General features: G+C 39.9%; 1 protein-coding gene across 1 annotated transcript; it reads left to right on the forward strand.

Annotated features, from left to right (window-relative positions):
• The first annotated feature begins 1,807 nt into the window (after positions 1–1,807).
• On the forward strand, positions 1,808–110,778 carry LOC127418248 (platelet-derived growth factor C-like). The gene is made up of 6 exons (XM_051658721.1): positions 1,808–2,557; positions 65,253–65,451; positions 89,885–90,065; positions 106,634–106,841; positions 107,964–108,184; positions 108,625–110,778. Exons 1-6 carry the CDS (start codon positions 2,446–2,448, stop codon positions 108,736–108,738), a joined length of 1,035 nt encoding a protein of 344 aa, XP_051514681.1. The 5' UTR covers positions 1,808–2,445; the 3' UTR covers positions 108,739–110,778.
• The last annotated feature ends 33,401 nt before the right edge of the window (positions 110,779–144,179 follow it).

Genomic DNA, 144,179 nt, shown 5'->3' on the forward strand with positions numbered 1-144,179 from the left:
TGAAAAGATTAAGACGTAAGGCCCGCCACAGGCAAAAAATTTAGGAAAATAATGGGGTCAAGCCATGTTCCAAATGGTCACACCCATTCTGGAAGCCTTTCCATAAACATGTAAAGCAGTCATGAACTAATGATTAAAGTATTCTCATGGTCATTTTCCAGGCGGCCTGGGGCGATGTTAAACAGACCAATTTACAACAACATGTTCTTTCAAAACTTTAAATTCTTAAATAATGACCATAGTTTCTGCAAAAAAGTAATTAATATTAATTTTACTCAATGTTGCTATGCAAAAATTAAAACTTGACAATAGGCACCACTGTCATAAAATAATAATAATAATAATAACTGAACAAAATGACCCTTACAAAAAACATAATTTGGGGCCGTTCACACCGAACACATTTTTGTGTGTTTTTTTTTTTTTTTTTTTTTTTTTTCCTATGTATACAGGCTGAGCTAGATGGATGACTTTGACCCTTGTGCTGCGTTTTGCTGTTTTTATAGTGTATCGCACAGGAGCGCCACATTTTTTAAAAGCTCAAGAGCAGCGCTGAGAACAATGTGATTATGAAGAAATTAGTTAAAGTAATCTAATTACTTTTTAACCAAAAGTATTGTAACACATTACATTTTAAATTCTAGTAATCAGATTACAGTTACTGACCTTCAGTTAATTATGTTTAAGTTAATTTCTTGGCTAACATATTTCTAAAATAGTATTACTTCAGTAGATTTTAAAACATGAAATATGTTCATATGTATGTCTCTGTGTTTCTGTGACAGCTGAAATGTTCCGGAGAAAAACATTTTTTGTTTTTATGCTGGTAACCGATTAATAACTGGTTAATTTTGTTCCAATAATTTTAATCCAATAAATGCCCAAAAAATAATAGGCTTCTCTCTTTTTAGTAGAATATAAGCATGCGCTTTGATTCTGAAGGAAAGTGCTAGTTTAAAAACTACTGTTAAAAAAATAAATAAAAATCATTCGGCTGCAAAAGGTGATGTTTAGTTAGTGTGTGCGTGCATGCATGAGAGAGAGATTTAGGCTATTAATTGATTTTAGGTGGCCAAAAGAATATTGGAAATATTGGAAATATTTTTGGGGATATATTTGATATGAAGAATACATTTATTGAAAAGACTTATGATTTTCCCTTACATGGGAAAACATTTTATCCCTTATTTTTGCGTATTTTGGGTTAGACATGTCACTTATTTTGAGCTTGATTTTCCATAACAGGTGCCTTGTTTCTCTTGTGAAATCTGGAAACACTGCAACTGGTATTTCACCCTCCCTTAGCACAGAGTACTGAAAAGTGTTTTAGAAACTAACTTAAAAGCAAAGTAATCAGTCTAGTAATCTGATTACAATTTAAGTAATGTTTGTAGTGGATTACTTTTTGAGTAACTTACCCAACGCTGGTCAAGAACAGTGAGACACCTGCGTTCTGCTCGATTCGTGGCGCTGTGTCTAGCTTTTGATTAGTGCAAGGACGTGTTCGGAGTGAACCGCCCATTACAATGTAATTATTCACTGTATTAGGCTATTATTTTATAACTGTAATAATAACTAAGGTATTTTGGCAGAAACTATGGTTATTATGGTTATTTTGTAAAATGGAAAAAGGCATAAAATAATTTGAATGAGCGCAGACGCACCCAAACACACACACACACGCACGCAAGCAATAAATGGGAGTTTTTTACTCCAAGCGACTGCAGCGGCAGCAACTTTTGAATGGTCCCCGCCTCTCCGGGGAGTTTCCTTCAAGGAGAAGTTTTACTTTATGTATAGCACCTGTTGTGTCGCCAGTTGCCGTCTGCGCTCGCCAAACATTCGGAGCCACCGTCACAGACACCTCGCAAGACATTAATTTTCTTTCAGAAAGTTGGACGTTAAGCGCTTCAACTGGCATTTAATCCAGAATCGGTAGCAAGTTACATTGTTTGGGAATTAAAAGTGATTGGTTCTGAACAACGTTATGCATTGCGTACACTTTACGCGAATGGACTATGTATGTCTGCAGGGAAAGTTGAACACTTTGCAAACGGTGACGTGTTTGTTTCGCATTTGAACAGAGCTTCGTAAATTGTGAGATCACAGACATACGCATTTTCAAATGTTCTCTTGAATGTTTGTGTGCGAGAGTTTTTCCAGAGTAATTTAGCGAACAGGTGCGCGCTTACAAAGTTACACTAATAAATGCGCGCTCGTCCACTTTGAGCAGATGCTTTTCAAGGAACTTTCCACAAAGAACTTTCCGCAGTAAAAAACAAAGAAGAACTCCGGCCGATTAGGATTATGTGGACTTTACTTTGCGCGTACGTCTTACAGATGTGGTCAAAGTTGGATACCCGACTCACAAACAATATTTCTGCATGGTGATTGAAACAACATATTCTAAGTGCCTATAAGCACCGACAGCCACCATTTATCCAAATGATTGCGTTGCTTCTCTTGATTCTCATATCGTCTCTACATCAGCATGGGTCGGTGGCGGAATCGAGTCACATCAGTAAGATTCACCACGCAATTACGAAAGAGCAAAATGGTAAGTTAAAACAGTCCTTGCATGATTTTTTTTTTTTTTTTTTTTTTTTTGTTTGTTTGTTTTCTCAAACTTCTGATGGTCCCATTTAACTTGACGCGCTCGTAGACAACTGCTTAACCTCTCGGGACACACTGAGTTACCTTTGCAATGAATGGCCACGTTATATTAGGGTCAAACAGCATTATGTTTAGTAGGAAGTTGAAGTTACCTTAGGCTTTCATGTGCATGAAACACACATCAGTATGTGTATTTAAGAGAAAAAAAGTCTCCGGGTAACTGGGTCCCCTGAGGTGGGATTTCTCTCGGATCGCAGAAAGAGTCCATTCATGAAGCGTGGGGAGCCCCGGGGCCATGAAATTTGCTTGCCTCTGAATCCCACCAATACTCACAGGTGAGCTAAAAAGCCCTTATATAATAATAATAAAGCCAACGTTTCCATTTAACTTTGTCTGCTCTTAAAGTTCACACAAACCAAGTTAGTTGTTGTAAAGCTGAAGTTTTTGGGGACAAGCAAACTGTCACCCATTGCGCACCATTAAGTCAACTTATGTTGACTTAAGCGAGGGAGCGCCCCTAACTGTGTCAGGGGTGAACCAGAGTGGAAACATCCCGCATTTAAACCAGGTCTCTGAGCTTTCATTGTATCATTGTTTCTATAAACTATGGAACATGTAGAACATGTCTACAGGGAAGCAATGTCTGTATAAAATATACGTTATTTATTCCAAGGAAGCCTATGAAAGTATGAAAACCTTCCTGTTCAAAAACAAACATGTCATATTGAAATGTTCATATTTCAGTGTGCCCATCCAACATACACCCCATACACCTGCCCTTCTGTTTCCATTCAGTCCAAAATGACCCTAATATTGCCCAATCTTGTAATCTTTGGGGCCGTTTACACGACAACGTTTTCAACTAAAAACGGAAAACTTTGTATGCGTTTTGGCTGTTCGTTTATGCGACAACGCGTTTTGGGGCCTGAAAACGCAAACTTTTGATAACAGATTCCAAAGTGCAATTTTTTGAAAACGATGCCGTTATCATCTCCGTGTAAACATACAAAAACGCGAATTTGTGAAAACGATGACGTCATGCGCACGCGTATTACATGTTCAGTCTATAGGCATGCACGCGAGACATTCAAAAGTACAATGGCGGACTACAGGACTGTGTTTTTGCTGCTCAAGATTGAGTTTATTGACGCTTCTCCAGCAAAGTAATTGTAGCAATAAAGCAACCTCATCGTCCATCCAGACAAAATTGCTCGATGCTTTCGCACCTTCGTTGTTTGTATTCACCATTCTGTGGAAGAATGCTTATGTTCGCAGGCGTGTAGTGTTTCTTTACAAAGTGATATCGCCAACTACTGGCCTGGCATGCATAATACAGCCTTTTTAGTCGTTTTCGCAGATCCGGGGTGAACGGGGATCGTTTTGACAATGTTGTTGTCTGTACGTGAAACTTTTCAAAAACGCAAAGGAAAAACTTTTCCGTTTTTAGTACATCTTTGCCATGTAAACGTACCCTTTGTCTCAGAGAGGCAGACTTACTTAAATTGGCACATCTAGCACATATATAGTCCTCTTGGTTCAGAGCTGTGTGCCAAGGAAGACCCTTGTGAATGCCATTTGATCCTTGGCTGTAACTGCAACTTTATTCCCCAATGACTTGAATGAGGTGAATTGATAGTATGCTCTGCCAAGGATCTCTAAACGGAGAGTCTTGTTCTCCGACTCTCTTTAATTGCCTTAACAGTAGATGCTCTGTCGCAGCCATCTCTGGTTGGTGTTGGAGGCAGTTCTTCGCACTGATCCGAGGCTGGTTTTATTTCGCAGCTACAGTGTGAGGTTGAGGTCAGGTTAAAAAGGTACTCGACCAACTTTTTCCAGGTTAACCTCAATGGAGGGTTTGCCAACCCATAGTTCGCTGAGCCAATCATTCATCTCACAAATTATTTTTCAAGCACTTTAAGTCCAACGTTTTTTTTTTGTTTTTTTTTTTTTGTTTTTTTGTCTTTGGTTCCCCTTCATTGACACCAAAATGAAATTTGTTCTTTATATCTAATATTATAATTCTGAATTTTGTTTAGAAATGTACCTTTCCCAAGGAACTGAATGTGGTATGGCAGTCACTACAAAAAAAAAAAAAAAAAATAAGCTTAATTAGGATGAACTATTTTTAGCCTTTTCATATCCCTGATATTTGTACTTTAAGTTTGTGTTTTATAGGTTTGACAAAGCAAAAGTACCCCTTAAGTTACACTGTGAGTGTGAACTGTAAGCAGCCGGATTTAGTTGTTGAAGGTCGACCAATGGATGTTTCCAATGTTCCATCCCCACCAGTGAATCAAATGGCACTTCTCGTCTCAGTGCTGACCTGACCTTAAAAGTTGCTTCATTTAATTGTTACAACTGACTGTTCTGAAGGTTAGACTCTTTATAGTAATGCCCAAAAGGTTACAACAATGCCAGCACTAGAGCTTTGAATGGATTGTTTTACTGCTTAAAATTACCATTTATTCCCAAGTTCTGAGCTAATACGAGATTTCCGTCATCTGTACTGATTTTAGACCATAGAGTGAAATGTTTGACATCTAGCAGATATATTAAGTGTATAGCCAGAGCAACGGTTGCTGATAGTATGTAGGTAAATGAATATTATTAGCATTTTGACGTGTAAGCAGAAATATGTCAGAACCCAAATGCCTGACAGGTGAAAAGTTGCTCATTAACCCTTGTTGCAACAGAGTTCTTTATCCAGTGGCCTACCCTATTAATGAAGGATCTGCAAATACTTGCACCATAGTCAGATAGCTGTTCACACCTCTGGCTGTATGTCAGTGTTGTATTTGTGGTAATAGAAGAAGGGTAAAAACCCCTCTGACATCCCAGGCGGAGAAGTGTGAGAGTCAGCCTCAATAACAACCGAATGCCTCACGAGGCTCTGTATTACTGTACAACTCAGTTAGGATTGGGGTTAATGTGGTGCACCAGCTTACTAGGAAATGCAGCGTGCCTCACATAGCAGACGGTTAAGTGTTAGTGAAATCACAGATGATGGCGTGTGTGTAATGATTAAGGTCAAGAATTGCTTCACAAGCAACACTTCCTTTTGCACTTAAGTCTGTCAACTGTCTTTTTCTTTAAGCTTCACAAGTTTATCAAAGTGTTATATTTATGCATTTTTATACACTGACTTGCAGTGCACTGTAACTTTTTTTTTTTATCAGTGCCAGTTTTGGTTGTAATCTGATTACAAAATAATTAGTTACAATTTTTTTAAGGTAATCAGACTACAGTTACTGACTTTCAATTAAGGTAATTACTTTCAAGTACATGACTTGGATTTCACATTTCTAAAATAATATTGTTTAATACATTTAAAATATAAATTCATGTTCATATGTACTACTTTTTGTGTTTTTGTGACAGATGAAGGGTGTGTGACAATGAACAAGGAGAAAATATTGACTTTTTTTTTTTTATTTGTTGAGTGACAAACAAAATTCGGTGAGAAGTGTTTTAGAAAGTAACTTTTTCTTTTTATCAGGATCTTGCTGATTAAAATAGTCATCTGAAGACAAATGAAGCCTTTTTCTACAATCAGAGGGCATTAGAAAAGATTTTACACAGAAGGAAAGTTCCATTGTATCCATAGTTTTAACTGTGGTATTTGCAATATGATCGTTGTTACCAAAGTTAAAGAGCACCTATTATGGTTTTTAAACGTGCCTAATTTTGCTTTAAAGGTCTCATACAATAGATTTACATGCATCCAAGGTCAAAAAACACTTTAATTTGCTAATAATTTAAATTGCAGCATTACCTTTTTTTCCCAGTGTCAAAAGCGACTCATTCAATGATCCGTTCTAAAGGATTCATTCTAAACTCCTCCTTTCATAGAGCCTACTCTACTCTGATTGGTCAGATGTCTTGGTCTACCGCTTAGTGTAGTGTTTGAGGGCGTGTCAAAGCTGTTCGAGCAGCCAATGAAGACCAGAGGTGGGGTTTTTTGTTACCAAATTACATAGGTTAGTTACGGAGGCTCTGAACCGCCATGAAAAAAAAAAAAAAAGTGTCTCTGTTCCTTCATGTCTTAATTTTTTTTTCTCTCTTCCTAAAATATTTTTTTTTCTCTCTTCCAAAATTTTTTTCTTCTCTCTTCAAAAAAAAAAAAAAAATTATTTGAAGAGAGGAAAAAAAAAATTTTTTTTTTGAAGAGAGAAGAAAATTTAAGACTTAGGTTCAGGAAGGAACTGAGACACTTTTTTTTTTTTTCACCTTGCGGTTCAGAGCTTCCTTAGTACAAGAAGTAAGTCTGGAATTACTAACGACTCGTTTCAGGTGTTCAGAATCGGTTCTTTCTTTTGGGAGTAAATAACTCCATTTGTCGTGCACTTTGATTTTTGAAACTTTGCAGACTTTTTTACATTCACAAAAAGCTATATAACACACTTCATGAAAAGTAATATTTGAAAAACCATAATAGGTGCTCTTTAAAAGTAAAACCATGATTAGCAGTAACCATAAAATAAATTATGGCATTTTGTTTTTTTTTTTTTAAGAAAAACGCATCCAGAAATTAAATTGTATTCCCTCACTACCCCAATATATTGATATAAGTTCATGGTAAATATTTTTTTTTATATCTGTGATGTGTGGATTGAAACCTTACAATTTCTGTCTGTTCATTGTGCAGATTTCTCCTTTATTCCTTTTCAGTGCTGTTTCGAATGTTGGGGTGGTGGCTGAGCGCTCAAGACTGGTCCACGTGTAAATGCACGTCTCTGCGCTGATCTGTCCATTGAGCCGCGTTGACTGATCCGGGTAGAGCTGTTTCCTTTCGCGTTTGGAACGTTTGCCATTTGATATTTCTCATAAGGAACATTAAACGACAGCGCTTAATCAGAGAGTTGGCTGAACTTTGTAGTTGCACCAGTGTGACCTCTTGCAAAGTTTAATCACACTGTTAGGAAAAATGGTCGCAAAATTAGTCTCAGTCTGGAGCCCTGATTTATTTTGTGGAATCTGATCATTTTCCACGGCACACCTGATGATCTTTCACGACACACTAGTGTGCCGCGGCACAGTGGTTGGGAAACACTCACTTACCCGAATCGAATTCTTGATCTTCTGATATGGTCTACCATTTGAGCTACAGAAACGACATTGTAAAACATTTAATACACATTATGCAGCTCTAATTAAGTACCTGTATATATTATAGTTTGGTCTACTGGTTGAAAACCACATATGTAACAATTTAACAATACAATATAAATATATATTGTGGGGACTCTTATGAAATTTGAAATATAAACCTGCATGTGCAATCTTTTCACAAAGGAGCGCTACATGTTTTAGGTATTACTTTTGTTGTAAAGACTTCTGAGGAAAGTGGTTCCCAGAACTCTAAGACTGCGTGGCAGCTGGCAGTGCTCTTGCTTGGCAGACTCCTTTTTATGTTGCATAGCATTTCAAGTTTATATTGCAATTGTGAATTGTGTATGTACTGTGGGTCGCGGCTAGCAAACGCAAACCAAAAGGATTTTAAATACCCAGTAGTCCAGTGAAATGTAACTAGCTTTCTGGTAACACAAATACACACACACACCTGAGACAAATGACTCCCTGTCCCTGTTAAAGTAAGAGTTTACCCCAGTCCTTTTTCACCAAGGCCTTCTGGCTGTAATACTGTAGGCATTGAAGTTTGCTGTCAGTCGACACAATATACCCTGCCAATGCCCGAGTTTCTAAACTTAAATTCGACCAAGCTTTTTTATTGAAACCCTTAAAGGGATAGTTCACCCAAAAATGAAAATTCTCTCATCATTTACTCACCCTCATGCCATCCCAGATGTGTATGACTTTCTTTCTTCAGCAGAACATAAATGAACATTTTTAGAAGAATATTTCAGCTCTGTTGTTCCTCCCAATGCAAGCAAATGGTGTCCAGAACTCAGGAGGTCCAAAAATTACATAAGGAGGCATAAAAGTAATCCATACAACTCCAGTGATTAAATCCATGTCTTCTGAAACAATATGATAGGTGTAGGTGAGAAACAGATCAATATTTAAATATCCTTTTTTACTACCAATCTCAACTTTTGACCAGCCCCAACCAGTATGTTGCTGAATGTGAAAGTGAAAGTCACTTCATCACCATCATGTGGAAGTGAAAGTGTGGATTTACAGTTAAAAAAGGACTTAAATATTGATCTGTTCCTCACTCACACCCAGGGCCGCATTAAGGTACTGCAGGGCCTATGGGGGCTACATTGTTACTCTATCCATGTGCTACACAGACGCATTTTGCTGTTGCACAACATCTCCATGTTTACATCAGCGTCTACCACTGAACGCGTTTACATACCCTTCCTCCCGCCATTGTCAGGTGGCGGAGGCATAATTGAAAATTCTGTCATCATTTGCTCACCCTCATGTTGTTCCAAACCTGTATGACTTTCTTCTGTGGAACACAAAAGGAAATGTAAGGCATTAATAGGCAGTATGTTAGTCTCAGTCACCATTGACTTTCATTGGATCTTTTTTCTATTGAATGATTTTCTTTTTAATTTTCTATTTTCTCTTTATTGCCCTAACATCTCTTTTCATGTTCCATGGAAGAAAGTAATTTGGGTTTGGAAAAACAAGGGTGAGTGGCCTAAATAATGAAAACATTTTAAATTTTGTGGTGAATTATCCCTTTTAAAAGGAAGAAGCTCTGGGACGTTGAAGATATTATACACACAATATATAACTCAAGTTTGTTTAAAAGGAAATCTCTTTTCAGTCACCCATCTAGAATAGAAAATTGCATGGTTGGAGTGTCCATGTTTTTGCTGTCAGCACACTTGAAAAGCGACAGATTTGGCAAGAAAGCAAGTCAGTGCCTGTCTGATGTTTGTCATAACGGACAGTGAGCGTACATTCCTACCCCAAACAGGGCTCCAATTTACAGCAGGTCTATGGAGTTTCTTTAAGAAACTGGGTCACAGCCTTGGATTTTTTTATTTTTTATTATTCTTTATTTTTTTACCTCCTGTAATTTTAGTCTTTTGTGCTGACACCACCTGTGCCTCCATCAACCTAATACCCATAATTCTGTGAATTATATGTCCCCTCTTCTCAGTTAAATATAAGATCAAGAAATCCTTGGTTTGCTTACCAAAATTGTCATTGCAAGATCAGTTCACCATGAGCAGTAATGGTCTACTTACCCTACTTTGCTTAGGGAATCAATCCCCTTGTTCCCCTCTTTAAGGTCATTTTTGTGTCTCCAGTCTGCTGTGGACACTCAGGGCTGGGATAGTTTTGAGTTTGAATATTTTTGTAATCCTAGAAGCAGTGAAGACCTTTGGCCAACTGCTTCTGCTTTAGGACAAAGAAAACACAGGAATCAGATTGAAAAGACTGTAATTGTGCTTCATTGCTGCTTCCTCCTGTCTGCTAAGCACTCATTTTTGATGATATATGCAGTGATAAGCAATATCATCTAGGAGTTCTTAATGCCTTTTTGGCCCCAGGCAAGTGCACTTGTAATGTTGAGCCTGGAGTTGATTTTCAAAAGCTGTAAATCTCATATTCCACTGACAACAAATATGATACCAAAGAGTTTTGGCTTCCGTCAAATGTGCATAACCACAAATGGTTATTTCTTTTCTGTCTATTATACAAACCTACTCACTTGTCTCCAGACAGGAAGTTTACACCTCATTAAACACTCAAAACTCATTTATATACATTTGTACGTTTGACAGACGCTTTTATCCAAAAGGAATTACAGTGCATTGAAGATATACATTTGTCAGTGTGAGTGTTACAACTGGTCAGCTGATATGGTGCTAACAGTGCCAAGGTTGTGGGTTTAATTCCCAGAGGATTCATGAACTGTTACAATATATACAGTGGATCCTCTGTAAGTTGCTTTGGATAAAAGTCTCTACAAAATGCATAAACAATTGTTCCCTAGGGAACAAACCCATGGTCTTGCCTTTGCTATGGCCATGGTCTACCACTTGAGCTAGAGAATGCAACAGTCTGGTTGCAGAAGTAAAAATCCCATTCATTTTTCTATGGGGAAATTTATTTATGAGAATTGTTGTTAATTGATGGTATACAGCATGCTTCTGTTGTAGCCATCGGTCCTCGTTATTTCATCATTTATAAAAAGTGTTAAATGGCGGAATTTCTGGAGAATAACTACACTACCCAAACAAGCTATGCACCTACTATGCTCTTACACTACAAACTACTTTTATCTGAATGTTTTGCAATAAAATCTAAATATGTTTGTATACAAATAATCAGCAACTTTAAATCATTTTTTTTATTAAAAAAAAATGTATTTGATTACTGCATTTTCAATGCTTCATGGATTGTAGTTCATGCCCTAATGGAAGATGTTAAGTACAGTCTTGTACCTTTGTTTGCTTTAAATCAAAGTTTCTAATGGAATGATTCACCTCAGAGCTGGTTGGTTTGGTTCATGGCTTTGAACTCTTTTTATGATGGATTTTATTAAATCCTTTATGGCAGAAATTAATGGGAAAAATACTTCCGGAACCAAGGCAGCTGAAAAAGTTGCACACTAAAGGAATAGATGTATAAAAAAAACAATGCTTTCAGCAACCCAGTTCCAGCATTAACACTGACCATGGGTTCAATGGCCATCTGCCAATGGCTATCTGCTTGTCTAGACAGAAAGGGTGGGGCATCTCACCCTCCGGTCCAGCTTACCTTGTGTCACTACTTCCTGTCAATCACTACCAGACAACAGCACTTCCTCAAGCTTTGACTCATCCGTCAACTTGACACTATGCTCCCTTTCTTTATTCATCTTACCTGTCACTCCCAGGCAGTTTGAAAACCGGTGTTTCTGCACTTTTTAATAAGCAAGAACTTAAGCATCCCTTAACAGCTTGTTCTGTTTCAGAGAGTTCATGAAAAAGGCTCTTTATTTTCTTAAAATATTACACAGCATACTGAAAATGAATTAATTTGTGGGGGATGCGGTGAAGTGCTGGTTCAGTTTGACTGGGTTTAGTTGCCCTCACAAATCTTGCCCCCTGGTCATTTAATCCTCTGTGCTGAAACAAGCGAATAACCTGCAACTGTTTGCGAGGGCCAGTGATCTGCCAGAACAGATAATTCTACGCTCTTAGGCATAAGCTGTCTGTGGTTATTGCCTGTTTTCAGAACAAACTGAATTCCAGAGGCCTTAGAATTTTTGGCAGCGGGTAAATTTGATGACTTTGGTTCCTATCTCTTCGAGGCATGTCTACATTCCTTGGCAAATGTTAGCACTCGCTGTTAGAAAGGTGTTTTAAAGTGCCCACTCCCTTTTCAGTCCAGCTCTCTTCCCTCAGATACTATTTATTTTATTTTTGAAGTAGAGTTGTATACCATTTTTAAATATTGGACCATGCCATTGAGTACCCATGGTTCCAGTATTCTAGTTTTGAGTACAAGGAAGACAAAAATCAGCTGAGCTTCACCCCATTCCTCTTTTTCAATTAACTAATTTGCTGCACATCTGGAAAGATATCATTTTTGTGAGTGCTCAGGATATGAACTATAGCTCACTAAATCTCACTAAGTGTGTGTGTGTGTGTGTGTGTGTGTGTGTGTGTGTGTGTGTGGTTAACCAGCTTATAAATCTATTAAAATACACTTCTCATAAACATGTTTGGTGATAGAAGTCCGTTTTGCACATTGTCAAAGGAATAAAAAAAAAGCTCACTGCAGATAGGGCTAAAACTAGATTGCATTAATATCCTGGCATTGTTGTACATAACGACTTCTAAATAGCTTGTATGCATCTGGAAGATTAATTATCTTTGGTGTTTCCTTGGCTTTGGAGTAGTAACTATTACTGAAGTGGCCGGCATTCAGTCCAAATGATTTTTGTAGGTTTTACTATTTTTCAAACTATGTGAGCTTGGCAAATGGGCGTGTGTATTAGAGAGTCTGAAATATGTTTTGCACTTAATAAAGCATGTTTCCTCAATGTTTATGATTGGGAAGATTGCTGAATGAGCACGCCAGCCCACACACAAAGACACACTCTATTAGCAAACTGGTATGCCATTATGATAGTTGTGTTTGTGCTGTGGTTCTGAATTGAGGGGAAATATTTAGCTTTCAAACACCACACCACTGTGGTAACATGACCACCTTCAGCCTCTCTCCGCTAACCCCTGGCTACAGGTTTTATGCAACAGAGATTGAGAATCCTCGATCCTCCACTTGAAATGATGTGAAAAATGTGAAATGTTTTATTCATGTAATAAACTCTTATGTCCACCAGCCACTGAGAATTCACTGAAGCCTGACCATTGTTCAAATTTCCATTTCCATGTTATCACTTGACATGTTTTAGAGCAATGTCATAAAAATGGCACAAACTGGCAATGATATATAAACATACAAAACACTACTTTCAGAGACGTGGCCTTGCAGGTAGTTCACATTGTCCGATATCTTGCATGGTGGCTCTCGTGCAGCTGACCAAAGTTCAAATCTTACTTGCAACCCTCCGCATTCTCCCCTTTGTTTCCTGTCTCCTTTATCACTATCTCTGTCAATAAAAATGTCAAAAAGAACAAAAACAGTGCTGTTTTTTTTTTTTTTTTGTCATTTTTGGTTTGCTCACCCCAGTTACTGTTCACTTGCGTTGTATGGAAAAGAGGAGATTGGCCATTCTGCTATATACCTTGTTTTGTGTTCTGTGTAAAAATAAAAATCATACAGATTTCAGACAACATGAGGGTGACTTTCATTTTTGGGTGAGCTATCGCTGTAACATTTTCTTTTCCACACACTGTAAACCCTAATAAGTTGAATCTACTCAAATGTTTTGAGGAAACTCATTCCCTCAATTTAATTGAGTAATGGTGCCTAACAAAATTTTTTTTTTTCCAAGTTCACCTAATATGGTCTTCCAGTTGAATTAATTTAAATATTTAAATACAGATAACTTAAAAGGCAAGTACACTTAACTTTCCAATTAATATATTGTTGTTTACTTAAATTGAATGAGCTATAAATCATTAAAAACAAGTTATTACTAAGCATTAACAGCTTTATTAAAGTTGAGAGTTGAAGAGTTAAGTACTTAGTAACAGTATCCAACAATAACTATTCACTGCATATTATCAGAACTTTTAAAACTTCTGAAAGCATATTCTTCGATAAACAAAATACAGTTATACTTGTAGTAAAATTACAGTAACACATTGCATCAGTGGAACATGAATGGTGTAAATACAAAAAATATTAAATGCAATATAAAAATTTCTTTAGAAATTGGCCATTTCAAAAGTGGCCATTCAGTGACTTGATCTTAAAATCATGTCTTGTTAAAAAAACAAAGAGGCAGCAGATTATTATCACAAATTACCAAAAGCAAAGTTTCTAGGGGGAAAATGATTGTAGAGTTAAATACTTATTGTTGGATACTGTTACTATTGACTACATATTGTCAGAACTTTTAAAACTTTAAAACAGGATATCCTGAAAGGAAAAACAAGACATCTTTTCATGTCATTTACATTCATTTATCAAAGACAAACAATGAAGGATTCAGCTTATATTTTTTATTTAACTTATATAATATTTTAAAATATATTTTTCAGTCTCTTACCAAAATGTGAATCTATATGGAGTATAGAAATTTGCACAGTAACAGCGAATGGTAACAGCTATTCAAAGTGTGCAAAAAAGGAAAAAAAAGGAACTTTTGTCCATTTTTAACCAAAAAGCTGGTTTGCTAATGACTGTATTTTAGGTCATTCTGCCCCATGGAAAGCAGAACACACACACACACACACACACACATATATATATATATATATATATATATATATATATATATATATATATATATATATATATTCAAATGTGTATTTCAGTGACTTTAGGTAATTCAGGTGTAATGCATAAATTAGGCCAAACAGAAGGTACATTGCTTGTGGGAGGTCATGTAGGTTGTCCATCACCAATTTTCCCTCAGTTATTATTCCAATAGAGGAGGGAGACAAATGCAGAGAGTTGAGTGGCTGAAGACTTGTCCCATCTTCAACTAATACAATCCCAACTGGCACATCAAGGATCGCGCTGTAATTATCAGACACCTAGTGAAGGCATGTGGATAAGTACAGAGCATTGTAATCATGCATAAAGTGCGTACTGTCAACGTGTGTTCAGCATAACTCGCTAAATTAATTTGGAAAAAATATATATACACTGGCTGCCAAAGGTTTGGAATAATGTACAGATTTTGCTTTTATGGAAAGAAATTGGCATTCAACTGATCACAATGTATAGTCAGGACATTAAGAACATGAAAAATTACAACTTCTTAAACTACTTCAAAGATTTCTCATCAAAAAATCCTCCACGTGCAGCAATTGCAGCTTTGCAGATCCTAGGCATTCTAGCTGTCAGTTTGTCCAGATACTCAGGCGACATTTCACCCCACACTTCCTGTAGCACTTGCCATAGATGTGTCTGTCTTGTCGGGCACTTCTCACGCACCTTACAGTCTAGCTGATCCCACAAAAGCTCAATGGGTTAAGATCCATAACACTCTTTTCCAGTTATCTGTTATCCAATGTCTGTCTTTGTTTCTTTGCCCACTCTAACCTTTTCTTTTTGTTTTTCTGTTTCAAAAGTGGCTTTTTCTTTGCAATTATTCCCAATAAGGCCTGTACCCCTGAGTCTTCTCTTTACTGTTGTACATGAAACTGGTGTTGAGCATGTAGAATTCAATGAAGCTGTCAGCTAAGGACTCAAACTAGAGTCTCTGATGTACTTATCCTCTTGTTTAGTTGTACATATGGCCTTCCACATCTCTTTCTGTCCTTGTTAGAGCCAGTTGTCCTTTGTCTTTGAAGACTGTAGTGTACACCTTAGTATAAAATCTTATATTTCTTTGGCAATTTCAAGCATTGTATAGCCTTCTTTCCTCAAAACAATGATTGGCTGATGAGTTTCTAGAGAAAGCTGTTTCTTTTTTGCCATTTTTGACCTAATATTGACCTTTCACCTGTGTTTGATGTAATGGCAAGTGATTTTCTAGTACCAAATTAGCAATTTAGGATGATTACTCAAGGATAAGGTGTTGAAGTGATGGCTGCTGGAAATGGGGCCTGTCTAGATTTGATAAAGGACTTTTTTCAAATAGTGATGGTGCTGTTTTTTTTTTTTTTTTTTTTTTATGTCAGTAATGTTCTGACTATACTTTGTGATCAGTTGAATGCCACTTTGGTAAATTAAAGTACCAATATCCTTCCGAAACAGCAAAATCTGTACATTATTCCAAACTTTTGGCCGCCAGTGTGTGTGTGTGTGTATATATATGTATGTATGTGTGTATGTGTGTGTGTGTGTGTGTATGTATATGTGTGTGTATATGTATATATATATATATATATATATATATATATATATATATATATATATATATATATATCAAATTTTTTGTTTTGTTTTTTTGTCTTAAATGTGACATTCAATTAATTTACAAACATTCATACTCATGTACATATTAATTTACATGCATTTTAAAAGGTTGAATGAGAATGAGGGAAGGAGGACACTGGGACAGGGTGCTTCAGGTCTCAGGTGAGCTTTTAATTACAAACGTTGGGTTACAACTCACACAGTCACAACTGGCACCGTAACTTCTTCAGCTTCACAAACTCTTTAGCGTCACAGCCTCTTAATCATGACACAGTCTTTATCACAATTCTTTAACATCACAACTCAGTAGCTTCACCATGAGACTCTCATGCCAGACTCTCACTCCCTCTCTGCTGGTGTGGCTGCTTATATGCCGCTCTCCCCATGCTCACTGGAATTAGAGACAGGTGTTAGACATAATCTACCTCAGGAGCAAGCGCCCTTAACGCTTTCTTTCTCTCCGGACGGATGCTTGACCACGCCCCTGCTGCCACATATCCCCACCGCCCGACTCAGGCCAGGGAGACATCCGGCCTGTCTACCACTCCCCCCGGCGACAGCCATCTGCGCTCCCGGTCTGTGGACCACCTTGAACTTAAACGGCTGAAGAGCCAGATACCAACGTGTGATCCGCACGTTAGTATCTTTCATGCGGTGGAGCCATTGGAGTGGGGCGTGGTACGAGCAGAGGGTGAAGGCCCACCCCATCAGGTAGTGAGGACCACCCACTTGATGGCGAGACACTCCTTTTCTACGGTGCTGTACTTGGTCTCCCTCAGAGAGAGCTTGCGGCTAATGTACTGCACCGGGCGCTCCTCCCCCTCCACCACCTGTGAGAGTATGGCCCCAAGCCTTCTGTCTGAAGCATCCGCCTGCAACACAAAATGGAGAGAGAAATCAGGAGAATGTAAAAGCGGAAAGCAAAGTGTGGCTTTAACCTGCATAAATGCCTGTTGACACTGCTTCGTCCACTGGACCGGGTCTGGAGCTCCCTTTTTAGTAAGATCAGTCGGCGGGCTGGTGAAATCTGAATAATTAGGCACAAATCTCCTATAATAGCCAGCCAGCCCCAGGAACTGTCTCACCCCCTTTTTGGTCTTGGGCCTCGGGCAGGTCACAGTCACCGCTGTCTTGTCAATTTGAAGACGCACCTGCCCATGGCCCAAGTGGAACCCCAGATACCGTACCTCCACCCGCCCAATCGCACACTTCTCGGGGTTTGCTGTGAGTCCCGCTCATCGCGGCGATCTCAGAACTGCCCTCAGATGCTGCATGTTCCGCTGCCAATCATTGCTGTAAATGATGATATCATCTAAATAGGCAGCAGCGTAAGCCGAATGCGGTCTGAGGATTCGGCCCATGAGATGCTGAAACGTAGCCGGGGCCTCAAACAAACCGAACGGGAGCATCACAAATTGGTGTAATCCAAACGGTGTGGAGAAGGCCGTTTTTTTCACGTGAAATTGGTGTCAAGGGGATCTGCCAATACCCCTTTGTCAAATCCAGTGACTAATAAAATCGAGCTGAGCCCAACCAATCGAGCAACTCATCAACGCAAGGCATTGGGTCAAATTTGATGGGTCAAATTTAGACACATCGTTGACTTTTCTATAATCCACACAGAACCGTACAGACCCGTCGCTCTTAGGAACTAGAACAACCGGGCTGGGCCAAATCGCTGTGGGATTCTTCCCGGACAATTTTCTTTTTGTGCTTGGGCAATCAGTAAGGACAGCAACGTACCACCACCCCCTGCTCGTTCTCGATGTGGTGCTTGCTGAGGTTTGTATGACCCGGTAGAGGGTAAAACACGTCTGCAAACTCCTGTTGCAACTTGGTAACCTCTGCAAGTTGATGCGGTGAGAGGTGGTCTCCGCAAGTGACCGGGGTGATATGATTGTGTTTTGTATTCACCTCCGGTCCGTGCTCCGCCCTCTCCGGAACTACCATAGCCAACATCATAGGGACCACCTCCCTCCACAATTTCAGGAGGTTGAAGTGATATATTTGACGTGCACCCATTCTATTGGTTCGCTTTACCTCATAATCGACTCGTCGTGTGACCTCAAAGGGTCCTTGCCACTTGGCGAGTAATTTGGAGCTCGATGTGGGAAGTAATACGAGTACCTTATCTCCCGGTGCAAATTCCTGCAGCCGAGTTCCCCTGTTATACAGTTGGCTCTGTCGTTCTTGAGCTTGGAGCAAATTCTCCTGTGTTAGTTGCCCCAAGGTTTGGAGTTTTGCTCTAAGATCAAGAACCTATTGAATTTCATTCTTACTGTTTGAAGGTCCCTCCTCCCAAGCTTCACGTATAACATCAAGCACACCATGCGGGCGCCGCCCATACAGCAGCTCGAATAGGGAAAATCCAGTGGAGGCTTGCGGGACCTCTCGTACTGCGAATAACAGGAGATCGAGCCATTTGTCCCAGTTTCTAGCATCCTCATGCACGAACTTACGAATCATGTTTTTAAGGGTTTTATTAAATTGCTCCACCAGGCCATCTGTTTGTGGATGGTAAACGCTGGTGCGAATTGACTTAATGCCCAATAATTCATAAAGCTCACGTAGTGTCCGTGACTTAGGTTGTGCCCTGATCGGTGAGGATCTCTTTTGGAATCCCCAACCGGGAGATTATTTTGAAGAGTGCCTCCGCAACACTACAAGCTGAGATGCTGCGTAGAGGCACTGCTTTCGGATATTGCATTGCATAGTCCACTAGGACTAATACAAAGCGATGTCTGTCTATGTGCTGACCACTCTAATGGCCCGACGAGATCCATGCCAATTCTCGAGAAGAGGACCTCGATCAGCAGAAGGGGGCGCAATGGCGCTTTTGGGGTGGCCGATGGGTTCACCAGCTGACATTCACGGCAAGCCACACACCACCTGCGGAGATCGCCGCCAATTCCTGGCCAATAAAAATGGGCTATTAGAAGGTTCAGTGTTTTTCTTTCCCCTAGATGACCCACCAATGAGCCGCTTGGAACACCATTTCCCGACGGTTCCATGGTATTAAGAGCTGGGTTGTATCTTCCTTTGTTTGAGCGTCCTACATCACTCTATACAACCGCTCGTTTATAATTGCAAAATAGGGATATGAAATTCCCTCAGAGCCGTTAGGCGAAGGTGAACAGGTGGCCGGTCCTCTCCAACTTCATGCCATGGAAGAGCTGGCGATTCTGTTCTGGACTCCGGCCAACCCGCTGCAGGATGGACTTCTTCAGGTCCTCGTAAGCCAGGAGACTAGCCGCCAGCAGTCTCTAGCAGCTGATAGTTGAGCTGTCAGCTGGGCTTCCCTGGACAGCAACTGGATGAGGCCATTGGCCGCGTGGTCAGTCCCAGATCTCGGCGGTACGCTCAAAGAGGTCTATGAACGCCTCGGGATCATCTGCCGCCCCATCTTCTGAAGCGTAGGCGGGGGCATGGGGGATGTGGTGTCCGGGGTCACGGCCGGGGCTTTCTCCTGGCTGAGGAGGCTCCGGATCGCATGCCGGTCCTCTGCTTGAACTCATAGAATCTCAAAGAAACGATGATCCTGGTCTTCTCTCAGCTCAAGCAGGGATTGTTGGTGGGTTTGGTGTAGGTCGACGAGGGACTTGAGGATATCTGCCAACGACGGGGACTCCATGGGGCGTACTTCCTCCAACTCTATTGTATTCCCAGGTTGCGGCATCAGTGTAAGCAAAGACACTCAGAATGAGGGAAGGAGGACACTGGGACAGGGTGCTTCAGGTCTCAGGTGAGCTTTTAACCCTCTGGGGTCTGAGGGTGTTTTGGGCCCTGGAGAAGTTTTGACATGCCTTGAAATTTGTGTTTTTTTTTTTTTTTCAGTTGCTTAAAAATATATTAATGGCTAAAGTCTGATAACACTGTATTCAGCACAAACTGGGCTGCAATAATATGTGAGCAACATGTATGTACATGTTTGTATTTTTGAGAAAATAACGTTTATGTGTGGTTTTTGAAAAAACAAAAATTTTAAGTCACTGAAATAAGGCCATATAACACATACTAAACATTTGTTCACAAGACTTTTGAGAACTGGATCATGTAGCCTAGAGTTTTTGCTACAAAATGATGTGAAAACCATCCTGATCACTCATTCATACAAAACAATATAGTCATTTAACTTTTGTAAGACACTTTTAGTGTTAGGCCATATGCGAGGAGGCGTGAATGATCATGAATATTGATGTGATTCACACCTGAGGAGACAAGGACCCCTCCCCTGGGAACAGAATAAAATGTAATATCTGATATAGGGCATATATACACTATATACCATTTTTTTTCAGGATTCTTTGATGAATAGAAAGCTCAAAATAACAGCATTTATCTGAAATAGAAAGCTTTTGTAACATTATAAATGTCTTTACTGTCACTTTTGATCAATATAATGCATCCTTGCTGAATAAAAGTAGTAATTTCTTAAAAAAAAAAAAAAAATTCTTACTGACCCCAAACTTTTGAACGGTAGTGTATAATGTTACAAAAGCTTTCTATGTCAGATAAATGCTGTTATTTTGAACTTTATGTTCATCAAAGAATCCTGAAAAAAATTGTACACAACTGTTTTCAACATTGATAATAATAAATGTTTCTTGAGCAAATCAGCATATTAGAATTATTTCAGAAGGATCATGTGACACTGAAGACTGGAGTAATGATGCTGAAAATTCAGCTTTACATCACAGGAATAAATTGCATTTAAATATATATATATAAACTTGCCTCGGGGGCATTTACCAATTGCATTGATCGCCTCAGCACATTACCGTATGAATTGCGCCCTCTGCGTGTGGGTGTGGTCACTTTAGGGATAATTAGCTGAGCCAGGAGAAAGTGTACATCACTTTGTTTCATACAGATTACATTGCAGGAGAATATTTGTTTTAAATTTGAAATGTTTTATTTAAAAGTAGACATTGAAAGCTTTCTTTAGACATATGTTTCATGTTTTTGTGATAAATATTCGCTGAGTTTCAGTTCATTTTTGTGACGTGTTTCAGAAAGATGCTCGTGGAGACAGAGACGCCTGAAAGCGCACCCTGTTTATTTTCTTTATATTACAAAAGGACAACGTTTTTTTGTTATTGTGAGTGTACACAAATAAAAATAGACCCTTTATAGTTTCTAATGATGTCTTACACTTATCTGTATGCCCCAAAATGATGGAATATTTTAAGTTGTTTCCACTGTTATGAGGAAAAAATCCAGCAGGACGCACCAGCGCGTCCATCGACCCCTGAGGGTTAATCACAAACTTTGGGTTAACACAGTCACAACTGGCACCTTAACTTCTTCAGCTTCACAAACTCTTTAGCGTCACAGGCTCCTAGTCACAGCCTCTTAATCATCACACACTCTTTACCACAATTCTTTAAAGGAATAGTTCACCCAAAAAGTGAATGTCTGCAATAGTCTTGATGACTTCGGCTAATGGCGAGGACTCCATGATGGCGCTTCTTCCTCAAATATCCCAGGTTTCAGCACCACTGTCTCACATTCCTGCTTTATCAATTAATGAGTAAGCGGCTAGCCTGATAAATATTCCACGTTCTCCGTATTTATTCAGTTTCACACTTTTTCAGTGCTGACAAGCGCACACAGAACGGCACGTGGCACTTCTCCTCATCTGTGGCTCTCAGCTCCCCTTTATCTCTCTGTCGCCTTTCCATTCACAAATTGGCCCTCGACCACGCCCCCACCTCAACAATAAGCTTACCTATAAAAATAGAAAAATGACAAATTTCATGAGACACTAACATAAAAAATAGAAAAAGGAATTTACCTGTGCCTCACGGAACAGAGCTGGCCAGTGGTCAAGCACATCACTGATTGCAGGCGCTGACTCAACCATCTCTTTGCGCCGAAGTGCAAAGTTGAGTCCAATTTGTGTGACTGTAGAGATGCACTGGGTGTTCTCTTCTTCATTTCTTCTTCCAGTTCTTTACGAGCCCTCTCAAGACTGGCATCATCATATCCTTTGGGAAAGCTTGGTAGGAAATTGAGTTCATTTCTTAGGCTTTTTTTTTTTTTGCGATGGCTCTTCTGGGTTGTTTGTACCTCACTATCCAGCATTTATTGTTACATCAGGAAACCCCAACTTTCGCATCTTTGTTCTAAAATTTCCAATTTTAAATATTAGACTTTTTTTTCCAACTGTATGCTGACTGTCTGTGCTTTTTGGACCTTCAAATGTCAGGTCCCCATCCACTCTCATTGAAAGGACCCACTAAGCTGAGTTTTTTCTCTAAAAATCTTCAAAAGTGTTTTGCTGAAGAAAAAAAGAAAGTCATACACATTTCAGATGGCATGAGGTTGAGTAGATAAGAGAATTTTCATTTTTGGGTGAACCAACCCTTAAAGAGCACTGAGTAAATAATCAATGATCTTTGTAACATAAATTTAAATGTGTTGGAATGACCATAAATACCATGAAGTTTGGTCTTCAGACAGCGCAATACTCCACTGGAAGTGATTTGACTCTAATGGAGAAAAGAAGTGGACAGAAAAAAAATCAAGAAGTGTACTGAGAATACCAGTAATTGTGTATTACTGTGCATTTGGCGAGTACTCGGCAAAAAAATTAAAAGTTTAAGTGTCACCATCATCCTCCCCTTAGCAATGTAACTTGAAAGAGGGAAAACCTCATTAAGTTCGACACCTTAAACACACACAGAGAAATGACATGGCTGCTGCAAAGTTCATACGACCGAATATGCTCAGTGTACCATGCTGACATTGTTTTACAGACAAACAAAATTTCTGAGTTGACAGCTACAATCTGTGATATTTGCTTAAATTCTGGAAGGCCAGAGCAGGAACCAGCAGAGATCACCATATCTGCACTGTATTTGATTCCCTCTACCACCACAGATGATGCAACAAGCACAGTGTTCAGCTGAGGTGCTATTTGAAACTGCTTCTGAACATGACCAGGAAATGATGTAACCAGTGCAGCTTTAACTTTCTCCATTTCAATTGAGGGCCTGAAAAATGAACATGAGTCAAGATAGTATGCCATCATTCTCTGATGTTTGATAGTCAATTTTAGAAACACATTTTTGAAGTTTTGAGATTCACAAATTACCTTTTTGAAAAATGTTTACCCTCGAAGAGCATTTTCCAAACATCAGAGAGTGGGCCAAAGGCTTTAATCAGCTGGGGGTAATGCTCTATGAAATGATGCTTTGGTTTCAGTCTGAAACCAGGAAATGTCGATTGCAGCAATTCTCTGTGTCCTGTTATTTAAGCAATATCACACGAGCAAGAGTGCAATATGGCCCTACATCAGCACTGCTGTGATTCGGCCGCAGGCAATCACAGCAGTGCTGATTTAGGGCTATATAGCATGATTGCGAGTGTTTTAAAAAAATTAGGAAAAACTGAGTATGGTCATAAAAACATTTGTGCATGGATGTACTTTCTTACACGACAGATCAGAATCTGCCATTGCTGGTTCAAACCAAATGATGCATCCAAGCCTTCATTGGTAGTTCAAAAATGTCACTTTAGAAATAGTATCTTGTGCTGTTTCTAACAAGTTATTGGATAAACAAGGGTGTGTTTGTGTGTGTGTGAGAGAAGAGAGAGAGAGATAGAGAGAGAGTGTGTGATCACCTGTTGCCACTCCCAAGCAGAGATGCTGTCAGCTTTCTGAAGTTCAGCTTTCTCAGTGGAAACGTAGCTGTCCAAGTGGGGATATTTCTCCTTATTTCACGGTAGCCGGTGCACAAAATTCTTTCACTATACAAACCGCAATCTCCTCCGCCATGTTAAACAGCACTTCCTCTCCAACGTGGAAAGTCCGGTAAGAGGTAAGCGCCTGGAGTTGTGCAATTAATCAGTCTGTTGTGTCTCTCAGCTGTGATAAGCCTTAATGCTGAAGTTGTTCGTTTAAAGCCATTTAAAGCTATTTCCTGGCTTTAGTAGTGTAGTAGTAATACAAGCGATCATGGAGTGCTGCTGTATGTAAACAGTGGCTGTCGCGGATTCACTTCACTTCACCTAATTGGATCATATTACACACACAAATTATCTTTTGCCACCACCTGCTGGCTAACATATGTAATGTAAAAAAAATACATGTAAAGAGACACACATACAAAAGTTCTTAACTCATCTGCACTGCTCTTACACTTAAGTTTAGCACGAACACAAGTGGAGTGATACACAGAGTGAAGCGTCCGAGTGCTGATGGTGTGTGACCATCAGTGCTCATGGAACATCTCTCGTCCAATCAGATTCGAGGACCGGAACTAACTGTTGTATATTTTGCAAATCAAGTCATGAATGGACTCATCTGTATGTTTTGATGCAACAGCCAATTCAACTATGTCCTTAAGTAGAATCAGAACTTCCCATGAGTTCTCCCTCTCTGGGACATAATCCCCAATGAAAAGTAGTAGCAATCAAAGTAAGGTCCAATTTTCATAGCCATTGTCACCAATTGCTCCTTTGCCAGCGAAAGCCTTCGGAACTGGCTGAGGTTGGTTGGTTTTGTCAGAAAAAGTGTAAGCAAAAGTCCTGATGGCATTATTAACTGACTCGAGAGAAGTCATGTTCGTATGGCAGAGACAGACTTCAACAGGCACAATGCACTCTAAAAGGTCATCAGTGAGCGGGTAACTTCCTTTTACCACATAAATCCTACTCAAAGAAGAATCTTGCTTTACCTCCTGAATGTGCCTGTTGTGAGCGTCTTTAGTCTGAGGTTCAGAGTTTCTAGAGCCAACTTCTGTGTGCTGAGTCTTGTTTCTCATAGCCATGCAAACCGGCAGAACCGCTCCACAGTAAAACTCTCAAAAAAACCTGCAAGAGAATGAGCACTGAAGTTGTCAGCGGCTACATGTAAGACAGTGCCTTTCACAGTTGCTCCTAACTGATCAATTAATAAACCAGTCTGCTCCAGCTGGACAAGGTCTTGCAGAAGTGGCTGCATGATTTTTTTTTTTTTTTTGTGCTTTTACTGTGCCAGCATTGCAGAGAGGACCAAGGTGGATGGAGTGGAGTGTCGACCTGTACTTCAAAGCTATGTTTGCTAACACCCAGTACACTGCACAAATTTAGTTTTTACCTCTGGATGTTCCTAATGGATTGGCCACCACAAACTCATTCATATAAAGTCCAAGAGCAATTCATCACTGTTGAGAAGACTATTCTCTTTAAAGTAATGACCATCACGATAAGAACTGTACATTTTAGGTACACATTCTAGCACTGAAAGTGCTTTGTCCAAAATTTCTGGCTTGATGAGCATTTTCTGTAACACAGGCTGGATTGGTACATACGCATACGGTTTCTTTTCCCCAGCAAGCAAGTATTCTACAGGCATAACCACTGGAAATTCATTTAACACAAAGGAGTTCCTTTTTTTGATTGTTGACAAGCATCCTCCTGAATCACAGCATTTGGAAAGTGCATTGCTCTCTGAAACAGCATGTACCACCTCTGTAACAAGGGACTCATCAATATCTGGAAAATGTTTCCTCCGAACACTTGAAACTGACTTGTGCACCTGTGGAAGAGACAGGTTATGTATTTGAGTCAATTCCTGTATGACGTCTTGAATAGAACTTGCTGGAATATGAAGAATGTTTTGCATCTTCAAAAAAACACCAGCTAAATTGTACTCACTGATGTACAAAATCTGAGAGTTCTACATCATTTAATTAATCTTCATTGTCCTCAATTTCAATATCATTCAAATAAATTGGTTCTAATTCATCAGTGTCATTCTCTCCATTATTACCAGAAACTATTTCTGGCTTTAGCATCCTCCAATCATGTTCATTATGTACCTTAATTTTATGAGAATTGAATGATACATAAGCACTGGTCTGAAACTTACAACCTTTTGTAGGGATACTGGATGTTCTGATTTACACTTAAATGTCTGCAACGCAAGTGCCTTCGAAAATCTGCTTCTGTGCAGGGTTAAGAAAACTCCCAACGCTGACACTTAAATACAAGTGGTGTTACTTTACTCACATGTTCACTATGTTCTTTGGCATGAATTTTAGAAAGATGCACTTTTAAATTACTGATGGACTTAAATGTGCAAAGACAGTCTTGATGTTGGCATGGAGAAGGGACAGTCTTTGTATGGCCTCCATGTTTCAAGCGATAGTGTTTAAGAATTTCTCCTCTTTTCTCAAAGCTAAAAATGCAATATTTACAGTTCCATATTTTCCTGTCATGACACCTATAATATAAAAATAATTGACAAAATTAGGCCAACGGTAAGTCAGTTATTGAAATTACAAACTGTAAAGGTTAAAATGCATTAATACAGTGTCTCTTGGTCCATATTACATTTTGAGTTAATCATGAAATGTGTGCCTTTTTTATTTTTTATTTTTTTGAGAGAGAAAACGATGAAAATGGGAAATTCAAGTAGGAAATCTCACCATTCCTTTTGATTTATGCATTTCCCCCCTTGATATCGTCAGTATTCCACTCGTATACACATTCACAAGTATTATTGGACACAGGCAAAAAACATGCAATTTTGAAATGAAACAATAAAAGAGCAGATTTAACATCTCAAAAATATTTCATATTAACAAAGTCATTAAGAGGCTACAAATCGCTCCCGGGGACATGGGGAACAGACATGTCACTGCTGCTGGGTAAATGATTTTGAAAAAATGCCACACGTGTAATGAAAACCGTTTTTTGACATGCTTAAAAATAAAAATGTATGTTTTGGACCAATGCATTGTCATTTGAAGGGGGAAAAAAAGGGTTTTGGTGCATGTGTGCATTATTTAAATTTTCTTTTTTAATTATATATTTACACATCAACAGAACTTATATTTAAATAGTTCTCTGTAAACATGTCACCCTGCTCTCAATCGCCATTTTGTTAATCATGTGCAGTATAACCCTGCCTCTTCTCGTCAAAAAAACTATTTGCAGGGGAAGGTTCGCACACGGTCTTCAGTAAACATGAATGGCCAAAGAAACGCTTAAAACGATGAACTCAGTATTCATGATGAAAACCAATTTTACATCAAAATCATCACTGACATATACATATTGTAAAATAAATATCCTCAATCTTGTACTTGCACATCTTTCAACCATCAGAATTGTGTTGCAACTCTAAACACATTAATGAGTTCATTTCAGCGGGCTTGGAACTAAAATCTAGTGGAAGGTAGATCTCCAGAAGCAGGGTTATTGCAAATTAACACCGCTTATTAATGTCGACTGGGCAACATTGACAAGGTTTGACCGGGAAATTGAGTGTCCGCTTAGCTGTTCTCACAGAAACTTAATATTAACTCAAACGTGTTTATACCTTGCAAATCACATTAGAATAAAACTGATAAGGCAATTAAGTTTATACAAGTGTTTTTACTTCAACCTACCAACTGAATGTACTCCAAGGGCTTTCATCTCGATGACTCTCCCACCTGTCTGCCAGTTGTGTGAGGAAAGTTCTAGTACAAGACCAAATAATTCCTGCCTTGTATTATTATCTACCAATCAGTGTTGTTGCGAGGCCGAACTTCAAGCATGGCCAATCAGATTAAATGGAGACAAAGCGAATAATTTTTAATAAATTGTTTTGAGTTCTTAAAGGTGCAGTATGTAAGATTCAGAAACCCTTGTTATTAATGACACCTGTGGCTGTTAAGTGAACTGCAACCTGTTGCTCGTGATCGTGCGTGCACACACTCTATAGGGACCAAAACAAAGAGACTGAACGTGATTCACCGGCATCATGATGACAGATAAGGTAGCATTATTAAAATTACACAGTTATGATTTTTTTACTACAAACTTTGAGACTATATATTTGACTCTCCAGTGCTGGAACAGGGCTAAAACAAAGTGTGGATATAGATCTGACTATGCGAGACTGTAGTTTGAAGTAATAATTTTTCTTTGCATGATACATAGGCTCTCTTATAAATGCAGTCAATGTCGGCATTAGCTAGCTAGCCAGCTTTATCAATAGCTGTTAGCTAAATTTGGTGGATGATGACAGTAGCTGTTTATAAAATACTGTATATTATAAATGTTGACATAATTCAGTATTGATGAGATTCCATCACAACTGTCATTTTGATATATCGATGCGCTATTGTTTTATAATAATAGATTGTATATATTTTCTGTATAACCAAGTTATGTTACACTAATGAATGGAGCTTTTTGCATTATCTTGAACATTGTCTAGCATTAATTTCATGTGTTATTGTAGTTTACCTATGCTGAATAATTACAGATGAACATTATGTCAGTTACTGTGAATCAGCATACCTGACTTTTAGTATAAAGAGAAGATCGTTGAAATTATTTGAAAGTTACAAAGCATGGTAGCTTGCAATTCGTTAGCATTAGCAGGCAAGGTCAAGTTAGCTAATATTACATAGATCAGTCCTTATGGCACTATATTTCACATGCTTTGCAGTTATGTAAGCTTACATGTCCAATAAGAAGAACGCCAATTCACGGTCGGTTTTGATCCCCACAACCAAACGAAGGTCCCTCCAGCAATCAAATAACATGCTGATGTTCACTCTAGTTTTCTCTCGACCACAATCACGTTTCCGCTTAGCCAGATGGGATTCAGTAATTTATTTTTTTAAATTTTTTTGGCTTACTCTGAGTTTGTGTAGGAGTCGGTGTTGTGCTGGGAGCCGGACATTTGCTGTATTCCATCTCTAAGATAATATTACCTAGTGTTGCAGTTTGTTGTTGCTGTTGAATAGCGGAAGAGAAGCACTGAGGCAAGGCTCTCGGGAGCGTGTATAAACGTCACATCCTTTGGATTTTACCGGCAAAAGAGACCCGCTCCCTTCACATGAAAATCAGTCTACAGGCTTTAATAGGCAACCTAGGAAGTCCGGGAAGGGCTCATTTTTTTAAGTTGCGTTACAAGCCGTTCACACATTGGCAAAAAAAGGTAATATTACATGAAAAAAGTTACATATTGCACCTTTAACAATTAAATCTTAATTTTAAAGATTTTGCTGCCAGTTAATTTTGTGAAACATACCTGTTTGAGTTATGACGGCAAAACGTGATATTGTAAGTAATGTTAAGTTATGATCACTCGATAGCTTTATTAATGACAACATTAGGGTTTACAGTGCAGTTGCGCCTTGTTTGAGATTTTTACAAAAGCCTCACCCTCTATGATTAACACTTCTTGGATAGCATATTTACTAAGTAATTGCTCATGCAGAACTTTAAATTTCTCGGAAACTGTAATCAAATGCCAAGATATTTTGGATTGTGGTGTCCAGCAGCCTTATCCTTATTCTGTCAGCAGCACAATGTTTGCTGGTGAAATATGGACGTTGTTATTTGAAAACGAGAAAAAAAGGGGTGGCACATGTCGCGGGACTCACTGGCTGAGCACCAGTGTCCCCATGCCAGGCAGATTGCATTTTGTTTCCTTGCACATGCTGTGATTTGATATACGACAGTGTGCCAGTCACACACCCAGTGTGTGTAACTCAATCACAAATAGTATTCAGAGAATGCTTGGCTTTTTGCCTGAGCACAAATAGGTTTTCTGTGCACATTACACAGATACTGGTGTCGGCGTGGCTCTCAGGTTCTCCCTGGAGACTGGAGATCCATTTCTCAGTCTACAGATGGAGGAACAGCAGCAGCCTGACTGTCAGCTAAGATGGACTCCAGTGCGGATTTATAGCTGTATGCAGGCAAGGCCAGATCCAAGTAGACTGACAATGACACAGAATTGACATTGTAGTTTAGTGCTGGCTCTCTGCTGGAAAAATCCAGCCTAAGCTGTTAGCTGCATTTTGGAACATGGTTGCTGATCATTAGATGGTCCATGTTGGTCATTAGCTGGTCCAAGCTGGCAAACCATCCTGGAGGAATAACACAAGCCACTAGCTATTCATACCAGCTTAAGGTGGGCAGGCTGCTTTTTGGAATGTGGAAGCTGGTCAATGAACCAATGACCAGCTTAGACCAGCAAATGACCAGCCAACAACCATCTTGTACCAATTAAAAGCTACCATCTGATCATACCAGCTTAAGGTGGCCAAGCTGGTTTTTGGAACGGGATAGTTGGTCAACAATCCAATGACCAGCTTGGACCAGTTAATGATCTGGGGCCTCATGTACTGTATACATGGTGTATATATAAATGTAGATTTCATTCTAAAAGTGTGCGTACGCACAAAAGTTTTCAGACTTATAAAACCGTATGGACGCCAGAACCAGCGCAAAGTGTGCTTTATTATTCAAAGTTAGTGGAAGATTGCGCGTACATGCACGTGATTTATTCCCCACCCCGTTTCCTCCCCAAAATAACCATTTATGGAGCATACAATGGCAGTTACCTAATCTGCATGTAATTTACATATGCATGTTGCCATCCAGACACGTGATGCTACTGTGTTTAACGGTACGAGAAACTAGAATAGACGATAATATAGACTGTAAATGTCGTATGTGCCATATGTAGACACTGCTGCTAAAATGAATTTCTTAATCGTTGTCTTGTTTAATAGTTAAAATACCTAAATATCCTTTAAACAAGATCAATTTACCCATAAAAAATTATTTGATAAGATTTTAAGACATGCTTTCAGAGAATACATCTTGAATTGGCTATAGGCAAAGTGTACTTTTCTTACCCCATTGGCAAATCATATTTGATTTTTGTAAGCATAAATCTAACCTGAGTTAATTCTAACCTTAAGCAATTTTGATTCTCAGGTCATTAAAAAATTGTGTTAATGTTTTTATAGATCCTTAAAAGTAGGATACTTTTTACTGGACACACAAAAAAAATATTTCTGCAGTGTCTGACATCAGATCACTCGGGAACTTTTTAAAAATAAAACATGCAAGCTTTTTGTTCTATAGCCTATTCGACTTCATAAACCAAAAACTGCTGGATGACAATGGTATTTTCTAACTATTAGAAGCTAATAGGGTTGGGTTGAAGTGTTACAGGAAACACATTTCATGCACATATTGTGCAGCTGTGTGCAGATGTACAGTACCGTGTTTCTGACCTATCCAGACACCCGACTACCAGTCTCTCCAATGGTCCGTTCGACTTCTTCTAAATGCGTCCGCCAGTGTCCTGCAATATATCTGTTTTACCAGACCATTCCATGTCAGTCAAGTCATTCTACGTCAGTCAAGTTTGCATCACAGATTTATCTTTATGCACATGCTGTCCTCAGAATGTGATTTTTGGATTGTACAACACAATTTGAAGTACACAACATTTGGGATCAAAAAATATCATGAGCCAAGAAATCCTCGCTGTCATTAAAAGTATGTTCCCTCATTATGATGCCATGGGAAAGTCTTCCAAAAGCAGCGCATCACCATTATTTCCTTTTTACAGTTTATACACTCAGTGACCACTTCATTAGGCACACCTGTACATCTACTTATTCATGCAATTATCTAATCAGTGAATTGTGTGGCAGCAGTGCAATGCAGGGTCAGAAGCTTCAGTTAATGTTCACATCAACCATCAGAATGGGGAAAAAAATGTATCTCAGTGATTTCGACCGTGGCATGATTGTTGATGCCAGACAGGCTGGTTTGAGTATTTCTGTAACTACTGATCACCTGGGATTTTCACGCACAACAGTCTCTAGAGTTTACTCCGAATGGTGGCAAAAAAAAAAAAAAACATCCAGTGAGTGGCAGTTCTGCAGATGGAAACGCCTTGATGAGAGAGGTCCACGGAGAATGGCCAGACTGGTTTGAGCTGACAGAAAGGCTACGGTAACTCCGATAACCCCTCTGTACAATTGTAGTGAACAGAATAGCATCTCAGAATGCACAACACGTCAAACCTTGAGGCGGATGGGCTACAACAACAGAAGACCACATCGGGTTTCACTTCTGTCAGTCAAGAACAGAAAGCCTGCAGTGGGCCTACAATCTGTGTACCTCAGCAGAAATCTCAGAAAAAACAGTCTTTAACTGTTTCGGTGAGCCTGTGTCCACTGCAGCCTCAGCTTGCTAAGTTGGACCACTTAGAAACTGGCTACCATGTTCCAAAACACAGCTACCAGTCTAAACTGGATCCAGCAGTGGTAACTTTCCTTTCTTCGTGAATAAGGGAGCCTACCCTGACTGTTTAAATGGTTTCTTGCTTTAATGCACAGTCACAGACTTTCTCCTCCACTCACTGTCTTCTCTCATCTAAAAGTGTTATATAATCAGTGCCACTGTATGAAGGATGGTGATTATGCATTCAGAAACCCATTAATTCAGTGTCCAGTCCCTAATGGACTGTTAAATTCTCATTGGCTTGTGACACAGTAAAACTGCACCACTGATAAGTGAAATACAGTATATACTGATGCTGACAAACAGCAGCTTCCATGGACTTGTCCACTGAATCAAACCCTGAGAGTTAATCAGTTTGTGTTTAAATTAGACTTTTTTTCCTCCCTCTATCTAGCTCTCTCTGTCACATGGTTCATGGCTAATGGGATGGTGGGTGATCAGAAAAGTGCATCACATTTCAGACTGGGGTGAGAGAAGGTGGGATAAATCAGGCTTAAAGCTCTGAAGGTGAAATTGTCTCACCCCCCTTGCATTGGACATCTGTTCAGAAGCCTCTCATTAGCTCCATGGAATGACAGCACTAATTTAGGCCGGAAGCCCCGCCGGCTACTGAGATGCCAGGCACAGCCCTCTTTCATCTCTTTGCCACTGCTGAGTGTGTGTGCATATTTCGCATTGCATCACTCACCAATTTAAGAGACCATCTCTGTCCCCACACCTGTATTGATGGAGTTTAACTATATAAAAGTATTTTTTTTTTTTTTTTTTCAGATTAAGTTATGTAAATCTACTTTTGTGCTGATTTGTTATTAAAAAGGTTAGTTCTCCTGAAAAATGGAAATTCTGACAATTACTCACTCTCATGTCAAACCACACCCGAGTTTTCTTTCATTGAACACCAGCTGTCAGTCCCTAACATTTCACAAAGTCAATATGAGGGTGATTAAATTATGACAAATTCATTTTGGGTGAAGTATCCCAAGTGGTGAAGGACATTTTGGTCTTTTTCCTTCAAGACATTTAATTTTTAAATTGATAAAATGGAGGCTCAGAGGATCATTAGTCATAGCAGAAATGTACCTTTAAAGATATGAGTGTATTTTAGAGAATGTAACACACTGACCCCATTTTCACCTGGAATTAATATGCATTTTTGGTGATTCAATCACATGTGGTCAGAGCGTAATACAAGTCTAAGGGTTTAAAATATTTTGTGATCAGATAAAAAAAAAAAAAAAACGCATACAAATGTGGTCAAAAACGTATATTACCGCATCGCATTTGAAGTATAAATGCTAATCCGTCCTGTATGCGTCCCGGCAGCAGCGAAGCGCCACCCCTCACCTGTCAATCAACCGGTGTGCTTAAAATAAAAAAATAAAATTAAAAAAAAGAGTTTAAACTTTGTCGGTTACAAGTGTCTTTAAAAAGGAAATAACTGTCTGATTTTGGCCAAATTAAAAAATTAAAAAGCAGATATATATACACAAGCATGAGAAGTTTACGGATCTTTTTCAGTGTGCCTGAAATCAACATGCAGGGACACCTATGAGAAGCACAAATATCTGCGGCTCAGGTTAATACAGGTAATCCACTAAAATAATTTGGTGCTTAGATTAAATTTCAGATGCATCTGGGAGAAATAGCGTGCCGTTTTTTTTTTTTTTTGCACTTTGTGTTTTTTGACATTGCTTTGCTTTAATGTTACTGACATAGTGATTGATGTATGTCGTCATGAAACAGAGTCCCTCCCCTCTAAATCCGATCCCTAATGGTCACAGGAGACGCATTTAAGTGACCAGGTGTAAACAGCGACGTGTCTCGCCTTACCACATAATGCCAGAAGTAAACAGGGTCATTGAGTTTGAACACAGCTAATCAAAAAATCAGCATCATCCACCTTCAAAGTGTGGCCACTGTCACTTCATGGAGATAAACGGGATTAAAGACTGGATGAAAGTGATTAGAGAGGAATTAAACACTATCATTAAATAATCTGGAGCACTTCTCAATAGTATAAACAATTACACATTCTCTGCTAGGCTTAACCTTCCCCTGGCCATGGGCATGATATTTGTATTAATGCTTATTAGGTATTGATCGGAAATCCATATTGCCACTCTGGGATAACACTGCTCATATCTGCAACAAACTGTCTAGTATCAGTTTCCCCACCTCATATACAAACTTTAATTACTAGCGGGAAGGGAAAGCTGTCCCTCAGTGGCCATGGCCAAATTCATCTTAAAACTGCGTGCATGTAGAATCTTTATTTCTGAAAGAATTTTACATTTTAAAACAAATATAAAATAACGTAGTGCAATTCTTACATAAATACATATTTATTAGATTATTGAAATGAGTGTATCCGCATTTGTAACATTCCTTTTTTATTGTATCCATTCACATTTAAATCAATAAGCATCTAATCAAACTTGAAACGATCCAGCATGGAGATAAAATATTTTCATCATCGTTCCTTGAGCTTGTGAAGAAGACTCTCTCCACTGGATATTTACGTTTACATTTATTCATTTGGCAGACGCTTTTATCCAAAGCGACTTACAAAAGAGGAAAACATAAGCGAATCATCTTAAGGAGAAAGTGGTATGAAAAGTGCTGTAATACAAAGTTTCACTAGCATCAGAATAATATTCAAAACAGAATAAAGTGCAACAGGCAATTTTTAAATGACTGGTTAAGTGCTCATGGAAAAGATGTGTCGATGTTTTTAGTCGTTTTTTGAAGACAGAGAGTGAGTCAGCTTCACGGGTGGAGTTGGGAAGGTCATTCCACCAACGTGGTATGATGAATCTGAAAGTCCGGGAAAGTGTTTTGGTGCCTCTGTGTTGGTACAACAAGGCGACGTTCCTTAGCCGACCGCAGGCTTCTAGTGGGTGTGTAGCTCTGCATAAATGATTTTAGGTATGCTGGAGCAGACCCAGTGAGTGTTCTGTATGCTAGCATCAGAGCCTTGAATTTGATACGTGCATCAACCGGCAGCCAGTGGAGAGAGACAAGGAGTGGTGTAACGTGCTTTCTTTGGTTCATTAAAGACCAGACGTGCTGCAGCATTCTGGATCATTTGCAGGGGTCTAATTGCACATGCAGGGAGGCCTGCAATGAGAGCGTTACAGTAGTCCAGTCTAGTTATGACAAGTGTGTGTATGTGTGTGTGTGTGTGTGTGTGTGTATAATAAAATATATATATAATATATACACACTACCGGTCAAAAGTTTTGAAACACTTGACTGAAATGTTTCTCATGATCTTAAAAATCTTTTGATCTGAAGGCGTATGCTTAAATGTTTGAAATAAGTTTTGTAGACAACAATATAATTGTGCCACCATATTAATTTATTTCATTATAAAACTAAAATTGTATTTAAAAAAGAAGTTTTTGAAATTGATGACTTGGACCAAATAATAAAGGAAAGCAGCCAATAAGTGCCCAACATAGATGGGAACTCCTTCAATACTGTTTGAAAAGCATCCCAGGGTGATACCTCAAGAAGTTGGTTGAGAAAATGTCAAGAGTACATGTCTGCAAATTCTAGGCAAAGGGTGACTACTTTGAAGATGCTAAAATATAACACAGTTTTGATTTATTTTGGATTTTGTTTAGTCAACATAATTCCCATAGTTCCATTTATGTTATTCCATAGTTTTGATGACTTTACTATTATTCTAAAATGTGAAGAAGAAAATTATAATAAAGAATGAGTGTTTCAAAACTTTTGACCGGTAGTGTGTGTGTATATACATATATATAATTCCAGAAATATATAAAATTCCAGAAAATGATGTCAAGCCTCAAGACAATTAGCCAATTAGCTTCTGATAGGAGGTGTACTGAATTGGAGGTGTTCCTGTATATGTATTTTAAGGCCTATCTTCAAACTCAGTGCCTCTTTCCTTGAAATCATGGGAAAATCAAAAGAAATTAGCCAACATTTTTGGACCTCAACAAGTCTGGTTCATTTCCAAATGCCTAAAGGTACCAGGTTCATCTGTACAAACAATAGTACGCAAGTATAAACACCATGGGACCATGCAGCCACCATACCGCTCAGGAAGGAGACACATTCTGTCTCCTAGAGATGAATGTAGTTTGGTGCAAAAAGTGCAAATCAATCCCAGAACAATAGCAAAGGACCTTTTGAAGATGCTGGAGGAAACAGGTAGACAAGTATCTATATCCACAGTAAAACGAGTCCTATATCGACATAACCTGAAAGACTGCTCGGCAATGAAGAAGCCACTGCTCCAAAACCGCCATAAAAAAGCCAGACTACAGTTTGCAAGTGCACATGGGGACAAAGGACTTACTTTTTGGAGAAATGTCCTCTGGTCTGATGAAACAAAAATTGAACTGTTTGACCATAATGACCATCGTTATGTTTGGAGGAAAAAGGGTGAGGCTTGCAAGCCAAAGAACACCATCCCAACTGTGAAGCATGGGTGTGGCAGCATCATGTCAGCATCATGTCACAAAATAGATGGCATCATGAGGAAGGAACATTATGTGGATATATTGAAGCAACATCTCAAGACATGAGCCATGAAATTAAAGCTCGGTCACAAATGGGTCTTCCAAATGGACAATGACCCCAAGCAAACCTCCAAAGTTGTGGCAAAATGGCTTAAGGACAACAAAGTCATGGTATTGGAGTGTCCATCACAAAGCCCTTACCTCAATCTGATAGAGAATTTGTGGGCAGAACATAAAAAGCATGTGTGAGCAAGGAGGCCTACAAACCTGACTCAGTTACACCAGTTCTGTCTGGAGGAATGGGCCAAAGTTTCAGCAAATTATTGCGAGAAGCTTGTGGAAGGCTACCCAAAGCATTTGACCCAAGTTAAACAATTTTAAGGCAATTCTACCAAATACTAACAAAGTGTATGTAAACTTCTGACCCACTGGGAATGTGATGAAAGAAAGAAAAGCTGAAATAAATCATTCTCTCTATTATTATTCTGACATTTCACATTCTTAAAATAAAGTAGTAATCCTAACTGACCTAAGACCAGGAATGTTTTCTACGATTAAATGTCGGGAATTGTGAAATGCTAAGGTGTATGTAAACTTCTGACTTCAATTGTGTGTGTGTGTGTGTGTATATATATATATATATATATATGTGTATACTGTATATGTATATACTGTATGCATGTGTGTGTGTGTGGGGGGGGGTCCAATTGGATCTGTTTTTTTATTTTGTTTTTATATTGCTGCTTTAGCAAAGAGTTCTTACTACCTATTATTTAATTTGCTGTGATGCTGATAAAATAGTTGCTAAAATAATGATTAAACACATTAGCATACTGGCATCTGTGTAAATAACCATTTATTCATCTGGAAAGTTTTGTATGGAGTGTGAACATTTACAGTTGGTAGTAGATGCAATTTAATAAAACATTTTGTCATTAATGCAGGGGTTAAATTCAGATGTCAGAGGTTGGGAATCTTAAAATCATGTGATTGCTGTTATACCATCCATTCAATTAAAAATATGGGTGTCAAAATATGTATAGGCTTATATTCATAGTATGGTATTTCATAGAATATATATATTTATTTTTCTCAGATGATTCTCTTTGACTGGGATTCTGTTATATAATTTGTCTGTCATTATTTAACTTAAATAGTTATTTGATTTAGTATTTTACATTAAATGACAATTTAAAAAAATAATATATCAGATGTATTTTATGTATTTTATAAAAATCAGATGACAGCGGGAACAAGTTTATCTTCTTGCCCAAGGTAAGGCGTCATCTTGCCTTTGAACATGCTGAACTATCCAGTTATTTTAGAATTTAAAAGTGAATGCACATTCTTAAGGGTATATAGCTTTGAAATAAACTAAGCAAAATTACTACTGCATATTGATCTCACAAATGGGTGAGCAGGTGATTCCATACAGTAGGCTATTTCGCGAATTCTATGAATTAGAGATCGGACCACAAAAAAATAGAGAAGCAGAACGCTCGTCTGTATGCGGGACCAGTGTCACACCGTTCTTAAATAGCATCCTCTACCAGCATGCAGAACTGATTAGAGTGAAGAGTATAATGAACTTGAAAGGTCTCTGAGCAAGTATACTCGTGAAATGTGTCAAACAAATCCTGTTTAGGAGAATAAAAGAAATAGAATAGATTGACAAACAGTCAGAGGTGCCTGACCATTACAGCCCTGACTGAATGTCTAGCTCCAGATGGCAATAACTGTATTTAAATGTGTTATTATTATTATTATTTTACATTTTATTATTATTATAAGCCTATTATTATGACCTATATAATGGGGGGGTAGCCTTACCCTTAAGGCTGTCGAGCTATAGTCTCTGTCCAAGTATACATGACACTATGAGCAGTCGAGTAAGTGAAGGATGTCAGCTGAGAAAGTAACGTAGAGGTTTTCTGGTTGACCTTTTGTGTCTGTACTGTATACTTAAACAGTTCTTCATCTGTACCTGTCATATGCTTCAGGCTGCATATTCAATAAAAATCAAGTTTTTTGCTTCATTCTAGGAATGGAATCCACATGAAATCAGTAAAATAAGCTGTTATGATTATAAAATATATGCAGTACATGATGTGTAATTTGTAATGTTTATGTCCTGCATTCATAGCGCTAATGCCAGCATGCTAACCTCGGCCATTGTATGCATCTGTTACCCGCTTTTATTGTTTTTATTTTTTTATTTTTTTTTATTTTTTTTATGATGGAATGTGTGAAAATAGTCCACGTAACATCATTTTTATACTTGTTTTATTAAAGAAATACTTTAATTGCTACTGCAAAGATTGGTGTTGGGTGATATGACAGGAGGATTAGTTAATGGAAAAAAGAATAGTAATAAGAATATATATATTATTAAGTGGAAATCAAAATGAGAAATTGGCTTTTTCACTTTACTTTGTTTCCTATTACCCTTTTGTTGTTATGGTTTAATTGAGTATTTTGGGAATCTGACAAGTCACACATGATTGAGCATTTGCTTTGTTATCAGTCAACACTGACATTGAGCGTTTGACTGATTGAGGCATTCTGATGCTCAATGGAGTGTGTTGACTGTTGAAAGGCAATCGCATACAAAGCATTTAATTTATTTATTTAACAGTTTTGTGATTGAGGCGGCAACAGATTCAGGGAAATCTTTTCCATAAAAAGTTAATTTAGGTAGTAAAAAACAAATTATTCTTTCCTTAATTGTTAAATTAAAATCCCATCAAATATGCAGAGTAAACTATAAGTTAGCCATTCATTGGGTGATTTCATCTAAATGTGTGAACACTGTGGCACTATGTTTGAGTGTTCTATCCAACCCGACACCACTGCATTGGCTCGACCAATGGTGTCAGTTTGGGTTAAGACTATCTGTTTGTACAACCAATGGATGACGGAGAATTTTTAGTAATCTAATTATTTCTGCCATTCCTGTTTGGAGACTAGTGGTGCAGAAATTACACACTTCAACTTTAAGTGTCCAAACGCCTTTTGGGAAAACTGTATGTGAAAGTTCGCAGTACATTACAATGTTATGTGCTGAAGCGGCCTATCTGAGTGGAGGAAAAAATGCTTCAAGTTCAAAGAACTAGGAAATCACCCCTCAAGTGTATTTTGTAGCCTTAGACTCTTCACCTGGTTCACCTGGTTCATTGTAAATGTCTGGACCATCTTCCAATGGTATGCATGCATGCTTGAGCAAGCAAGGGTCTGTGAATATGAACGGTGCATATGTGAGTGTGTGTGTTTTGTGTATTTTGTGTACTTAGCTCTTAGGTTGGATTGTTTAATGATATTGGCAGAGTGTCTGATCCTCCCTCATGAAACAGGATGCTTATTTTGATGGCTTCATTAGCAAATAGTCTCAGTTGTGTTGCCCTGTTACTTATTTGCACAAAAAGGGATTTAACAGTTTTTTTGTATACATGCCAAGAAATGCATACAATGTATCTGATGTTAAGCAAGTCAGTAGCACCAACAGCTGGGCATTGCATGTCTCAACATGTTAGCAGTAATACATATGCTGTTTTAAAAGACCCCAATCTATATCCTGGGTATTTACCAGATAAATACATCAATTACCATTTATCTTTTTTTTTTTTTTTTTTTTTAAGTGTTTTCAGATATAAACAGCAGATTGCAGCATAACGTCATGGTTACTGGTGTAACCTCTGTTCTCTGATGGAGGGAATGAGATGTTGGTGTCGATGTAGTGACACTAGGGGTCACTCTTGGGAGCCCGAGACACCTCTGGTCTTTGATAAAAGGCCAATGAAAATTGGCGAGTGGTATTTGCATGCCACTCCCCCGGACATACGGGTATAAAAGGAGCTGGTATGCATTTCAGCGGGTAGTTCAGCGTTGTGGCAGGAGGGACCAATGTCTCGTTCCCTCCATCAGGGAATGGAGGTTACACCAGTAACCATGACGTTCCCTATCTGTCACTCACTCGACGTTGGTGTCGATGTAGTGACACTAGGGGTCCCTATACAAAACACCACAAGGCTGAGCTGTGTTACGTGAACTAGCGGTGTGTGGTGGGCAGACTTGCTGTGTGCCTCATAGCCAGCACACCAGGTCAACATGTAACCTCCCCCAACACAGTTATATATATGAAGTTGACTACCCAAAGATAGAGACAGGCTTAACCCAGTCATGGCCTCTTTTCCCCTTCTCTTTTTCCACTCCCTAAAAAAGAAGGGGGATTATCTGACTGGGCCGCCAGGTCTAGTCGGGGGGTGTCCCTCCGAAGGGGAAGACACAGCGGAGACCACACCTCGCCCAAGGAGAGGGGGGATATTTAAGTGGAAGAATACGTCACATGGTCTTTCCAACCATGTGGAGAGCCTTCAAGGTGATCCTGCCCAATGGGGGAGGAGTTACTACAAACATGGAGACTGGGGCAGAAGGGCTCTGCCCAAGGAAGATGCAGTTTGCCAGCAGGGAAACGAACTAGCGGAAGATATAGATCGCATGGGGTTAGCCTTACAGGGAACCGCCACATGCGGAGCACCTACCCCAGAACAGGGTTCTTAGTTAGCACGTGTACTGGGCCGGCAGCGAGTCTCTCCGACAACTTGACTGCCACAGGGCTCGGAGGAAGTCAACCAGGGAACACATTTTCTGAACACTACTGGGAATTAACGGCGCACATCTTCAGCTCAAGAGGAGGTGGAAGGCACTATGTGCAAGCGATACACCCGGTCGGCTATCCCGGTCTTATCCGCTTGTGTTGCGTGCCACTACCTGGGATGAAACCGGTTCCACCCGGAGGTTGTAGAACCTTGCAGAGGTGTTGGGTGTTGCCCAGCCCGCTGCTCTGCAAATGTCTGTTAGAGAGGCACCTCTGGCCAGGGCCCAAGAAGCCGTTACACCACGGGTAGAATGGGCTCGTAGCCCTAATGGGGGCGGCATGTTTTGGGTGAGATATGCCATAGTTATGGTGTCAACGAGCCAGTGGGCAATCCTCTGCTTGGAGACAGCGCTTCCTTTCCGCTGTGCACCAAAGCAGACAAAGAGCTGCTCAGAGACTCTAAAGCTCTGCGTGCGATCCAAATAGATGCATAAAGCGTGCACCGGACACAGCAATGACAAGGCTGTGTCTGCCTCCTCCTGGGGCAGCGCTTGCAGGTTCACCACCTGGTCCCTAAAAGGGGTGGTGGGAACCTTGGGCACATAGCCCGGTCGGGGTCTCAGGATCACGTGAGAATAGCCCGGACCGAACTCCAGGCACGTTTCGCTGATGGAGGACGCTTGCAGGTCACCTACCCTCTTGATGGAAGTGAGCGCAGTCAGGAGAGCAGTCTTCAAGAAGAGTGCCTTAAGCTCGGCTGACTGCAAAGGCTCAAGGGGGGCTCTCTGTAGACCCTGAAGTACTACGGAGAGATCCCATGAGGGAACGAGGTGCGGTCTGGAGGGATTCAGCCTCCTGGCGCCTCTTAGGAACCTAATGATCAGGTCATGCTTCCCCAAGGACTTACCGTCAACTGCATCGTGGTGTGCTGCTATGGCAGCAACATACACCTTCAAGGTGGAAGGGGACAGCCTCCCTTCCAGCCTCTCCTGCAGGAAGGAAAGCACTGATCTGACTGCACATCTCTGGGGGTCTTTGTGTCGAGAAGAACACCACTTAGTGAATAGACGCCACTTAAAGGCATACAGGCGCCTCGTAGAGGGGGCCCTAGCCTGAGTGATCGTGTCTACCACCGCAGGTGGTAGGCCACTTAGGTCTTCTGTGTCCCGTCCAGGGACCAGACATGGAGATTCCAGAGGTCTGGGCGCGGGTGCCAGAGGGTGCCCCGTCCCTGAGAAAGAAGGTCCTTCCTCAGGGGAATTCGCCAGGGGGGGAGCTGTCGCGAGGAGCGTGAGGTCCGAGAATCACGTCTGGGTGGGCCAGTAGGGTGCTACCAGGATGACCTGCTCCTCGTCCTCCCTGACCTTGCACAGAGTCTGTGCAAGCAGGCTCACTGGGGGAAATGCATATTTGCGTAGTCCGGGGGGCCAGCTGTGTGCCAGCGCGTCTATACCGAGGGGAGTCTCGGTGAGGGCGTACCAGAGCGGGCAGTGGGAGGATTCTTGGGAGGCGAACAGGTCCACTCATGCCCATCCGAATCAACTCCAAATCTGAGGGTGGAGTCTCCACTCTCCCCTGAGGGAAACCTGCCGTGACAGCGCGTCCCCTGTAGTGTTGAGGTTGCCCGGGATGTGAGTGGCTCACAGCGACTTGAGGTGCTGCCGACTCCGGAGGAGGAGACGGCGGGCGAGTTGTGACATACAGCGAGAGCGCAGACCGCCTTGGCGGTTGGCATATGCTACTGCTGCCGTGCTGTCCGTCCGAACTAACATGTGCTTGCCCTGGATCAACGGCTGGAACCTCAGCTGGGCGAGCAGAATTGCCAGTAACTAGAGGCAGTTGATGTGCCAATGCAGTCGCAGACCCGTCCAGAGGCCAGCGGCTGCGTGCCCATTGCAAACAGCGCCCCAGCCCGTTTTGGAGGCATCTGTCGTGACCACGACGCGCCTGGAGACCAGTTCTAGGGGAACACCTGCTCGTGGAAACGAGAGGTCGGTCCAAGGGCTGAAAAGACGGTGACAGACCTACGTAATGGCCATGCGGTGTGTCCCATGGTGCCATGCCCGTCTTGGGACTCTAGTCTGGAGCCAGTGCTGAAGCGGCCTCATATGCATCAACCCAAGCAGGGTGGCTACCACCGAGGATGCCATATGCCCCAGGAGCCTCTGAAAAAGTTTCAGTGGAACTGCTGTTTTCTGTTTGAATGCCTTCAAACAGGCCAGCACCGACTGGGCGCGCTTGTTCGTAAGGCGCACCATCAAGGAGACTGAGTCCAACTCCAAACCGAGAAAAGAGATGCTCTGAACTGGGAGGAGCTTGCTCTTTTCCCAGTTGACCCGAAGCCCTAGTCGGCTGAGGTGTGAGAGCACCAGGTCCCTGTGTGCGCATAACACGTCTCGAGAGTGAGCTAAGAGTTAGCCAGTCGTCGAGATAGTTGAGAATGCGAATGCCAACCTCCCTTAATGGGGCAAGGGCAGCCTCTACGATCTTCGTAAAGACACGAGGAGACAGGGACAGGCCGAAAGGGAGGACTTTGTACTGATACGCCTGACCCTCGAACGTGAACCGCAGGAAGGGTCTGTGTCGAGGAAGGATCGAGACGTGAAAGTACGCATCCTTCAGGTCTACTGCTGCGAACCAATCTTGATGCCGGACGCTCGCTAGAATGCGTCTTTGCGTCAGCATCTTGAACAGGAGTCTGTGTAAAGCCCGGTTCAGTACTCGCAGGTCCAAGATTGGCCACAACCCACCGCCTTTTTTCGGTACGATGAAGTAGGGGCTGTAAAACCCTTTCTTCATCTTGGCTGGAGGGACAGGTTCTATCGCGTCCTTCCGTAGGAGGGTAGCGATTTCCGCGCGCAGGGTGACAGCGTTTTCGCTCCTGACCAAGGTGAAGTGAATACCGCTGAACCTGGGCGGGCGCCTGGCGAACTGAATCGTGTAGCCGAGTCGGACGGTCCGGACCAGCCATCGCGACAGATTGGAAAGTGCAAGCCATGCGTCCAAATTCCATGCGAGGGGGACCAAGGGGACAAATTCGTCGGATGTACCGGCAGGTGGGGCCTCACGGCGGGGCGGAGCGCTGAGTCTAGGGACATCGAAGCACTTACCTGGCTCCTTGTGACCACCCCCGGAACAGACTGAGATGGGGGAGGAAGAGGCCTGTCCTCGTAACCCATGGAGGCCGCCACATCGGGGGCAGCTGTGTGTCACAGCTGGGCGCTCAGGGGCGGAAAGGGCACCGCTGGAGCGCCAATCCTGTAAGAAAAAGCCCGTGGACGGTAGTCGTGGTGATGACCATACACACCGGGTATGTGACCCAGGGAGGAAGGAAGCCGCTCTTTTGCTGAACTGTTGGGTACCGCAGCCACTTGGGCGTGCGGCGAAATCAAACAAAAAGGCAACAAAAGATTTTCCACCCGGCCCTCCACCGGGGGATGGAGTGGTCTTTCTACCAGCTCCACGTGAGTGGGTTCTCTCGTCCCTGGGTTGCCCGTCTCAGGGGCGCTTCGAGGACCTCCGTGGGTTCTTCGGCGCTGGCTGTGAGACGGGTGGCGTCGGCTTCCTGCGGTGGGCTCCACGTCGGGGCCGGGCCGAAGGGGCGGGCTGCGGCGGAGCCAGTGCAGTCATCGCAGGGGGGCGCCCTTGGCGACGAGCAGACGGGGTGCGGGATCTTGAGCCGCTCCGGGACAGGATGTGCCGGATTGCTTCCGTCTGCTGCTTTACCGTCGAGAACTGCTGGGCAAAGTCCTCAATGGTGTCGCCGAATAGGCCCGCCTGGGAAATGGGGGCAGCAAGGAACCATGTCTTGTCGGCCTTGCCCATCTCGACCAGGTTGAGCCACAGGTGGCCATAGTGTGGCCATCGTCTGCCCGAGAGACCGCGCCGTAACCTTCGTCGCCCGAAGGGCGAGGTCGCCGAGCGCAGTGCCTGCATCAAATCTGGGGTGGAACTACCCTCGTGCAGTTCTTTCAGCACCTTGGCTTGGTGGACCTGCAGGAGAACCATGGCGTGCAGAGCAGAGGCGGCTTGTCCAGCAGCACTGTAGGCTTTAGCCGTCAGGGACAATGTGAGCCTACAGGGCTTGGATGGGAGCTTAGGGCATCCACGCCAGGTGGCGGCGCTCTGCGGGCATAAGTGCACCGCGAGCGCCTTATCCATCGGGGGAATCGCCGTATAGCCCCTGGCCACCCCGCCATCGAGGGTAGTGAGAGCGGGGGAACTGTGGAGTTGGGGCCGGGCAGTGAAAGGTGCCTCCCATGACTTTGTCAGCTCCTCATGCACCTCCGGGAAGAATGGCACTGGAGCGGGGCACGGCTGTTTTGAGCGGCGCCGCGAGCCCAGAAACCAATCATCAAGCCGCGAGGGTTCAGGGGAGAGCGGAGGGTTCCACTCTAGCCCGACGCTCGCAGCTGCCCGGGAAAGCATGTCCATCATTTCGGCATTGGCCTGTGACTGGGCGACCATCCCCGAAGGGGGAAGCCCAGCTGAGGCTTCTGCGTCCGACTGGACAAGCCCGCTCTCCAATGCTGCACTCGAGAGCTCATCATCTTCGCGGGCCCCGAACAAGAAGCCAGACTCGCCATGCGACGAGCCGGCGAACTCATCCGGAAGCCCGAGTGGGGCAGACGAGCGTGCTGGGGAATGGGAGGTCCGCGGGGGGATACCCGGCGGAGGCGATCCCATTGAGGTCCCCAAATCGCTCCCAGTGCTAGCCGCGCTGACCTCATCCTGTAGGTAGAAGGACTGCGGCGGGGAGCCGCTGGGGTGGCTTGCTTTCTTACGAAAGCAAGCCGCGACCGCAACGTTGCCATGGTCATGTTCTCGCAATGAGAACATGAACCATTCATAAACGCTGCCTCCATGTGTGTCGCACCCAGACATGAAAGACAGCGATCATGACCATCCGAAGTTGAGAGAAAACGACCGCAACCAGGAATAACACACGATCGGAAAGGCATCTTTAGAAAGACGCGTCTTTAAAAAGATGTTCCGTGTGTGCGCTCTTTTAGAGAAATATACTCTTTTAGAGGGGAAAAATGCTCTTTCAGAAAATATACTCTCTAGTTTTTCTGTCGAAGCACCCAGGGGCGTTCTCTGCAGTGCACCAGTGCAGAGGAGGGAGAAGCCGCTGAAATGCGCCGTCAGATCCAGCAGAGGTGAAGGAACAGTGCTATTCAGCTCAGTGAGCATGACCGTTCGGCTCCGAAGTGAAAATCTGAATGAGTGGTTGCATACCAGCTCCTTTTATACCCGTATGTCCGGGAGAGTGGCATGCAAATACCACTCGCCAATTTTCATTGGCCTTTTATCAAAGACCAGAGGTGTCTCGGGCTCCCAAGAGTGACCCCTAGTGTCACTACATCGACACCAACGTCGAGTGAGTGACAGATAGGGAACTGAGAGAGCACAGTAGTATGCACGCATACATGCACACAAACATACATCACTCAAAATCACAGATGGGATTACAAAGAATACTGCAGCCATTCCACAGGAGAACCAACACAGCTGTGATTAAAACAAATAAATCAATAAAAAAAAAATGAGAAGATGTCTTGTGGCTGGGTCTGGTGTTGGCCCAGATACAGATGTGCCTGTTTGTGTGGGTGTTTGAGAGAGGTAGGTTCAGTAAAAGCATGAACATATGCTCTTAGTACAGGCAGACATGGAATTTGTCTGTTGTGGTGGACTGTTTGTCTTCTCTAGCCAGCAAGCTGCTATTATATGAAATTTTATCCTCAGTGAAGATTATTTTACTCTGGCAGGTTAATAGGAGATTAGAAGAATTTCAAGACATTGTGGCCACCCACACTGATGAGAATGGAATCCAGACTAAGTATGAGCTGTTTCTTTGTGGTGAGAAGAACTCAAAAGCTGACACATGGCACTTAATTAGCTCTGTTGTCTATGGATCTGTTCATGGCTACAAGGTATTGAATGAATGTATTCTCCCCTTACAAAAAAAGTATGTGGTGGTACCAATTTTGGTACAGTGATGCTGTCAGATTGTAATGCAATGGTACTTTGATATATAGCATAGTACTGAATGGTGGTATTTTACTGTGGTTACTCCACATGTGATGACACATTAGCAACCTTGCTTTTTTAACTCTATATCATGCTTCTGGTCAGGAGCGGTACGCGCGTGTGACGTAATCACATTGGCATTTGAAAACGGGTTTTCAAATTTGTGTCACAGCCAAACGAGCAGCACTGTTTACAAGTGAGGAGGAACGCTGTACAGTAGCTTGGGTGGTTTTGGTTTAGATCTGTATTTATCTTTCTTTACTCGCAATGGTGCGTTTGTGTACTTATACTGGATGTCTCAACTGAGTGGAGAACATGAGATTACATCATTATCGTGTCAGTGCAAATACGTCACAAGAGAGACCGCTTGGAATCCACTCTCTCATGAAACTTACCCTCACTTTGGATTATAGTTAAAAAGTTCTTAAATATTGATCTTTTTCACACCAAAAGTGATCGTATCACTTTAGAAGACATTAATTTAACTGCTGGAGACAAAATGATGACGTTTATGCTGACTGTCTGTGATTTTTGGTGCTTCAAAAGAGAAATCTGCATTCACTTGCATTTTAAGGACCTACTGAGCTGAGATATTTTTCATTTTTCTTCAAATGTGTTCTGGTGAAGAAAGTCATACACACCTGGGATATATTGAGGGTGAATAAATAATGAGAGAATTTTCATTTTTGGGTGAACTATTCCTTTAAAGTACTAAGCATACAAAATTTGTGTGCTGATAGTTTTGGTGCAGTGATGGTATTGAGTGGTAATACCATTGTACTTTGATATACTCTATACCATGGTTCTGAATACCATATTCATGTTATTTACATGGTACTATAAGGAACTTCAAAGAAAAAACAAACATTTGTACCATGGTACTTCTGGTACTTCTTTTTAAAACATCAGTCATATTATACACAAAGAGTAGTGTTCATTTAATTTAATATCAACCCATGCATTTCAACAGATGTAAAAACTTGTTATAACATGTGCCTTGATATGCTAAAAAAAAATTGCACTGGCAGTTTATAGAGTTGCAAGTTTCCAAAAGTGTCACATAACTCAATATAAACCAAAGATGTTCAACAGCATATCTGGAATTTACCTTCTTTGTATCACTGAGAACACTTTTCTTCATGAGGAGGGCAGTGGTTAAACCTAGCCTAGATGTTATGAGGACACACAATGGCTACGTGCCATGTGATGTCAGTGGGATTTCAAAGATGATGCCATGTCTTATTCAAGGCCCTTCTGGTCAGAGGTAAGTTACAGAGAACCAAAGCTATGGCTAAGTATGTAAACAGAGCTCTGTGATGAAAGTAAGCATTAGGCAGGCAGTATTCCAGACATCTATTAGAGCAACACACACACATTTTGCTTAATTGAAGACCTTGCCAAATTGTTAAAGGATGTGGTCTACATGCAACATGAGCAAGATTTTTATGTGTGGCCAGAACCCCAAACACAAGAATGCAAGCAGCTGATGTGTCGGAAGGTGCTTTGAGACAAGCCCCAATCTTTGAAGACCTTAGCCCTGTTTAATCCCACTATTGTTTGCAAGATTTAATAGAACCATTTGAATTCATGTATCCTCCCATAAAGAGTCATTCATCTCAAGCAACATTGTTGTTAGACTAGCAGGGCATTATATCAATAAAGAGAGAACATTATAAGTCATCTCTTTTTTGTGTGTGTGTGTGTGTGTGTGTGTGTTTAATATAAAATAAAACAAGTGGCATGACACTGCGGTGGGACCAGTGGTGGACTGGCCATAGGGAGAACCAGGACTTTTCCTGTTGGGCCGGCCATGAAATGGGGCCGAACGGGCAGCAATAAGCTGAAACTGGCCACCATGTTGTGCCTAATGGCGCCGCAATATGCAGAAAAGGACAGCGACAACCCCCCCCCCCCCCCACCCAAAAAAAAAGACTTTTGGGCCAGCGACACACAACCCACCTACCCACAACCGCCCACCCTCCGCTCAACAACTTTTAAACTGGTTTCTATGTAAAATCTAGGGCTGATTTCTCTTCCCAGTCCACCCCTGGGTGGGACTACCTGTAATAAGAATTTGACAGAGTAGACGGCAAAAGGGGTGGTAGGAGTGTTTGGTAAATCTGTAAAAAAAAAAAAAAAAAAACTGTGGTGCTTGTTAAGTAAAGCATCACTACTACTGTTGCTCATACTTAATGCGCCAATATACTTCAGTGGGATCGCAGCAAGAATGGGTCTGATGTCATTTCAAACAAAATCTTGGCTTTGACCTTGTGCTCCATTTTCTTTGAATCCACCATTTTTCTTTAGTTTTTTTTTCTTCACCTAATCAAGATCAGTTTACATGAACACACTGGAGTGCAGAGTTGCCGAGCTGTGTGATCATTCACGTAAAGTATAGCATGCTAGCGTTAGCATTAGTACAATGAATGCAGAATGTAAATGTGACAAATTACACCTTATCAATGCCATATACCGTATATATTAATGTAAATCATCATCAAGTGGTTAACACAGTTTCTTTTATTTATCTAATGTGAATTATATTTATTGAATTATTTTAATGTCACATTTTCTAACATGTAGCCTTTTATGTCCTTATACAGTATTTAAATGTTTCTCAAAACGCCTCCCCCAGTGGCATGGCTTACAGTATATCCAAATGTTCGCAAACAGAATACTGCTGCTCAGCCTTTTCAACTTTCCTTATATCTCTGAGCAAAGAACGAAGACGAACTTCATTGTAAGTGTATTGGAGCCTATAGTGGTAGGTATTTGAATAAACACCTAAAGTATTACATTTACATTTAGTCAATTAGCAGACACTTTTATCCAAAGCGCCTTACACATAAGGAATAGAACAAGCAATTTGCCATGCAAAAGTCAACAATATCTGCACTAGATACTGTCTATTAACTAAGCACAAACAGTGCAGGTTAAATGGCAAAATCCCATAAAATTATATTGAAGGAAGGTCTCGAGCTACATCTTGGTACCATAATATCATAGAGATTCGAAGGTGGGCTCTTATGATTTGGACCAGAAAGCAACCAACCAGAACATCCTAGCACCCACCTTGCAACCTGCTAAAAACCACTCAGAACCACTTAGCAATAGGATAACAATACCCTGGCAACCACCAACAATACTCTAGTTGAGTTTTCACAGGCATGCACCACTCACATTTTCTGAAGAAACGTTTTTTTTTTTTTTTTGCAATTCTATTTGGTGCCTCTAGTGGTGCAGTAATTACACACTCCGCCTTTTAACAAATTACAGTGCTTTTTTAGTTGACAAAATAACATTACCACTGCTCCTTAATTTAAGCTTATAAAAACTTTCCATTTTAAATCTACCTCACCAGCAATGATTGGTCTTTTTTTTGCCAACAAAAACAAATCTTCAAAGAAAGAAGGTGGAAGTTACTGTAGATCACAATAATGGTTAAGTTATGGGGACCTTCATGACTTTCAGATGTGTCTCCACACCACATGATTTTATTTTTCCAGTTGTTGCTGTTAATTTTAGAATTGGCAGAAAACTTGAGTAAAGTGGACTTAAATAATGAATGGTCGGCCTGGATGATACTTGAGCTGATAATCATTTAAACAGTGATGAAGTCAAGCTCACAGTCATTGGTTTAGCTGTCAAATAGAAGAAACCACATAAAGTGAAACATTAGAAAAAGCTTACAGATAGATTGAACAGTCATGCTAACTTCCAAATCAAATATTCTGTCGGGCAAGTGCCTCCTGAACACACATACACACACTTACATTTACCCACCCACCAAGTAGGTTTGTCCAGTATGGGTTTGGCCATACGATAGCCTGTGCGGATGTTATGGAGCTCTTTAAAAGAATGTGTTTATGGATGAGCCTCATTCTGTTAGCTGTGGAGAGGGAAAGTTGGTGGCCTGTTAGGATCCTAATTGGGTCTTGGTGAAGTGTCTGTAGTATTAAATTACTCTGCATGTAAATACACAGCATTTAAAATGATTCAACTAAGTTTCACTTGAACTTGCTCTTCTTTTCCACACTTCATTTGTAAGATGGTTTTTATAGATCGATAGCCTACGTTACCTAGTCAGGAAAGTGTGATCAAGCAGGTTGCTTTGCACAGGATGTGAAAATATCTCATGAAATTTACGTGAACATGGCAAAATTTGTACAAACCAAAATTATTTGCTGTATTACACGTTTGGCTGCAGTTTCCCAGTGAAATGTCCAGCGGAGGGGGCACCAAAAAAGTGAAATGATGTTGTAATTAGACAAGGTTTCTAAGGTGAATTTTAGATCACCATAGAAACATCCTTACACTAAACAAATGCCTAAACCTAACCGATAGTGTTTTAAATGCTAATTCGACATGAAATGCAAATTTTTTTGAAGCAACCACAACATTCGTGTTGCTTTCGTCTTTAGTGTCAGCTTGCTTGTTTGGCTGGGCTCGATCTACGGTTTTCCAAGTCTGAAGTCCAACACTCTATCAAGTGACGTACCGCGTAAGCTAATTGGGAATTATGTAAATGTAGTTGGGTCTGTAAAATAAGCATTAAAATGTATCGTTTTTAAATTTCAAATGATGCATTCGCGTAAAAGTGTGTCGATATCATAACATAATAGTAATAGTGTAAAAAATTAGTGTTTATGAAGTGATAATCAGCCGTTGTACTCGTGATTTGTGTGACAGTGAATAAAATGCACCATTGTTTTAGCATCTCTAGTGTTAATTTCACCAGGAATCTGCAACAAAACACAAAGCGGCAAGTAAAAGTCCGTTTGCAAAAATGTAGTTATAGAAGCATTCATTCTATGAGATTAGGTTGGAAAAAGTCACTTCTCTTCATGTCATTGCCTATTGATTTTGGGCTTGACTCAAACCTTGACATTCTGCTACAGTCTGGAAAACAGCAACCCTGGAGAAAAAGACAGAGGATGATGTAATTAGAGAATTTATACATAAAATTAGATAAAAGGTTTGATGGAATATAGGTCAATACACAGGGCCTTCATGCAAATACACTTTTTTAAGGAATAATTGATTAAAGGCCATTGAATGATTCAAAATGAATGCAGACCGAGGTGGTAAAGTAGCCATGACGAGAAGCTATTATATTGCATTTTTTTGTCTGCTCTTGTGTGTAGAACTATTTTCTAATGTCACTGTTTAAAAATCTTGCTAGGAAAAGCCACCACTTCACCAAAGTCACCATTACTTGTTTGAAAGGGTCTTCGTTACTAAAGTCTTTATTACTAATTATAAAGTGTCACTTTAGAACAAGTAATGACAACTTGGGCTGTTTTTTAGCAGTTATTGGAGTGAAAAGGGTGTGTGTGTGTGTGTGTGTGTGTGTGTGTGTGTGTGTGTGTGTGTGAGAGAGAGAGACTGAAAGCAACATGTTTTACCAATTGTCCCAGTACCCTGAAATCGACCCCATTCTGCAGAGTTATTGAAAAGCGCCATCCCCCATGAAACATTTTTGCATCAGTTCAAATGTGTTTGTTTCCTGTGGTGCTACTGATAGCGTGTTGTGTGAGTAGCCTCAGAGACATGGAAGGTCCCATGGAAACCAGTAATTCACCCTGAAACTGGAGTTCACACACGCTCGTACTGTTTGTTCAACAACACTTCCAACATCAGCCACTGGGGGCAGTGGCACAAATTTTGGTTAAGCACAGACCGATTTCAGCAGTAGAACTTTCAACCTAATGTCACAGAATTCACAGTGCAATTAGTCTGGTGTAGCACAGCAAACTTACATCTGCCCTGGCTTTCAGAAATTCGAGGTATGAGAGAATGCTGTCTATGGATTTAAATAGTGATATCAAAAGTACCAGTACTTCGGTACCAAGTCGATACTAAAATAAATAAATTGTCAGAATACCAATGTTTCTGCAGTACCGGTAGTACCGAGCAGCGACTCAATTCGGTCCCCGCACGCTGTCTGACTGACACACGACTGCCTCCAAATGCTCACGGTTATTTGAGCATGTTCTCTGTTACTCCTTTTACACTGAAATACAATTAATCAAATTAAAATTGTGATATGTCCTAGTGTGATTATTAAACCGTGAAAGGCTGCAATCTTACTCTGCATGAGCTGCGTGCTATAAATGAATGTGTGAAGCTGACCTTTTATTCACTGGAAACTCTGGAATATTGTGAATCATTCGCATTGTATGAGAGAGCAGTGCAGAGCACTAATCCACTGTGATGCATGCAGCACATGTAGACTATATATTTATATAATTAAAATCACAGCATTTGCACGTTAACGATCACACTGGTTCATGTAGCGAACTGTTTACAGATCTCTGCTGTTTATCCGGAGAAGTGAGTCTTCTGTCATATGCACATGTAAAAAAAAAAAAAAAAAACCTCATGTCAAAATAAAAGTTAGATGCCTGAAATTGAAAAAATTGCAACTGTATATTAAAATGTAATATTCACTTTAATAATATTCATAATAATACATAATAATAATACAAATTAAGAATATCTCACAAGCAAGAGTGCTGTTGTACTGAATAAAATTTTGTGAAAAAATGCAAGAAAATTGTGTTAATAATTGTTCTAATTTCACCTGTTCAAAGAATTAGATTTAGAATGTGATTAGAATTTTATTGGACACCATTTTGATGAAGAAATTAAATATAAATTTAAAACATGGAATTCTATAAAAAGAAAGAAAAAAAAAAAAAGGGCCCTACTTAAAAACACTTCAGCAATGCATAATTAAGAAACACTTGAAGGAAACATGCATTTCTTTTAATTTATTATTGACATAGAATTTTTATTTTAAATAGGCCAAAGTGTGTTCAATATTATATTACCATATTAGCATATTTTTGCTTTGGTATCGAGAACCGACTACTGAAATGTTGGTATCGTGACAACACGATGTATATAAAAGTAATTATTACAACAAAAACAAATTAATTCTTTATTAGGTGTTTGCCATTTTTATCCATTTTGCTAGTGTCTGTCTTTTTCTGGTTCTTTTGCTATGGGAGCCTGCACAGCTCTTAGAAATAACTGAAATATTTGGCAAACTGACATTGAACCGTAATGAAGTCAACATACCTGGAGCTACTTCATTCTAGTGCAGTTAGTAAAAATTATAAAAACCTTTGAACATCTGTCAACCAATCAGAATCAAGCAGTGTCATGGTGCAAATTGCCATATGCACATACACAAAATCTAGCTAAATCTGTTGAAGAAAGAGTTGGCCAATTAAGTGATGCTAAATGGCCAACAAGAACTGAGCAATCCATTGAGTCAAAGCATCAAACTCCTGCAGTGAGTCTCCATGTGGAGCATCTGCACAGCAGATTGAAACATTCCAAATAAGTGAATGCTTTTGAAGGCAAATTATTTTTTAATGGTATGAAAAATTCCTATGCTGTGTTGCGCTCACTTGCCCCGCTCTCCTTCACTTTTCTCTGTACCTGCTTTTTTCTCCTTTTATCTCTTTCTCCCTCCTGCCTTCTCCATGCTGCCCAAGTGTAAACCTTAAAGCAATAAATATGAAAAAGCCAGAACTGGAATTTACAGCACCTGTAGTTACCGCCACAAACCCTTAATCATGAACAGATGTAGGAGCAACTTTAAGGTAGGGGGCAAAAATCAGCATGCACAGGGGGAAAATGGTAAGCGCGGGGTACAGTCAGGCCCGCACAAACTCCCGACTGGGCCCCTGTAAACGTATATCTAATGGGCCCCCTGGGGTGGTGTGCCGCTATATGTTGGAGCACCGGTATTTGTCGCAGGCAACGCGCGTAGTCTCTGCGGGGCGATCTCCGGACATCGTAGCACTATTGGGGGTGTTGATCTATCTCTCTTGGGCCCCCCTCAGTGGCTGGGCCCCTGAAAGCTGTCCTCCTTTTTCCCCCTTATGGGCGGCCCTGGGTACAGTTTCACCTGCCGGCTGAACTCTGTTCCCAGCATATGGGGGATTAAAACAGAGATAGCAGCCGAACAAGTCCCTGGGAATCAGAAACATTAGCACTTTGTTGTTAAATGCTGCTACAGGCACTAGTGTAGATCTCCACCATGAACTTTCTAGAGTGAAATTAATACAATCATCAAGGCCTTCTGCCGGATAACTGGGAAATATGAATTGAGTGAAATGTACTGCTATTATGCCAAATTTCCAACATGAAGATTAGAAAAAGTTTTTGGGTGCTCAGTTAATTCTGTTATTGTTTGCTCCTATATGCAATAATTACTGCAGCCTCTAAACCCCAGATTATAAAGGGGTAGTCCACCCAAAAATTTTATTTCTGAGACTAACATTCTGCCTAACATTTACTTTTGTGTTCAATGGAAGAAAGAAAGTCATACATGTGTAGAACAGTATGAGAGTGAGTAAATAATAACAGAATTTGCATTGTTGGGTGAACAAACCCTTTAAAACATGATCAGAATGAACTGCAAAGAGCCTGGCCTCCTGTTTGAATGCAATAGGCTTACTGCAACAGAAATCATGCAATAGGTTTTTCAGCATTTCGATTTGATTTGAATCAGAAGTGTTCAGTGTGCTTTCCAAAATGAGTGCATTGGAGATTGAAGTCTCCTTTCTGGTCAATATTATTTGTTTTAGCATTATGTTACCACCAACCTTTTTACTCAATGATTAGTATATTTTTTGAAACATTATACTGTATATTTATAATGTTTTACATTATAAAGCAATTTGCACAGCCACTATGGTTTAGGTTGTGGGGTAACTGTCACTTTGCATTAACTATAAATGGAGTGATGTGTTCCTGTTTCTCTCATTTTGTTTGTGTTTGCATGCTTGCCCACATCCAGACATATGCACTTTGCTTTTGTGTGTGCTGTCTTTGCTTCTACTGCTTCCAGGTTAATATTTAAACTCCGAGGTCTAACATGTGAACAAGGCACAATAGTACCACTGTTATCCCTTATTTATTCATGCTCAGCTTCATACCTTAATCAGTGTAGCGCTCTTCTCAGGAGAGAGGGAGGAGGAAAAAAAGCCTCTGATCATTATATGACATTATTTAACCCAGTGAGATGAGGTCATCACAATGCACAGACACAGAGAACCTCTCTCAATCCCTACCAATCCTAACTTTCAAGAATCAAACAAGGAAGTCTCAGTGTCAAGTTTGCAGTATTTTGATGGTTTACAAAAATATTCTTGAGTCGATGAATATTAACAGTTACTATACTTGTGAATTTTAGCTAGAATAGAAAGGAACCATATGTTTGGAGTGTTTGAAGCACGTTTTAACCTTTTACCTGATTTTATTCAACATGAATCAACCAGCCACATTATGTTACACTAATCAAAGTAATTTCAGTGGGTCAGATTGGGTAGAAATGGCTCCTTAAGGTAACAACTGCATGTTTTTCTTTTTACAGTGTAAACTGAAAAAATAATAATAATGTTAACTTAAAAATGTGCTTCATGTAGTAACATCTAAATTAACTGGTTATTTAAGTCAAGCATATTATTTAACGTCACAGAATCAACCTGAATACATGGGGTTAAACCAACAAAACTCATTTTAAGGGTTAGATCAGATAGAAATAGATCCTTAAAGTAGCATTTGCAGGGTACCACTTTTTACAGTGTAGGCCTTAATAAGAGAAGGCTTGCATTAACACCAGAAACCTACTTGAATTATAAACATTACAGAGCTTGACAAGAAGCTGTCAGTCAGCTGGTTAAATGCTGTAACATGCTGAGGAAGTGTTGAAAAATGTCCTTTCTTTAGTGTTTCAAGAGACATCAGAGACTTTGGAGCTGAGTCCATAAAGGGTTTAGGCTTGTGTGGCAAGCAGATCTGAGGTGTTCAACACCATGCCGCAGGCCGCAGGCTCTTTTGTTTGGAGTTGAGGAGCATTTTGTGCGAAACATATCCAGAGAGCAAGAGCGATCTTGCTTTACCTCACTAACACTGACAAAGTTCCTATTCTTCAAGCAAGCTGTAGTTTGCAGGTCATGCCAGATTTCTGCGTGTCGAGCACAGATTTTGGGTGGGTTTTCTTTTGGAAGAACTTTTGTCTGTTTAAAAGTAGCTTGTGGATTGTCTTTCACATCTCGTCCCTGGAGTGGAATTAATCTGATCATGAGAAAGAGACATCAAAGTAGTGGCTGTCATGTTTACAGAGAGAAATTTTATCAGTCTTTTTCCCCCGCAAAATTTTTCCTCCTGCCTATTATAAACAAGTCATACAGAGTCTTAGCCAAACATATTGAATTTTGATGATCTAAACAGAATTTGTTTCTCTGTTCTTCTCCCTTCAGGTTTTTTTTTTTTTTTTTTTTTTATCAAATTAGTTTTCAATCTCTGGTTGTGGACACACCTCAGGGTTAAAGCTGTTCCCCAGAACTTTCCAATGCTCAGTAGGTTTACTGTCATTAACCTCCCACAGGTTTAACTGCTGGCTGAGATGGAACCTGTCATACAGACCGTAGAGAGTAAATACAACACATGACCAAAAGTATGTGAACATCCCCTTCTAATTAACGGGTTTGACTATTCTATTAATTACAGTGAAGAGAATTCTTTATGGATAGAAATGCCAGGTCCAATCACCTAACCAACATGATCTCTAGGAAGTCGGCATGTTGTTTTCCAAGAGTTCCAGTACCCTAGGATCGGACACATTGTGCTGACTCACTGACAGGCGCTCTCAGACGTTTTTTCATCTGCTTCAGTATGTTTAACTTCCCTTGTGGCGTGACCGAAGTGCGTTGCATTAGCAGCATAGGAGACCTGGGTTCAGATCTCACGCTAAACCAGGAATTGCATAATCCGTGACTAGTGCAATTCAGAGGTGCCATTTTTCCCTCTAACATTACGTTTTTACTCTTGATGATTCAGTTTAGATTTGGGGTCTGTGTTGGGGGGCGGAGTTTCAAAAAACATACATTCCTCTTCACTGTATTACAGCCTGTACAGCTGAAATTAACTCACTTCACAACTCGCTTTTGGCGCTCCTCCATGGACTTTTAACCTGTGCCAATACGCCCAAAAACACTCAAAGGAATATTCCTGGTTTAATACAAGATAAACGCAATTGACAGCATTTGTGGCATAATGTTGATTACCACAAAAATTAATTTTGTATTATCCCTCATTTTCTAAATCAAGGTTACAGTGAGGCACGTACAATGGAAGTGAATGGGACTGATTTTTGGAGGGTTTAAAGACAACAATTTGAAGCATATAATTTTATAAAAGCACTTACATTGATTCTTCTGTTAAAACTCATGGATTATTTGAGCTGTAAAGTTGTTTAAATTGTAATTTTTTACAGCCATTTTAGGGTTTTAGGGTTTGTTGACAATACAGTACATCGTCATAGCCTCAAGGTTGTAAAATTGGCTTTAACTTTACACAGAAAAGGTTAGTAAGTGATTTTATCACAGTAAAATCATGATCAACGCATTGTTTACATCTTGTGGCTATACTTTTGAAGAAGTGAGTATTTTAACATTCAAAAATTGGCCTCCATTCACTTCCATTGTAAATGCCTGAAACCTCGATTTTTGCTTTTTTTTTCTTAAAGAAAAGGAGGGATGAGTCAAAATACATTTTTGTAGTAATCAACATTATACTACAAATGCTGTCGATTGAGCTTAACTTGTATTGAACCCAAATATTCCTTTAACGCTTTGGACACTGGGGGCAGTATTTCGAATTTCAGTAAGCACAGACCAATTTAAGCTAAAGAAAACTCAACCTACTGTTTCCGATTTCACTGTGAGATCAGTCTGACATTTTGGGATTTGCTCCTTTTCAGACAAGAGCATCAATGTTGTAAGTTCTAAAGGAAGTGAGTTTATAGCAACAAAGGAAGGGATTAATGGCTATGACTTCGAAATTTTAATGTTCAACAAGCAAATATGAAAGTGTTGCTTGGGTGGCCATGTGGTGTAAGTAATTTTCCAATCCTAATCCAAACAAACAGAAGATAAGAAAAGGCAACATTCATGGTGACATGTTTACATTGCCATCTTAAAGCTTTGCAACAGCTAACAAGTTAATTATCTGTTGTCGGTTGAGAAGCAATGACTCAAAAATCATGATGTGATATGTTGATAGCTAATCATCCCCTAAGCGTCAATGCCTGCACATCCTACAACACAAGAAAATGCTGCTTGTTACATTTTTTGGTAAACACTTCTGTTGTCATGTAATTCAGTTACACAGGGAAGGGCATTCAAGACTTTGTCTCATCACTGTGTCAAATGAGAATACCTATTGACACTGTGGCTTTGCCACACAGCTTGACTGAGCTTTTTGTATGTGCAAGTATATTCGGTGAGTGAAGTGTGAAAGAAAATCTGTGTGCATGGCCCCTGGGTGGGCTCTCAATGTGACAGGCCTGTAAAAACCAGCACTGGTGTTGCATTTCAGCAGCTGTCTGTTTGCATCAAAAATCCTTTCTGAATCTAGTATAACATGGTAAGGTAGAACGCAATCTAGAAGAATTGAATAAACGTTTATTGGAAAGGAAACAAGCATCCCTTTCTATTAATTGTTTCTAGATATGAACCGACAATCGGTTTGACTGATCACGTGATCTAACCGATATTCATACTTTTTCACTTCGGTTTTCGGTTCTTTAATATCTGGTTCATCCATATAGTCAACTTGGTCTGTACCTACATTTTTACAAAATAATTTTTACATGGCTCGTTGTACAGATTGCAGTAATTTGACTTTGACAATGACTTTTATTCACTTTCACACAAATCACAAGTAAAACGACAGATTATCATTTCATAAACACTTTTAACTTATGACATCTGATCTAAACACTTTTACTATACAATAGCACAGAACTTGTAAGTTTGCATTACATAACCAACTACATTTACAAGCTTTTTCAAATGCAATCAAATTGTGCAATTCCTCAACTATTGCACTTGCAAAGCAAAGGAACTGGTACGATTCCTGAAGAGCATGCAAGTTGATGTGAGCCGAAAGTGTCATAGCTGAAGCAACTACGTCCTACGTCTGATGCTCCTATTGCATTTTTTATGGCTATTAGGTTTAGGGTAGGGAGTTAAGTTTTGTCGATTTAAAACTCGATAGAGCATTAACTTTTAAAGACCTCGGCTGGGTTTCCCGATAACATTGCAACATAAGCTTTAACGATCATCTTAACTAACGTCGCTCGTTATTTTAAGATGGAGTAACGCCTGTTTCCCAAACCAGCACGTAGATCGCTCATTATAAAGTAGAACTTACAGTTGAAGTCAAAAGTTTACATACATGTTAGGTTAAGTTATTAAAACTAATTTTTTAACCACTCCACAAATTGCATATTAGCAAACTATAGTTTTGACAAACTATGTGCTACTGTGTGCATGACATGAGTAATTTTTCCAACAGTTGTTTACAGACAGATTGTTTCACTTTTAATTGATTACATCACAATTCCAGTGGGTCAGAAGTTTACATACACTAAGTTAACTGTGCCTTTAAGCAGCTTGGAAAATTCCAGAAAATTATGTCAAGCCCTTGACAATTAGCCAATTAGCTTCTGATAGCTTCTGAAGAGTTTCAGATGTATTGATGCTCAATTATAGAGATTAATGAAAATGATGCAATAAATGCATGTAACATGAATGTACGCAATGTGAATCACAAGGGGCTCTCACATAGCCTAAAGTTTTGTTCCTTTGGCTAGAAACTGAACAAATGCACACAGAACACGATTAAAATGATGGGCATCAGTGTTGAACTACTCATAGACCTGAAGGTACTGTGTACTTGTAGCCTTACTGCCATTATTCATCATGCAATTTGTTACTTTCTTGTAAAAAGACTATAGGCGAGCCGATTTGAACCAGCCATCGGAGGAAGAAAGAAGAGGAGGAGGAGCATGAAGAGAGAGAGAGAGGGAATCTCTTATTTCACACTCTCGCTCTAATCTCCTCTGTTAACCATATTTTAATTATTTATTAAGGCATATTTATTTAAGTTTTAAACTGCATGGTCACTTTACTCACATATGTCTTCTTAAATAAACTGTTTAATGAGAACATCCAGCATGTCTTCGATCCTGTGCTAACCAGCTGGCCCCCATCTTCACACAGATCGTCAATAGATCACTGGAGAAGTGTGAAGTCCCATGCTGCTTCAAACGCTCAATCATTATTCCTGTCCCAAAAAACCAAAAATCACAGGACTTAATTTACTACAGACCTGTCGCCCTGACGTCTGTGGTCATGAAATCATTTCAGAGACTGGTGTTGGCCCACCTGAAGAACATCACTGGACCCTTTCTAGATCCCCTTCAATTTGCTTATCGAGCAAACAAGCCTGTGGATGATGCAGTCAACATGGGATTGCATCATATCCTGCAACATCTGGACAGACCAAGGATCCTTTTTGTGGACTTCAGTTCGGCTTTCAACACCATCATCCCAGCAATACTCCTGAATAAATTACACCAACTCTCTGTTCCCATGTCTGTCTGTCAGTGGATTACCAGCTTTCTGATGGACAGGCAGCAGCTTGTGAGACAGGGGAAACTCACTTCCAACACCTGTACAATCAGCACTGGTGCCCCCCAGGGATGTGTGCTCTCCCCACTACTCTTCTCCCTCTACACCAATGACTGCATTGCCAAGGACCCCTCTGTCAAACTCCTGAAGTTTGCAGACGACACCATTGTCATCGGCCTCATCCGAGATGACGATGAGTCTGCATACAGAAGGGAGGTTGAACAGCTGGCTGTCTGGTGCAGTCAAAACAACCTTGAGCTGAACACCCCAACACTGACCCCCCTCACCATTCTAAGCAGCACTGTGGCAGCAGGTTCCTGGGCACTACCATCTCACAGGACCTGATGTGGGAGACATACATTGACTCCACTGTGAAAAAGGTCCAGCAGAGGTTGTACTTCCTTCGCCAGCTGAGGAAGTTCAACCTGCCAGAGGTGCTGCTGATACAGTTCTACTCAGTGGTCATTGAGTCTGTCCTCTTCACTTCAATAACTGTCTGGTTTGGTTCAGCTACGAAATCAGGCATCAGAAGACTACAAAGGACAATTCGGACTGCTGAGAGGATTATTGGTACAGATTGAGGAAAAAGGCTGGAAAAATTACTCTGGACCCCACTCACCCTGCCCACTACCTTTTTGAACTGTTGCCTTTCGGTCGACGCTTCAGAGCTCTGAGCACCAGAACCGTCAGGCACAGGAACAGTTTTTTTCCCTCAGGCTATCCATCTCATGAACAGAGAAATAACTATGTGCAATACACAGTTTAGTCTTTTTTTATATTTATCCAACACATCCAACCTCTTCTACCATTTCATTCCTCTGAAAAAAAAATAAATAAATAAATAAATTTGCACTGTACATAACAGATAACAGATTTGTATTGCTCTGCGTATGTGTATGTATGTATGTGTGTGTCTGTGTGTGTATGTACGTAGACTACTGGTCAAAAGTTTTAAAACACTTATTCTTTATTATAATTTTTTTTTTTTCACATTTTAGAATAATAGTAAAGTCATCAAAACTATGGAATAACATAAATGGAACTATGGGAATTATGTTGTGACTAAACAAAATCCAAAATAAATCAAAACTGTGTTATATTTTATCATCTTCAAAGTAGTCACCCTTTGCCTAGAATTTGCAGACATGTAAACTTGACATTTTCTATCACCCTGGGATGCTTTTTAAACAGTACTAAAGGAGTTCCCATCTATGTTGGGCACTTATTGGCTGCTTTTCTTTATTATTTGGTCCAAGTCATCAATTTGAAAAACTTTTTTTTTATTTTATTTTTTAATTAAATTGTAGTTTTATAATGAAATAAATTAATATGGTGGCACAATTATATTTTTGTCTACAAAACTAATTTCAAACATTTAAGCATACGCCTTCAGATCAAAAGATTTTTAAGATCATGAGAAACATTTTAATCAAGTGTTCAAAAATTTTGACCGGTAGTGTGTGTATAACTATTGTTTATTTTTTATTATTATCTATGTCTTGCTGCTGTTTTTGTATTGTTTTTGTATTGTTGTACACTGGAAGCTCCTGTCACCAAGACAGATTCCTTGTATGTGTAAGCATACTTGGCAATAAAGCTGATTCTGATTCTGATTCTGACATGTCATCTTTCTATTTCCATTACAATTATGCTTATCAAAGAAGGCTAATATAACGTTGTACTGTATTACGTGTCTTGTAAATTTAGACCTATCACGTCGCATGCACAGACTGTGGAGTCTGCCTATTGATTTCATAAAAAAATTGTCAACACTTTTTTTATCCTCTGAAATAGTTACAATGGCTTTTCAATGATCAAAATATATTAATACAATTTATTAAATGTCCCATTGTCTTTGATAAACTTGAAAGATGAAGGAAAGATATGTTTTAGTTGCACTTAATGGACTTAAGAGCGGTTCAAAGCTCTCGTTAATTTACAAGCGTTTTTACGCATTACTTAGATAACAATGCTTTTGGGAAACACGTCTTAGAGATTAAGTACTACTTAAGTGCTGTTAACATTCTACTTAGTGCTTCAGGAAACCCAGCCCTCATCTGTTTGGTGAAGAAAAAAGATTTACTCACTTTTAGCGCCACTCAGTGAACATTTCACCTCAGAACTGCAGCAATACATGAAAACCCATGTCATATCATTTTGTAAAAAATTCGCCAGTCACGTAATTTTTCAGGATTCCAAAACAAAGATGAACTCAGTGGAAAACAAACTGTGCAAAGTCTTAGATTACAAAAGACTTTGAATTTTTAGTAACATTAATGATGTGAAAAGACTTAGACAAGTGTATATTTCCCAAAAAATGGGTTAAATAAGTTATTTTTTGTTTATGCACAATATTAATCTTGTAAAACAGGCTGTTCACCTTCAGATGTTATTGATAAACAATTTGGTTACTACTGTGTCGAAGTGATGATGCAAGTATCTAATTGTTTCAACTTATATTGACCATGCATATCCAGGGTAGGTCTTTATTAGTTCTCCTTCTCTGTGCTGTGGAGGAACTCTTGCGAAATGTTGGCTCAAGTGCATCAGCACCTGTAGAAGGAGACTTGGAAATTAGCATTGTGTTCTAAGAGCTCATTTTCTACCCTCCCTGGCAGAGCTGCAGGTATTGGGAGTTTTTATGGGTGCTGTATTGAGAAAGTCATTATAGTTTCTTCCCCTCTGGAGCAACAACTCTTTAAATCTTGTCATAACAGGGTGGAAGGTAATTCGGTATGTAATCATTTCTGAACTTTTAAACAGGACTGAAGTCTTGGCATACATCTCCCACTCAGTTAAAACATTGGCCTCAAAATTACATCAAGGTTCCTTCTCAGACCTGCACTTCCCCAGACTGTTAATAGTATCAGACCTCTTCAAAGTACAATCGATTAGCGGAACATTCTGTTCTAGATGTTTTGGCCACCCAAACAATGATTTTCAACCTTTCTTTATCACTCATCGCACTGTTGCAACTAGAAATGTCATTGCCAGCTGTTGTGTCCCCTGTAAATAACACTTTATAGCTCCTTGTGAATGATCTGTCCTTTCTGTTTCAATAGAAAGCCATTAGGGAGAAGCAACATCAGAGCAAAATATTGCATTGATACACAGAAGTTCATTATGCTCAGGTATGCTGTGTTTGCAAACTGTATAACATCCCTCAGCTAATTTAATTTTATTGACCAAACAAAATCATTTTCACATTTCCCTTTTATCTCTTCCTGAATATGATTAACATGTTTTCAGATGATCAATACTTCATAAAAAACAGAGGCCTTGAGTTTGGTTCATTCCTTGCTTTGTGTGGTACAGTAAATAATTTAGCGTTGCCCATGCCCAATCAAATTGCATATTGCACTGCCTCCATAGATTTTTCTCCATAATCCATTTTATTTATGTTTTGATGTGATACGCTAGGAGCTAAATCCTGTTTGATGTTAATAAGCATAAAAAAAAAGAAAAGAAGTATTCTCGAATGATTGTAATATGTCAGACCCATTGTTGCTCAGCTCTGATGAGTTGCACAGGTTTAGAAACATTGCAATAAACTTTGTTTGTTCTCCTCTGTAGGAGTGCAAGAGTCTCCTCAACATGAGAAGGTCCTCAGTGTCAATGGGGATGGCATTATTCACAGTCCTGACTTCCCCAACACATATCCCAGGAATACTGTTATAGTGTGGAGACTGGTGGCATTCACTGAAGGTTCCAGGATCCAGCTGTCTTTTGATCAGCGGTTTGGCCTGGAGGACGCTGAGGATGGCATTTGCAAGTAAGAGACCCAGATCCTTTGGTTGCTGACCAGACTGCACATGCACATTAGTGAAAACCCATTTCTTAACATAGAGAATCATATCTTAACATTGAATACATCATAATCAGCTATTCAAAAAAATAAATTTAAAAAAAGTCCTGTGACCATTATTGCACTCTGTTTACAATTCTTTCACAATTACACTGACATTTTTTTTTTTATAACAACATCTTTGTTCCCATCCATTTAACTTATAAAATGAAATAGATTATAATATTGTAATTTATTTGTACTTAATTTTGTGAGTTTTAACAGTTTCGATTTTCAGTATCAGTAATTTAATTCAAATTGGTGATTTTACTTTGATTTTACTTGAAATCAAGTGGGTTGAATTTTTTGTTTTTTAATGTGCTAAAAGACTATTTAGGTCATCATTATTACTCAGGTGTACTCATACATGCATTTCATAATTGCCATGTTTCTATGGTACCTGACAAAATTAAACAGAAGTTAAACTAGCCATTTTTCAGGAATGACAAACTGTGACCATCTGGCACAAGCTGAATTTATGACAGACAGGTTTTAATATAACAACAACACTGGCCCAAAACTAAAGAAAAGAGCAGATTTAAATGATTTGAGAGCTTGAGACATTCCTGAGTAGGGATGGGAATCTTAAGGAATTTAACGATTCAGCCTCTGATTCCTCTTATCGATTCCGATTTCTTAACGATTCCATCAATGATTCTTAGAGAAATCATTGAGAAAGAAATATTTTGAAATAAGAAATGCATTTTATATACATTTACTGCATTTATTGCCAAAATGTTAGATCATTTTAGATTTCAACAGAACAGATATGACAAATCAGAGATGAATTTAAAGGGATAGTTCACCCAAAAATGAAAATTCGCTCATCATTTACTCACCCTCATGCCATCCCTGATGTGTTTCTTCTTATGCTGAACACAAACTAAGATTTTTAGAAGAATTTCTCAGCTCTGTTGGTCCATATGCAAGAGAGTGGGTGCCAAAATTTTAAAGCTCCAAAATCCACATAAGGGCAAAATAAAAGTACTCCAGACAACTCTGGTGGTTAAATTCATATATTTTGAAGCAATATGATAGGTGTAAGTGAGAAACAGACCAATATTTAAGTCATTTTTTACTTTAAATTATCCTCCCTGCTCAGTCAATCTCCACTTCATTTCCACTTTCACATTCTCCTTCTTCTGTTTTTGGTGATTCACATTCTTCATGCATATTGCCCCCTAATGGGCAGGGAGGAGAATTTCATGATAAAAAATTACTTAAATATTGATCTGTTTCTCACCCACACCTATCATATCTTGTCTGAACACATGGATTAAACCACTGGTGTCATATGGAGTACTTTTATGCTCCCTTTATGTGGATTTTGTTGCTTCAAAATTTTTACACCCATTCACTTGCATTGTGAGGACCCAGAGAGCTGAAATATTCTTCTAAAAATCTTTGTGTTCTGCAGAAGAAAGAAGGTCATACACATCTGGGATACCAAAAGGGTGAGTAAATCATGAGAGAATTTTCATTTTTGGGTGAACTATCCCTTTAATACAATTCTTGTAAAACATATTTATTATAATTAACATATAATTTTATCGTAAACTGGGGGGAGAAAATTCGTACCAAGAATTTCACTACATGTTGTACTATGTATGGTTATGTATGTGACCAATAAAACTTGAAACTCTTGAAGTCTTTAGAGGCAATCCAATAATTGGTCCTACTGCAATTATATATTTAATAAAAATGTTAAACAAATATAAAATGTGCTAACATTTCATTTTATTATTATTATTATTATGAAATTACACTGATTACAACAAAACGTGTGATGTACACATTGTCATTTAAACAACGAGTCAATAACAGCATTGCCTGATTTAAGTCTCAGGAACCTTAAACATTACATAACATGGTGGTAGTTCTTGTTTCATTTTGAGCTGGACATGACAGAAATCAGATTCACTAAAAAAAACCGGCTCATAAGAGTCATTCATAAAGGAACCACATTGATCGCATGCATGTGTCAGCAGCAAAATGCATGTTCAAGAACCATTAACAGAACTGAAAGTCATGAAAATCATATGGTTCTGGTATTTTTTTTTTTTTTTTTTTAATGGAACTGGTTCTAGGTTCCCAACATTTATTATTGAGTGTTTTACTTTCAGGCATTCTGATTTAAAATTTTGCTTAGAAAGTGTTATGTGACAAATCATCACCACTAAACAAGTATCATCACACATCAGTTGCACTCTCTTGATAGCATCAGACATAAGATGAAGCATCCATTTACAGTGAAGCAGTATAAGTATGTGTGGGGAGGGAGGGGGGAACTGAAGTGGAGATGTATGTGCTTGTTGTGACCATGTCCATTTTTTAAGATTTAGAGTTGAAGGGAGGCCATTTGGGAGATTGGCTGTGCTGCAAGAAGGCTGATGAATAATGAAAAGCCCACCCCTGGAGTGATTATATTCAGTTATATATTTATTTCCTCCATGACTGATATGGTGATATAGAAAAAAATGACCCTTGCTGCTTTGTACATACTTAGTTGTGTCTCCAGTGTAACTCCATAGCATCTGTTTGTGATTCTGGAGAGATCTCTTACATGTACAATCACAGACAAATGCTCACACACACTCTACTGTATAGGTCACACACAGCCGAGCCAGCCAATCCACATTAAAAACCCACATTCAATTACAGGCTAGCATTCTTTCCTTCCAGGCCTCTGTCCATGCCACTGTTTTGCAGTCTGGTGCAATCTGTTGCAGACGTACACATCTGTGCAATTCTCCTTTCCAGAATTTAGATGATGACCCTCCTATAGCTGCTTGTGTCATGTGTAAAAAAAGGTTTACATGCCTCTTCCAATTATTGATATATATAATAATGCATTAATAACATTGTTTTTCTACCATATAATGTCTTAGATAATGTCTTACTGACTTGCGGGCATTAGCTGTTTGATGTTCCTCGTTGCCTGCAAGGCTTTGGTGAAACAAGGTTTTGTGTGATGTCTTTTATGATATGTGGCAAACTGTGTTCTTAAACAACTAAATCAATATGGTTTTACTTCATGTCAGAGCTCTCAGAAGTGTCGATAATTAATTAGGCCATGCACATTAATCAGCGGCTGCAACGTGATCTCATGAAAATGTGTATGTATTCTTACGTAAAGTTTGGTTCTAGCTAACTGAATCAGCAGATCTCTGGAGTCTTGCCAGCTACATATAGAGCATCTTCTAGTGGCTTTATGTTAACAGCACACTAGTCAACACTTTGGGTAGAGGACCACTTTGCAGTCACACTTGTCTAAGATCAGTTCAATAGTATACACGCCACTTATAATATCTGAAATTCATAAATATGCTTAATAAAACATGCCCATATTCCCATTCAGTAGGCACATCTCTGGCAAATCTAAGATGATTAGATCATAGACTTTTCCACATAATAAATTGGGACCCTAGATGTTGCTAAATGAATTTGCTCTAACCCATCCACTTTGTTTACATCAGACATTGTGGCCTTGGGGAAGGAGAGTAGAGTTGGTGTTGGTGTTTGCAATGAGGGTGTATTTGACCTACCTGTCCTAAAAGAGTGATCTAAAGAGAGTTTATGAATGTGTGCTTTGACTCAAGGTCTCTCTGTGTTATTGTTTATGAATGCAATGGATTTGGATGGATTTTAATGGATTGGATTTGTATGTTTGGAGCCAGAGATAAATACTTTTCAAAAGCAGTGCTGTCAATTTAATATGTTAATTTTGTGTGATTTAATTATAAAAAAAGCAATTGATAAAAACAATAATGTGCAATTAATCATGCCACCTGACCTGTATGTAGCTAAATTTTGCATTGAGAATTAAGACAGATAGGTAATTTAATTGATATGTAGTTATGTAAACAATAAAAAGTAACTGAAATCAGATTACGCACATGTAAAATTTAATTAAATATCATCTGGATATGTAATTAGGTTACAAAAAAAAATCAAGTATTTAAATACTTTTAGTTCATAACTACGGCCAGTGAAAGATTTATGTTGTATAAAGATATATCTAGTGAAATGGAAATAAAACAAAAAAATACATGGACTTCTAAAGTTTCTTTTTGTATGTCTTTTCAATGCTTTTCTTGTCTTCCACAATTCCAAAGTTTTTGAATTACAGTGTTCATTTGCGGGCTTTTCACAGCAAATATTTATATGAGATTAATTTTGTTTAATTAATTGTCATATTATAGTTACTTTGATTAAAGTTTTTAATCAATTGACAGCCCTGTTCGAAAGTCATTGTAACTGTACACTCAATTCATCACTATACTACTTGCTTGCACACATTAAAGCTTTTACTCACCACTATACAAGCATCCTGATTTTTACCTATGTACATAAAATCACCAAATGTAAGCTACATTCACACACATATCCACAGGCACATAAACCATACAACTTTCTACCCCCTTGTCATGGTTGGGTTTCTGTCTGACGGGACTGTGGCATTATCGTCCTGTCTTGTGTTTTGTGTGCCTTCTTTGTGTGAGCACATAGGTCCGGATGTTAGTGACCACCATGCGCGAGTTACCGCCATGCGCTTTCCGGTGATGTCACGGTCCTGTCACCTTGTCAGGATAGTTTTTGTCTGACGAGGACCATGGCATCATCGTTCCTTGTTTGTTTTGGTCAAAGCGTGTTTACGTTTTGCCGTCATGTGTTTCAGGTGCCGCTGGCATGCAGAATCAGTGTTTCCATGGGAACCCTGATTGTTTTCATGGGAATGCTGATCATGCCAACTTTCAGCTGTGAGCGGCACCTGCCCCTTGTTTGTTTCCTGCATATTTAAATCCCCTAGTGTGTCATGTCGGGTGCTGGATCGTTCAGTGTGGTTTAACGTTAATGTAGTTCAATGTTGAATGTAATCTAGCCTATGCTGAATGTGTGTGCTGTCAAGCAACTAACCTTGCTCTCTTGTCTAGTTGGTGCTGTCTCATGTATTTGTTGGTTGCCTGTCTCTGCCCACGTGTCGGGAGTGTGGTTACCTTCCAGCTTGCTGTTACTTGTTTCTCTGTGCTCATGAAGCTTCAATGGAGGATTCCTTGTAGCTGCAGCCAGTGCTGGGATCTCCAGTCTTCGCCAGCACAGTTTAAGTTGACGTTTATTGTTGTAAATAAATCCTTTGAACTGTTCCTCTACTATTGGGTCTCTTGTCTCACCCTTTCTGACACCCCTAGCACAAGTTCCACACTGTCATTCCTTTTTTAAATTACACTGCACACATCTTCTGTGTTTAAAGTATTGAGTGGAAAAGGCATTGCCAGTTGAACGAAGAAAAAAAAAAAACTTCTGTTTGGATCTAATCAAGTCAGCTGGGCTGGAATAAACTGTAATAAAAGCTGCATGCTGAATCCATCACAGAGCAAAGCCTAGCCCAGAGAGCAGACTACACAACTGTCTCATCATCCCTTCTGTTTGTTAAGGCCGATAAAAAAACTGGGCAGGATTTTCTGTACTACTTGGTTAATTTTACAATGTTGGTTTCTGACTCTGATATGAACACAAGGGTGCTTTAAGGGCTAATAATAAACAAGGTACTATAGTGACAATGTAGAAGTAGAAGGAAGCGGGAGTCAGAGTTGCGGTCCACATAAGTCTATTTTATTACTCAGGTTTCCAGTCACACTTTTTGCCTTTTCAGGTCTATTTTAGATTATACTCATCAGCTTCAGTGGTAACAGACAACATAAACACAGAAGTATTAAATTAACAGCTTTGCAGCATTCAGGTTCTCGTAGCATTAGGTCTGCGTGACTGGGACTCTCTCTCTCCCGGTCTGTTGCTCTGGTGGCCTTTTAAAGCCCGTCTCTGTCATCACTGAAATGAGACACAGGTGTTTAATATCGACAGTTACCAGGTGATGGCCCTTACAGCTTCCTCTCTCCCCAGTGACAGACACACGACCACGTCCTGCTCCACATACCCCCACCACGTCAAATTTAGACACCATGTTGACTTTCCGGTAATCTACACAGAACCGGACTGACCCGTCACTCTTAGGTACAAGAACAACCGGGCTGGCCCAATCGCTGTGCGATTCTTCTCTTACCCCCATCTTGAGCATTGCCTCTAATTCGTCCCAAATCACTTTTTTCTTATGTTCGGGCAAGCAGTACGGCTGACTACACACTACTACTCCCTGTGGGGTCTCGATATGGTGTTGTATGAGGTTCGTACAACCAGGAAGAGGGGAGAACACTTCTGCAAACTCATTTTGCAATTTGGCCACCCCTGCGAGCTGGGATGGTGAGAGGTGGTCTCCACAAGGGACCGGGGTGAATCGGCTTTGAACTTCACCTCTGGCCCGAGCTCTGCCCTCTCCGGAACTACCATCGTCATGGACATGGGGACCACCTCTCTCCATAATTTAAGGAGGTTGAGATGGTAAATTTGATGTGCACGGCCTCTATCCGTTCGTTTAACCTCATAATCGAGATCCCTGATGCGCCGTGTAACCTCAAAGGGCCCTTGCCACTTGGCGAGTAATTTCGAGCTTGATGTGGGGAGTAATACAAGTACTTTGTCTCCCGGTGCAAATTCCTGTAGCTGGGAACCCCTATTATAGAGCCGGCTTTGTGTCTCTTGAGCTTGGAGCAAATTTTGCTGTGACAACTGACCCAGTGTGTGTAGCTTTGATCGAAGATCAAGGACATACTGAATTGCTTTGGGAAGGTCCTTCATCACACGCCTCCCATATGATGTCAAGCACCCCGTGGGGCCAATGTCCATACAGGAGCTCGAAGGGGGAAAACCCCGTGGAGACTTGTGGGACCTCCCTGACTGCAAATAATAGGGGTTATAGCCATTTGTCCCAATTTTTAGCATCCTCGTGTACAAACTTGCGAATTATATTTTTCAGGGTTTGATTAAATCGTTCAACCATCCCGTCACTTTGCGGGTGATAAATGCTGGTGCGTATCGATTTAATCCCCAGAAATTCATAAAGTTTGCACAGTGTACGTGACATAAAAGTTGTGCCTTGGTCGGTGAGGATTTCTTTAGTTATACCCACCCGGGAGATAATTTTGAAGAGTGCCTCCGCAACACTGCATGCTGAGATGTTGCGTAAAGGCACCGCTTCCGGATATCACGTTGCATAATCCACCAGGACTAATACAAACCGATATCCGCGTGCTGACCGCTCTAATGGCCCAACAAGGTCCATACCAATTCTTTCGAAGGGGCCTTGATTAACGGTAATGGACACAATGACGCTCTTAGGGTGGCCGGTGGATTCACCAACTGACATTTGCGGCATGCCGCACACCATTTGCGTATATCCCCGTGAATGCCCGGCCAGGGAGCGGGTATAGGTTGAGAGGGAGGAGAGGAAGAGACAAGAGGAGGAGGAGAAGAAGCAAGAGAGAGAGAGAGAGAGAGAGAGAGATTTGGACTGCTCACCGGCTTCTGGGTAGGCCACCATGTGGGCTTCGGCCAGCTGGATGGCATCATCCACCGATGTGGGATGGCACTGGACCCTTTCTACAGTTCTTTGGGGCAGGCGAATGGTTAGCTGCTCCAGCACCATCAGCTCGATGACTTCTTCCATGCCACGGCCTTCCTTGGCTAGCACCCATTTCTGGCAGGCATCATGGAGCTGCTGGGCAAATGCGAATGGGCGGCCGAGGGAGCGGAACCGCTGGCGGTGTTGTTCTGGGGTGCAGCCAACCTGTTGCAGGACAGCAGTCTTCAACTTCACGTAATCCAGGTGGTCCTCAGCTGGTAGTTGCTGCGCAGTGAGCTGGGCCTCCCAGGAAAGCAGCAGCAGCAGGTGGAGGGCCCATTGGGTTAGCGGCCAGCCGGAGGCGGTGACTGACTGTTCAAAGAAACTCACAAATGCCTCCAGCTCATCCTGGGGGCCCATCTTTGTGAGCAAGAGATGCGGCTTCATCGCTGCCTCCGGGGTCATGGCGGAGAGTCCGCCTGGAGCTAGCCAGCTCCGTAAGGCCTGCCGATCCTCGGCCTGTGCTTGGAGGAGCTCCTTGAAGCTACGTTCTTGAGCGAGTAGAGCTTGCTGGTTAGTCTCTTGGATGCTAGCCAAGGCGCAGATGACTTCGCCCAGCGGTGAGGTGTCCATGGCGTCCAGTATTCTTCCTTTCCTGGGTTTCGGCAGCAGTGTAGAAGTTCCAGCAAGAAGGAAGCAGGAGTCGGGGTTGCAGTCCACGTAAGTCTATTTTATTATTTCCAGTCACACTTTTTGCCTTTTCAGGTCTATTTTAAATTGTACTCATCAGCTTCAGTGGTGACAGACTACATAAACTCAGAAGTATTAAATTAACAGCTTTGCAGCGTTCAGGTTCTCATAGCATTAGGTCTGCATGACTGGGATGCTCTCTCCCGGTCTATCACTCCAGTGGCCTTTTAAAGCCTGTCTCCGTTGTCACTGAAACGAGACACAGGTGTTTAATATGGCCCTTACCACTTCCTCTCTCCCCAGTGACAGACACACGACCACGTCCTGCTCCACAGACAATTATTAGGATTTTGGATTGTGATCAACTGTACTTTATTTTAAGGGACAGGAATATACTGTCTATTGAGGTTTATAGTGATAGATAAAGACTTTAATTGGAATTGCAATAGAATATAAAGTAGAATTCAAAAGTGTGGAGTACTCAAAAATCTGAAAGTGTAGAGACCCTATTGTTCTTCTAAGGATTATTATGAGGGTCCAAGCACTGAAAGTGTGGCAACGTGATAAATTAACATCAAAAAATGGGAAACAGGAAGTGTCTCATCTCTTCTGCGTGCATTGTGTGATTTACATCAAAAATTAGCTGTATGTTTCACCTTGCGGGCTGATCACATTGATGTGGCTATTGTGGGTCACGTCGTAGCGCCACCAACTGGCTGAAGGAAGTGTGGCACTTTAAACAAACTTTGAAATATCCCTCTTATGTTTACCTGAATTGCTTCGTTTTTTTAAATAATGTCAAGACGGTGCAGATTTAAAATTCTGAAGGGATTCTTTATATCTTACACAGTATTGCCATGGCAATGCATTAAATGTCATTATTTATTTTTATGTATAGTCACATGTTTTTGAGGTACTTGGCATGCTTGAATTTTCATGATATTTTGCACACACATCAGAGTTGTCGGCCATTAGGCCTGGGCAAATTTTAACACATGGGCATGGCTGGGGAGCATTGTAGTGCCACCTTTTGACAAAAGGTAAGTTTCTTCTATGGTCACCAAACTTGCTACATATATTGGCCTCATCAAGCCAGACAACTTTCAAAATTACAGTCATCAGCTCCACCAACATGAAGTTGGCTATTTTGGATTAAATGTGCTTTTTTTTTATTGCAGGCACTGAACTTTTGAATACTCCTCCTAGGGGATTCATGTGACTGGCACCAAACTTAGGCAATATTATGCCAAGAAATAATGTCAAGACACTGCTGAAGTAATATTGTAAAGGGATATTTGATATCTTAGATATTGTTGCCATTGCAAGTGAAAGCAGTTTTTAAAGTGAAATAAAAAAGCTATAGAAGTCTGTTTATTGTAATGAAAATGTGTTGCACAAACTTTTTTTATATAAATAAAATATAATACAAATATTAACTGAAATGTAAAAATACTAGAAAATCAAAGCCATATGTCTAACCCAGTTCTGAGTGGGATTTAACTTGAGACGCAGTACCAGAAATGTCCAGTATAGGGCAGCCAAGCTCCATTGTTGAATGATTCCCAAAATACCACTTCTCAGTCCCTCTAGGATTTTGCAGGTCATGTCTAGAAGGGATCCCTCTTTCGTACATTATGTATAGTCTAAGATGTGTAAGTAAACTCAGCAAAAAAAGAAATGTCCCTTTTTCAGTACACTGTATTTTAAAGATAATTTTGTAAAAATCCAAATAACTTTACAGATCTTTATTGTAAAGGGTTTAAGACCTGTGGAACAGTCGTTAAAACACTAACAGCTTACAAACGGTAGGCAATTAAGGTCACAGTTATAAAAACTTAGGAAGACCTTTCTAAAGAGACCTTTCTACTGACTCTGAAAAACACCAAAAGAAAGATGCCCAGCGTCCCTGCTCATCTGCGTGAATGTGCCTTAGGCATGCTGCATGGAGGCATGAGAACTGCAGATGTGGCCAGGGCAATAAATTGCAATGTCTGTACTGTGAGACACCTAAGACAGCACTACAGGGAGATAGGAAGGACAGCTGATTGTCCTCGCAGTGGCAGACCACATGTAACAACACCTGCACAGGATCGGTATATACAAATATCACACCTGCAGGACAGGTAAAGGATGGCAACAACAACTGCCCGAGTTACACTAGGAACGCACAATCCCTCCATCAGTGCTCAGACTGTCCATAATAGGCTAAGAGAGGCTGGACTGAGGGCTTGTAGGCCTGTTGTAAGGCAGGTCCTTACCAGACATCACCGGCAACAACATTGTCTATAGGCACAAACCCACCTTCACTGGACCAGACAGGACTGGCAAAAAGTGCTCTTCACTGACGAGTCATGGTTTTGTCTCAACAGGAGTGATGTTCGGACTCGCGTTTATCGTCAAAGGAATGAGCATTACACCGAGGCCTGTACTCTGGAGCAGGATCAATTTGAAGGTGGAGGGTACGTCATGGTCTGGGGCAGTGTGTCAGAGCATCATCGGACTGAGCTTCTAGTCATTGCAGGCAAACTCAATGCTGTGCGTTACAGGGAAGATGTGCTCCTCCCTCATGTGTTACCCCTCCTGCAGGCTCATCCTGACATGACCCTCCAGCATGACAATGCCACCAGCCATACTGCTTGTTCTGTGCATGATTTCCTGAAAGACAGGAATGTCAGTGTTCTGCCATGCCCAGTGAAGAGCCCAGATCTCAATCCCATTGAGCACATCTGGGACCTTTTGTGCTAGGGCAATTCCCCCCAGAAATGTCAGGGAACTTGCAAGTGCCTTGGTGGAAGAGTGGGGTAACATCTCACAGCATGAACTGGCAAATCTGGTGCAGTCCATGAGGAGGAGATGCACTGCAGTACTTAATGCAGCTGGTGGCCACACCAGATACTGACTGTTACTTTTTATTTTGACCCCCCCCCCCCGTATTTAACTCTGTATTTCGTTCTTTCGATAAACACAGTTAACTGATGAACACAGTTACACAAACTTGGACTATACATAACAACTGTGCATGTGTGAGAAGTTGACAAAAGAGGGATCCCTTCTAGACACGGACGATTTTGTGATATTGCATATTCAACCAATCTCTGCATTATTTGCGGTAGCTTGCCATGTTTTATAATTCCCGCAAATTTAAAAAATAAATAAATAAATAAGCAAATCTGAGGGAATCCCATCGCTTTCCTTCATGTTTGACAGTGGCAAAACAAATGCTTGAAAAGCCTGAAGCAGTTGCAATATATCCAAATGCACAGCAGCTGTTGTATCATCTCCATAGTAACAGTGTAAGCATTTCCTCCACGTTGTGCATTCACTATTAAAATCATTCACAGCTAGCATTTAATCTTCACCCTGCATGCTGCGAATGAGACACAAAAACCCGCGTTTATACAAAAAATCCCTACCATTCATTTAAAATCCCCATTAGTTGTGTAATAAAATGTGATTAGAATTTGAAGTGCTATTAATACAGTCGGCTACGAATCTGAAAATGGCAATTTATGCTGAAAGTAAACATTTTTACTGGTATAAAAAGGTAACTTGTATAGATATATGCAATATAATGTATATGTAACGTTTTTTTAAACATTTGTAGAATTTAAATGTGTACATAAATGCTCAAATATATGAACTCTAATTGTATTTGTTCATATATGGCCATATACCAGATTTAAATATCTTAGATTTCTAACGTAATAATTGCAACAGGCCTAATTATTGAATCCTCATTTGTGTTTTTAGTTTACAGATTTATTGTATGTCTATTTTAACCTTAGATAAGTTTTCTTGCATTACCTAACTGCACCGTAATTTGATGACCAATCTTTCATCGTGGCAACATAACTGATTATGTTGTGACAACCGGAAAAGTGAAATTCCTGGATTCACAGCCACAACATAACTTTGGAACTGTGCCAGTCCGTCATGACGATGTTGTGGCAACGTCGAGGAACAATTGTTGTTAGATGGTTACCAGTTGGTAATTTTTGCTTTTAATGATTATTTTAACGGTGGACATGCAGTAGTCTAACCTAATTTATGTCCTTATTTTCTCAACATAATTTAAATGCTATTTAAACAGTTTTGCATATGAATAATGAATGCAGACTAAAAGTTAATGTACTTCATTTATTTTGAAAGAAAGCAGAGAAAAAATGCAACAATAAAAGAAATTGAGACCTATTGCCACATTACTGCAACTAAATTACAAGGCTAAATGACTTCTGTGCTCCTATTAAACTCTACTTAGAACAACTTAACACCTAATGCATTGAATTACATTTGTTAATTTAATTTAAAGCCATTTTAAGGATATATAAATGGTAAATTACTTAATTACAATATAATCTTCAGATCTACATAACTGTTCAATAAATAAAAATGAATATATATGTGTGTGTGTGTGTGTGTGTGTGGCAGTCCTCTGCCTTTCCTATTAAGGAGGAAGCAAGAGTCGGGTGAACGTAAGACTTTAATGCCACACTTTTCAGCGTACATCAATACATAAACGTTACACAATAAACAAACTCATTCAACAACACTCAGCAGACTTGCTTTTCAGCAGTCACTGTGAAACAGTCACACACACAGCTCCGTGCGTCTCTCTCTTTCCATCTGCCACTGTCTTCTCTCCTTAAATACTCCTGCCACTCCTCCCTGAAATGTGAGACCAGTGTGGCGCACAGGTGGAACTCATTTACCATTTATCTCTCCAGCCTCGCTGTGCCCGACGCCGCTCGACCATGCCCTGCTCGCCACAAGATAGATAGATAGATAGATAGATAGATATATTGATTCACATTTATATTATATTATGGATAAATGTATTTTAACAAATAGCATCAAACATATTTACATACATAAAAGCTTATCCTGTATAATACACTTCCGTTAAAAACATTGGCATAATATTAGTGGACATTTCAGGTGATTAAAGCTGCCAAATAACCATAGATGCAAAAATATTAACAGAAATTCAACTAGAAGGTAATAATGTTACTTAACCAATCTGTGGTTGTGGCATTTTCATCAGTGGACCCTCACAATGAAATACATGCTGTTTTTCTTCAATCATTGGATCGGATCATAAGCAGAGAAAATGAAACATGAGTACTGTCACTCACATGTCACATGTTTTAAAAATGCACTCTTTTAACATTTTAAAATGTTTTCACTGTAATGTTCTAATTGCAAAATATAAGGCTGAAGATTACATTTGAGTTTTTAAGCTTTAATTTGATACCAAGCTTGTGAACATTGATTACGTTTTTGATATAATACAAAGCATTTATTCTATAGCCACACTCAAACGGCCCACCTTTTGGCCATTATCAGTTAACGGGTTTAAAATGGGCGTGTAAGACGGTGTCTGTAGCACCCCCATTTTCACCTACAGTCACCAGAATTGGTACATATATAGTTCTCATCAAGCTGGACAACTTTCAGAATTATAATTATTAGCTCCGCCCAACAGGAAGTCGGCCATTTTGGATTTTTGGAATATTGCAGTCTCTGAACTTTTAAATACTCCTCCTAGGGGATTCATGAGACTGTCACCACATTTAAACAGCATTATGCAAATACATTGAAGATGCTAAATTGAAAACAGATTTTGAAATATCAAATGGTGTTGCCATGGTGAGGCATTCAATTAATGCCAAACCTCTTTAATGTGATGTTTTAATGTGATGTTTTAAGCATCCTTTGTTTAATACATCACATTAGTCCACTCAAAAGTAAATTTAAATTCTGTCAACATTTATTCTCCTTCGTGTTTATTTTCAGTTTTTTACTGTTGTCATAATTTGTCTTTAAATGAAAATGTCCTTTAAATTTAGTTAATATTTCAACATGTAATATTCATTAATTTTAGTCAAAAATAACATTTTATTTGACTATAATGTGCAAAATTACAAAAACATCAAACTGTAACAAACCAAACTATAACCAAATATTTTGAAAAATCTTTTAACTTACATGTATCAATCCCTTCGTCAACGAACATTTTCATTAGTAAATTCATTGCAGATACTAACACTGACTGACCCTTACGCTGTTTCAAACCCGTATTACTTTCTTGCTATATGTGGAGCACAAAAGGAAGATGTTAGGCAGTATGATAGTCTTAGTCACCATTCACTTTCATTGCACCTTTTTTCCATCCAATGAAAGTGAATGTGAATTGATGGAACGATTTCAGGGTTCCACTGAAGAAAGAAAGATGGTAAATAAATGGTGAATAAATGTTGACATAATTTTCATTTTTGAGTGACCTGTCTCCTTAAATAAGGACACAAATGACATCTTTTTATTTCTGAAGTCTATAAAGAGATGTGGTGTTTTGTAACTTGTTCATGAGCAGTTAGCTAAAATCTCTACGTAGCTTGTTTTTAAACATTTGATTTCAATATTCTGTGCTTGTTTTCTGATAATGTGCCATATTTTCCTGAAGATATTTGTGGCTCTCTCATGCTTCTGTTACAGGATGTCCTACTTGAGGTTCTCATATTGTTGTGTGAATGTATGAATGTGAACCTGGTAATAGTGAAAGCACATTACATAATTGATGAGCCATCTGCCTAAAGTGTCACTGGAAACAAGGCAAACCCAGATGTTGTGTACTGTTTTGAGAGAGAATAGAAACACAATTGAAGGCTCAGTTTATATATTTATATATTATATAATTACAATAAGGCATCAAGTTCATATTTTATCTTTGCCCAATGTGTGATATTTCTGTATACAACAGAGTGTGATTGCTTGAATCATAACTAATAATGAATAACAGTTGTCCTCAATGTGTTTTACCTCTGTGTATTGGCATTGTAGACATCAAAGTTGTACGTATCAGAAAATCAGGACTTCAGTTTAACATGTCAGCAAGTGTCTCTTTTTTAAGTCTGGTGCATGATGGCCGTGTTGTTTTTATTAAACGCAGTTTGAAGCATCAGGCTTGGCGGAGAGTAAACAGTGTGTTCAGAAAGTCAAAGGGGTGTGCTGGCACATGGAGAAAAAGGGGAAGTATGCCTGTCCAATCAGATGATTAGTACCAGACTTTGGCAGCAGCCACTGAAACCAGCCTTTATTGAACACTGCAGGAACATTGAGGCCATGCAGGCAGGAATAACACACCCTCAAGCTGTTTTTTCTTTCCTTTATTAACCCTCATGTTGTGTCCCGGTCATTTTGACCCGAAGAGATGCCTAAAAATGCTATTTAATGTTATGCTATTGGACTAAAACATACTGACTTTGCTCACACAGGGTATCACAACTACCCCCTCCCAACTGAAAATTTTTTAGAATCTGAGGGCTTTTTTTGTTTTGTTTTGTTTTTTTACCTTGTTACACTTCTAGTGTTCCTGGTCAAAAATGGCCAGCCTATAAATTTGCTTATAAATCTCTCATGCTATATTATCACCAAATATTGGATTAGATCTTTTTGCTAACTTGTTTTCTTTCAATTAGCATAGGTTTTGTATTTCTTTTTGTAACTTATTGATCATAGGCCTCACTGACCTGAGCTTATGCATCTCTGTTTTTGAGTGAAAAAAGCATTATTTGTGGATAATTTTGGCAATATTAAATAAAATATGAAAACATTCTGTACTATTTATCACACAAGTGTGCTTTAATATTTGTTTTGAAATGCTTTTATTTTGTACAAAATGGCACAGAGTCACACGTGGTGTTCCTGGTCAAAAATGACTGCCCATTTAAAATGAATGGGGGAGATCAAAAATAAGAGAAAAACTGAGTGTTAAGGAGTATGTTCATCATGTTCAAATATGTGCATGTGTGCTTGCAAACATAAAGGCCTCAGACCTGTGCACGCGCACATACACACACATGTGCACTAACACATACACACATGCTCATATACACGCACAAACTCTTGAGTATTACATGCTTTCTTTTTCACAGAGATGAACTTTATCCTACCCTGAACTGCATGCAACATCCTTTCATCCAACCAAAATTACCACAAACACACACACATGCACACTAAAACACACATACATGCTCACATACATGAACAAACTCTTTGAGTATTACTTGCTTTCTTACTTGTTTGTGTTCACATGTGGATGTGTTCTTGCAAACATAATGGCCTCAGATCTGTGCACATGCACATACACACACATACACACGTATGCGTGTACACATGAACACACACATACTCCAGTACACGCACAAATTCTTTGAGTATTACATGCTTTCTTACATGTTGGTGTTCACATATGTGCATATGTGCTTGCAGACATAAAGGCATCGGATCTGTGCACGTGCAAATACACATACAGGGTTGGGAGGGTTACATTTTAAATGTATTCCACTACAGATTACAGAATACATGCTGTAAAATGTAATCTGTAACGTATTTTGTTAGATTACTCAAGGTCAGTAACGTATTCTAAATACTTTGGATTACTTCTTCAGCAATGGTAGATTTTTTCACTTGTTTTGACTATAAAAACTCTGCCAGTACAGTAAGACAAAATACACATGTTAAAAATACATTCTCTGAAAAATGTGTTAAAACATAAAATAAAATATCTTATGCAGTGTTGTTTCTAAAACAAGATAAATCAAATTGATCTTGTTTTAAGGATTTTTTTATATATATATTTTTACAGGAAAACAATACAAAAATTATTATCAAGAATATGATTTTTGCCCTAATATCAAAGGTCTTACTAGAAAAAAGAAATTTTGATCCAACGTGAATTTTCTTGATAAAAAAATATGATCGTGCCTGGTAAGATGTGCATGTAAAATGGCTAGAAATAGCATTTTAGCTTAGCGTAAAGCTGACAATTTACACAAGGTTTATTTCTATTTCTTGTGCTCCAAACTTACTTCAAACTTACTTCATCATAAGAAAGTGTTTCACCACTGTTCAAATGCACTTTGGATCGCATCATTTATATGTATACATTTTTCCATCTGAAAGGACTAAATATTAAATGTGTAAAGTAGGCAAAGAGAAGATGATGTGTGATGAACTCAAGTGCAGTTTATTATTAATCATGAAATTCAAAACCCGTAACTCAAAACGTGAACAAAATACAAAAACATGAACTTGATGTAACTTGACTTAACTTGACTAAACTTGACATGACATAAACAATCCTACAGTGTTACATTCACAATACCTGACAAGGGACAATGGCAAACATGAGGGCTTAAATACACAGACATGGGTAACAAGACAACCAATGAACAGACAGAACTATAAAAAAGATAACAAGACTATTAAACTAAACCAATGACAAACTAGACACATGAACATGGAGGGAAACAGGATGATCACATGACTTGACATGGAAACAGGGAATCACATGACAAGATCACATGACAGGAACAAACATGGCATGGAACAAAACACATACAACCCTGACAAAATGAAACAAATGATAATAAAATGCAAAGTAATCTCTTCAGTAATCAAAATACTTTTGGAATGTAAATGTAATCTAATTACCAATGATTTAAATTGTAACTATAGTGGAATACAGTTACTTATATTTTGTATTTTAAATACATATTCCCGTTACTTGTATTTCGTTACTCCCCAACCCTGTACACATACATGCACGCACATGCACGAACACACACATGCTCACGCACACGCACAAACTCTTTGAGTATTACATGCTTTCTTACATGCTGGTGTTCACATATGTATATGTGCTTGCAAACATAAAGGCCTCGGATCTGTGCACGCGCACATACATGCGCACTAACACACACACACACACACACACACACACACACACAAATGCTCACGTACACACACAAACTCTTTTGAGAATTACATGCTTGCTTTTTCTCAGAGATGAACTTTATCCTACCCTGAGCTGCATCCAACATCCATTCATCCATCCAACATTACCACAGACACACAAACATGCACACGCACACACACACACACACATACACACACACACACCAGAACTGTCTTTGCCCCACAGTGACCCCTCTCCAATAGAATCAATAGAATTGTGGTGAAAATGAACGGGGAAGATCACAAAAAACAGGACTTTTATTTTGAAATGCTTTTATTGTGAAATCCTTTTATTTTCTGAAAAGGGGCACAAAGTAATTCTTGTGGTGTTCCCTGTCAAATCTGACCATTGTGACAAAGAAAACTGGCCTAAGCCTATTTACACATTAACACTGTCATATACAGAACATTTCATGGAACAAACATACCAACACTGTTCATATTTCTGTTATATTTTCTAATCAACAACAAACCAAATCAACAAACACCTGGTGGTTTTGTGTCCTCATGTACAGTAATACAGAATGTTTTTATAATTTATTTAAAAATGCCAAAATTATCCACAGATAATGCTTTTTTCACTCAAAAACTGAGGTGCATATGCTCAGGTCAATGAGGCCTACGATGAATACGTTCCAAAAAGAAATACATAACCTCTGCTAATTGAAAGAAAACAAGTTGGCAAAAAGATCTAATCCAATATTTGGTGATAATATAGCATAACAAGATATTTATAAGCAACTTTTAATAGGTGGGTTATTTTTGACCGGGAACACCAAATTAGGTAAAAAATGTCAACACATCACAAGAGTTAAAAATAGTTAGGCCACTGTATTTAGGCCAAACTACATAAAAAAGGCTGTAATTTAGAGCCCAAAAGAAGGTCAAGATAGATGTTGTGCCACTTTAGCTTGTGCCAGTGGTATTTAAGTCATTGCCATTTTTTTTTTTTTTTTCAGTAAAATCACCTCTTTTCCATCTAAATGAGGCTTATTACAGAAAGTGCTGGATTTACAAATGTCAGCAAAATTAACACGGCTTTATTACTGCCAACAGAAAGCTGGTGGCAAATAAAGCTTCAGTTAAAAAGTATGTTTGTGTAAATGTTCTAGTGATTATAACAGCAGTACTTGTGGCCAGATAAATTTTTTTGTATGGAGTTGGACATCAAAGTACTAACTCTGTGTGTCATAAAAAATAGGATTTTATTGAACTTTTCAGATGCTTGATGAATAGCCAAATGTTTTACAAATCAACCACCATAGGATAATGGACAGGACACCATGTTTAATACATGACGATATTAAAGTTTCAGGTAATTCTAAACTAAAAATTAAAATGAAATGAATACACATTACTTTGTTTTGTTTGTTTTTTTTTTGTTTTTTTTTTGTTTTTGTTTTTTTGCCTAGTAGCAATGTATAAAAGAGCTGAATAGATATGTCAAGACAGGTTTCTGGGTGTAAAGTGTTTCTAATATCACTGGAAATCATGATAAAAGTATACTTGTGGATCTGAAATGTAGGATAGGTTGGTTGATGGCTAAGAAAAACAGCAAGAGGGGGAGGTTGTTTTTATATTATATATATATATATATATACAGTTGCAATAGAAATTATTCAACCCCCCTGATCAGCAATACATTCTGGTGATGTGAATTAAAACACATCAACTAAAACCTCAGTAAACAGTCAAAGTAAGTTTTTAATACACATTTGAGTGATTTTGAGAACAAAGAGTTCAGTTTACCCAAATTTTAAAATAAAAAATAACTAATTCTCTCCACAAATGTCATGTCAAAAATATTCAACCCCCAATTGTCAATCATTTGTGGAGCATCTTTGTCCTTAATAACAGTAAATAAATGTTTCAGGTAAGTGTTCTCAAGCTTCGGACACCTCTCTATTAGAAATTTTACACATTTCTCATGAGCAAAAGCTTCCAGCTCATTGACATTCTTTGGTTTCTGTGCTGCCACTGCTTCCTTGAAATCCCAACAAAGGTTTGCAATGGGATTTTAATGATGGACTGAAAGGGCTATTTAAGGACATTCCACAACCTATCCCTGAACCACATTTTGGACAACGTGGATGTATCCTTGTTGTTATTGTCTTGCTGGAAAGTCCAGTGATCACCAAGCTTCAATTTACACACTGAAGGCATCACATTTTTCTTGCCAAAATGGCCTGATACCTGAAAGAATCCACAGTGTCAGTCACATGAAGGGCTTTTCTTGCAGCCTCAAAACACCCCCATAACAGGACTGACCCACCTCCATGCTTGACTGTGGCAATGGTGTCGTTCTTGTCATCACCTTGTCATCTTACTCCAGACGTACTGCTGACCCATGGGTCTAAAACTCATTTTCAGTTTAGTGTCATACGTCTATAAAACCTTCTTCCAGGACTCCACAGGTCTTTCCTAATTACTTCTTGAATATTCAAGTCAACATTTCCCTTGGTGAAGTTTTGCTTTCTTCCACACCCCAAGAAGGTTGCTGTTGTACCATATTTAATAAATGTATGAATGGTGCTGCCAACTTTGTCTATTGGAAATTGAAGTGCCTTGGAAATGTACTTTTAGCCATGACCTTTCTTGTGTAATGAAATAATCTCCTCTACTAGCTTTTGAGACAGCTTATTTTTAATTGCATTTTTTGCATAAAAATACATTTTTGCTTACAACGCTAAACTTAAATTTTAAAACTTAAATAAGTGCCATCGCAGATTGATGACTTAATTTTGTTTTAAAACAATTACTTGTGTAGCCTTAAATATTTAAGAAATAGCTACATGCAATAGGGGTTGAATAATTATGACATGGCTGTATTTATATATATATATTTATATTATATTATATATATGTATATATATATATATATATATATATATATATATATATATATATTTACAGTTGTGCTCAAAAGTTTGCATAGCCTGGCAGAAATTGTGACATTTTGGCATTGATTTTGAAAATATGACTGATCATGCAAAAAAAACTGTCTTTTATTTAAGGATAGTGATCATATGAAGCCATTTATTATCACATTGTTGTTTGGCTCCTTTTTAAATCATAATGATAACAGAAATCACCCAAATGGCCCTGATCAAAAGTTTACATACCCTTGAATGTTTGGCCTTGTTACAGACACACAAGGTGACACACACAGGTTTAAATGGCAATTAAAGGTTAATTTCCCACACCTGTGGCTTTTTAAGTTGCAATTAGTGTCTGTGTATAAATAGTCAATGAGTTTGTTAGCTCTCGCATGGATGCATTGAGCAGGCTAGATACTAAGCCATGGGGAGCAGAAAAGAACTGTCAAAAGACCTGCGTAACGAGGTAATGGAACTTTATAAAGATGGAAAAGGATATAAAAAGACATCCAAAGCCTTGAAAATGCCAGTCAGTACTGTTCAGTCACTTATTAAGAAGTGGAAAATTCGGGGATCTCTTGATACCAAGCCAAGATCAGGTAGACCAAAAAATATTTCAGCCACAACTGCCAGAAGAATTGTTTGGGATATAAAGAAAAACCCACAGGTAACCTCAGGAGAAATACAGGCTGCTCTGGAAAAAGACGGTGTGGTTGTTTCAAGGAGCACAATACTTTTTGACCCCTCTCCAAATATAGCACTTATGGTTGTGACCATAAAGCTCTATTTTGGTCTCGTCACTCCAAATTACAGTGTGCCAGAAGCTGTGATGCGTGTCAAGGTGTTGTCGGGCATATTGTAACCTGGCTTTTTTTTTGGCATTGGCTTCTTTCTGGCAACTCGACCATGCAGCTCATTTTTGTTCAAGTATCATCATATTGTGCTCCTTGAAACAACCACACTGTCTTTTTCCAGAGCAGCCTGTATTTCTCCTGAGGTTACCTGTGGGTTTTTCTTTGTATCACGAACAATTCTTCTGGCAGTTGTGGCTGAAATCTTTCTTGGTCTAACATTGGTTAACATTAGTTAATGCATTAGGTATCATGAACTAACAATGAACAATACATTTTTACAGCATTTATTAATCTTTGATAATGTGTGTTTACTAAAATTCAGTTGCTCATTGTTAGTTTATGATAGTTCATAGTGCATTAACACAGTGCAACCACCACCACACCCCGAACCCCCCATTGTATATGTTAGTATATGTGAGTTTGCTGTGTGTACTTTATTTAGAGGTAAATGTGCTAAATAGAAATTTACTGCGCAGCCTATTAAAATTGTGCAAGTTTTTGGAAGTAAACTTAATTTGAAAATCATTTGATTAGCTGTGATTTCCCTCAAGTAAATATAGTACAAAATAATCCTTCATTCCTGAATTGTGATTTGGGATATCTGCATAATCCCAAAGTCCATTATGTTTTTAAATGTCACCACAGTGTAATAACAGATACATTTAGCTCTCATGATTTCCTCTCTGAAGACTGCGGTGCCATCAGGGTGATTGAGATAATACATTTAGCCATGCTTCAGTGCATAGCTTATTCATTTCATTAAATGCTTGGGAGAATGGATTTCTAGGTCAAAGCTATTGTATCTTATTAAAAGCCTAATGAGTTTCCATATTATCTTGAGATCAAATAAAGATAAATAAACTGTATAAGTTTACATGTCTATATTTCCCCTTTAATCTCATTCAATCTTCACTTTCTCCCAAGCATTTTAGCATAGTTTTTCCCTCAATAGCCCCATCTGTTTCCCCATATTATAATCTCCCTACTTTTCCCATCATTCCTTGCTGTCTTTGTGTCAGAGTGTCTGTGTCTACAGTATCTCTGTAAATAACCTCATTGCCATAGCTCCCTGTGGGGTGCATTAAACTTGCATTTAGATGCCTCTTAGCTGTTAGTTGTCTGCAATCCCTCGTGAGGTGTGTGTTATCACGTTGCTAGCAGGGCTTCGTTTTCATACCCTCCTCTTGGCCACATGCTCCAGTTATATATACATTACCTGTAAAACATATCCTGGATTTTACAAAATGTAATTGTAATTCATCGCAATTAAACACTGATTATAGAATTTCACTGTGAAATCAATGCAGGCTAGGTTGTTTTCTGTCATAGAACAAAAAATACTGCAAAAATAGAGGCTAATCAAATCATGCTGCATTGTGTTGTAATAGTAAATAGTTGTTTTGTTCAAAGCCACCATTGTGGTGAATAGGATTCCCTTTGGCTAGGACCGTGGACCTTTATTTACTTTTAATCAGTTGTCTTTTAGCCGATGTTATAGTGGTGCATATCAGAAAATAAGCTAAGCTTAGTGATAGATTCTTAAATCTGGTTATAAATTGCAATGAAAGCTATTTGTGGTAATAACATATTTTATAATACAGAAATGTTATAATTCATAAATAATATAACTATTCATAAACGATTAAGAGTGTAGGGTGTTTGCAATGCTATTTTTGTAAGTTGAGTGGTTAATGTAAGTACTTAACCAGGTATGTACAGATATCAACACCTAGCGTACAAAACTAATTCCACCAAAGCAGAATAAACCAGCAAATACTGAAGGTTATTCATGCTGCAGTGCATGCTTGAAACTGAAGCAGCAGCTTAGTATTGTGGACAAAATAACTATTACTGTAAAAATGTATGTAAAGAATGGCAGCTAGTGGCCAGGAAAATGTTTTACAATGTAGATATAAATTCTTAAAGGGGTCATGACATGAAGAATCAAATTCTCCTAGATCTTTTGACATATAAGAGGTCAGTGTACTATAAAAACATACTGTACATTTCAGAACTCAATACTTCCTCCTCACTGCAAAAAGAACATTTGTTCAAACCAAACTGCTAAAACAACTCATTCTCTACTTCCTCCATATTGTGATGTCACACTGTGGAAGACATTTGCGTCTGACCACCTCCACAAGACATCAACGTCTACTTTACCTTATCACTTCCGTAGCCCTGCCCAGTAGCAGTGAGTAATTAGATGGCAAGTAGAGATAGCAGGTCAGTCAAGAGCAGAGAGCCAGTCATAACCCTGGGCTTTTACCGTCAAGCTTTAAAGGAGAAGCAGCACCAAAACCAAGCGTTTCAGAAAGAGGGTCAGAATGAGGGTGGAAAATGATCATGTTTGACAAATATATGACAGTTTTTTGTACATTTTTTTTTTTTTTTTACTAATATTATAAGTGAACTTCAAGGAACATATTAGAATAATAATAAAAAAGGCATGTCATGAACCCTTTAATGTCTGCATGACCAGAACAGTGCAATAGACTTTCTGATGGCCCTTATTGTTTAAGCCTCCTTAGGTTTAAGCTGATTTGATATAGCAGGATTTTTCCAAACATGTCTAATATAGTCATTTGTCTGTGTTAAGGATCTGATCTCCATATATAGTGAAAATTAGAATTTGCGTGGTACTGATTCATGTGTGTTTTGTCCTAATACAGTGTGTCCTGGTGTTGTAGGTATGATTATGTGGAGTTGGAGGAGCCTATTGGAGGAATGGTGCTGGGTCGGTGGTGTGGCTCACAGGTGGTACCAGGTCCTCAGGTATCCAAGGGTAACCAGATCCTGATTCGCTTTGTGTCTGATGAATACTTTCCCTCCAACCCAGGATTCTGCATCCGTTACTCATTGCTCCAACAGGTATGAAGCAACTCACTCACCACTCATTACCGCTTATGCAACATTTACTGAGTGAGTTGGCTGTGTTTTGTTTAAAAACATTTCATTAATCCCCAGTGGCCCTTTGCTATATGCAATTATCTCTGCACTTGAACATAAATACACAGAGAAGAGGTCAACATTGGGTATGCCTGGTACCATACAATGTGCAGAAGATCATAAATGCAACATAATTAAGATGCAACTCCTAGCACTCTTCTGTATTATTTTAACGTAAGCTTTTTTCTGTATGTTAAATAGACTATTTTAAAAACAATAAAATGTAAGAAATTTTATGTAAGAAAAGAAAAAAAGAGAGAAAACTTTAAGAACAAATACAGCAGACTCCCATCTTATTACAAGGTAGCTGTTGCTGTAATCACTGTTCCTCTCAAATTACCTGGCAACCTTAAATGGCACTTACTAAGTTGGAAATTTCAAGTTGCAATCATATTCTTACCTCAGAGACCTTCCCCTCAATGTTTCACTTCATGTGGTGATGAAAACCACAGCGGGGCGGGCTACAGTGCTTTCCACCTTGGCCATGGTTCAGTTTCCTGCCTTTAATTTACACCCTGACAGGCATCACATGGCACATTTGAAAAGGATTATTCCCCTAAAATGATTTAATAGACATGCTTGGCTTTGATGTGCAATTCCTGTCAAAATTTTATGACTCCACTTTCCCTTACATTTGTTTACTGAGCCTTTGGAGCGTGTCTGAACACTTTGCTACGTTGTTAAAAATTGGTCTCATTGTTTTCCATTGAACAAAGGTGTGCTTTATCTTCCACTGCTAGATAATGGCTGCATCTATTCTACAAAAACGGAATTACTTCCGTGTTGATTGTGATAAAACAGGCTGCCCAAATTAGACAGGACAAATGTGAATCATTAGAAGGCAAAAACAACTTTGATACAGTTCTCTCATACATCTCAGTGTGCCTTAAAAGTGCACTCAGTAATATTTTTTCTCATTAGAAAAACTTTAACCCTCATTCACCCCCTATTATTGGAAACATTCGGTCATGGCATTGATAACCGAAAACTATTGCTTTTTACGTGAAGTTGCATCCACATCAGTAGATGTCAGTATAAGTCCAAGAAGACTGCCATATTCATGAGTGCAACATAAACACAAAATTACTATATGCACCTTTATGGAGATAAAAAAGACCCAATAAATCACTTAATGGGACTGCTACACTTCTGTTTATGCAGCTTTTAGTGTGTTCAGAGGAAATTTTATTTCCTTTTAAATGCTTGTGATTTTGGCCTTATGCTTTCAGATAATAAGGATTTTTGTATGTGGGGGCTATGTGTAAATGTGTACTATCTCTTCTTTACACAAGGTGGTGTGTTTTTCTTGAACAGTGTTCTGTTATTGCAGATGAGTGTTTTGGCTGGCTCCTGGACACATAGCTTACATCAGAGAAGGTGTGGCTGAATAGAGCTCTATTTATAGTGTTTTGTGAAGGAGTATGTTGAGCTGGAACCTACAATTCCAACACTGCTGCTACAGCCTCCTCCAGTCCTGACTCACAGTGCTTTGTGATTGTATTCTTGCTCACCAAACATTTGATCTCAGTGGACCTGTGAATGGGAGTTCCATTTTAAGCCTTGTGTAAGTGTACAAGTGTTTGAAAAATCGTGCTATGGCAAAATGCCGAGGAGTATCGGGCACAAGGTCTTTAAAAAACAAAAAATTAAACCAGTTGCTTTTTGATTAAATGTAGTTTTACAAACAGTATTGTTGTATGCTATTCCAACACAGCAGTATTGTGTAGTGTATTTGATGACAGTTACAGTATGTCAGAATGTGTCATATTTGCAGATGTATAGGATGTTTATCTAAAATGCAAATACACTACATTCAAAACTCACTTTCTAGCTCTTAAATGCTCAATGGAGCCTGTGGCTAGCTTCTGTGATTAACTCTGCTGCTGTTAAAGTCAGTCTCTGTCTGGCAGAGAATAAGGCACTATGTTTTAATACATAGATGTTTTTGCACATCATGCTCCATATAAAGTTGACCTTCTGTCAGCTGAATTATTTAAAGGTGAAGTGTGTACTTTTTGTTCCTTTTACAACACCAAACAGAATTGCGAAAAAAAAAAAAAAAATCCTAAACGCTCTTCCAGTCTGCCATTGACAAACAGATAGTCCCGCCCATGGAAAACAAGAAGTAATGGTGTTCACATAAACAATGGTTAGCGCAATCCGGAGCAGAGCATCCGCTCTCTCAGGCCGCTCAGTGCCACTCGCTCAACCCAGAATGCACTTCATGATATGCTGATTTGATAAGCTGCGGAATAAGCAATAGGCCTGATGTTATGAAGCTCTAACTTTGTTTTAATGAAGTTGCAAACCTTATAACCTAAATAAATGCAAAGTATAAATCAAAGTTAAGAACGAGGAAATCGAAAGGGACTGTGGACAGTGGAGAGACCGTGAGAATTAGCAAATATTCCTTCTGGAATTGTATGTGTCACATTGCCAGAGAGCACGAGGATGTGCTACGCAATGGTATGCAGCAAAAGGTGAGCTAACAGGCTACACTACTATTTGATAATAAATTAATAGATAAGTAAGGTATCTTGTTGTTTTGCCATCATGTCAGTGTAGCTGCCTATAATGCAGGCCCAGTTCTGCAGGATTGTGAATGTTAGAGCACCTCAATTGAATATGTAAGTTTAATAATACTGTATATTGGCAAAGTATTTTTCCTTGAATCCTGGCGAACACACAAAAAAATCTCTGCATCAAAACCAATAAACTTCAGATCAGTGTGTCCTAATTTGCAGGTGGAGCATTCTGCTTTCATGCCTCCATTGTACAATTGAGCATTTGATTGATAAAGATTTCTGCTCTCGCACAGAGAATTTCATAGCGGAATTATCTCACTTAATCGACCACCTGTTGCTTTCGATTTCTGCTTCGGGATAAAGTGGCACATAACTGCTGGTCAGTTTCCCAAAGCCAAATCCACACCTTAACGATAAGTGAAATGTTAAAAAAAACTGACTCTAGTGGTTGCAGATAACATAGTCGACATTGCTTGCTGCATTCATGCTCAGAGAAAAAATCTATAAATGAGTGTAGCCTACATTAGGAAAAAAAAAAACGAAGGCAGTGTAATTTGTGAATTAAATAATTTTTATTTGTTTTAGGATCATTAAACATGATTTCATCTAATATATATTTTGGACAAAATCTCACTTTATGCAGGACAAATGTTATATTTGTTAAATCCATGCTTAAACCTTGCTGTACATATAAAGAGTGCATGCACAAGACATGATCGTTTGATGCATATAAAGTCCAAATGCACTTTATGCTGCTTTAAAAATATCAAGGAAAAACAAAGTGGACAGGCTATAGTGGAGAAGTTAGATATGAAGCATAGATAATACCCTGCCAACCCAAGGAATGCACGTACCTGGGTTTTAGTGGTAGGTCAGCCAAAGGAGCATACTGCCTCCACCTTCTGTTCCTGGGGCATGATCAGACCACTTCTGATCTGATAGCCCAGGTAGCGTGCCTCCAATACTCCTAGGTGGCACTTCTTTGGGTTGGCGGTGAGTCCAGCTTTCCTCAGTTCCTCTGTTACCGGCCCCACCCGTTCCACCACGGTGTAGGGTCCCTGCAAGAATGCCAGGAACTTGGATGTGGCACAGGGGACCAGCACCAGGACCCGGTCTCTGGGGTGAAATTCACGGGCTTGGGCAGGGCAGTCATACGTGCGCTGCTGGGCACATTGGGCCTCCGCCAGATGTTTGCGCACCAGGGGCATCACTTTGTCGATCCTTTCTCTCATCTCACGCACATACTCAACCACTGTTCAGTGTGGTGAGGGCTACCACTCCCAGGCCTCCTGGGCAACGTCTAGTAGGCCACGGGGTTGGCGTCCAAACAGTAGCTCAAAAGGCATAAACCCAGTGGATGTGTGGGGCACCTCCTTGATGCCGAACAGCACGTATGGTATCATGAGGTCCCAATCGCGCCCATCCTCGGTTACCACTCACTTCAGCATTCATTTTAGGGTCTGGTTGAAACGCTCCATTAATCCGTCCATCTGGGGGTGATAAACCAAAGCACGGAGTTGTTTCACTCGCAGCAGCTTACATACATCTGCCATGAGCTGAGACATAAACGGGGTGCCCTGGTCGGTGAGGATCACTTTCGGGATGCCGACTCAGCTGAACAGTAGGAATAGCTCTCAAGCGATGTTCTAGGAGGTGGCTTTCCTCAGTGGCACTGCTTCTGGGTACCGAGTCGCATAATCCACTATGACTAGGATGTGCTCATTTCCCTGGGCAGACTTCGGCAGTGGTCCCACCAGGTCCATCCCGATGAACTCGCAGAGCACCTCGATGATGGGCAGGGGTATGAGGGGGCTGAGGGGAGGTCGCTGTGGGGTCGTTCTTTGACAGACCGGACAGCTCTGGCAGTAGCGTCTTCCGTGTCCAACCCGGGCCAATGGAACTGGTCCCTAATTCATTGGGTGGTGTTCTCAACTCCTAAGTGCCTGGACATGGGGTGAAAGGGGGCCAACTTGAGCATGATCTCTGTCTTCATACGTGGCACCACCAAGAGGCGTTTCTCCTCCCCCTGCCTGTGAGCGACACAGTAAAGCAGACCATTTTCTACAATAAAGTGAGGAGAGGGATGGGGGCAGGATGACGTTCTTCGCCGTTGACTATTCTGACCTGGGACCAGCAGTTCTTTAGATGGTCAAACTCTCGCTGTTCATTGCCGAATGCGCCCCCTTCCTTTATCTGTTGGAACAAGTCAGAATACACATTAGGGGCAATCACTCTCAACTCACCATCTCGCTCACTGTCAGTGGCTAGCAGCACTGGATGTCTCTGTGGCCTCCAGTTGGGACCTCAGTGGCGTTGCCCCCGGTGGCTGGCAGGCCAGACAGCATGGGCCAACAGCTGTTCAAATCCTGGCCAGTCTCGTCCTAAGAGCAGGGGCACCAGCAGATCCTTGAAAATCCCGACCTCCACTGGCCAGCTTCCTGGTTCAGCATTGATGGTGACTGACCAAGCCGGGACATAGCATGTGTCGCCATGCACACAGGTGATTGGGATTGAGGTTTTTCTGTGTGGTCGGGGGAAATATCTGGGGCTGGGCCAGGCTCACTGTGCTCCCGGAATCCAGGAGGGCTTTCACACAGCGGCCCTCGACTGTCACCTCCCTCTCTGGGGCTTCCCGGGGCACTGCTTGGTGTATGATGCAACCTGCCAGCCAGGCCCGGGCACCCGGGGTGTTTGGGTCCGTGGGCATGGGTTCGTCCCGAACAGACAGTGTCACTGTTCCGCTTACTGGCCGCGAGGTGTCCTCCAGTGGTCGCCTTTCCTGGTGTGTCTTCCGGGAATAGGTGCCAGCTCTCTCTCCGCAGTCATTGGCTTGCATTGGTATAATAATTCCGTGGAGACAACTGAAAAACAATTATGAATTTCACTTTTACCTGCAATATTTTTCCTGATACCAGTCCATGTTTTCATTATTGTCATAAATGACTCGAACAAATTTTAAAGTTGAAAAGATTGTGGTTTTCTCTGTCGGTTGTGTCACTCAGGTCCAGTTTAAACTGAAAAGCGCAAATTTGCATGTATGCGAGTTTCCGTGCCAACACGCATATGTTTTTTCACTTGTAGAGGCGTGATTGATGACTTGTTTAAAGTAAATAAAGGTAATTTAGAACTGGAATTTTTTTAAGGCATTATTTGAAGATGTTTAATGACATATGTGCTAACAGAGAAATATTTGACTGATTACAAATGATAAGGAAGGTCTGGTAGACCCAATTTTCTAACAGCAGTTGTAAACCAGTCCAAAATAAACAATGAGATATTATATACTAAAGCACAACAATACAATCACATAATTTCAGATGTGTACATTACTAATCATTCGATAATTTAATAAATGTCGCCCTATAATCTATATTTCACCCAGAGGGGCACCTCAACCCATGTGGGCAAAGAGGCAGGTGCTCGGGCCACTGTAGCTACCCCCTGTGTATGTGTTTGGAACCAAGTATACTACAGAGAAATTTTATGTCGGAGCAGGATTTGAGCAAACGCTTTTTTACCGGTGAGCATGAGTGGTACTTGAGCGGAGCGTCCGCTTGGGCCGTGAGCGTCTGAGCGGAGCGCACACGCATGGAGCGGGTTATTGAGCGGAGTGTCACACCGCTCCGCTTCGCTCACATGCTCTGATCTGGAGGTTGCATTTTCCCTCTAGAATTACTCTACTGACGGTTAGGCTTGGGTTAGGATGTATTGTTATTAAAACAGTCTGATTTCACAGAACTTAGGACCTCCTGTCGCTGAATTCAGTGTGTGGTCAGTTTGCTAACAAACACCACAGAGATGCTGTATTAACACTTTTTGGGGTAGAAAGACATACCACTGAATTACATTTAGTTGTCTTTGCTGATTAAGCTGGGATAGTAGAAAATATTTTAACATAGAAAAAGAGTACAATTTAAAGAGCCTGCTCTTCCTCTGTTTCTCTTCTAATAGTTGTTTTTCCAATATGTCTCTGTCATATACTTATTTTGGCCATGTTTTCTTTCTCACCAAAGACATCAAAGTTTGTGACCTTCTTCACAACTTAACCAGCATAGTATAAGCTATTATCATTTCCATAAATGATCCATTTAGCTTCTACAAATGTCCAAATGGCTTGTTTACCAGTGGATGGATGTGTAATCAGATATTTTCTCTGCAATGAAACCAACAGAACATACTGTATTTCATAACCACAGACTTGTATGAAATATTTATAAAGAAAATCTAACTACACAGATAAAGTAGATATGATCAGAAAATTGAAGAGTTGATCACTGAGCATTCCAACAAAAGTTCATGTAGCTTGCAGTCACACAATACTGGATGTGATAATATTGTTCCCTATCTGTCACTCACTCGATGTTGTGTCGATGTAGTGACACTAGGGGTCACTCTTGGGAGCACAAAACACCTCTGGTCTTGATAAAAGGCCATTGAAAATTGGTGAGTGGTATTTGCATACCACTCCTCCGAACATACGGGTATAAAAGGAGCTGGTATGCAACCACTCATTCAGATTTTCTCTTCGGAGCCGAACGGTCAATGTTCACTGAGCTGAATTCCACGGCTGTTCATTCACCTCTGCTGGATCTGACAGTGCATTTCAGCAGCTTCTCCCTCCTCTGCACTGGTGCACTGCAGAGAACACCCCTGGGCGCTTCGGCAGAAATAAAAGAGTATATTCACACGGAACGTCTTTTTAAAGATGCATCTTTTTAAAGATGCCTTTCCGTTTGTGTGTTATTCCTGGTTGCGGTCGTTATCTCTCACCTTCTGATGGTCACGATCACTGTCTTTCGTGTCTGGGCGCTACCCACGCGGAGACAGCGTTAGTGGATGGATCATGTACTCATTGCGAGAACATGACCATGGCAATGTTGCGGTCGCGGCTTGCCTTCATAAGAAAGCAAGCCACCCCAGCGGCTCCCCGCCTCGGTCCTTCTACCTACGGGTATGAGGCCAGCACGGCTAGCACTGGGGGCGATTTGGGGACCCCAATGGGACCACCTCCGCTGGGTATCCCCCCGTGAACATCCCATTCCCCAGCATGCTCGTCTGCCCCGATTGGGCTTCCGGATGAGTCTGCCGGCTCGTCTTACGGCGAGTTCGACCTCTTGTTCGGAGCCCGTGAAGGTGATGAGCTCTCGAGCGCAGCATCGGAGAGAGTCGGACGCAGAAGTCTCAGCTGGGTTCCCCCACTCGGGTACGGTCGCCCAGTAACAGGCTGACGTGGAGATGACGGACATGCTTTCCCGGGCAGCCGCGAGCGTCGGGCTAGAGTGGAACCTGCTCACAGCCACGCCCCGCCCCAGTTCCTTTCTTCCCGGAAGTGCACGTGGAGCTGACAAGGTCATGGGAGGCACCTTTTACTGCCCAATCCCGATCTTTCAGCTCCCCCGCCCTCACTACCCTCGATGGTGGGGCGGCCAGGGGCTATTCGGTGATCCCCACCTGGCGCGGGCACCCAAAGCTCCCGTCCAAGGCCTGTAGGTTTACGTTATCCCTGACGGCCAAAGCCTACAGTGCCGCTGGACAAGCCGCCTCCGCCCTGCACGCCATGGCTCTCCTGCAAGTCCACCAAGCCAAGGCGCTAAAGGAACTGCACGAGGGTAGTTCCGCCCTGGGATTGATGCAGGAGCTGCGCTCGGTGACCGACCTCGCTCTCTGGGCGACAAAGGTCACGGCGCGGTCTCTCGGGCGGGCGATGTCCACCTTGGTGGTCCGGGAGCGCCACCTTTGGCTCAACCTGGTCGAGATGGGAGAGGCCGACAAGGCACAGTTCCTTGGTGCCCCCATTTCCCAGGTTGGCCTGTTCTGCGACACTGTCGAGGACTTTGGCCAGCAGTTCTCGGCGGTGAAGCAGCAGACGGAGGCTATCCGGCACATCCTGCCCCGGCGCGGCTCAAGATCCCGCACCCCGCCTGCTCGTCACCAAGGGCGTACCCACTGCAGGAAGCAGACGCCACCCGTCTCATGGCTGGCCGCCAAGAACCCACGAAATTGGGTTGCAGCCAATCTTGGACCTGCGAGTACTGAACCGGGCTTTACACAGACTCCCGTTCAAGATGCTGATGCAAAAACACATTCTAGCGTGCGTCCGGCATCGAGATTGGTTTGCGGCGGTAGACCTGAAGGACGCATACTTCCACGTCTCGATTCTACCTCGACACAGACCCTTCCTGCAGTTTGCATTCGAGGGTCAGGCGTATCAGTACAAGGTCCTCCCTTTTGGCCTGTTCTTGTTCCCTTGCATCTTCACGAAGGTCGCAGAGGCAGCCCTTGCCCCGTTAAGGGAAGTGGGCATTCGCATCCTCAACAATCTCGACGATTGGCTAATCCTAGCTAACTCTCGGGATGTGTTGTGTGCAAACAGAGACCTGGTGCTCTCGCACCTCAGCCAATTAGGGCTTTAGGTCAACTAGGGAAAGAGCAAGCTCCTCCCGGTTCAGAGCATCTCTTTCCTCGGCTTTGAGTTGGACTCAGTCTCAATGACGGCACGCCTCACGAACGAGCACGCACAGTCGGTGCTGACCTGTTTGAAGGCGTTCAGACAGAAGACAGCGGTTCCACTGAAACTGTTTCAGAGGCTCCTGGGGCATATGGCATCCTCAGTGGTGGCCACTCCGCTTAGGTTGATGCACATGAGACCGCTTCAGCACTGGCTCCAGACTCGAGTCCCGAGATGGGCATGGCGCTGCAGGACACATCGCGTGGCCATCATGCCGGTCTGTCACCGCCTCTTCAGCCCTTGGACCGACCTCACATTTTTACGGGCAGGCGTTCCCCTAGAGCAGGTCTCCAGGCATGTCATGGTTATGACAGACACCTCCAAAACGGGCTGGGGCACTGTATGCAGCGGGCACGCAGCTGCCGGCTCCTGGACGGTCCTGCGGCTATGTTGGCACATCAACTGCCTCGAGTTGTTGGCAATTCTGCTCGCCCTGCGGAGGTTTCGGCCATTGATCCAGGGCAAGCATGTGTTAGTTCGGACAGACAACACGGCAACGGTAGCATATATCAACCATCAAGGCGGTTTTCGCTCCCGTTGAATGTCACAACTCGCCCGCCGTCTCCTTCTCTGGAGTCAACAGCACCTCAAGTCGCTGCGAGCCACTCACATCCCGGGTGACCTCAACACTGCAGCGGATGCGCTGTCACGGCAGGTTACCCTCAGGGGAGAGTGAAGACTCCACCCTCAGGTGGTCCAGCTGATTCGGAGTCGATTTGGGCAGGCACAGGTAGACCTGTTCGCTTCCCAAGAATCCTCCCACTGCTCGCTCTGGTATGCCCTGACCAAGACACCTCTCAGTATAGACCCTGTGCAAGGTCAGGGAGGACGAGGAGCAGGTCGTCCCGGTAGCACCCTACTGGCCCACCCAGATGTGGTTCTCAGACCTCACGCTCCTCGCGACAGCACCCCCCTGGCGAATTCTCCTGAGGAAGGACCTTCTTTCTCAGGGACGGGGCACCATCTGGCACCCGCGACCAGGCCACTGGACGGGATGTGGAATACTTAAGTGGCCTACCACCCGAGGTGGTAGACATGATCACTCAGGCTAGGGTCCCATCTACGAGGTGCCCGTATGCCTTGAAGTGGCGTCTGTTCGCTAAGTGGTGTTCTTCCCGATGCACAGTCGGATCGATGCTTTCCTTCCTGCAGGAGAGGTTGGAAGGGCAGCTGTCCCCCTCCACCTTGAAGGTGTATGTAGCCGCTATAGCGGCACACCACGACACAGTGGACGGTAAGTCCTTAGGGAAGCACGCCTGATCATCAGGTTCCTGAGAGGTGCCAGGAGGTTGAATCCCTTCAGACCGCGCCTCAAACCCTCATGGGACCTCTCTGTAGTTCTTCAGGGTCTACAGAGAGCCCCCTTTGAGCCCCTGCAGTCAGCTGAGCTTAAGGCACTCTCTTTAAAGACTGCTCTCCTGACTACGCTCACTTCCATCAAGAGGGTAGGAGACTGCAAGCGTTCTCTGTCAGCGAAACGTGCCAGGAGTTCGGTCCGGGCTACTTTCACGTGATCCTGAGACCCCAACCGGGCTATGTGCCCAAGGTTCCCATGACCCCTTTTAGGGATCAGGTGGTGAAACTGCAAGCGCTGCCCCAGGAGGAGGCAGACCCAGCCCTGACGTTGCTGAGCTGGTGCGCACTTTACACATCTATTTGGGTCACACGCAGAGCTTTAGAGCCTCTGAGCAGCTCTTTGTCTGCTTTGGTGCACAGCGGAAAGGAAGCGCTGTCTCCAAGCAGAGGATCGCCCACTGGGTCATTGACGCCATAACAATGGCAAATCACACCCAGGACGTGCTGCCCCCGGCAGGGCTACGAGCCCATTCTACCAGGAGTGTGGCGGCCTCCTGGGCCTTGACCAGTGGCGCCTCTCTAACAGACATTTGCAGAGCAGCGGGCTGGGCAACACCCAACACCTTTGCGAGGTTCTACAATCTCCGGGTGGAACCGGTTTTGTCCAGTGTAGTGGCAGGCACAAGCAGGTAAGTCCGGGACAGCTGGCCGGGTGTATCGCTTGTGCATAGCGCCTTTCACCTCCCCTGAGCTGAAGACGTGCGCTGTTGATTCCCAATAGTGTTCACAAACTGTGTTCCCTGGATGATTTCCTCCAAGCCCTGTGGCAGATGAGTTTGCAGAGAAACTCACTGCCGGCTCAGTAAATGTGCTAACTAAGCCACGTATTGGGTAGGTGCTCCGCATGTGTTGGTTCCCCCATAGGTAACCCCATGCGACATATATCTTCTGCTAATTCGTTTCCCTGTTGGTAAACTGTGTCTTCCTTGGGCAGAGGCCCCTCTGCCCCAGTCACCATGTTTGTAGAAATTCCTGCCCCGTAGGGTAGGACCTACCATGGGACTTCTCCACATGATATACTTCCGACAAAGCTCGGCAAGACCATGTGACGTATTTCCACTCAAATACCCCCCCTCCTGGGCAGGGTGTGGTCTCCGCAGTGTCTTCCCCTTGGGAGGGACAGCCCCCCGACGTAGACCTGGTGGCCCCAGTCGGTTAACTCTTTTTTTTGGGGGGGGGGAGGAATAAAAAGAGACGATAAGAGGACATGACTGGGCTAGCCTTTCTCTATCTTTTGGGCAGTCGACTTGTCCCCGAAGGGCCATTCGACACTCATAACAGCATTGGGGGAAGTTACATGTCGGCCTGGTGCGCTGGCTACGAGGCACACAGTGGTCTGCCTGTCACACACCGACATTTCACGTAACACAGTTCAGCCAGTTGTGGCATTTCGTATAGGGACCCCTAGTGTCACTACATCGACACAATGTCGAGTGAGTGACAGATAGGGAACGTCCTGGTTACTTGCGTAACCTCTGTTCCCTGATGGAGGGAACAAGACGTTGTGTCCTTCCTGCCACAATGCTGGACTACCTGCTGAAATGGCCGGGACCTTGTCTCGGCTCCTCAGCACAAAACCTGAATGAGTGGTTGCATACCAGCTCCTTTTATACCCGTATGTTTGGGGGAGTGGTATGCAAATACCACTCGCCAATTTTCATTGGCCTTTTATCAAGACCAGAGGTGTTTTGGGCTCCCAAGAATGACCCCTAGTGTCACTACATCGACACAACATCTCGTTCCCGCCATCAGGGAACGGAGGTTACGCAAGTAACCAGGACGTTTTGTATAACATCATCTATTGCGGAAGCGTTAATGGACTCATTTAACTCATTCTCCTGAGTCCTGACTTTTCACAAATCCTCTACACATAAAAAATGTAGAGCTATAACTGTTAATACAGTGTTTACAGCGTGCAAGTTTATAGATCATTTTCTTTAATCCTTTGCTATCTATTGATTTTTATCAGAATGATAGGCTTACTGTCCATTCCCTCTGATGATGAAATGTGGGGAAATCAGTGGCCTAGCCCTTTAAGCTTTGGCTGACTTATGGCTCTGCATTGCATGGAATGGACTGCTATGTTTGAGCTGCAGAATTCTGTTTCACTGAGGTCAACCTCAGCTACTGGAAACCCAGTACCATGGGGGCAGCCCTGCATTTTCTGTTTAATCAAGCAAGCACTCCTCTTCACAACTTCCACCAAGAGATGAGGGAAAATAAGCCACAGCTGCGATTCACAGGAAGAGATTTTGGAAACCGGTAAGGGTTTGAGGGAAGAGGTCATTAAAACAGCACATAGCTCTAGAAATACGAAAGGTTTTTGATTCTCGTGGGAGTCAGAGGAGCTGAACTGTTTCTTTCTGGTTCCAGTAGGATTACATAGACGTTTTATATCTTCAATCAACCTGAAAGGAATGAAAATGTTCCTATACAAATATCCTTAATATTAAATACTGTATGAAATGTTCCAAAAGTGCTGTTCATTTTGATGAAAGTAATTTAATGTATGATTCCATTTAATCCATGGAATTCTGTATTATCTTGTGAGCAAAGGTGCACAAATGCTGTTATATTCACCTCGGTAGGGGCACTTGGCTGTGGCTTCATAGAGCAGGGCTCAGAGGATCATTAATTGAAAGATTAAAGGAGTGCCTCACATTCACAAGCTGCAAATGGTTTTCATTCCACACTGCCGGCCAATACCAAAACTGGAGGCCAGTTTTCTGCTGTGAAGGATAGCTGAATGTTCAGGTTTTTAAGAAGTAATTGTAACTACTCTTGATGTCTTCCAACCAAAATGATAAAAAATATGGTGATATGTGGTGTTGAAATCAGCATGGTACAGTTGTTTGATATCTGCACTCTATTATAATTGGTTGTTATATCCTCTCAAAAATGAAATAGTGTAATTTTTTCCTAAGTGGTTTACTTTACTTGTAGTAAGCAAGGGATATACCGTGGTGTCCAAAAGTCTGAGACCACTTTGAAAATCTGATTTACTGTATATACAGTATGTGTGTGTGTGTATACATATATAATTCCTTGGAAATAAACAGTCTGCGTGTATATTATATTATATATATATATATATATATATATATATATACATATTTAACATTGCCCAGGTTAGCTCCTTTGTTCAAAAGGTCAGATTTCCTTACTACTTTAGAACTTTCTCAAATGAAGGTTAGTTATCAGGTTTTGCACAAACTTGTGGAATTCATTTCAATGTACATTATTTAGGCAAAAGGGGAACCTACCAAAAACCAAGGAAGTCTGAAATTTCATGTAAACTTTTCACTCAAATTATTACAATGATAATATTTTTTATGATGAAAAGATTTGCTTTAAATTAGAAAGGAATGCAAAAGTATTTTCACTTGTGATGATTTATGGACCTCAGTGTATATTATTTCACTTACCTTAGGTTTCACATGTTGCCACAGCATTATTTCCAGTGCTTGACTCAAATTCCCTCAGTCAGTCTGTCTTGATGGCCTTATATACTGTGTTATTCATGGTGGCAATACATTTTTTATCACTGTAGAACTCTTGAACCTTCCATTGACACCATGTCCCTTAAACAGTGGTTACCATGCCAACACACTCTTCACAAGTTTTGGAGTGTGGCATTAGAGGTGTCACTCATAGAGGGATTAAGTTAGTATCCCTGCATTAAGTTGCTGTAAAAAAAAGACATGTTGACTGATCCAAGTACCTGAGGCAGTGGAGCACAGAACTGAGTGTAGAATTATGGTTTCCTGCAGGTTGCCTACACCATAAGTATCAGTGTCACTGTCCTTGTGAATTAGAGTTCAAACAGGGTGAAATTTTATTAGGCTTGTAAATTGTTCATAGGGAAACGTGACCTGTGTATTGCATTATTATTAACAGTTATTTTAGTATAACTAATGTATATCTGTCAATCGATTACAATTTTGAATCAAATTAATTACGTTATGCAATTAAGGATTAATCGCAATTAATCGCATATATAAATATTTGCTAAGAAAGGCCCTCAAATAACAATCAATAAATATATAATAATTAAATAATTATAAACTTAGAAAAACATGTCTTGAGATCCCTGCGTTCGGATTTGTGCTCCATCAAGCTGTGTTTGAATGCAAGAACGTGTTCTCATCTTGTGATGTCTGCTGTCGGTAAGTGTGGTTTGTTCTCTGTACAGCTGTGTGTTGCCTATAAAGCTGGAGTTTTGCATACTGCCCCCTGGAGAAAATGGGTGGTACTTCAAGCTTGAATTGTTCTGATGGTAGAATTATACCTTATTATGGTCCTGGGACAAGAATAATTGTGGTCATTTTTTTTAAGCATTATTTTTTTTATAATTAACAGCACTGAATTAAAGCATTAAATTGACAGCCTTAATTTATAGTGCTGTCAATAGATGAAAACATTTAAAACTGAAGAATGTAACTTTTTCTGTGCTAAAATACTTTCTCCTATCCAAGCTTCATATGCAGAGACAACTATTAGTATGTCATTCATAGGTTAATTTTCTCAAAAAACTGTTAGCACTGTCTTTCTGTGGCACATTGAAAATTGCTCTGTTTGTTTAGAGTGACCCACTTAGACCCGCCCAAACAATGTTACTCAACCAATCGCGTGAGTTAGGGGCAGAGCTATCTTTTTATTTGACTAGGGGCAGATGAGGGGCGTATTCATAAAGTGGTTTTGAAAACAAAGTTTATTTTTCCAATTCCGTTTGGTGGCACTAGTGTCACAGGAATTAGTATGTCAGCTTTAATTATATATATATATATATATATATATATATATATATATATATATATATATATATATATATATAATGCATACATGGTATTTTTTTGTAAATTTACAGTAACCACAAAATTAACCATGGTAACTATATAACCACCATATTACTGTACTAACACCATGGTTAATTGCATTAAGACTATGGTTTCTGCCAAAAAAAAACATGGTTACTACAATATTAGTAATACAGTGATGCAATCTACAGACAAGCGATGCCAAGCCATAGGAACGAATGCGATTGACAGACCCCGCCTCCAGATCAAACTCTTCTCCGTGACCAAATCACTGTGATGAAATCAACATTTATATTAATTTTTATCTGTTATTTTAAGTACTATTAAAGGAAATATTAAGAGTGGAAACAGAAAATCAGATGGGACAAAATGCAGATTTGAACCGTGGTCGCTAGGACAACAGTACACAATCACACACCATTTTTACACCCCACACCATTACAGTGACATCTATTGATTAGTTTGTCTTATATTTCTGTGGTTCCACCAGACTACTGGGGTGCAAATAGCTGCACTGTGTGGCAGATGCTATTTACACCAGGGTGCAAAAAGACAATCTGTTAATAATTTAGCATTATATAGCCTCTTGGATTTAATTCAGTGCATTGAAATAAGGGTCACTGAGTCACACAAGAATTTGCAACTCAGGTTACTCGTAATCAGAAAATGCTTTTAAATCACTTGTTATCTTAGTCTCACATTGCTAGACTTTTGAGCCAGATTTGTCTGCATAAAGTCTGGTCCTCTTTGCAGTTTATTCTGGCCGTGAACCGTCCACTTAGACAGGAAGAGATTGTTTGACCAACATGTAAAGTGACCTACCACAGTTTGTTTAGTTTTTAAATGCGATATAGGGGACGGGTTTACCTGAAACCACAAAAGTAGTCAACATTGGTCAATAACTGGCAAACACCAAAACATTTAGTGGAAATGTGTATAGACTTTGTAATCAGAATTTCCCATTTTTGCTACTACAAGTCTTAAACAAAACTTTAAATATCTTTCAAAGATTTGATACCACTAACCTGATTCTTTCTCAACAGTGTTCATTGTAGCAACCCTTGTAAATGTAACCTTTATTTATTTCAGGTAAACTAGTAAAAAACAGTTCACCCCGACTCAAAGATATTGCATAAAGCCAGCCAATCAGATTAGTACTTGCGAGAAAGTCCTTGTCGTTGTTGTATGCTGTGTGCATCCGATGTTCGGTGAATGGCTGAGATCCCTATGGTGCAGCTTCAATATTAATGATTTTTTGTCTGTATATTTTGTCTGTGTGTTCAGAGGCAGTCGGAGCATGAGACACCTGTGGTGATGCCTGCATGGATGCAGAGTGTGGATGCTCTGAGTGAGTCTGTAGCTGGTTTGAGCACAATGGAGGAAGTGATGAAATACCTGGAGCCAGACCGCTGGCAGTTGGACATGGAGGACCTTTACAAGCCTACTTGGCAGGTGGTGGGCAAGTCTTTCCTCCACCAAAAGAAATCCAGAGGTAAAGAGCATGTATTTAGAAATATTTAATGCCACTTTCGAAGAATATGGTACACTTTGATGTCCCATGACATTTATGAATGCATTAGTCACAGGGCCGATGTTTTTTTTTGTGTGTGTGTGTGTGAGACCTATTAGATATGTTAGATCAAATATTATTAAGCATGACTTTAAACTAGTATGAATAATAGGTAGTTTTAAACACATCAAATGTATGTAATGTCCCACCTCAATGGTCTTAACTTTCTCAACAGTATTAAACAATTAAAATAATACAACAATATCATAATATTTTGACATCAGAATTGATTAGTTGAATTTATATTTATTTAGTTGTAGAAACAATTTTTAGTTCTTAGCTAATTACCAAAATTAATAACCAAAAACATAAAATTTCATTATGTCCCACTGCTACAAATTAATACAAATCAGTGTTTTAAACTTTGTCCCAAAATTTGGGATCAACTCTTAAAATTGCTATCCTCGGGGGCCTGGGTAGCTCAGTGGTAAAAGATGCTGGCTACCATCCTGAGTGACTCCAGCCAGGTCTCCTAAGCAACCAAATTGGCCCAGTTGCTAGGTAGGGTAGAGTCACATGGGGTAACCTCCTCGAGGTCGCTATAATGTGGTTCGCTCTCGGTGGGGCGCGTGGTGAGTTGAGCGTGGATGCCGCGGTGGATGGCGTGAAGGCTCCACACGTGCTATGTCTCCGTGGCAATGCGCTCAACAAGCCACATGATAAGATGCACGGGTTGACAGTCTCAGACGCGGAGGCAACTGGGATTCGTCCTCCACCACCCGGATTGAGGCGAATCACTACGCGACCACAAGGACTTTAAAGCACATTGGGAATTGGGCATTCCAAATTGGGAGAAAAAAAAAATTGCTATCCTCATATAAAATTAAAAGAAAATATAACAGCTCATATATTTAGTTTGACATTCTGAGGTTAACAATCAACATTTTCCTGAAGGATAAGCACCTATTTTCATTCACCATATATTTATAAGAAGAAAATCATTTTTTTAAAGTGTTTAAGGCACTGTATTGTACCCTATCTGCCTATTATTTGTTTATTGGAATATTGGACTATTTTTAAAACATGTTTTCGAATTGTGTATAGGAGTGGTGGATCTGAACCTGCTCCGTGAGGAGGTACGGCTTTACAGTTGCACTCCACGGAACTTTTCCGTGTCATTGCGTGAGGAGCTGAAAAGGACAGATGCCATCTTCTGGCCAAGCTGCCTGTTGGTGAAGCGCTGTGGGGGAAACTGCACCTGCTGCTCTCATCGCTGCTATGATTGCCAGTGCACGCCCACCAAGGTGGCCAAGAAATACCATGAGGTATAACATAGAACAAGAGGCCTTCCACTTCACTCTACATATTAGATATTAGGTGTACAGTATGTAACAACGGCATCACTCTTATTTAAAAAGTGTTGGTGACAGTTTGTGCACAGACATGCTGCGTGAAATGGCAAAGGTCTAGCTCGTGAATATAAATTAGGTTATGCACAAGTAATTTGATGATCTTTTACTGTTTTGATGAAAGAAAGTTCAAAGGGTTCTGGGTTCTAATCCACCCTAATATAAATTTTATTCCAATGAACCAACATTCCAAATCAGCCATAGTGAAAAGGGGCAACATGTCACAACCATAAATGATGCCTCATGTTATGTATGTAGTGAAGTCATTATGATGTTTTTTTTTTTTTTTTTTTTTAAGAGTTTAAGTAATCTTTATTTCTCTGAATCTGTCTCCTAATTCCTCTCTTCCTATGCAGGTTCTGATGCTGAAACACAGAGCAGGGAGTCGGGGGCTGCAAAAGGCTTTGACAGACGTCCCCCTGGAGCACCATGAGGAATGTAGCTGTGTGTGTAAAAATGACTCAGACTAAAGCAGTCCCAGGGAAAGAGCTACACTGGCCTCCCACAGACTCTGCTGCACCCAGGGAAATATTTCTTGCTTTGTGCTGATTGAGCTAACGAGTTTTTACTCTCATGTTGCAGACTAATGAAACCCAGGGATGGATATCTTTTTATCTTGACTCATCTAAGCCTGCGGTTCCATTCTTTTTGGCCTTGCAAATCCATAAAGAATTAGCCCATGAAGAAGTTTCCATTGGCTACATGATGTGATAGCATGGAATATTTGGAGGAAAATTGGACACAGTCTTCAGTGTGTGTGCGTGGAGGTTGTGTACAATGTCCATATGTACATGTATGATTCATTAGTGTGTGTGAAAGTACAGAGTTGTGCAGGTTCAGGGAATGAGAATGCGTAAGAGATTAAAAGTAGATCTGTATTTCCAGATAACTAGAGGGCCAGAAGTGAAGTGAGAGCATTTGGTTTGGATGAGTACATGAATAAAACGAAAAAAGAGAAAGACTGACAGGCCCAGCTGAGAAAGGAGCCGAACTGAACTTTGAATTATTGTCACTCAAATTGGACTCATGTGTTTTTTAGAAATAGTAGCTGTTACTTGGAAAGCAAGCGGATTTGGCTGAAAACATTTTCTGTTTCATAATTTTTCTCTTCTGAAAATATCAAAGGACCTTTCAAGATTTTGTCCTCATAGCTGGAAGATTTTGCATTTACTTTCAGAGATCAAAGGACAATTTTGAGGCTGTATGGACACTTCCTTAACAAACATCCCACAGCAATTAATTACACTGTGATCATAAAGCAGCACTCCATTGCCTTCCAATCACTGAATTGAAATCAGACATTTCCATTAATAATTCTTAAAGAATCTTCCAGGAAACATAAGGATGTCCTTAACTTCTTTTTAAAACAGGAGCTTAACAAACAGCTGAACTGGAAAATGTCCACATCTTTTGCTCATTTACTATGTATTTTCTGTTTATAATTAACTAAGGACTCTTATGAAAATGGCTCCATTCAAGTGTAAATGCATTTCAAATTTAGCTTTGTTGACTTTTTCTGTCATTTACATTTTTGATACCAAAATTTGGGACAAGTAAGACACATTTTCTCCCCTTTCATAATCACTGTTCTTTTTTTTTTTTTTTTTTGCTGTATTAGTTACTCATTTTGTAGTGACAATTATACTTGTTATTGTGTTTTGGTGTGTTTTTTAAATAGTTGTTTGATTAACATAATGAGATTGTTATGTTAACTTGATGCAAAATGTTCTGAAACCAATGTTAGGCATTCATGTAAATAGTCTTTAGAAGTTAAAGGGACATAGAACTGCCAGTACCCTATTCCTCTGGTCATTAAACTATTAACAAAATTGCTGTGGTTTTTCCAAGTGGCACTTAAAACATTGGTATGCTCAAGTGTTCTGCAGTTGTCAAAGGATCAAAAAGCACTGCCAGAGGGAAACCTAACCATGAATCATTAACTACAATCAGCATTTGAGGGAGTTTAATTAGATAACAAGTAAAGATGTATCACTACTTTAAGACAGCAACCGGCAGTCACATTCACAAACTACTGCCTCTCTCACATGTTTGCTTATGGTAGACCATCTGCAATGTTAACCTTTCATAAACTTGATTCCTGAGAATTTCAAGATGTGTTTTTGTTTTCTGTTTTGGTTAGTAAAATCATGTGACTTACAAAGTTACTCTTAAGTCTGAAGTAGCACACTTGTTTTGTAATTACTGATTGTGTTCCTTGAAATGTCCATAGGGATTGCAGGTAATTTCCACTTTATTTGTTTTTGAGAAACCAGATAATCTGCATAAAGAAATAAGGGAAAACTGAATATATTCATCATGTTAAATATGAGTTTTCATCATTTTGATTGTGTTGAAGTTTGTGGAATTTGCCCAGTCTCACATGCTTATCGGTGTTGTCCTCAATATTAGCAAATATTAAAATTATTTGTTCTGTGTTCATAACTGGGAAAGAAAAGGTGAAAAAAACATGCAGATTATGACTGAACATAAATTAAATACACATAATTTTACTATGCACTAGGTGGACATTTAAAAATGTTAAAACATTTGAAACATTTCAATGCTTGTTATGTGGCGATAATGAACCAAAAAGTTGTTTCTAAACCAAGTTGCTTTGGTAACACTTTATTTTGATGGTCCCCCTACAGATATTCAACTGACTATAAGTGACTTGCTATATCTAGTATACAGTGTTTCAACAAACATTCAGTAGACTTTTAGTAGCCTGTATATAGATCTTTATTAATGACCTATTTACATTATTGTTCATTTTACCGCATGCTTCGGGTTTTTCTGCTTTTCTACTGTTTCAACTGTATGTATTTTACTGCGCGCACCCGTTTTCTCTCTCTTTTTTTTTTTTCTTTTCCCACTTGTCTACATCTCGTGTCTCGGCTGTGTGCATTAGTTTTCTCCACTGTGTTTTACACTGATTATTGCATAAATCTCAAACATATACTTATCAGGAACCACATCGATCTCAAACCCTCACCGCCCAAGAACAACCATAACAACAACAACAAACAATTGCGTTAAGTCATGGCATCTGCTCATGTTATTTCTTCCTGCATTGCATGCCACATGTTTACTCTAGCTTTTAGTGAGGGATTCACATGTGATAAATGTAAGGAATTAGTCAGGCTGATTGAGAAGGTTAATGAGTTAGAGACACGCATCCGAACACTAGTGGAGGCCAGTGAGAAAGAGAAGCCAGTAGATACTGTTTCGGATGCGGGTAGTACAGCGAGCAACACACACGCTTTGGTTTCAGCTCTAGAGCCCCCACAGCAGGGTGTTTGGGCGATGTCTCAGCAGCATACTTGCTCAGCAAAGCGACACCACTCTCCTGTTCCTGCTAGGGTTTCCAATCGATTCTCTCCACTCAGTGATGCACTTACTTAGAATCATGTTGAAAGAGCCTTAATAATTGGTGGTTCTATTGTAAGGAATGTGGAAATAGAGACTCCAGCCACCATTGTTAAATGCATTTCCGGGGCTCGAGCATCTGACATCAGATCAAATTTACAAGTGCTAGCTAATGCTAAACCTAGATTTTCTAAAATTGTTATTCATGTCAGCACTTACAATGTCCAGCTTCACCAGTTGGAGATCACTAAAGATAATGTTAAAGAGGTGTGTGAACTTGCATAAACAATGGCAGACACTTTAATATACTCCGGCCCCCTCCCTGCTCGTTGTGGTGACGAGGTTTATAGTAGATTAGTGTCACTGAACGGCAGGATGTCTGAGTGGTGTTTGGAGAAAAGTATAGGATTTATAGACAATTGGAGGAGTTTTTGAGATAGACCTGACCTGCTAAAGAGAGATGGACTCTATCCCTCCAGGGAAGGTACTGCTCTCCTCTCTAGTAATTTGGCTCATAGTCTAAATATTGATAGTATTTGATTAATTGGGGCCCAGGTCAGGAAGCAGACAATCTGGTTAATACAAATGTCTGCTAGCTGCCTTGAGATGTCACACGGGTCACATAAACTACAACATATAGAGACTGTATCATCTAGATATCATATAGAGGCTGTGTCTGTTCCCCGAACTACCAAACACAAACCCCTCACTAAATAATTTAGAAAAAATGTGATTAAGGTCAAACTTAAAAAAAAAAAAAAATCATGTAAAGGTAGGGCTACTAAACATTAGATCTCTTTCTACCAAAACACTAATTGTAAATGAAATTATTACAGATCATAGTTTAGATGCACTCTGTTTGACTGAAACCTGGCTTAAACCAGATGAATATATTAGTTTAAATGAATCTACTCCCTCAGGTTATTGTTATAAGCATGAGCCTCGTCTGAAGGGTCGAGAAGGAGGTTTTGCTACAATTTACAGTGAAGTTTTTGGTGTTACTCAGAGGACAGGATATAAATTTAAATCTTTTGAACTAATAATGCTTAATGTGACACCATCAGATATAAATACAAAATCTATGTAGTTTTTTGCCCTTGCTACAGTATGTAGATCATCTGGGCCGTACTCAGATTTCCTTGGTATATTTGCAAATTTTCTATCAGATCTAGTAGTTAATATAGATAGAGATTTAATTGTTGGTGACTTCAACATTCACATAGACAATAAAAATTACACATTGGAATTAGCATTTATCGATATTCTCAACTCTCTTGGAGTCAGACAAAATGTGACAGGACCAACTCATCACCATAATCATATACTAGATTTAATCTATTTAGTCATATGGAGTTAATGTTTATCCAATAGAAATTCTGCCACAGAGCGATGACATCTCAGACCATTACCTCGTCTATTGTTTGCTGCGATCAGCTAATGTCACTCAATCTACACCATGCTATCATTCAGGTAGAACTATTCTTTTGACCACTAAAGATAGCTTCACAAATAATCTTCCAGACTTGGCTCATATTCAGTAAGGCAAAAAGTCTAGAAGAACTTGATGTAATAACAGAAAATATAAATACATTCTTCTCTAGCACTCTTGATTGTGTCGCCCCCCTCGATTAAAGAAAATTCAAGAAAAATTCCCTGCACCATGGTACAATGAACACACTCATGTTTTCAAGAGAGCAGCTTGGAAAATGGAGCGCAAGTGGAAGCATACAAAATTAGAGGTGTTTCGCGGTGCATGGAAGGATAGTGTCTGTAGCTACAGACAGGCACTAAAAGCTGCCAGGTCAACATATTTTAGCAAACTCATCGAAAATAACCACAACAATCCTAGGTGTTTATTCAGTACTGTGGCTGATCAATGCTGATCGATGATCGTCATGATGGCGCCTGTGTTTGGCATGGCCACTGCCGCATCGCGTTTGTTTCGTCTCTCAGTGTTTGTCCTCACTTTTTGTGTTGTCATATCTGCCTTAATGTCTAGAAACTGTGTCTCTGCTGCTTGGATTTATGATCGGTATACACTTTGTCATATCAAAGAGTCCATAGAGAGCTACATTGCTACCTGGGGCAGGTACAGAGAAACATTTTTGCCCCTATTTGTGTGCTCTACTTACTCACCTGAGTACCTGCTGCTGTACAGGCTCTTACTACCCCAAGAAACGATCGAGAAAACGGGGAACCAGGGCTGGCATTCAAGTGAAGTTGAGGTGGCGCTGGAGGCGAGTTCCCTGGGCTAGTGCAACCTTGCTTGACCGGGGATTATGTACCCGGTGGTTGTGAAATGTTCCTCTTCGATCAGCTGATGTGGACACTGTCGTGTCATCGCCTAGTTGTTCTGCCTGGTTTGACCAGGGACCACACACCCACTGGAGGCGAGCTCCTTGGATGAGGGCGGCCTGGCTTGACCGGGGAATACACACCTGGTATTTGCGATCTGTTACTTTTTGATTGGCTGATGAGGACAACAATCTGTCAGCACCGATTCGGATTGCCCTGCTCAATGCTTGCTCCATTGTGAATAAATCTTTCACTCTTAATTATTTATCAGGAAATTAACTTTTTTAACTGAAACGTGACAACATGACATGGATTATATACATCTTAATGAACTCTGCCCTGATGACTGCTCTGTCATCGGTACACCATGTTTGCCGTGCTGTGGTGGAGGACTCGCAGTGGTCGCACTAGGAGCCTGTGACGCTAAAGAGTTTGTGAAGCTGAAGAAGTTACGGTGCCAGTTGTGACTGTGTTAACCCAAAGTTTGTGATTAACACTCAGGGGTTGCCAGTGCGTCCTGCTGGATTTTTTCCAGAATTGGAATTGGAGAATTGGAGATGATTATCCATGCTTTTATTTCTTCTCAATTAGGTTATTGTAATGCTCTTTTTATTTGTCTCAACAAAACAACTCTTGATCATCTTCAGACTGTACAGAATGCTGCTGCAAGTCTCTTAAAGGAATAGTTCACCGAAAAATGAAAATTTGCTTATAATTTACTCACCCTCAGGCCATCCAAGATGTATCTGAGTTTCTTTCTTCATCAAAACAGAATCTCTGTGACATGCACTCATGAGAGTGATGACGTAAGCTTGTTGGCAAGGTCACGCGTCATGTGGAGGAGGAGTCAGGAAGCGCGTCATTGTTTAAATTTTTTTTTTTTATTATTATTTGGAAATTATTATTCTTTTATTTAATATTGTTTTGAACTGTTTTGGTTTGTGAACAGCACAAGTTTCTCTTGTAAATATTGACGCGCTTCCTGACTCCTCCTCCACGTGACGCGTGACCTTACCAACAAGCTTACGTTATCCCTCTCATGAGCGCACATCACAGAGATGTACTGAAGCGAACATTTGTAGTTAAAAAGTATATAAGTATTGTTTTGTTTCTCAAAATTATCAATCGTGACTGGAGTCATGTGGATTATTTTGATGCACCCTAAATATGTATTTTGGACCGTCAAAAAATGGAGGATATTCACTTGCATTGTTTAGAGGAGGAGGCCTGAAATGAAATCCTAAAAGTCTTAAATTCTGTTTTGATGAAGAAAGTAACTCAGATTGGATGGCCTGAGGGTGAGTAAATTATCAGCAAATTCATTCATTCATTCATTTTTGGGTGAACTATTCCTTTAACTGGTACCAATAGAAGAGTGCATATTTCACCTGTTCTATCAACACTTCATTGGTTGCCAGTAAATTTTAGAATACATTTCAAAGTCTTGGTGTTAACTTTCAGGGCTTTACATGGACAAGCTCTCGAGTATATCTCAGACCTGTTAAAGTCTTATTTATCTACTCGGAGCCTTAGATCATCTGGCCAGAAATTGTTGGTGGTTCCGCACACCAGATTTAAAACCCATGGGGATTGATCCTTTCAAGCAGTGGCACCTACACTATGGAACGCACTTCCCTGGTCCTTACATTGTATTGACTCTGCTGACTCTTTTAAAAAGCAGCTGAAGACTTTTTTTATTCAGACAAGCTTTTAATTAGAGTTGGGTGTTAAGCTCTATGTTTAGATTGTTTTGCATATCTTTTCTACTGTATATTTTATTAGTTTCTGATGTTTTCTTTATTGTGATTTATGTTTTGTTTTTTGTTTTATTGCATTTTAAAATCTCTGTGAAGCACTTTGTGGTTTATATCTGCGAAAGCTGCTATATAAATAAACTTTACTAAATTGGTTAGGAATAAAGCATTGACTGAACCTGATATTCTGTCGCAGCATAATAGTAATGTGACTTCATGAATTTCTCACTGATAAAATTGAAATAATCAGAAATAAAATTGGAACTATGTAATCAACTGTTACAGCACCTCAGAAAACAGTGTCTCATAATTTTCCTCATGAACAACTTCAATCCTTCGCTGTCATAGTTCATGAAGCGCTAACAAAACTTATCAAAAAATAAAAAGCCACAACATGTATGTTAGATCCAATACCAACTAAGCTCTTAAAAGAGGTATTCCCTGTAATCTCAGAACCTCTTCTTAATATTAACTCCTCGCTATCCTTAGGACATGTACCAAGAAACTTTAACTGGCTAATTACAGACCGATTTCAAACCTACCATTTATGTCAAAAATACTAGAAAAGGTAGTGTCCTCCCAACTATGTTCATTTCTATAGAGAAATGGTAAATATGAACTATTTCGGCCCCATCACAGTACAGAGACTGCAGTTATCAGAGTTACAAATGACTTGCTCTTATCATCTGATAGCGGCTGCATTTCTCTTCTAGTGCTTTTATATCTTAGTGCTGGATTTGACACATTAGATCATGACATTCTTGAATAGGCTGGAGAATTATGTTGGCATTAGTGAACTTGCATTAGCATGTTTTAGGTCCTATTTATCAGACCACTACCACTTTGTATGTGTAAATGAGGAATTGTCAAATAAAGAAAAAGTTATGTATGGCATGCCGCAGGGATCAGTTTTAGGGCCTCTGCTTTTCTCCTTATATATGCTTCCCCTGGGAGATATTATCAGGAATCATGGAATACGTTTCTACTGTTATGCCGATGATACCCAACTTTATATTTCTTCTAAGCCCAACGAAAATTCAAAATGCTCCAAATTAGCGGAGTGTATCAATGAAATCAAAGATTGGATGGCCAGAAATTTCCTTCTACTCAATTCCAAAAAAACAGAGTTACTAATTATTGGACCACAAACCACTAAAAATAAGCCGCTAAAATATAATTTGACTCTCAATGGATGTTACGTCGTCTTCTACATCAAAGAATTTAGGTGTTATATTTGATACCAATCTGTCCTTTGAAAATCAAATTTCCTGTGTATGTAGAACAGCATTCTTCCACCTCAGAAATATTGCTAAGTTACGACACATGCTCTCTGTTGCTGATGCCAAAAAATGAATTCATGCGTTCATGTAGATTATTGAAATGCATTACTGGGAGGATGTCCAGCAAGTTCAATAAATACACTTCAATTGGTTCAAAATGCAGCTGCCAGAGTGCTGACTAGAACCAAAAAATATGATCATATTGGCCCCATTTTATCGTTGTTACATTGGCTACCTGTTAAATTTCATATTCATTTTAAAATTCTGTTAACTACATACAAAGCTTTGAATGGTCTAGCTCCACAGTACTTAAGTGGTCTTTTGACATGCTATATTCCATCATGTTCATTACAATCACAAAATTCTGGCTTGTTTATAGTTCCTAGAATATCAAAATCCACAAAAGGAGGCAGATCCTTTTCCTATTTGGCACCTAAACTATGGAATAGTCTCCCTAACACTGTTCGGGACACAGACACCCTCGCTCAGTTTAAGTCTGGACTTAAGACTCATCTATTTAGCCAGGCATACATCTAATTTATCCATCAACTCACAATTAGGCTGCTTTAGCTAGATCTGCCGGAACCAAAAATATCTGTCATGATCTATAACTCTGCATAAAATTGAATGACATCTATGCTAATATTATTCTATTTGTTTCCATGTCTCAACCTCGAGGTTCATAACCCGACAGGGGCATAGATTCCAGAATGGGGATCCCCCCCAATAATCAAAACAAGCAAGTACACCCCCCACCCCCGTATATATATATATATATATATATATATATATATATATATATATATATATATATATATATATATCTACATTTGTGCTCAAAAGTTTGCATACCCTGGCAGAAATTGTGAAATTTTGGCATTGATTTTGAAAATATGACTGATCATGCAAAAAAAACTGTCTTTTATTTAAGGATAGTGATCATATGAAGCCATATATTCTTTCTCTCTCTCTCTCTGTACATTCTACAGAATATTTCAATTATTTATTATTTTTTATTTTTTTAGTTTATAGATAATTCAATAAAATGATGGCTGATGATGGATAACTTGTCTGGGAACAATGCATTAATGTTTTGAACCTGATGTACATATGAATGTTGCTCTGTGGGCTTGGTCTCATTTAGTTAATTAGAGGGTGCTTGCTCTATGGTTTTCCAGGAACTGACTGTGGTTCCTGGGTAAAGTAATGAGCTGACATCTGAGTGGCATTAATCACGAGGTTGTGGACAGTTTGCCTTTCCACTGAAGAAGCCTCTGTCATCATGTAAAATAACTTCTGCAAACGTTCTTTTGTCAAATTTGGTTACTTATAAGAAATATGACGGTCACATGGTTTATGTACATATATAAAAAAACCCTGTATGCACAAATATGTATTTTACAGATCTGTTTTTATGACTATATAATACATACTATATAATTTACCTTGAATGCATAATTATTTTTTAATTCTTTTAAGTAGAACGAGTACTGAATCTTCAATAATACATAATATTCTAGGTATAAAAAGAGCAGTACTGGGTCAGGAGCTCTGACATAGAATAAGACTGAGAAGGTGTTGTGTTGTAATAAATGGTTGGAATATTGATTCTGTTGAGAGCAATGGCAGTGCAGTAATGCTATGCTTAGTTGTAAACAACATTAAAATACACCAGTAAAAAGATGAGCAGCAGCAAAATAACAGCACATCTGAATCTACAGTAAGTGACAATATAGTCACAAGCTCATTGCAAAAGTGAAAAGGTAATTTTCTTGGAGAACCTTAATCTGTCATGTCTAATTAGAACAGACATACAGTGCAAAGTGTAGACTGTACTACTGTATATTTGCCTCTACTTTGAATAATGCATATACTTCATATAGGCACATACTTAAAGATTTAGTAGGTTAATATGTCTGTCCAAAGCTGTTTTCATTATCTAGGAAAGGCCACAATCTATAATCCACTGTGCATCACATATGTGGTGGATATAGTGTTTGGTTGGGTGGTTAAATCTTAATGTGCTGTTGTGACTTAGCAAATAAAAATTGTATAGTGTGATTACAATTCTCCAAAATCATCATTTAAAAAGTTTCCTCATAGCACTTCAGTGATTGCTTTGTGTTAAAAGTTATTACAGTGGTTTTTGCCTGGCAGTTAAAAATCCAAGATCTGGACTGGTAATAATAGAAACCTATTAACATTACAGTATAACTACTACATCTTAATGCCAAAAAGCATTCAATTTTGGATCACTATTGCAAAATTGGTGGTTGCTTTCTTCAAATGTGACTCTGAAGCCTCTCAAAAAAGATACAGCATCAACACTGTTTTGCAATATGATGCTCATGCAGGTTCAATCCTATGCACTCACTCCCGTAATAAAACTGACATGTCTCATCAGTAGAGGGCGAAGAAGGACCCATTAGAAATACCAACAGCCTAGGCCAGTTGTGAACATTCAGCACACACTATCTTTCATCTTCAAATGAAGGGGTCGTTCTTGTGAAAACACTGCTCTTTTGACCCTTTTTGTGTTTCCTTGACTAACTAATGATTTCATTAAGAGGATACAGGACACTGACTTTGCCAACTGTGTTGATGGATTTAACTTTGTTTAGTGTGTAATGCAAACAGAACTAAAACATCAGTATTATTTTTTCAGATCTGAATATTAGCCAGTTTGCATGTCTCCACAATTATATTTTTACCAGTTCTATATAATAAAAGTGAGTTTTTTTCAAATTTGAACTTTTATTGATATTAAAATATGCTTTGACTGTATACCTGTATGTTTTTTCCCCCAAAACATTATGCTTCAGCAATATAATGTGCTTACTGCATCTTTGTCTCTAATTTTCTGTTAAAGCCTATTATGTTGCGAAATGTTCTGCCCTTAAATAATAATACTTTGCTCTTTCACATCATATTTTAGGAAGTAACATCATTAAAGTAATTTTGACCAAATGGTTCAAAGAGAAGTGCAGTATGTTTTTCTTATTGCCTTTATCGGTATTTCATTTTGTTTCTTTTTCAAGCTCAATATTTCAACTCTGTTATGGAAGAGAAATACCATGGGTTCTTACAGTAATTGTTATACTTTTTATTATAATGTGTGATTTATGTTTTAAAAACTATTTAATACTACCTGAATTTACTTACAGTGGTTATCTGTTGACCAAAGAGATTCAAATGCCTTTAGGATGAATAGGCCAGGTTGATTTATACTTTATTATTATATTCTTATTACAATTATTATTTGTATTATAATTTTAAATGTCTTTTTTAATTTTTTTTTAATTTTTATTATTATTAATTTTAATTTTCAGTGCTCAGAAAATTGTTAGCCAAAAATGCTTGTCTTAAGAAAAATCACAACACTCGTAAACTTCACGTTTATCAGTTAAGATGACTTACTGCACCCTTCTGTTTGGCACAGTACTGCATTGAAGAGAGTGGATGTGAAGGTTCCTGGTGCCTGATCTCACACATTCACACATTTCTGGATATTCTATTTAAAATGTGCTACTTCATTCAGAGAGTTAACTTTATTTGCTGGCCAAAGGCTTAGACTTGACAAAAATGTTTCAGATGATAAAAAGCCATGCACTGATGAATAAATCCACAAATACTCTTATTAATTCCAATATTTAGGTTGGAGAATCTGCAAAAACTCCTTTAAAAAAAATAAATAAATAAATAAATAAAAAAAGCTTTTATTACCTTTCCTGTTTGTTCTGTTGACCTTTACCTGTGATTTACAGTATGTCGTGTACAGTATGTCCTTTGATGAAAGGTATTCATGGTCTAAAATTTAGGCATATATTTCATCCAATTCTCTGAATGAGAGGCTTTTAGAGTTCTAATAATATAACACAAACACATACTTAAAAAAACAAAACAAAAAACAGAGACCCTGTGTAAATGTGTTGAAACTGAGATTAATGAGATCTAATCATATGTGTTATTCTTTCCAAAGAGGAACCTCCGCTCAACCTTTAACTTTTCCAAACTGGAACCTGTGGTATTTTTCTCTCCAGTCCATCATTTAGCTATGGTTCTGGGATTACCCCTTTTTGCCTATCCCAATGACATGATTTGCAAGGATTTTATATTTACTTGTGGCTACAACTCGTCTAGTTGCAAAAGGGCAGAAGGTAAATTGAAGTTATAAAACTATAACTGCAAACGTTTTAATTAGTAGCAGTTATTGGATTTGGAATGAGCCAACCCAAAGCCAACATACCATTAAGACATTACAAACTTCTGTGATACTGATGAGGAATACCACCTATTAAACCAAGTGTCCAAAAAAAGGCCAGGCATTTAGATGGAACCTAGCGAAGGTAAATGTACTTTTTTTTGTTTTTATTTTTTATTAACGCTGAGAGCTTTTATGCTTAATGGTCGAAATGCGTTATAATGATATGCTTGAGTATTTTGAAATATGCCATCTGTTAACAGAGAACCTTGCACAAGACATTTTAGTGAGCGCTTTCATTGATCTTGACTGTGCTGTGAATCAGGTCTTTGTAACAACAGAGAAACATACAGGACACTGTAGCTTAAAAAATCATGAGAAGGAGGAGCTGAATTGGTATGTGCATGGAAAATACCCCTTCAATATTGAGTTCAATTGCACAATTTTGGAAATCACTGTCATGCTTTCTTAAGAACAATGTTTTCATCAGACCACCCAAATCCACAGAGGTCATCCTAGAAGCTGCCCAAATGATGAGAACATTTGATGAGAAGCCCTTTGGTTCTCCTTGCTCTCAATTGTGAGGGGAAAAGTAATCAGACTGGAGAACACCTGAAAGACAAAGAATGTTAGAAAGCAAGTGACCTTGTGTTTTAACATTGTGCAGTTTGACCTAAGCTGTCTCGCTTTCATGTTTAAGCCTGCCCAGTGCCCAGCATTACAGACAGACCATCTCTTTGTTAGCCATACAGACCAAATGGCGCTGGAGAATGGGGCAGGCTTCCTTAATTTTTCCCTCGTTCCTTTTTTGACCTCACAGAAAAGAGGGTCACAAACCACATGTGAAGACTTCCATATTACAAGTCAGCAGTCCACAAAATGTGCCATTCATATCTAAACAGCACTTTCCAGTCCCTCTAATCTACATCAGTGATGTGGTTGTTCAGAGAAGCGAGAAAATAGGGCAAGAGAGGAGAAGAATAAACAACAGCTGGGGTCAGTTTACTCTTTAATGGTTGAAGGTTTACAAATTTAGGAAACCACTGATGCCTGACACAGTGGAAGGATCTCATTTTGAAAAGGGGAAGTTTCCGCCCTCTTCTAAGCCAGCTGCTGGAAAGTTTTAACAAGACGTCCCTCTTCATTAGGAGAATTCCCTATGTATACACCATGTGCATTCAGCACCCACAGACCCAGCAGGAGGCTAATCTGGGGGAAATGTCTGTTTGTTTTGGCACTGGGACGATGAAGTGCATGGCACATATAAGGTGTTAGTCTGCTTTTATAATTCCCAATTTCTCTTTGTAAACTGTGAATAGGAAGTAAGGTTCTTGGTAAATCCCCTATTTATTTATTTTATTTCTAATAACTTTATTAAAAAAAATCATCCTTATATTTACAAAAGCATTATTATGTGAAATATGCTAAATTATTAAAATTAGTTTAGGGTGCAGCTATAAAAAATATTAATGGCTTTATTAAGATTAAAACAAATGGTTTAAATGAGATGTATTTAATTAAATACTTCACATTTATTCTGAATTCATTATATGTGCATTATTTTAAGATTATTTCAGATTTAGTTTAAAGGAAACTTCTCATACAATTGACTGAATTATTACTTTTGTTACAAAAAGACACTCAAGAACAAGTAAACAGTGTATGTATGCATATGATGAGGCAGAACCTATCAATCCTTAATGGTGTAATAGAGAACACTAGTCATGGGAATAACTTTGCCCATGCCGTGTTTGTGTTTGTTTATGTGTATACTGCATACTCTAATGCATTTTCTGATTTTGACTGTATGACAATATTGTGATGTTTTCTGAAAAGAACAAAAATCTATAATTAATGTTTTGGGCTTGTGTAAAAGAAATACATAAATCCAAGGGCACTCTTGCATTTAGGACATCTACATCATATTTACTTTTATTCATTTAGCAGACACTTTTATCCAAAAAGACTTACAAATGAGAAATAATACAACAAGTGTTTCATCCTAGGGAGATGACATGAGAAGAGCTGCAATACAACGTTCCAAAATTGCTCAGAAAATTACAAAAATATGACACAGAGGTGTAGGTGAAACAATGTGAGACAAAGTAAAGGTACAGCATTTCTATTTTTTAAGAGTCAGAAAGAGTAAGTGCATTAACAGATGTGAGCAAAGTGTACAGCAGAGTTGTGTCTTCAGAATTTTCAGAATCAGAATGAGCTTTATTGCCAAGTGTTCTCACGTACCCAAGGAATTTTTTTAGGTGATAGGAGAAGCAAGTGCACACAGAACATTACAGTGAGACACAGAATATAAAACAAGGTAGGAGTATAAATAGACATACAAATAATAGGACATATTACATAGAATGGCGTATGTACATGTGCAAGTGGTAATGTATGTGCAAGGTAGGGATATGCACAGTTATTGAACTAAATCTGAGTGGATTTACATATGTACATGAGATATTTATTTACATTATTGCACTATGGGAGAGTCCTGAGGCAGTTTAATTGTTCATGTTGAAAATGCCCTGAGGGTTGAAGCTGTTCTTGTGCCTGGATGTCCTGGCGCTCAGTGCTCTGTAGTGCCGGCCAGAGGGCAACAGTTCAGAGAGGGATTGGGCAGGGTGTGTGGGGTCCAGAGTGATTCTACCTGCACATTTCCTCACTCTGGAGACGAACAAGTCTTGGAGGGTAATAATCCTCTCAGCAGTCCTCTGTCCATTGTAGTTTCTTTCCAGACAGACAGATATAGATGGACACAGGACAGACTCAATGATGGCCGAGTAGAATTGTGTCAGCAGCTCCTGTGGCAGGTTAAACTTCCTCAGCTGGCGAAGGAAGTACAACCTCTGCTGAGCCTTCTTCACAGTGGAGTCTATGTGGGTGTCCCTACTTCATGTCCTGAGAGATGGTAGATCCCAGGAAACTGATTGACTCCACTGCTCCACAGTGCTGTTCAGGATGGTTGTGTGAGTGTGGGGGATTTCTCCTGAAGTCCACTATCATCTCACTGTTTTGAGTGTGTTCAGCTCAAGGTTGATGTGACCGCACCAGACAGCCAGCTGTTCAACCTCCCATCTGTATGTGGACTCATCACACCGCGGATGAGGCCGATGACCGTGGTGTCATCTGCAAACTTCAGGAGATTGACAGTGGGGTCTTTTGCAATGCAGTCATTTGTGTACAGGGAGAAGAGCAGTGGAGAGAGAACACATCCCTCAGGAGCACCAGTGCTAATTGTCAGGGTCCCGGATGTGAGTTACCCCAGTCTCACTAGCTGCAGCCTATCTGTCAAAAAGCTGGTGATCCATCTACAGATTGGGGTGGGCATGGAGAGCTAGGTCAGTTTGGTTGAGAGAAGATTAGGCATGATAGTATTGAAGGCTGAACTGAAGTCCACAAATAGGATCCTTGCATAAGTCCTAGGTCTGTCGAGGTGGTGCAGGATATAATGCAGTCCCATGTTGACAGCATCATCCACAGACCTGTTTGCTCTGTAAGCAAGCTGAAGGGGGTCCAGCAGGGGTCCAGTGATGTCCTTCAGGTAGGCCAAAACCACTCTCAAATGACTTCATGACCACAGAATGAGAGCGACAGGTCTGTAGTCAATTAGTCCTGTGATTTTGAGTTTTTTAGGGACCGGAATGATGGTGGAGCATTTGAAGCAGCAGGGAACATCACACTGCTCCAGTGATCCATTGAAGATCTATATGAAGATGGAGGCAGTTGGTCAGAATAGACATTCAGACAGGCAGGTAAAACACTGTCTGGGCCTGAAGCTTTCCTAGTCTTTTGTTTCCGAAAGACCCGGCACACATCCGTCTCACAGATCATAAGTGCAGACTGAGTAGCAGCAAGGGGGAGGAGAGTTTTTTTTTTAAAGGTAATAGACCTAATAGAGTTGGAAAGATCATTCCACCATTAAGGTAAACTAAATGTGAAATTGTGAAGAATGAGAAAACTGTGGAGCATTTTTAGGATGTATAATCAAGTAAAAGGTAATATGAAAGTAAACTTAGTGGACTGTAAATCTTAAACCTTTATTTTACCAGGTTAGTCCCTTGAGATTCAAAATTTATTTTCTAAGAGAGAGCCAACCAAAATGGCAGCATAAAATTCACAACAAGTAAATGAGGTCTGTCTAAGTTTTCTGTGATATCAGACATGGTTTCAGGTCACTATATGCCCAAAGCCCTCTCCCACCTCTCTCTTTCTCTGAGTGAGTCTGAATAGGGTGGAACTTGCTTTACTTCACTTAGATGGCCTCTGTCCAAGGCAAACGGTCTGGAGTCTCCTAGGCAGGGTGCTGCTCTGGGAAGCCATTGACCTAAATCACTGGTCTGCTCCATGGCAAAAGGTTACAAAGCCTCACAATGACTCTTTGAATTAGTATGAATACTAGTGGAGTCTTTAGCTGATGTATACTTCAAAGCATTTGACAGCCTCGCCTTCTTATACTGTATATTGGTGCAGTGCTAAGAGTATTTGAGCTCTTTGATGATAAATTGTAAAACTTTGTAGTGAAAACATTGATGGTTTCTACAGATTGGATATTGGAATAGTTTTTAAAAGGTCTTTGTAACATCAGATGCCTCTTTTCTCTGTGGTGTCTCACAAAATACCTCTCAGCAGACTTGATTCCACTGCCTTTTATTGTAAATCAAATGCCTTAGTCTACTTTAAAGAGGTCTTTGATGTCTGTCTTCCATTTGTAAGATCAAACAGCCCAATATAAAAGCATCCCTGAATTACTATGTGGTAATGTTAAAAAAAGTTATCAATGTGCATTACCTAACTTCCAGCAACACACTCTGGTGTTATGGTATAATGGTCACAAACATTTAAACACTTTCTGCTATGGGTTTGGTCTATGCTGTGTTTCAATGTTCAGCATTTCTGGCACGCATTCAATCTGTCAGTACAGACGAGAGTTTAAAGTGGCTGATAGAGTTTTTGCCAATCTTGTGCTTACCTTTTAAAGGAATAGTTCACCCAAAGAATAAAAATCTTTACGTCTATTGCACATCCATGAATACATTAGAGAAGTCAAGATTTCTGCTGAAAAATTATTTAAATTTCATGTTGTTTCACAACAAAATCTATTGTATGCCTTCAGAAGACTTGGAATATGATGCACGAGCCACATTGACTACTTTTTTATGTACTTTTGGGTACTTTTTAGGCTTTAAAGTGAGTCACTATCAACTGCTATTGTATTGAAAAGACAGGCTATGATATTCATTAAAAGAAATCTTTTGTGTTTCGCATAAGAAAACCATAATAGATAGGTGAAATATAACACTTTTTATTTTTGGGTGCACTATTCCTTTCATTTCTTTTACTTTTTTATTTATTTTTTTATTTGTATTTTATTTTATTATTTTTTTTTTTTTATTTGAAACACTTGGTCCAGCACTATCTGAGATCTAAACAACCTTTAGAAAATAGATTTCATACAGTACTCCAGAGCAGACTGCCTCTCCAGACTGACCTTTCTTAAGACACTGAGAGTCATGTGGAAGACAGCAAAGTCCCCCAAGTCATGAAAAAGGTAATATCTCACATCAGCCGCAGCCAGTTGGAAAGCCTAATGGCAGACATTTATTCTGGGTGGGAAAATAGTCTCATTTTGACTGGATTTATGTTGACTGTTGGGAAAAAGAAAAACTGTGCTGTTTGAATGCAGAGTCATATGGTATGAGTCTCAAGAATAAATAAGACAAATTAACTTGGGTGCACAGTACACAATTGTAGGTTATTATGCTCAAAATTACACCATGTGATATGACAGATTCATAATGCAAGTAAGAAATGGATGTGGAATACAAGCAGCATCAGAAAGATGACCTTCAGGATTGTGTTTTCCTTTCATAGTTTTACATTTGAAATTCACAAAAGAAACAAATTCCTCTGTCATGCAAGTTTTTTGTTTGTTTGTTTGTTTGTTTGTTTGTTTGTTTTTTGAATGAGTAGATTAAAAAGAAGTCAAACATGCCATAACTTCAGTGAATTCCTTTAAATTAACATTTTTGAAAAGAAAATGTTCCAAAATTTATGGTTTCTATTTATCCAGGAATAATCAGCCACTAGAATTGTGCTCTGACCCCCAGAAGATGAAAAGCAGGATGTGCCAAGGCTAGTGTGACATCTGACTGTTTCAGGCTGTCAGTGCGAGACAAATATGTCATCACAGTTCTTACTCGTGTTGATGTGAAATGGAGGTTTGGTCATAGAGCTGATGGAGGAATTCTCTAAGGAAAGGTAGATGCTGTAAAGACCCTGGTTTCCACTTAAAATACATGCTGAAAGCAAAATCAGATCCTTGCATGTACCTTTGCTTAGTTCACATGACAATCAAAGAAGTAAGCAATATACAGGTCAGTCTGGTGTCTGTTGGCTCTCAGGTTTAGCTAAAGGAACAACAATGCTCAGGAAATGTTATGTTGTAGTTACTTTAATACTTAAAATCCATATTCAGACTTTATCATCCTATTTGCCATCATTTTCACTACTGATTTTATAGTTGTAATTTCTGCACCATTAGCAAACAGTAAAATTACTGTAGAAACAGGGCCCTATTTTAAGAGTGCTAGCGCTAAGCATGGCGCTATGCTTTAAGTCATAAGCGCAAAGTCAAAATCAGTGTGCATGGCCATGAAGTTTTGGTATTTTTGTGCAAGCATGCTCTCAAGTGAGTTTGGCTAAATTCTGCATGCAAAGTGCTTATGGGCTGGGTCAAATTTTATTTCTGAGGTTCTTCTCCGGTTATTGTACTGTCTGCATCCTATTACTATATAGTTCATTCCCTGTCAAACGCCAGCTATATAAACAAAGAGCACATTCATAAGAAGTTGGTAGTGTAAATGGGCTATATGCAATGAATTATAAGAATAGAAATATTTCTATGACAGTGACATGCTCCTTTTATAAGCAAAAAAATTATAATAATCTGTTTCTCACCAGGATTTGTAATACAGCTCGCTTGCAATGTAGACGGTAAATACACTGCAAATCAGCAGCGTGACAAAACTTATTCACTCCCGTTCTAGTCAAGGCATAGACACTGTGTAAATAATTGATTTATGCTGATTAGACAATTTTGTTTTAAAAGGGTTAGTTCACCCAAATATGAACTTTAAAAATGAAATTTACTCACCCTTATGCCATCCCAGATGTGTTTGACTTTCTTTCCTCTGCTGAACACAAATGAAAATTTTTAGAAGATTATTTCAGCTCTGTAGGTCCATAAAATGCAAGTGGATGGGTATTAGCACTTTAAAGCTCCAAAAAGCACAGACAATCATAGTAAAAGCAATCCATACAACTGTGGTTAAATGAATGTCTTCTAAAGCGATACTATCACTCTGGGTGAGAAACAGATCAATATTTAAATCCTTTTCACTATAATTGTTTACTTACAGTCGCTCTCCAATGCCTGTCCACAACAGGACTCGGTTCTCTCTGCCTCTCACGTGACGTAAGCACAATGGGTGATACATTTTTTTTAACTTAACATACATGCGTGGCAGTGGCATATAATCACTCTTATTTCAAATGATAACATGTTTTAACCATTAATATTATTTTTTACACTCGATTTTTTGTAATTACCCCTCAGACTGTATACACATGATAATACTGCCAGTCAACTTCCAGCAGGTGAACTGAAATAGTTTGTGAAGTGTCTCAAATGTTTTCTTTCTCGTTGAGCAAATCAACAACAAACACTTCATCACTGCTACAGCTCGTAGAGAAATCTGTTTTCTTTTATCAATCTGCTTGTAAAGTACTCCAACTTCTCATCTATCATAGGCAGAGGGTAGACCACCTGAAAGGTGCTTTGCACCATAGATATCTATACATAGATACCTTATTAGCAGCTGTTCCTGTGGACCGTGATATGTCGGCGTGTCCGTCATATTGGAAAGGTCAAGAGCCATCTGTCAACACATGAAAGTAAATTGACAGATACAGTCTGCAAGTTTGGAGTCTTTTACAGCCATCTTTCAGATTATCTGATTTTCCATAAACATTGGGCAATATTTTAGATGATATAAAAATTACTGATTTCAATTCTAAAACAGTTTTTTTTACGTAGCAAACTGCAAATAAAGTCCTCTACAAATTAACATAACATGGCAAACATACTGAAAATTAGCACCCAGTCAGTCAATTCATTACATGATGAACTGTTTCCACACAAAAGCAGTTTATGCAGCGGTCTGAGTCTTCTTCTCTATTTGCTTGCATTCAAACAGCTCTTCTTGTTTACCGTTCCAAGATGGCGACGCGGTTGATGTATCTGAACCAGTCGAATGAGGCATCAACATATGTATATCTATGCTTTGCTCCACCTACCGTACCGGGGTACAATTGCTTGTCAATTAGCATCACCTATTGCAAAGGTGTGAATGTGATAACGGTAGTCATTCGCGTCGCTTTCTATGTGCAAGGGCCATTCGTCTGTGATTCGCCTCTCATAATTGTATTGCCTATGGTGTGAAAAGGTCTTAACCGTCTTGTGTCTTCTGTTGGCTTTTGAAATGAAAAATCTCAACTTTAAATCACTACGGTCGCGACACTGCACTCTCACGCATCCATTCTCTTCTCATTTCTTACACGAGATGCAACTGAGCACATTCTGTTTTCAGCTAACAACCCTGCATCAGTGTGGAGTGGCATGAAACAAATTACAGGACTCCTACCCCCAACCCTGTGGTGGACCAACAACTGGCTGATGACCTGAATGTGTTCTACTGCAGATTTGAAAGGCCCAATCTCACACCCCACACCCACTCTGACCTTCACTTCACACAAACATCAACACCTCCTGCAACCCCCTCCTCCCCCCTCCTGCTACTCAACCTGCACTTAAGATCTGTGAAGGTGATGTGAGCCGGGTCTTTCGGAAACAAAAGACGAGGAAAGCTTCAGGACCAGATGGCATCTCACCAGCTTGTCTTCGATCCTGTGCTAACCAGCTGGCCCCCATCTTCACACAGATCTTCAATAGATCACTGGAGCAGTGTGAAGTCCCATGCTGCTTCAAACACTCAATCATCATTCCTGTCCCAAAGAAACCAAAAATCACAGGACTTAATGACTACAGACCTGTCGCCCTGACGTCTGTGGTCATGAAATCATTTGAGAGACCGGTGTTGGCCCACCTGAAGAACATCACTGGAGCCTTTCTAGATCCCCTTCAATTTGCTTGTCAAGCAAACAGGTCTGTGGATGATGCAGTCAACATGGGATTGCATCATATCCTGCAACATCTAGACAGACCAGGGACATATGCAAGGAACCTTTTTGTGTACTTCAGTTCGGCTTTCAACATCCCAGCTATATTCCAGAATAAATTACACCAACTCTCTGTTCCCATGTCTATCTGTCAGTGGATTACAAGCTTTCAGATGGACAGGCAGCAGCTTGTGAGACAGGGAAAACTCACTTCCAGCACCTGTGCAATCAGCACTGGTTCCCCCCAGTGATGTGTGCTCTCCCCACTACTCTTCTCCCTCTACACCAATGACTGCATTGCCAAGGACCCCTCTGTCAAGCTCCTAAAGTTTGCAGACGACACCACTGTCATCGGCCTCATCCGAGATGACGATGAGTCTGCATACAGAAGGGAGGTTGAACAGCTGGCTGTCTGGTGCAGTCAAAACAACCTTGAGCTGAACACGCTCAAAACGGTGGAGATGATTGTGGACTTTAGGAGGAACACCCCAACACTGACCCCCCTCACCATTCTAAACAGCACTGTGGCAGCAGTGGAGTCATTCAGGTTCCTGGGCACTACCATCTCACAGGACCTGATGTGGGAGACATACATTGACTCCACTGTGAAAAAGGCCCAGCAGAGGTTGTACTTCCTTCACCAGCTGAGGAAGTTCAACCTGCCACAGCTGCTGCTGATACAGTAATACTCAGCAGTCATTGAATCTGTCCTCTGCACTTCAATAACTGTCTGGTTTGGTTCAGCCACGAAATCAGACATCAGAAGACTACAAAGGACAGTTCAGACTGCTGAGAGCATTATTGTTTGCCCCCTGCCCCCCCCCCTTCAAGAACTATACACTTCCAGAGTGAGGAAAAAAGCTGGAAAAATCACTCTGGACCCCACTCACCCTGCCCACTAACTTTTTGAACTGTTCCCTTCTGGCCGACACTTCAGAGCTCTGAGCACCAGAACTGTCAGGCACAGGAACAGTTTTTTTCAGTCAGGCTATCCATCTCACGAACAGTTAAACTGCCCCATTGAGCAATAACTATGTGCAATACATAGTTTAGTCTTTTTTATATTTATCCAACACATCCAACCTCTTCTGCAATTTCATTCCTCAGAAAAAAAAAACAACAAAAAAAAAAACAAACATTTGCACTGTACATTACAGATTTGTATTTGCACTGTACATAACAGATAACAGATTTGTATTAGATTTGCACTAGATATGTGTATGTGTGTATGTATGTGTGTGTCTGTGTGTGTATGCACATATAATTATTTTTTATTTTTTATTATTATCTATGTCTTGCTGCTGTTTTTGTATTGATGTGTTGTTGTATACTGGAAGCTCCTGTCACCAAGACAAATTCCTTATATGTGTAAGCATACTTGGCAATAAAGCTGATTCTGATTCTGATTCTGATTCTCACCGCAATGGGAGAAAGGTGCCATCTGTTGTTCCTGGCAGGCTACTCTGCTTTATAGGCTCCATTTGGTTAGCATCTTCTGCCTACCAGGAACAAACCGTGGCATCTTTGTACAATGGGCCTTTCTAACTCAGTGCACCTGGCATGTGAAAACTAGACTGCCCATCAAAATAAAAGTCTCTCAGATAAAATAAATATACATTTCAAAATATACCCTACATAAGCACAACTGGGCTCTTTGACTGCCTGTGTTCAGAATTGCATACTACCATATAACTCACTGTTTCGGCAGTAAATAGTATCTGTACTATTTTCTGCATTCATGAAATGACCTCCTATAACAATTTACCTTGGCATTAATAGCACCATGTTCTTCCATTTGCACTACAGGAATGCACTCATAATAGATGTTGTTATTAAACCATATACACATTTTAGATCTATAAGACAGTTGAGTTGCATGTTGTGCATAGCAGCCAAAAAAAATAAAAAATCTGACCACCCACTCATCACCTTGTCTAGACAGAAGATTTGATCAAAGCTGTCATAATATTTGAGCTATGCAGGTGTGACTGCCAAACATAGAGCAAAGTAATAAGGCAGAAATTAAACAATTTGGGATGAAAAGAGAAAGACAAAAAAGGAGGGGATTAGAAAGAACAGGCAACCAAGCATGAAAGAATCACTACTGAGATCAGCTAAGAAATGACAAAATTGTTACCATACCATTTTTAGGCATTCAATACTATGTATTGTGGTTACAAATATTTATGTTCAGTGTCAAGTTCTATTTGAATGCTCAAAACCTTTAATAATAATAATAATAATAATAATAATAATAATAATAATAATAATAACATATTATGCTCAGTATATTAAAATTCTGTCTGTTGATCGAACAATCCTTTTTATCAGAGTTGTCTAGAAAGGCACACCCACCCTCATTTCTTGCATGCCAACTTTCCACATACTGTAGGTCTGATCCAAGATAGTGTTGCTATGGAAATAAGGCATCTCTTGTAACATAGAGCCAAGGGCTTGCCATTAAAAGAGGAAGTTATGCAAAACTAACCCTTCTAATCTTGCAACATGAGGCATTCTTTGCCAGGCAGTAGTTGTCTGGCACAAACAGGAATATTGTAAACTATTAATATGTTTGATGATGCTGTGATATCTCTAAATCATTCATAGCAGCAGGGCAGTTACATTATGCACAATGTTTATGATCACGTTTCTAGTCAATATCAAGCCGACTGCTTGATGTAGTTTGGGGTGAAAAGTTGTAAATTGTAACATCTGATTCTATATCACATAATTTGCCATCACATAAATAGCATATCAATCTGAACATACTATGCAATTGTCACTTTAAATAATTTCTAAGATGTTTATTTGAATTTCACAAGGATTGTATTGCTTTTCAGTTTATGCAGTCACTGAGAAAAAAAATAACTTGGCTGTTAAATCTTGATTACCTATAATTACCAACCCAGTATCATTAAAATCCTCCTAATTATTTCTTTGCCTCATAATGCTGCAAAGTGAATGTCCAAGGTATGATTAGAGCTTTGAGAGGCAAGTTAGCCGCATGCAGCTCTTGGCTCCTTTCTCTATCTTCAGCCTGAGATGAATGATTCTGCTTCAAAGGCAGCAGTGAACCCAGTTTAAGCAAGGAGATGAGCTCTTTTCAGCACAACCCCCATAACACCAAATCTGCAGAATGATCTTCCATGGCAAACTCATTTTGATTGGTATTCCTGTCTTCTTCTTTTATGTGATAGTTTTCACAAATTTACAGTTCCAGGAAAAAGTGTGAGAAAACTTTGTCTGGAATTGTGCACAAGTTGGTCATGGAACTTGATCAGATCTTTAGCTATAGACAGTCACTACACACAACACATAAACAATAATACATTTTCATGTCTTTATTAAAGACACCATGTAAACATTCACAGCGCAGGGTGACAAGAGTATGGATGAGTTCGGAATGGCGTACTACCAAGCTACACTTACTATTTCTGTTGTATAACAGTGGTATAACGATAGTATAACCAGCTAGTGTAGCTGGGGCCCCAAACAAACCGAAAGGCTGGCTCACAAATTGGTGTAAGCCAAATGGTGTGGAGAAGGCCTTTTTCTCATGGGACATTGGCATCAAGGGGATCTGCCAATATCCCTTTGTCAAATCCAGTGTTGAATAAAAGCGAGCCGAGCCCAACCAATCACGCAGTTTGTCAATACAAGGCATTGGATAAGCATCAGATCTCAACAGGTTCGAGCCACTTATCCCAATTCCGAGCATCTTCGTGCACAAATTTACGAATAATTTTTTTTAAGGTCTTATTAAATCATTCAACCAAGCTGTCCATTTGTGGGTGGTACACGCTTGTCCAAATATATTTAATGCCCAATAATTCATACAGCTCGCATAGTGTAATTGACATGAAAGTAGTGTCCTGATCAGTGAGGATTTCTTTCGGAATCCCCACTCGGGAGATTATTCTGAAGAGTGCTTCCGCAACACTACAAGCTGAAATGCTGCGAAAAGGCATTGCTTCTGGGTATCACGTTGCGTAGTCCACCAGATCCAACACAAAGCGATGCCCCAGAGCTGACCTTTCTAATGGTCCGACGAGGTCCATCCCAACTTTGTCAAATGGAACCTCGATCAATGGAAGAGGGCACAATGGCACTTTTGGAGTGGCCGGTGGATTCACCAGCTGACATTTGCGGCATCTCGCACACCACCAGCTAACATCCCCGTGAATGCCAATAGAAACGGGCCATGAGACAGCTTAGTGTTTTCCCCTGTCCCAAGTGACCTGCCATCAGACTGTGATGAGCTGCCTGAAACAACATTTCTTGATGGCTCCTTGGTACTAACAACTGGGTTGTATTTTCTTTTGTCTGAGCATCCTGCATCACGCGATACAACTGATCGTCTATAATTGAAAAATACGGATATCATCCTGACGCAGAGCAGATGTAGACAACCCCGGCTCCACCTCCCCTGTCAGTATATTGCATACCCCACACCATCCCAGTGTATTACTGGACCCATCAACACACAACCCCTTTAACAATTTGAGAAAAGCCAGCCAATTAGTACCCAAAATTAGTGGATGGGTGAGGCGGGAACTAACCACAGCCTCAATGTTATGCTTTTGAGCCCGAAATAGAATAGTGACAATCACTGCAGGATAATCGTAAATATCCCTGTGCACACACCTCACCTTCACCCGATTATTTGTATCCAATGCCCCATTTTGAACCAAACATTGATGAACGGAGGTTTGGTTACAACCTGAATCTACCAAGGCTTGGTATGAACACCCCCCCCAATACTCACAGGTATTTGGTACGTCCCGGCTCGATCGGGGGCGGCCTGTGGAGTGTTGGGGACCCAACACGTCCCCACCTCCATCACCGGGCACTGTTCACGGACGTGTCCTGGCTCCCCGCAACTCCAACAGACCAGACAAACCTAACGCCCACACCAGTGGCAGCAGCTTCCCCCACCTAGAGGAAGAATGGGTAGAGCGGGGGGAGAGAGAGACCGGTGCACTGGTCTTGGGGGATTGTTCCACCATTTCTGGGGGAACGGGATAGGTCGGAAAGAAGGAGGGGAGGGACCGCACAGAGAGAGAGAGCGGGACGCGCCGTTCCCAGGGTACGCCGCTAAATGGTCCTTTGCCAACTGCACTGCTTCATCCAGCGACGCTGGTCGGCAGCACTGGACCCACTCCGCAGTTCCTTTCGGTAGTTGGGAGAGGAATTGTTCCAGTACCATGAGATCGATGACACCCCCGACGTCGCTGGGCTCCTCAGCCAGCACCCACCACCGGCAGGAGTCATGGAGGTGTTGAGCAAAGGCAAATGGGCGGCTGACTTCGCTCAGCATCAGGGATCGGAACCGCTGGCGATGCTCTTCGGGACTGTGGCCGACCCGCTACACGATGGCTTTCTTCAGCTCAGGGTACCTCAGGAGGTTGTCGACCAGGAGTTGTTGGTCCGCGAGTTGGGCCTCCCCGGTCAGCAGCGGTAGGAGTTGGACTGCCCATTGCGCCTGCGGCCATTCCAGAGCTAGGGCCATTCAAAGAACTCCAGAAAAGCCTCCGGGTCATCTTGTGCCCCCATCTTCGACAGTGTCACATAGGGGTTCACTGCTGCCAGGGTCACAGCATGCATACCAAGCTCCGCAATGCCCGTTGGTCCTTTCGGTGGACTGGGCCGTCTTTTATCTCGTCCGACTCTCACTGTGAACATGGTAATGGTAATTAGTCACAATTCATTCAGGTGGATGTCCTTACTGCTTTCTTTCTCCCCAGATGGGTGATCGACCACGCCCTCACCTATACAGTTAGTCATCAAGAAAATATGCTTTATGGATTTAATGCAATCTGCAATTACAGTAATGTGTATTTGCCTACAAATTCTGGTAGATTTTGGGTGTGCTACCAACAGAAAAATAAATAGCTTTCACTAACTGACACACTATGAGGACATGAACTTCTCAAATACAATTAGCTTACAATTAGCAATTAATGAGACTAAGAAGATTTACTCTTAATTTGTCAGCTTTATAACTCTTTAGTCTTTATGACCTCACACTGGATCATCATTAGTAAACTCATCTTCGCAACTTAATCTTGTCTGGGCAGTTTGTCAAGTATGCACAGCCAAATTAGTCTCTGTGAAAGAATAATCTATCATCTTTTATATAGTGCAGGTCAATTTTTGTGTCTTTTGTTACAGACACTGTGGCACCTATTTAGTTGCTGCTGATAAATATAGTGGTACTCATTACATATTAATCTGACGAGGATTTAACAAGCCGTTTTAAAATACAATTATAAATTAAATTATTTTCTGTTTTGATCTAATAAAATGACTGCACATCCTGTACATCTTGGAAACAATGTACTGTAGGCTGCATGCTGACAGCTTGTGCATCAAGAATTTGTAACTCTGCTACAAAACAGACAATACTACAAAACAGAAGTTACACCATGTACTTGTCAGCTCAACCGCTTCCAAAGAGGAGAAGATAACGAGACTAAACTTGATATCATTTTTTTTTTTATTTTATTATTATTAATGCTAGAGAGTTAATTTCTTGGTTTTTGCTGGTCCTAAAGATAGTGTGGAACACTGCACAAAAGTTGCATGGATGGTAGCAGACAATGCTGCACATCACAAGACCACTTATTAAATATAGGCTACGTTCTTGACTCTTTGAGTAAACACTAATACTCTGTCACAATAATATGGCTTGCACATAAAAAATCTAATTGTAATTGTACAGCATTTAGGTTACCGTTATACAAACTCTCTCTGCAGTTACAAGAGAAATAGCTGTGACTAGGAATGATTTATTTTTATCAACATAATGGCTTGAAGACATGGTTTTGAGTGATTTGCATAAACATGACTCACTATGCATGTACCACACAACACCTAAATGATATGCAGGGTTTGGGAGTAACGGAATACAAGTAACGGGATTATGTATTTAAAATGCAAAATATTAGTAACTGTATTCTACTACAGTTACAATTTAAATCATTGGTAATTAGAATACAGTTACATTCAAAAAGTATTTTGATTACTGAAGAGATTACTTTGCATTTTATTGTCATTTGATTCATTTAATATTTAGTCCTTTCAGATGGAAAACATTTATACATACAAATGATGCGATCCAAAGTGCATTTGAACATAGGTGAAACACTTTTTTATGATGTGTTACATTCATGTGAGCAGACAAAGAAGTTTGAAGTAAGTTTGGAGCAGAAGAAATAGAAATAAACCTTGTGTAAATTGTCAGCTTTATGCTAAACTAAAATGCTATTTCTAGCCATTTTACATGCACGTTACCATGCATGATCATATTTTTTTATCAAGAAAATTCACATTGGATAATAATTTATTTTTTTCTAGTAAGACCTTTGATATTAGGGCAAAAATCGTATTCTTGATAATAATTTTTGTATTGTTTTCCTGTAAAAATATCTAAAAATCCTTAAAACAAGATACATTTGATTTATCTTGTTTTAGAAACAACACTGCATAAGATATTTAGGTTTTTCAGAGAATGTATTTTTAACATGTGTATTTTGTCTTACTGTACTGGCAGAGTTTTTATAGTCAAAACAAGTGAAAAAATCTACCAGTTCTGTAGAAGTAATCCAAAGTATTTAGAATACATTACTGACCTTGAGTAATCTAAGAGAATACGTTACAAATTACATTTTACAGCATGTATTCTGTAATCTGTAGTGGCATACATTTCAAAAGTAACCCTCCCAACCCTGATGATATGTATGTAATCCAAAACATTGTTCGGAAATTCATACTTATTAACAAATTTACTAACACACTCCCGCTATACAAACTAAATTATCCAGAAGATATATTAAAAGTAATTAAATGGACACTTTTCCGATATGTTAAGTTGATCAAGAAGCAGATACTCCATGTCTTTAAGTTTGCATACTTTCATATTCATGTTATTCTGAAGCACATTAGTGAACTTTGGAATGGCAGACATAGAGGAAGTCAGACTTGGTCCTGTGTCTCAGTCCCAAGTCGTTATTTGAAGCAAGGTCATTTTGAAAGCTGCTTTCCCCAATTATTATTATTAGTATATATATATATATATATATATATATATATATATATATATATATATATATATATATATATATATATATATATTTTTTTTTTTTTTTTTTTTTTTATTTCTTGAATAAGTGCCAAGTGTTACAAAAGGCCATGCTCTGGAAAAGGTAAAGCATATTTATATTGGTAAGATCTAGAGTTTGACCATGGGTGGTAGTAGATTATGGGTGATGAGTAAATTACAGACATTACAGATTAAAATAACTAAGTATTTAGATGAGAAACTCCGGGCTCTGGGCTTAAACAGCTCGCTGTGCAGCTGGATCCTGGACTTCCTGTCGAGCAGACGCCAGGTGGTTAGAATAGGCAGCAACATCTCCTCATCACTGACCCTCAACACTGGAGCCCCGCAGGGCTGTGTTCTCAGCCCACTACTGTATTCCTTGTACACACATGACTGTGTGGCAACATATAGCTCCAATGCCATCATTAAGTTTGCTGATGACACGACGGTGGTAGGTCTGATCACTGACAATGATGAAACAGCCTACAGAGAGGAGGTGCACACTCTGACACACTGGTGTCAGGAGCACAACCTCTCCCTCAACGTCAGTAAGACAAAGGAGCTTGTGGTGGACTTCAGAAGAAAAGACAGAGAACACAGTCCCATCACCATCAATGGAGCACCAGTGGAGAGAGTCAGCAGCTTCAAGTTCCTGGGTGTCCACATCACTGAGGAACTCTCATGGTCCATCCACACTGAGGTCGTCGTGAAGAAGGCTCATCAGCGCCTCTTCTTCCTGAGACAGCTGAGGAAGTTTGGAATGAACCGCCACATCCTCACATGGTTCTACACCTGCACTGTAGAGAGCATCCTGACTGGCTGCATCTCCACCTGATACGGCAATAGCACTGCCCACAACCGCAAAGCACTGCAAAGGGTGGTGCGAACTGCCAGACACATCATCGGAGGTGAGCTTCCCTCCCTCCAGGAAATATATACAAGGCGGTGTGTGAAAAAAGCTCGGAGGATCATCAGAGACTCCAGCCACCCGAGCCATGGGCTGTTCTCACTGCTACCATCAGGCAGGCGGTATCGCAGCATCAGGACCCGTACCAGCCGACTCCATGACAGCTTCTTCCCCCAAGCAATCAGACTGCTGAACTCTTGATCTCCTACGATCAAAATACATCAGCACTGCACTTTATTACTCTTACTCTTATATCTCACACCGGACTGTCATAAATTATATTATTATTATTATATTATGTTCTCTCTTAACAACTGACTATCAACCGACAGCCTGAATGTCAATACAGTACAATACTGTACATTCTATATATACTATATATACTATATATACTTTTTTTATATATTTTTATTTTTATTGAATAATGTGTATCTATATAGTGCATATTGTATACTGTACAGTGTATGTTATTATTTGTATACTGTTGAGTGTAATTATGTGTATATCAGATGTTTTAATTGTGCTGTGTTAATTTGATGTTACTGTAAATTGGTACTGTCTCATCACTGTCACGACTGCTATGTTGATCGGAACTGCACCCAAGAATTTCACACACCATTGCACTTGTGTATATGGCTGTGTGACAATAAAGTGATTTGATTTGATATGATTTGATTTGATTTCTTTCTAACCTCTCATGGTACCGATATCATACAACACACTTGCACCTAAATTTCAGAAGGCTACAGTGTAGCAGCAGTCTGAAATCCACAAGCCAAATGACCCAGTGATTCTAATTAACAGGTTTGGCTATTTCAGTTAGCCCCATTGCTAACAGGTGCATAAAATGAAGCATGCAGACATGACATCTCATCGGCTTAGATGACAAGCATTTGCTGTAGAATGGGGTGTATCAAAGAAGTCAGTAGCTTTCATTGTGGTACTTGTGAGAGTCACAAGTGAAATGGTTTACTGTGTGGAAGAACTTGACTGGCCTGCACAAAGCCAAGACCTGAACCCATTTGGGATGAATGTCAACACTGACTGTGAATTAGGCCCATAACCCAACATCAGTGCCTGCCCTGACATCACTATTACTCTTGTGTCTAAATGGGAGCAAAATCCTGTAACCACCTAGTCAGATGTGGGTAGTAACGCGCTACATTTACTCCATTACATTTACTTGAGTAACTTTTTGGAAAAAATGTTTACTTTTATGAGTATGTTTTATGGTGGGTACTTTTCACTCTTACTCAAGTAAAGTTCTGATGAAAAAAATTTACTTTTACTTTGTTACATTGGGTAGCATTCCTGTCATTACATTACTGGTTTTAATTTAATAAGTGTTAATAAATGCATAGTTTACTGAAATTTTTTAATGAGACTCTTAACTTCACAGCTGCACGCTGTCGCTCGAGTTGCGTTCAACACTACAGCAGCAGGCATGCAAAACAAACATTTCTTCACTCCACACAATGCCTTTATTTTACACCAATACAAGGATATATTTCAAGATTAAAATTTCAGCTCCAATTTAAGAAAACACGGTGAGGTACGTTTTAGAGATTGTGACAATGTGGGCTTGTCTGTGTCATGGTGATACTCATTCATTTTCAGTGTGAATCTGTAACTGTGGGCTCTTATGAACTCAGTTTCTAAGTCTGCATTTTTATATCAGCGCTGCAACATATCAGTGCCTACTGTATAAATCCTTGTAAACATCCGTGTTAAGTGCAAATGTTTTGCCCTGCCTATCGCGATTGTGAGCATTTCTGCATGTGCAAGGTTGGCGCATGCACAGCGTTTGACAGATGCAGGCGGCTTTGTCTTATGGACAACAAGCTTCCAAACACAGAGATAAGGTGCAATTGTTCACGTTTTTCACCATAATAATTACTACAAAAAGGTTTCCAAACTTCTCTCCTAATTGACAGATTCGTCCAAATCTGAGAAGCATCCTTAAAGTGATAGTTTGGCCTTTAATTAATATTATATCATAATTTCCCCACCCTCATGTTCTTCCAACCCCGTGAAACTTTCTGTATTCTGTAGAACCCAAAAGATGTTAGACAGAATGCAAGGGACTGACAGTCTCAGTCAACATTCCCTTTCAAAATATGGGGGAATGCCATCCCAGATTTTTAAATTTTTTTTCTGCTGCTGAACACAAAGATTTTTAGAAGAATATCTCAGCTCTGTTAGTTAATACTAGAATGTAAGTGAATGGGTACCAAAACTCTGAAGCTCAGAAAGCACATAAAGGCAGCATTAAAGGAATTCAAATGACTGGTTCAATCTGTCTTCAGAAGGGACAAAAAAAGGACTTTATATATTATTAAGTTATAAATATTTATCTGTTTCTCACCCACAGCTATAATATTGCTTCTGAAAATCACTGGAGTCGTATGAATTACTTTTATGCTGCCTTTATGTGCTTTTTGGAGCTTCAAAGTTCTGGTCACCATTCACTTGCATTGTATGGACCAACAGAGCTGAGATATTCTTCTAAAAATCTTAATTTGTGTTTTGCAGAAGAAACAAAGTCATACACATCTGGAATGTGTGAGAAAATGAGAGCATTTAAATTTTTTGGTGAACTAACCCTTTAATTTGATGCATGGAAGAAAGAAGTCATATGGGTTTGGAACAACATGGTGGTGAATGATGACAATTTCCATCATATACAAAAATATTAATAGTATTATTATTATTAATAATTCTGTAATGCATGTTAAATGTGTATCATGTACTGGAATATATGAGAGCAAACATCCATTACATTATATGTCAAAGTAAATTAAGTTAAGTTACACACTACTTGAGTATTCTTTTTATTGGATACTTTCTTAACCTTACTCGAGTAATTTTTAACATTATTACTTTTACTTCTACTTGAGTAATTTTTTTTTGTTTTTTTTTGTTTTTTAAGTAATTGTACTTTTACTTCAGTAAAGTTTTTGGCTACTCTACCCACCTCTGCACCTAGTCAAAAGCCTTCCCATAAGACTAGAGTGGAAGCTGTTATTGCAGCAAAGGTAGGACCAACTCCCAATTAATGCCCATGTTTTACTAAATAAATTAGAAGCTCCCTCGGGGAGTCAACACATTTCTGATTATTTCTCAGGTTAATAAAAAAACATTCAGATTAGGAAAATAGTGATTTTGTATTGAAGCACAGACCTTGTTAGCTGTTATGCTTTCTTCTCTGAAATCCTATTAAAATTTAAGTGCCTGCATCACACATTAATCAATTCATGTTTAGTAACTGGAAAAGGATTTCAAAATGCATTAAATATATATTTTGTTTGTCTGCACTGCTTTTGAAAGGATTGGAACTCCTGTCTATATGCCCCTGCACTGGAGAGATTGATCGGACAGTCTGGATAATAGAGTTTTAAAATGAAAGGCTTTATTTCACTCTTCCTGCCAAAGGTATTTCTGAGTCTGGTAAGGCATCAGTTGTGCTTTACAGCTACTGGCTATTTCAGTGGCAGTATTGTTACACAACCTTAAGGACATACATGCTCCACTTCTTTATTCAAGAGAATGTGGAACTAAAGTAAGACACCAGCCACATCATCACTTCTGGAAGCTATTTTTTATTATGTTGTTCAGATTTTCTCTGTCCTCTTTGCATTTTCCCTCTATGAATTTCCATGAACATTATGATTCAGCTGGATCTACACAGCTGGTGAAGTGTGATAGATCTGTTCACTCATGACGTCAATTTGCCAACCTGGAAGGCTAATTTACCATGGGTTTTTAGTATAGTGGTTTTTGAGTAAAATTAGGTTTTTGAATATCATTATTTGTAGAGACTTTAACGTTTTGTTCTACATCATAAATAGCACTTAGCCATACCTTAAATGTGAATTTTTAAGCCGTTGTTTCTATTAAACATTTTTTACATTGCTAACATGTTATATAAACATATAATACTGATGCATCACGGGTGACCTGTGTACGAGTCCTTTCCCAGTCCCATTCTCACTCTTCTCCCCTAACATTTCCTGTCACCTCTCCACTGTCCTCTTGCTAATAAAGCCAGAAAAGTCCAAAAAAATAAAAAAAATTAAAGTATGCAACAGCTTAAAATTTTGTGTTTGAGGTATGTGAGTACTTTATGTTGTAGAACCCATGGCGCAATGGTAATGCTACTTCACTTCTGAATTTTAGTACTACAGACTGAACAACTCTATTGCCCGTAATTATGATACTCCTGTGCTCATTTTAGTGTCTTTGTTTTTGGGCAATATTCAGCTCTAAAAGTTTTAATGAGTCGGTCACTGAGTATTTTTGGCTATGGATGCAGATGGTTTGCTGTTGGTTGGACCTTAGTGAAAGACAGTTAAGTGTAAATTTCTTTATTGGGCCTTACAGCACATTGTCAGAGTCAACATTACAGTCCACCAGCATCTCTTGCCCTGCTTTTTTATCTGTAAACCCATGTACATCATGATGGCGCCACGGATGGCCACCTCGGTTTGGAGCGCTCCTATTGTTTTGTTGTTTTTGTTTGTTTGTCCTGTGTTTAGTAATCTTTTTCCAGTCAGTTTTACCAGAGACGAACTGCTGAACATTCGACAGCTTATTCCAGACAGTCTTTTCCTGGTTTTTGAATATTCAGACGTTTTGCTAGACATTTTAGTTGGAGGCGCAGCTTTGTTGTTCAGGAGACGCAGGCGAGGAAGACGAGCCGGTGCGCTGGTTAAACTCCGTCGGTGGGGCTTTCGAACAACGCTGCCGAGCATTCATCTTGCGAAT

Source organism: Myxocyprinus asiaticus, chromosome 27, assembly GCF_019703515.2.
Source record: "Myxocyprinus asiaticus isolate MX2 ecotype Aquarium Trade chromosome 27, UBuf_Myxa_2, whole genome shotgun sequence".
NCBI lineage: Eukaryota > Metazoa > Chordata > Actinopteri > Cypriniformes > Catostomidae > Myxocyprinus > Myxocyprinus asiaticus.

Bases quoted from the DNA above. Each gene is read 5' to 3' on its own strand.
- LOC127418248 (XM_051658721.1), top strand. From the start codon at position 2,446: ATGATTGCGTTGCTTCTCTTGATTCTCATATCGTCTCTACATCAGCAT. The intron at 2,558-65,252 runs GTAAGTTAAAAC...TCTCCTCTGTAG, and splicing joins AATTACGAAAGAGCAAAATG to GAGTGCAAGAGTCTCCTCAA. The intron at 65,452-89,884 runs GTAAGAGACCCA...CTGGTGTTGTAG, and splicing joins GCTGAGGATGGCATTTGCAA to GTATGATTATGTGGAGTTGG.